Source organism: Cupressus sempervirens, chromosome 6 (assembly GCF_028749045.1).
Source record: "Cupressus sempervirens isolate cs-2001-9-10 chromosome 6, ASM2874904v1, whole genome shotgun sequence".
Taxonomy (NCBI): domain Eukaryota; kingdom Viridiplantae; phylum Streptophyta; class Pinopsida; order Cupressales; family Cupressaceae; genus Cupressus; species Cupressus sempervirens.
The window spans coordinates 459,892,960-460,037,138 of record NC_143123.1 but is presented as its reverse complement, the minus strand read 5'-3'; positions in this window follow the sequence as shown (position 1 = coordinate 460,037,138).

Here is a 144,179-nt window from a genome sequence, read left to right as displayed (position 1 = left end):
GGCCCTTTCACCATGCTCTCTTTGTGGAGGCATCTTCTTAACTCAAACCCTCAACCACACAGTCCTAGTGCAAACTACCTCGCAGTTGGCACTCTGTCTACACACTCAAGAAAACTCGCTCTGATACTACTTGATGGGGACACAACCCAAGCACAGAATGGACACAATAGGAAAGAAAAAATTGTATTAACTGTGTAAATATGCTATTACATTTAGTACAGAGAAAATAGACTTCAAAACATGCCCTAAGGGCTTACAACAGTTTAAGTCTGGAGATAATTTCTCCTTTTAGTACCTCCTCTCAAACTCCACTTTGAACTGCCTTTTACAATGTCAGAAATGTTCTTAAATAGACCCCGGAGGGTTAAGGATTAGGAATACATTCTAGAAAGTTCTAGTTGGCATCCACTGACCAAATAGAAGGCTTTAGAAGTCACATTAGAAGTCAGCACAAAATTAGAAGAATCTAGAAATGGTAACCGAACTTCCAGGAGGCATAACTTTTGAACCGTAGCTCCGATTGACAAACCGTTTACATTTTCAGAAAGCTCTTGAAGCGCTCTATAGCCCTATTTACCAAATTTTTTCATCCCCCATTTTTTGTCCTTGTTTGAGGTCATTTAATGCCCCTAACCTGACTTCTAAGCATTCTTAGGAGGTCTCCAAAAACTAAAAAATTGCAATAACTTTCAAATCGTGGGGCCTTTTGACGTGATTCTTTTTTTGGAATGCTCTAAATTACAATTACAATCTTTTGACCAATTTATACCTTCTGTTTCATCAAAATGATGGCTCAATTACATACTCCTATTTTTTCAGCATTTACATGTATCCCAAGGTGTTCAAATACTCTATCCTAGAACACTGACAATGGAACTGTGAGAGTTGGAACCTTTATTTGACCCAAATGGGTATCCAAAAATGAAAACACATGAAACAGAAACTAAGTATAAGTACTTTGTTTTTGGTTGACACAAGATTGCCCTTATACCTCTGGATGCTCCTGCATCACAAATCCAACAAGATCAATCTCACATTGATCCCACATCAGTAGCTCCCACAATGAGTAAAATAGAAATACCTCCTTAAGAGGGCTTTTGGGATTTTTGCTCTCAAAGTCAAATTTAAAAGTGAGAAGTGAGAAAGAAATCACTTTTTTGGATATATATTCACTTGAAAAGTGAAATATTAAAATAAGAAAATAACTGGCTCACTTAGTTAAATCCCTTTCTAACCTAGACAAAATTGGGAAATTCCAATTAAATAAAATTCAACTAGGAAAAAGTTGTCAGTAATTAAATAAAGATTAAATCAAATAATTAAATTCCTCTAGGCCATTAAAATAGTATTTAATTAAATCTCTTCCATGATAGATGTTGAATACTAAATGCACAGACACTCTCACAGGTCTTATCATAAAATGCATTATGAATCCAGATTTAACAATTACCAAGAGATTAAAATAACAATAAAAAGATATATCGCCCATACATGGACGACTCAACATGAAAGGTTTGATCACTAACTCCATGTGCCACTACCAAGGATATAAGTCTTACACATTAAACATACCCAATCAAGTGTAGATGCACAATAATAATAGTCAAAGTGATGTTTATGCAAAATTGCACAATTAAAGAATTTAATTAATTTTATTTAAATAATCATTAAAATAGTCCATTTTGCATAAATTATTGAAATGAACAAGGTGAATATCCATAGCACATAATTCCATGAATCTATTATGGATAACTCATTCTTTAATTCATTAAGCATTCAATAATGGAATTATTAATAATTACTCAACAATGGAAAAATGCACCATAAACATATAAGTTAACACGTGGTCCAATACATATGTAAACACTGCTGCAAGAACCTATCAACTATAGTAGGATAATAATACACCATGCAATTAATGCACACATCTCATGGTAATCGTGGAACAACATCATGATACCACAACAATCCAGGTAACCACTGGAATAAACCTCAGTGAAACCATCAAATCTATCATAATCGTATATATCAGCCAAAAGCATAATCGACCAACTAATGCAACAATATAAATCAAATCACCCCAAGGGTATAGACCACTCATGGTCCCAATCATAATCACTCACAAAATAAAAATCATTAAGGTTGCATCCATCAGGATGACGTATAGAAATCAAATGGGAGAGGCACTACATCATTGACCTAGTAAAACTATCACTCAGTCAAGCATAGTTTTTTACTCAACTTCTTGTCTTCTCTTCTATACACTAACTCAATTGTCTTCTTCACTTCAAATAAATGTTTAAACAACACATTATCTTGTTAAATACTAATTGATAAAGTGACCATTCTAATTCCATCATACTTTCTCCTCTTTAATCAACAACTTCACTAGTTCATCTAGTTATCTCTCTTTTCAAATCCTCTTCGTCAATCAAATAATATGACACTCTACACTATTAGAAAATGTCTCACCAATAAGGTTTGACATCAATGGAAACATAAAAATTATTTCAATTGTAGTTTCCAACACACCATACTCCTAATATAATAAATAATGAACCCTTCGATGGGCTTTCATACAATATGCAAAGTTATCATTTCAATTTTCAAGTTCTACTTGGTAGGAGGAGGATTGCTATAATTAAAGAGTTGGTGACAATGGACTTTCTGAAATAAATGGATAATGTATGTTTCCCTTCATATATCTCCAACTATTACATATCTTCTTGCATATAGACCACAATGTTGCAGCACCTAGATGGTTTTTTAGAGGGATCAACATTTTTACATGTATCATTCACTTATGGTGGAGCTTGTCTTTTGAGCTTTCCAATCTAGTGATGATGGTAATAGAGAATACATGAGAAGTTATTGTAATAAAAAAAAAGATCTTCTACTTCTAATTTTTATTATAGGATCCCTATATGAATAATCTAATTATTCCTTTATGACTTTCATACATTTGTAGTAGGCTCTGATACCATTTTTTTTTTTTAAGGATTGCTACAAATGTATTTGCACTACCACAATGTTTGGTATGTATTTTCTAGTTTACAACACTTTCTTATTTATATTGATAATAAATCAAGAGGAGACATGTCCATATATATATATATATATATATGTATGTATGTATGTATGTATGTATGTATGTATGTATGTATGTATGTATGTATGTATAGATAGATATGTATACATACATACATACATACATACATACATACATATATATATATGTATATATGTATATGTATATACATATATATATATGTACATATACATATATATCTAATATATACATATATACGTAGATATATATATATATATATGTATATATGTACATATACATATACATATATATATACACATATATATATGTATATATATATATGTATATGTATACATATATATATATATGTATATATATACATACATACATATATATACATACATATATATATATATATGTATGTATGTATGTATGTATGTATGTATGTATATATATATATGTATATATATGTATGTATATATATATATGTATATATATATGTATATATATATATATATATATATCAATTGGGTATGTCATTGATAAACATGAAGTGCATGAGAATTTGATCAAGATTGTTGTCATTCAAAACTAAAGTATATACCAAAGATCTATATTAATTCCAAAATTTTCTAAGGTTGGAAAAATTATTATTGTTTTTTTTTTTAAATTAGTGCTTTCTTGACTTTTATTTATTTGTGTACTTAATAAAAAACATCAAGGAATTGTAATGTAACTCTACTATGTGTTTGTTAACATATCAATCAATTTTTTTATTAGTGGCACACACTTATTCATATTGTATATAGCTACCAAGCTCATTGTACAATTCACAATGTTTTCCATGTAATTTAGTTGTTCATCGAATTCTATAGTTGCTACCGAGTCCTTTGGACACATCTCACTAGTTATGGAACATATTTAGTTAATGTAAAGACCAATAGTGCAAACCATGCATTTCAGTTGATGTCGATTTTATCAGTGGTTACTAAGTAGTGTAGTGTTCACCGAGTTCATAGTGTATGTGATAAGAGTCCAATGTTAATTGAGCTTTCTAGTGTTAACCAAGAAACTCAGTTTATACTGAGCTCAAGGTGAGAATGCTTACTGAGTCATACAATGTAAACCAAGAGACTCAGTTTATATGATGAGTTTCACAATGTCTACCGAGTCACCATTTTAGACTGAGTTAAGGACTACTTAGAAGTGATTAGTATGGACTCAGCTTCCACATCCACCGAGTACATGACAATGCCAAGTATTGATAGTAGATGTCGAGTATTAGAACCTCACCAAGTCAGTCTTTAGAGCCTAAATGTCTTCATATGGGCAGACTTTGTAACATTTGTGGTAATTGTATGATGGCTGACTTTGTAATTTGTATAATTGGATTGTGTAAGAATTTGCCTTAGGGAAAAAATCACACAAGACCAAGGAACTCAAACACAAGCACAATAGTAGACCAAAGAGAGTATGATTAGAATGATTATATATTCATTCAATATTCCATATCAAAAGTACACTAGGAGTGCCTATATATAAAGGCCTCTGGAAAGCTTCTATAATGCATAGAAGTCAACATCATGATAAGTCATACAACAAGGCACATGTCCACTAGATATGGGTTATCCTCCATTAAGCATGGGAGTAAGTGTGATGATTAGAAGATAAGCCTACAAAGGTATAGCATGCAAATTAATGTTATAGACAACATGTGCTAAAATGGGAGTGTGAATTACTATGTTGTCTACATGACAACTCAGTGAATGATGCAAACTCCAGTATTGTAGACATCGTGTGTTGAATTAGAATTGTGTACTTTTATGTTTTCAACATGACAACTCATGAGAGTACACAAACTCCTAAGTGTCTCACCTAAATAAATAATAAAATAATGCATTAACCTAAGTAAAATTAAGTGAAGTGTAAATAGTAAATACTTATTTACACCAGCACCCCCCCTTAAGTGCAACTTAAGGGAATGCACTAATCTATGATGCAATGCATGATGGGTCCTGAATACTAGGCCATGTTAGGTACCCATGTACATAATGAAATGCAATCTCTCATAAAGCAGAGAAAGAGGGAAAACCTCATGGGAAAAACCCTCCACCAAAAAGACAAATGAAAAAACTAGATGCATGGATGGATGGAGTAATCAAGACCCCCCCATTATGACATACATCAAGTATATACAATAGAGAAAAATGAGAAGAGGAAGAGAGATAGGATAGGCTCCCCCCCCCCCAAAGAAGAATGTCGACCAATGACTAATCCAATGTAGAAGTTGATCAAAGACTGTAGAATAGTGTTCCTCCCCTTTGGAAGAAACAATACCTTAGGTACCAATGAGATGCTTCCGTTGTGTGTGGAAATAATTTTGATGATCACTAATGCCTCTGAACCTATTCAACTATCCCTATAAAGCATAAATGTAGAACCTGTCCCAAAGAACGTACTGTCTCTACAATTGTTGTTCATAAGTATCCACAATCACATCAAACTATAAAGATCAATCATGTAGAGAATGGATATGAGGGTCAAAATGAGCCCTCATAACAACTGTAGAAGGAGTTGCTTCATCAAGAAGAAGAGGTAAATTATCAATAGTACCCTTTTGTGCTAGATCTATCACTATGGAAATATAGGCATGTGGAAGATGTTGATGTTATGACCTCTTGCTACAAGTATCGATAAAACCCCACGTGTCTAAATTTTTTGAAGCACTATTGCTAGTGTCACTATCAATTTCCACACTATATGATGTGCGGAGAGAATTAGAGGACAAGCTAGGTGAACTTTCCTCAAAGTGAACATCCTTCTCCACAAAAATCTAATGTGCCTCAGTATCCATAAGTTTGTATGCCTTCACAACATCTTCATATCTAATGAAGGTGAAAGGTCAAGGTGGTAATGCCTTGCATCCCCTGGAAGATCTGTTTTCCCATGTCAAACAATTGAAGACTTTGAAGTGTGTCACAACTAGTTTTCTACCACACCATACCTCAAAAGGTGTCTTGCCATCTAAGATAGGATGAGGAAACTTGTTAAGTATGTGATTGGCACTACTAATTGGTTTGACTTCAAGTGATGGATCCTGAGACTTGGCTTGGATCATGCAACTTTCCATTGACTTAAGTGTCTAGATCCTCAATGCTGCAACATATGTCTTGTGTGGACTGAATGTTGGTGGGTTCTGAAGATCAATACCCTCAAGTTTACAAAAGTATTTAAGTCTTTTGTTCACATATCTGCTTTCATTGTCCATCCTTAGAAATTTGATTACTTTCCTTGATTTCTATTCAAAAAGAGTCTTGAAGGCTAGAAACTTGTCCAACACTTCATTCTTCTTATGAAGAAAATAGACCCAAGTATACTATAAAAATTCGTCAATGAATGTAAGTATGTAGCAACCCTGGTTGACTAATGTCACTACAAAATAACCTGCTAGTATCATGTGAACCATTTGAAGAACAACCGGTGCTCTTGAAGACTTCCCTTTATGTAACTTCTCCTCTAGATGCATATCCATTGACCTTTGACCATTTTGTTTGAGCAAAGTTGTTGAAGATAGAAGAAGGCAAGATGACCAAACTACTCATGCCATAATTGGATGTTTGAATTGGATTGAGTCAATAAGGCTTGTGAAGGAGACTTGGGCACAAAGTGGGAGAAAGAATACAACCTTTTATCATGATTAAATTTCCCCACTATAACCAGTGAGTCATCTTTTAGACTGTGCACCTTTACTAAGTCAGGAAGGAACTCAACTTTATGACCATCTCCAAGGTGAGTGATTTGGTAAATTGAGAAGAGATTTGAACTTAGGTTTGGAACATAAAGAATATTTTTGAACTCTCCATTTTCCATCTCCACATTTCTTTTCCCTTCAACTTTCATTTTTGTATCATCTCCCATAAAGATGTGTGGTACCTTAGACTACTTCAATGAAGAAAAATCTACTTTTGAAGAACCCATATGATATGAGGCATCGGAGTCAAGAATCCATTCCTTTGAAGAATTTGAATTTTCCATAAGTGCTTGCTCTTTTCCCTTTGAATCTGAAGAAGACCCTTTTTCCTTGTAAACATTAGGCAGTAGAACATTATGTTTCTTCATGATAGAGGTCAACTCATCAATCTTCTTATGATAACACTCATGTTCTTCATGACCCAACTTCTTGCAATAAGAAAATTTTTTCTTGTCCTTATTATTGTCTCCCTTCTTATTTGAATTTGAGGACTTGCCTTGTTGATTTCATCATGGTGTTGTCTTTTTTGCATCCTCTGATTTGTTCTTCCATTCTTATTCTTGTCCTTTCCTTTATTTGAAGATTGACTAGCTGAATGTTGAGAAGCCTCATCATTGGCCACCAATGCTTTAGACTTTGGTAAATTGAGAATCCCCATTGATTTCAACTTCTTTTCTTCTTTATCCAATAGATCGACATAATCATCAAAAGAGACTTTGTGATAGGTAGACCCTAAAGTAGTCTTTGATGTGTTATAAGTAGAAACAAATGTGGAGTACTCAAATGTTAGCTTATTATGAATGAGATAGATCAATATGTCATCTTTGATAGGACTCCCACAATCAATAAGCTTCATCCTTAGTTCATTCACCTTAATGATAAAATCTTGTATAGAATCAAATGACTTAGGAATTGAGGAGAAAAGCTCATCTTCAATTTTGAAAACATCCTCTTTAGACACTTTACCATATAGGTTTTGAAGGGTATCCCAAGCTTCCTTGGATGTACGAGACTTCTGTATCTAATACATGATCTTGTCATCAACCCCCAAATAAATATCAACTAGGGCTTTTGTACCCATTGTTTGCCAATCAGTGATTTCACTAGTAGATACTTGATCACCTGTTAGTTTAGGAAGGGTACTATCTACATATTGAAAAACTTCTTTATGCATTAAATGACACCACATTTTAATGGACCATGTAGCATAGTTATGTGGAGTTAATTTTGGAAACTTAAAATATCCCATGATGTAGAAAATTGAAGAAAACTATAGAAAAAGAGGAACACAACACCAAGAACACACCCTCCCCCTTTTCACTAAATCAAGAAACCCCCCAAAAAAAGATGCTTTTGGCACTTTATATGTAGTGCGATTACAATGGCCACTTGCCAATTTTGGCCTTCATGGAATTCTAGTTTTTCTTTTTACAACTTTCTTATGGAGCTCAAAATGGGAACAATACAATGTATCTTAGATATACAACAATTTTGAAGATTTATCAAAGTATTACAATGCAAAAAAGTATCTAATTCTTATAGTGACACTCTTGTCCACAAAATCCTATAATCTAATCGTAGATCTAGAAAGTAGACAAAAAATAATGCACTTTCAAAAAAATAGAACCTATTTTTGTGTCTAGATGAGCTCATACAGAGCATTTGAAATTGTAAAATGCAAGATTAGACAGGTACAAACACCAAAAAATGAAAATTCTAACAAACTCGTGCAACAAAACTAGAAAATAGCTACATTACTGAAAAGTTAAGAAAATTCTACCCAATTTTTTAAAAAAATTGCACCTACTTTGGAGTTTGGATGACTAAGATATGGCCTCCCAAAGTCGGACTGCAAAATAAAAAATCAATCTAGAGAGGGGTTGCATCAGCAAAAGATGGGGCTAAATTTGATGTTCATATGACTATCATAGTAGTTCTAATTTTCTCTGGGATGAAGATCAAACAATCATCAAATTTAGGGTCATAAAACTGATGATGTCAGCATGATGTCACGATGATGTCAACACTATACAAAATCGTACAGATGGTACAGACATTGCTAATTATGCAAGTACAAACACCATGTGTACAATTGATTGGGCAGGTATGATAGCTAATTGTATTGGACACATGTGTGTCAATTTGGCACTGATTCGGATGTCCACATGGATAATGGGGACATGTCACTGCATAGGTGGCAGTTTGCCATGTGTGAGACTGAGATAGGTCCACAGTGTTGCAAACAAGGTGGCAGAGTGTATAGTTGACATGTTAATGACCTATCCAGAGGTGGTTGTATGCTTAATGTCACGTGGTGAATGACTCATCTAAGGACGTGGACATTCTTTATTGGTGGTTCTATTACTTGCCACGTGTTGTGGGTCTGGGTCCTATTTTGCACCACGTGGCACTTCACTAAACAAGGTTCATCATAGCTAGAATATGTTTGTGTGTGCCAAGATTTTGAATGCTGCGAGCAGTCTTCTGTAGGAACTGAAGCAGATTGTCTTGTGCTCAATTTATTTTAATGTCGCCAAGTTTCTAATGTCAAATCCCACATTCATGGGGAGACTATAGTGTGAGCATTTTAAAAAAAACAATACTCTTGGGTTGAATAAAATGTGAGTTCACCAAGTGTACTGAGTCTCAGCCAAATTTGATATAGTGTGACTAGATTATGATTTTGACTGGTGGTAAGAAATGTGGCCGCCCAATTATGCAGACCCCAAGATTTGTATCAAAGCCTGCCAATTAATAAATATGCTTGCAATTAAATAGAATATTCTTCCAAATTGCAAGGCCGAGGTGTCACTACTCGGTTCTGCAAAAAAATTTCTCTACTAGCTCGATCGGGTGAAAAAAATTTGAAAATAGAAATTCAAAAAACAAAATATTCTTCCAAATTGTAAGGTTGAGGTGTCCATACCCAGTTTGCAAATCGGTGCCTTTGGGTGCTAGTTTGCAAAAAAAAAAATTCCTCACAATCAACTTTAGCCCAGCATAGGTGAATTTATAGTCAATTTTCACTGATCAACATTTCAAACAAAATAGTGAGGTCTAATTTGGCCCTAGATGCTCCTAATTTTTGTAAATTCTTTGGATTTGGGTCGAGGTACTAAAGCATGAACGGTCTCAAATGGCTATGTGATGAGAATCTCCTCAAGCTCTAATACCATGTAAGAATTTTCCTTAGGGTAGAATTCACCCAAGACCAAGGAACTCAAACACAAGCACAACAACAGACCAAAGAGAGTATGATCAAAATGATGATATATTCATTCAATATTCCACATCAAAAGTACACTAGGAGTGCCTGTATATAAAGGCCTCTAGAAAGCTTCTAGAATGCATAGAAGTTAGCATCATGACAAGTCATACAACTAGGCACATGTCCACCAAATATAGGTTATCCTCTATTAAGCATGGGAGTAAGTGCAATGATGAGAGGATAAGCCTACAAAGGCATAGCATGCAAATTAATGTTGTAGACAACATGTGCTAAAATGGGAGTGTGAATAACTATGTTATCTAGATGAGAACTCAGTGAATGATGCAAACTCAAGTGTTGTAGACACCATGTGTTGAATTAGAGTTGTGTACTTCTATGTTGTCAACATGACAACTCATAAGAGTACACAAACTCCTAAGTGTCTCACCTAAATAAATAATAAAATAATGCATTAACCTAAGTAAACTTAAGTAAAGTGTAAATAGTAAATACTTATTTACACCAACAAATTGATATATATGTAATGCATTGTTTCATATCCAAGAATGTAATGTGTGTGAAAATATTAAGATGTGATTGTGAATTACATCAAAGAAAAGCAGGAGTGAATTGTAAAGGCCATAACAACATAATGAGCAGTAGAGACATATCTATCACAAAAAGGTGATCAATACACAAAGGAATCTAATTCAGCAAGCCAAGTTGCAAATCAGAGATCATCTACTACTTCATCCTAATAGGTGGATTAGTCAAATCTTTTCACAAGGTAGACCTAACAATCTTTCGTAATTCTCTTTACCAAGTGCATACTTAATTATATGTTTGTAAATCCTTTCACAAGGTGGACCTAACAATCCGTATTGCTCCTAATAGGGCAGATCATCAGAAGTGGTCAATGTAAGCTTTAATAAGCTAACTTTATACTATAGTACTAAAATTGTGGGTATTATCCCCACCCTAGTTTTACTTTCTATTTGGAAGGTTTTTGGGTCACCAAATCTTTGTGTCTCAGTGTTATGAATGCTTTCAATTTCTTATGCATGTAATTAGATTAGAATTTATATGATGGATTAAATGCTAATTGAATGGTTGGATTAAAGGTTGAAATTGTTAAATTTTTAGAAGTTACTGATTCACCCCTCCCCTCTCAGTAACTTAGCTTAGTCTTGAATATTTCCAACAATTGGTATCAGATCTTTTTGCTTCTCAAGGAGAAAGCTTAATAGCTTGAGAAAAGATCAAGGCCATGGAGATATTCAGACTTCAAGTGGATTTAGAAATGGCCATTGCCCAACTCAAGAAAGCAAAGGAGCAACTCTCTCAATCCTTGGAAAGAAGAAAATAACTTGAAATTCAAATGAATGATCAACTCTACATTGAAGAAAGAATTGAAAACCTTCATTCAAGAAATTCAGATGAAGCCAATGAAGTAATCAAAGAACTCCTAGAAAAGAATGGTTCCCTGCAAGAAGAAGTAAGAAAGCTAAGAAGAGAACAAGAAATTTAGTCAATAAGGTTATGTGAAGTCTTGAAGCAGAGAAACAAGATAAAAGAAGAGATAGTTGGAAGGAACAATGAAATCCAAAACCAATCCCTTATGCAAGAAGACCTTATTGATTAGCTCTCCAATGTAAATGAAGAAATCATGAGCCTAAGATTTGAAAATGAAAGAATGAGGAATGTTCTAAATTCTGAAAGGCAAATCAATGAAAGAATGAGAAATGATCTAAAATCTGAAATACAAATCAATGAAAGATTGAGGAATGATCTAAACTATGAGAAGAAAATCAATGAAAGAATGATGAAATCTCAAGCAGACATGAATCAATTGAATGAGAAAAACCTCTATAGGCAAAAAGGAAAAGTAGGAATTGGATATAAAAAAGAAGGAAAATCATCCAAGCAAGGAGCTCAAAAGAACCAAAGCCCTACTTGCAATCACTATGGTAAGACAGGTCATACATCAAACAAGTGTTGGAGTAATGGAAAAGAAAAATTCAATGGAAAATGCTACAATTGCAATCAACATGGTCATAAAGCTAATAAATGCAAAGAGAAACCAAAATTTGAAGGCAATTGTCACAAATGCAAGAAACATGGACACAACTCATCAGAATGCAAAACCAAGGTATTGAATCCTGCAAAGCAATATTCTGATGGGACTACAACACCTGGTGCAGATGTCATTACTGTGGAGAATTTGGACACATTGGTATGAATTGTGTTAAACATCATATGAGAAAAGGAGATACTACTAAAAGATGTTTCATTTGTATAGAACTTGGTCATCTTGCCAAGAACTGCATGAATACTGGTAGAATTTAAGATGAGAAGAAGGCAAAAGTTGATAACATTCAAAAATAGATGAGATAGTAATGGGTTCCTAAGTCTATCGAGGATACAAGTCTGAGAAATGATGGTCAAGTCACTCAAGAATTGGTTGACTCTACCATTTCGAATTAAGTTCTCATAGGAGAACTGGAACAAGGCTATCAAGGATAACATCCAAATCAGTTCCAATTGAAAGGTGGAAAAGATCCAAATCTATATTCAGGATACAAAGGGATCATTGAGTGAGATCAAACCAAGTGAGGTTAGGTCATAGACTCTACTGAGCGAGTTTAGGAGTAATAAAGATTCATATGGTTACCAAGTCATGAAGACTTTATCAAGTGTCCAATAGTGGATGATAGTCTATCACATATCTACCTTCATACTGAGCGTTAATTGCTAAATTTTAACAAAAGACATGGACTCAAAATCATTTCCTACCATGAAATTTTGAGTGCCATTGTGAAGAGTGATTTTTAGTGCAATGAAAGTGATTTGAGTGAATTTCTAGCGAAAGTTTTTTGAATTCTCTCAAACCCTACCGAGTGAAAATGGTATATAGTAGTAGCAAGATTAAGTGAACATCTAACATGTTGGTTCATGGAGTTGAGTGGAAGGTGCCAGATTTCAAGCTCACTCATGTGGTTGCTGAAACCCTAGATCCAAGTGGTGTGCAATCCCAGATTCCTCCCAAGGTACTTCTTATCAATGATATTTGCACTCATTTCAAATGTATTATTCAAGAGATTGGTACTCTAGAAATGGATGATGCCCTAGGTCAATTATGTGTGAATGGAGTCCTAAAACCTAAGTATCAACATTTGTAAACCAAAGGGTATTTAAGGAGAAAATGAACAACAGGTTCAAAATCCCCAAGAAGCTAGTTGAGGACTACAAAGACGATATATGTTTCATGGTAGATAGTGACGAGGTGTATATTTAGGCAGTTAAGCCTAGAATTGTGTGGGTAAAACCTCTTGGTTATGAGGTCAACATTGATGAAGAAAAGGATATCATTGAAGCTCCTATCAATGAACCAGTTGATCCTAAGGTTGCATGCTTTGGAACATATGATGAAGCAAAGGCTAGGATTGAACTTGAAATAAAGCTCCCTTAGATGATCAATAAAGGGAAAAGAAGGATTGTAAAACTGAAATCAAGTTCACCCCTTTTGTTAACTGAGGGAAAAGGTAAGGATGAGCAAGGTGAAGATGCAGAGGATGAGGAAGAGTCTGAGGAAGAAGAACCTTTAAAGAAGAAAGACAAGGTGATCATCACCAAGCTAGCAAAACCATCCACTACAGTATTCACCAGAAGGTCAAGAAAGAAAGCTGACAAAGAAGGAGAAATCATATTTAGAAAACCTAAACCCACCTTCTAGGACAAATTAAAAAAATTGAAGAAGGGGTAGGAATAAGAAATTTTAACTCATTAAAATATGAGATTAGGACAGTAGAGGAGCAGAAGCAAGTTGAAGACCTGGTGTTGAATAAAATGGGTAAGTGGAAATACTCACTAGATCAACCTACTTCTCAAGTTCCTAGTGAATTATTGGAAAAGATAAAGCCAAGATGGGATTTTCTATGCAAATTTTCAAGGATATATATGGGAAAACCTTGAGGCAGTTATTACTAAGCATATTAGATGCTGAGGTGAAAGAGTCATTGAAGAAAAATGAAGAAAAATTGACTCTAAAGTTTAATACTTGTCTAGTTTTGATCAAGGAAATTGAGCATGTTGTTAGGAATGCAACAAACACTTGGAAGAATGTATATTTGTTACATAAACCAAGTGATTTTCCAGTCAATGTCAAAGATGATGATGATGAAGAAGATAACGAGAAAGATGAAGAAGAGAATGTTGAAGAAGTAACTCACTTTGACAATGAAGAAGATGAAAAGGATCAAGGATAAGAGGTTGCTGAGGAAGAAAAGCAAGATGATGAGGAGACTAACCCAATCAAGATAGATGCAGTAGTCATTGCCTCACTTCCTCACTCTCCGAGCAAGCCAGTGTCAACATTAAGTGTGGAGATAGCATCATCAATTTTGATTATGACCACTAGTGATATATCAAATGTCCAATCACTCTTTGTTCCTACTCATCTCAACACATCACTGACAGAAGTGATTTCCACTTCATCTACCAAGCTACAGATTCTTCCTTCATCTACAAAGTTGAGTACTTTAGTTTTGACTTCTCTAATTTTGACTTCTTCAATTGTAAGCACACCAGTTTTGGGTTCTAAAATTTTGAGCACACCAATTTTTGGGTTCCTCAAGTATTTCTATAAGTATTCCTTTAGTCAGTATAGTATCAATTTTTACTGCAAGCCCAAGTATCTCTACTATTGTTTATGTTTTGGATACAAAAGTAATAAGTGTAAGGATAGTTGAGCCCAAGGTTCAATAGAGCAAAAAATCTTTGGGGAAAGGAAAGGAGATAGAGGAATGCATTGATTTAGATGAGGAAATATTAATCCCCAATTAAGATATTTACAAGCTTACTCCAGGCTAAATGCAGACATTTGGTGAACTCCTCCAAAAGAAGGCTAAATAGAAAAGGCTAAGAGAGGAGAGAGATAAAGAGTATAAGATAATTGAAGATGCTATGAACATTTTGGCAAAGGCTATAGGAATTAAGATTGATTCTTCTCAACCTATTTTCTATTAACTAGTAGAAGCAATCTAAAAATTCAATGAAGACACTGATGGACAAGATAAGTTAGTGGAGAAGGCTAAAAAAAAGTTTAACAATAAAGTGCTAGAGCACATTGCTCAGTAGATTGTCATTCATCAAGTAGAGCTCTCTAGAATTTTGGGCAATTTAGAAACATCATGTTCAAATGTATCATCACTTTTTGGTAAGCTATGTGATGTTTCTAGTTTTACAAGGGAAATAAAGGACAAATTGTCCAAAATAAATGAAGATCCAAAGGCTAGTGCTTAGTAGATGCAACTTGACCCTAGTTCAAGCTTTACACACTTCAAGAAAATAAGTTTCTTATCAGAAATGCAAGAAGAATTGTTGAGGGAAGTGTACATGGTGTGAACGTGTATTCATGAAACTTTAGTGTAGAATGCAAATGGACTAACAACAATCTATACTAGACCCAAGATATCATCATCAGTATATAATCTCTACAAGCATCTCATGTTTCCCTAACTACAACTACTAAAATAGCTCTTAGACTAGCATCTTAGTGACAGTTCTAGAATGGAAGTATGCTGAAAAAGTAGATCTACAATGAAAACATGCAAGATCTATGAATAAAATGCAGAATATATGTGAAATACAACTCCTAGAAATGGTCTTGAAATGATCATGCTATGAACTAATATGCAATAAATGATGCTAAATGACACTAAATGATGCTAAAATTCTATGAACTTGCTACAATGAAAATGCTAAAATGATGAGTTTAAATGTGCCTATAGTGCATATGCATAAAAACTTGGGTCCCTTGCCTCTTAGATTTTCCTCCTATTTATAGGATTTCAGAAGGGGTTGGGGTAAGAATCAAGATTTTCACCTTTGACTAGGGGTGAAAGTGAAACTAAAAATATCTCATAAGAGACTAGGAGGAAGAGTCCAACAAACTTGATTTTGAGGATAACTGAGGATATTTCTAATTCTTTTTAAATGGAAATGGGGGATTTTCAATGGATAAATGATTTTATTGATTTAATAAATGTCTTATTTATTTTCAACACTTTTTCCTTTTTCCTCCTCCTTTTTTGAATTTCATTTTATGAATTTGAATTATTTTTCTCCTCTTTTAAAGTTAATTTAGGTCTTGTTGATTTGATAGGTAATTAATCACCTGATGTGATTTTTGATTTGAAAGTTTGTTGTGTTTCTTCTGATTTTCTCTTTAATTTGGACTTATTGATCAGAATTGTGTGATTTAGATCTTTGCCAATTTTTGGGTGTCTACAAATGCCCCTCTTTGAGCTAATATGCAAAGCATATTAGTTCAAAGACTATCTTGATTTTTTGATTTTAGGTCAAATTCTAATGATTGGATTTTTTTTGATGATATTCTGACATTTTTTCATTGTCACAGTCTTTATTTGTTGATGATTTGATGTTTTGATTGTCATTGATTTGATGATTTGATTGCAAAGTTGATTTGGTGTTGCAATATTTTTTCTTGGATATCCCAGCTTTGGTGGACTTGATGTTTGAAATTTTTTGGCTATGGTAGGACATTTTTTATTTTGCTAAAAATTTGGATGCCCCAATTTGATTTGATGTTTAAAATTTGGTTGTGGTAGGACATTTTTGATATTTCAAAAAATTTTGATGCCCCAATTTGAATGTCCCGATTTGATTTGATGTTTAAAATTTGGTTGTGGTAGGACATTTTGATATTTTGGAAAATTTTGATGCCCCGGTATACTACCCCCTTGGAAATGAAATTGGAAAAAAGGATGTGCAAAATAGGGATGTTCTAATTTCATTTATGAAAATGTTTACCAAGAACAGTTTATAGGGAATGTGTAGTCACAAAATGATGTGTAGAATTAATTATGTAATGTTGATAGATAGAAAAAGTGCCCCCCTTAGGATACAGAGTAGGGAAAACTAACATGTTCATCTCACAATACAAAGTAGGACACATAACTGGTTCAAGATAGAACTATTAGTTGAATAGCTAGATGTTGAGATTTTATTGATGTAGGATAGTCATTTGTGATTAAAAATTGATGTCATTATTTGGTGTTTGATTGTCCAAAATGGGATGAGTGCCCCCAGTGAGCAAGGACCTATGGATCAAACATAGACAGATGATGTATGTAGTGTGGCACATGGTTGATTTGTAGAGCTTTTGTGTTTATTTTAGTAGCTTAGCATGTATGTCATTTATGATGAGGACCCTTTTATGGTGATGATGATGACCTTTGATGTTGATGTTGATGACCTTTTGATGTTGATGATTTGATCTTGTTGATTAATGAGATATTCAAGCTTGTTAATGTTTAGACATGTGCACTTGTTATATCATGGACTAATGTATGCATGTGATGGTTTGAATTAATGACTATGATAGCAATAGATTGGATGTGTATATATATGTGAATGATTAATGTAGATGGATCATGATTTAGAATAGATGGTATGTTACTAATGATGTAATGAAAACATGATACTAAGATGTGATAACATGATATGTAATGTAATGCAATGAATTGGATAATGAAATGAGATCTAATAACATGAAATGTAATGTGATGAAATGAACTAAGATGTGATGACATGATATATAATGTAATGAAACAAAATGAGTAATAAAATGAAATGAGATATGATGTCATGATAGGCAAGGGGATGAAATGAAATGGGTATTGAAATGAAATGAAATGCAATGAAATGAGATGAGAGGTGATAATGTAATGAAACAAAATGGGTTAATGAAATTATATGAAATGTAATGAAATGAGATGAGAGGTGATAATGTAATGAAATGAAATGAGTAAGGAAATGAAATGAAATGATAAGTAAGAGGTAATGGATTGAAATAGGGATGAAATGACATGGGATGAAATGAAATGATGTGAAATGATATGATAGATAATGCAATGGGATGACATGAAATGATATGTGATAAAATGAGAGATAATGAAATGGAATGGAATGTCTAAATGGAAAAAATGAGATGTGATGAAATGAAATGAAGTAATGAGATGGAATGAAATGTTGAATGAACAAAATGATATATGATGAAAGGAAATGAAGTAATGAAATGTCGAAGGAACAAAATGATATATGATAGGATGATATGGAATAATGAAATGGAATAATGAAATGGAATAAGCAATGAAGTGGAATGAAATGTTTAATGATATATGATAGGATGATAGGTAATGAAACAAAATAAGTAATGAAGTAGAATGAAATGTTCAAAGAACAAAGTATTACATGGTAGGATGATATGAAATAATGAAGTGAAATGAAATGTCTAAGTGTAGGGATGGGATGAAAGGAGATGAAAAGACAAATGGAAATGTGATAAAATGGGATGTAACAAGTGAGGGGTGAGTGAAGGTGAAAAATGGTAGTAAATGAAATTGTTTCAGATTCAAAGGCTATGAGGTGGAGTGTCAACTTTTGAAATTCAAAAGCCACGAAATGAATGGATAAAATGGTGAAATGAAGGAGATGGAGGATGAGAAAAAGATGATGTAACGAATCAGATGAAATGGAAGGTGGTTAAATGAGATTATTTGAGATTCAAAGGTGATGCCAGGCAACCGATGAGGTGGTGAAATTTGGTAGTGACTAGAATTGTTTGAGATTTGAAGGCCACATTCCAAAATGAGTGGAGTGGAAAGGTGAATTCATGAAGTGGAATGTTGGTGTGGATGGGATGAAGAGTCAAAGTCCATAATAGTTGAGTTCTTAGAAGTGCATCTTGAAGGTGATGTTGATGTTGTTGTCTATTTTTTGATAACTAGTCATGAAGTTGTTGAGTAATGTTGGTGAAATGCATTAGAATTTATGTGTCAACTATTTTTTTCAAGGAACCCAAGATGAGAATGCAAACTATATGAATGCAACTAACTGTCACTTTTTTAAAGAGATGCAAACTAATTTTCATCATAGAGCATGTGATAAAAAGTGACTAAGTACAACCATCACTAGCTCAGATATGAATACTATGTCACATCGAGAAGTAACCACAAAAAGGAACAATGTACAAGAAAAGATGACAACCACTAAGAAACAAAAGCTATAGCCGTAGGATAATAAAAATAGGCATGCAAATAGTTAAATGTCAAATAAAAGTTCTCACCTAAGGTAGCGCACAAAATTGGTTGAGGTACACATGGCATTCCATATGAGAGGAGGCACTCATAAGTGGACACCAATAATGTGTGAAACCAAAGGATCGCTAGACTTAAATAGTGAAAAACCAATAAAAATACCATGACTTCATCTTGGTACCTCTAGTCAAACACATCATCAAGGTGCTAAAAGAACATGATAGCATAGAAAACCATTATTTGTAAACCAAGCGTGTTTCTAGTTGCCAAGGAGCACCTGTTGTACTAGGTAGATGAGAAGGCATGGGATGTGTTAGTGATGATTTAGCAATAGGTGTTGTCTATGCATCAGAAAAAATTTGGGTGGCTAAATGTCGGAGCCAAGGGTCAAGTGTACTGAGTACTAGCATTGGTATGCGAAAAGTGGATACGTGGAAAGGCTTAGTCTGAACAAGTTTTAGGTGAGTGACGACTATAAGTGGGTGGATAATATGGGAATGAATCAAGGCGAAGTGAAGAGTAGAATGTGATTATTGGATGTATTAAGAAGTTGTAGGAATTGTGCAAGTGAAAGTATGTCGAGCTCACCAGATCAAGTGCACCAGGAGGGTGATACTAGCTAGGGAAGGTGGATGACGCAAGGGTGAAGAGCAAAGCACATTAGGTGAACTTCTGAGGAGTGCGTGGATAAATTAGAACTCCAAGTGTTAGCTTTGGGTTTAGGTGAGGCAAGTCAGCTGGGACAAGGGCCAACACAACTCAAAGATGTAGGGATGGAGGTAGGAGAAACACCCTTGTCGGCTTTAATGATTTTATTAGGGACTGCAGTGCAATAGGTGTTGCAAGTGGTATTAGATGATGGGCCAATGACGTAGGTGGAGTATAGTCCACCTGAGAAGATGAAGAGTGTGTTGAGAGTGGAGGAGGAGGTGGGGGAGATAAAATCTCCTAAAAAGTTTGTGGGAGAAACTTTGAAGGATGTGGGAGGTGTTAGTGGAGGTGAAGTAATGCATCAATGGATTAACCCTAGGATTCCAGGATGGGGGTCAACAGAAGGAGGAACAAGCATTATAAATGTGGAGGAGCCATAGCTAGAGGTGGGAGACGAAGATCAATCATCACGGGACATGGGAGAATCATAAAAATTGTTACCTCTAGAGAGTGTTCAAGCAGAGAACGTAGAAAAGGAGGTCAAATTTTTGTTGGGATTGATGGAGAAGGCATAGGAGGATGGAATGCAAATGGAGGCAAGATGACTACAAGTAGTGGTGGATGTAGAGCAGGCGTGGGCGCAATCACTAGAGATAGAGCTGCGTGTGGAACATGTACAAGCGAAGGGAAGTGATGCGAGAATGCAAGTTGAATGGTCATGGGCTCAGCAATTGCAAGAATCATTGAAGATGGCACAGGTGGGTTTAGAGAGCACTCAGAATGAGCTGGTGTTATTGTAGTCATAGTCTGAGTCATTTAGGGAAGCAATTGCGAAAGAAAACTCCTTGGTGTTGAAGTTGCAGGAACGATTAGTGTTAAGTAAGGGAAAGGTGCGGCAATTGTAGCAGCATTTGGGTGAGGAAAAAGTAGACATGGAGCATTAGTGAATGATGGTTGATTAGATGCAATAGGAGCGGGATGTGGCTCAATGAGCAATCACTGCACCAAGGGTAAGCAAGTTGGTGGAGAATGTGTTTTTGGAAATGCATCGAATGGTAAAGATACATCAGGAAGCTACTAATTGGATGGGACATTATTATCAAGCATTCCTGAATGAAGACTGGTGAGAGACGTAATTTATAGATAGGGAATTTACACATTTGTTCAACATGCAATTATGTAGTGGGAGATTTCCAATTTCCATGGATGTAGTGTGGGTACAGAGGGGGTTGACATCAGGAGTTTCTTCATCTGGAGCTAGGCCAAAAGAGACACCATTGATTGGGCACCTTGTTGTGCCACCTCCCCCAAGAGGCTAGAATAAATAATCCAGTAGACATTGTTTGAATGTTGTCATTGTCGTCGTAGGAGATTAAAAAGGTTGTGCTTGTTGTTGTGGCAATCAAAGGAACAACTGATGTTGATTGTAATGCATTGTCATGTGTATTTTTGGTATTTTCAAAATATATTTGGATTTTTTTGTTTTTTTTGAATATTTAAATGTTTTTGGGATGTTTGATCAATATTTGAATTTTTTTATGCTTTTGTGATAAATATTAAATAATTTGACTCTTGTAAAAGTGGGAATAATACAATCCATAGAGTGAGGATAACCTTGACTTGTAAGTGAGAATATTGGTGTGTATATTAAGAACCATTACAGATAATAATAATGCTAATGTGGGGATGTTTCACTAGGTGTGTGATGAGACAGACATTCTCGAGGCCTATGAAAAGGCATTTGGGGCCCAAAAGAGGACACTTGGGTCTCAAGAAGGTGAAATAGGGACTTGAAAAGGCACTTTAACCTTAAAAAGGTGTGTTGGGGGCCCAAAAGACATGGGGCTTGAAAAAGGTGAAATAAGGCCTTGAGAAAAGGTGTTGGGGCCGAAAAAGATGTTTGAGGTCGACAAAGATATTTTGGGCCTAAAAAGGCATTGGAGGGGTCTGAAAAGGATGCTTGGGTCTTGAAAAAGATGCTTGAAGGGCCTAAAAAGGTGCTTTGGCCTATAAAGGTGCTAGAGAGGCCTGAAAAAGGTGCTTGGGCCTAAAAAGACACTTTAGGGGTCCAAAAAGGACACTTGGGCCTTGAAAAAGGTGCTAGAGGGGCCTAAAAAGGCACTTTGGGCCTAAGAAGGCACTAGGCACATAAAAGGTATTGGAGGGGCTTAGAAAAGCATTGGAGGGTTTGAAAAGGACACTTGAGCCTTGAAAAAGGTGCTTGGCAGGGGCCATGCTCTCACGTTTACGCTTACTTATTTTGTGCCCCTAGTTGAGTGAGGATGATAGAATCTGATGGATATTTGGGCTTTTAGGATAGCATTGATATATTTGTTGAGGGGAGCTAGACTAATTGTGGCCATTGCAACTTAAATAAGACTAATTATCCATGGGGAATTGTTGCTATTAACAAGAGGAAAGAAAAGGGGGCACCTCTTGCGTTATTCGCATTGTGCCAGATTTTCCAAAGTCCCACAAAATGTTTCAGGAAATTACTACACTACTTCTTAATATCAGCAAGGCATGTTGGTTTCAAATATTTTATGTCTTGTTGTATAGCCTAATTGAGCTAGAATGAGGCAGGAATTGACAAGAATTTTGGGGTGTTGATAATTGTTCCGAGCTTTCATGGCTATGTTTGGTGATTACGACCCCCTTTTGAATGCTTTGGGTAATTTGGGAATTTTTTGATATTTTTAGATGATATTTGAATTTTTTTGATATTCTGAGACAATTTTTGAAAAAAAAAATTTGATAATTTTTGGCAATATTTGAATTTTTTTGATAATTTTAGGCAATTTTTTTTTTTTTTTTTGGGATGATTTCAAGCAATTTTTAAATTTTTTTGGTAATTTTAGGCAATTTTTGAAATTTTTGGATAATTTTAGGCATTTTAAAATTTTTTTTGGTAATTTTGGATGATTCTTGAGTCTATGGGGGTGAAACAAAGGATGTGAGTGAGATGTGAGTGAGATTTATTGGAATACGGGAGCAACCAGGATCATGTGAGGTACCTAAAGAGGCAATGAAAGGAGTTTATGACATCAAATGGGTCGGTTGAGGGCTAAAATAAACATTGGAGATCATTGGCCAAGTGGAGAGCAGAGATGTGCATTGATTTTCCTACAATTCATGTATATGGTATCTCAATAATAATCAGACTCCCTATTTTGCTGAATTTGTTGTGCCCCCCTTTGTTGTCGTCATACTATCTATTTGTGCTGCTATGAACAACATTTGAATGTCAAAGAACCATAGAATTGTGACCCACAAATGTTTCTCAATTCCTACTACTCCCACTTCTAGTTCTAGTTCAGTCTTTGCTTCATGGTATGGACAAGGGTTGTTGCATGAACATAAAGAGTTGTGGGTGTACATTCAATCAAGGAAAAGGGCTTTGATTTTGTCTTGTTATTGTTATTTTTATTGCTATTATGGGCTTTGTTTTCCTTGCTCTACTATTGTTGTCATATTGGTTATTTCTACTAATGTGAACCACATTTGATGCTAGAAGATCCTAAAATTGTAACCCCAAGTGTTTCTCAATTGGATATGTGTGAAATTAACTCAACAGTTCTTGAAATAAGCAAAATTTGTCTAGAGTTAGTTTCTTGAGGGTTGTCTTGACTATTTTTCAGCACTGAAGGACTTGTGTTGTTTAGGGAAGTCCAAAAGTGTTGTCTCTTGCCCCTTTTCAAACCAAAGGTGGTGTTCTCACTTCTTTTGTACCATTTTTTTCTTTGTTTTTTTAATTTTTTTTGGGTATTTTGGATGTGTTTCTCAAAGCACTAGACATAAAACCATTTGAGATGGATGTTGTTGATGGGTTCTACTAGTTCTGTACCATCACAATCTAAAAGTCTATAAGTACCAGTCCCAAAGGATTCTCTGATAAGGTAAGGACCAATCCAATTGGCCTCCCATTTTCCTTTCTTTTCTCTAGCTGCTTGGTTCTTAGGGTTTTCTTGGAGCACTAGGTCACCAATCTGAAAAACATGAGGTTTGACCTTTTTGTTGTAATGTCTTGATAATCTATTCTAATAAACTTTGAGATGTTCATGTGTTGTACATTGATGTTCATCTAACAACTCTAGCTATTCTAAACGAGCTACTATGTAATCCTCATGTGATAGGACGTCTCGAAGAGTAACTCTCAAGGATGGGATCTTAACCTCTAAAGGGAGAATAGCTTCATAGCTATAAACCAAGTAGAAGGGTGTTGCACATGTAGGTATCCTAACACTCATCCTGTAGGCCTAGAGGGAAGGGTTCAACTGTAAATGCCAATCACTACCAATATCATTGACGATTCTTTTGAGGATGTTGATAATGGTTTTGTTGGTGGTCTCTACTTGGCCATTGCCTTAGGGACAATAAATTGATGAGGAGTGGTGTATAATGTGAAAATTTTCACAGAATTCATCAATTATTTGATTTTTTAAAGTACAGGGCATTATCTGTGAGAATGGCATCAGGTATGCCAAATCGACAAACGATATGGTTGAGAATAAAAGAAGAGATCGATTTTCCCATAGAGTTGGCAAGTGGCACCACTTTGACCCACTTGGTGAAGTATTTTATGGCAGTGATAATCCATTTATGCCCACTGGAGGAGGGTGGATGGATGGCTCCAATCAAATCAAAGCCCCAATAATAAAAAGGCCATGGTGTGGCCAAAGGGCATGAAAAAGGTTACCATGGATTTGACATTTTTTGTAGGTTTTGACATAGTTGATAGAATCATTTTCCATGGTTGACCAGAAATACCCCATCCTAAGAATCTTCTTTGCTAGTGTGAACCCACTGGAGTGTGACCTACAAATCCCTGCATGGATTTCCTGTAGAGCGACTCTAGACTTGTCCTTTTTGAGACATTTGAATAAAGTACCGTCAAGACCTTTCCTATACAATGTATCGGCCACCAAGGTGTAATGAGAAGTTTGTCGAATGAAATTTCATTTTTGGTTACGCAAGAGGTCAGACAGAATGGTGTTATCATAGAGGTAAGTAATGATAAGACTGTAAAAAAGGGAATCGGGTGCGTCTAAGTGTAAAATGATAAGAGAATTGGGTTGAATAAATGCAGGTTGAACCACCTCTTCTACTAGGAACTCATACCACTTGTGTTGCTCTGGGAGTTGAAGTAAGGAGGCCAAGGTGGCCATAGCATCTGTTGCTCTATTCTTTTCTCTAGGAATTTGTTCAAAAGTAATGTGAAAAAATCATGCCTTGAGTGTATTGACCATATGTTTATAAGGCAATAATTTTTCATCTTTGGTCTGTTAAGTGTTAGTAACTTGATTGATGATCAACTGAGTCTCCATAAACCTCTAGTGTTGTTAGTTTCCATTCCAAAGTGAGCTTGAGACCTAAGACCAAAGCTTCATATTCAGCCATGTTGTTGGTGTAGGGGAAAAGTAGTTTGTAAGACTTAGGGATGGTAATACCTAGTGGTGTAATGAACAAGATACCGATGCCTGATCCATGGTGTGTGTAGGAACCATGAAAATAGAATTTCCATGTTACTGGCTCTGTTTGAAGAATGTGCATGTCTAGGAAATCTAGTAGGATAGGATTTGAGCTCTCTATAGGTGCATCTACCAATTGATCAACAATGGCCTACCCTTTGATTGCCTTCCTATCAATATACTCAATGTCAAACTCACTTAATATCATTACCCATTTGGCCAATCTGCCTGTTAATGTTGTTTTTCTGAGAAGATATTTGATGGGGTCAATTTTGGATATGAGCTTGACTTCATGTGTTAGAAGGTAGTGACATAGCTTTTGCGAAGCAAAAACTATAGCTAGGCAAGCCTTTTCGATAAAAGAGTAATTGAGCTCATAATTGACCAAAGTATGACTGATGTAATAGATGGCCTATTCCTTTGATTGGTCATTTTCTTGTGCCAAGAGTGCTTTGATTGATTTATCCATTACAGAAATGTACAATAACAAAGGATTGTGTGGTATGGGCGGTACTAGTATAGGTGGATTCATCAAGTAGGTCTTGAGCAAGTCAAAATCCTTCTGACACTGGTCATCCCACTTAAAATTTATATCTTTATGTAGTAAGTGTGTGAAAGGTATACACTTTTCTACCAACTGAGAAATGAACTGACGAACTAATTGAAGCCTACCTTGAAGGGAGAGTAATTGACTCAAGTTCTTTGGAGGTTTCATATTGATTATGGCTTGTACCTTTTTGGAGTAACCTCTATCCCTTTGGCTGAGACAATGTATCCCATGAGATTGCCTAATTTGATGTCAAAAGCACATTTCTTGGGATTGAGCCTGACCTTAAACGCTTCTAGGTGGGTGAATATTTTGGCCAGTATGGGAAGATGTTCTTCTCGACTATGGAATTTGGCAAGAATGTCATCCACATAATCTTCCATGAAGATATGCATCATATTGTGAAAGATAGTGGCCATGGCCCATTGATAGGTAGCCCCACCATTCTTTAACCCAAAGGGCATTACATTCCAACAAAACATGCCCAATGCACAAGTAAAAGTTATTTTCTCTTTTTCTTTCGGTGCTATTTTGATCTGATTATACCTTAAAAACCCATGCATGAGTGAAAAAATGGAATGACCCACTGTTAGATCAAAAATGGTGTCGATATTGGGGAGGGGGAAATCATCTTTTCGACATGGTTTGTTTAGATATTAGAAATTGATGCAGATGCATATGCTGCCATTCTTCTTTGATACGGGGACAATGTTGGATATCCATGATGTATATGCCAAGGGTTAGATGAAATTGGTCTTGATTAACTTTTCAAACTTTGCCTTGACCAACAAAGCTATATGGGGATGAATCTTTCTAAGCTTTTCTTTTACTGGTTTTTCCTCTAGAGAAATATTGAAATGATGGAGGATAAAATTCAGGTCTAAGCTGGGCATGTCTACATAAGACCATGCAAAGTTTATTTGTCTTTCTTCAAAGAAGTGAATGAATGTCTATCTTTCCTCTGTGCTTAAGGATTGTGCTAAATAAATGACCCTTGGTTCTTGCTATGTGCTGATATTGATGGGTTCTCTTGGTTCAATCAGAATAGAAGATCTTTCCTCAAAGTGTTCAGGTAAAGTATTAATCATCTCATCTGTGGGTGTCATGGTTGGGTTTTCACCTCTGGATGCATCAATTTTTTTTTTTTCAATTTTTTTCTCGAGGTTAGCCACAACTTGGTAGTGATCATTAAGGTTGTGGAATGCTTGACCTATTCTAATGTGACTAAGGTAATTGATACCAGACTTGACTACATGCCTTTCTTCTATTCTTTGTTTATGAGATGGTTCAACCGCGTTAAGGTAGAGGAAGATTTCATGTTTAGGGTCAAAATGAGCGATGTGATGAGGCTTGGTTTTATCCTAGTTAATGAGTTTGGGATGGACTAGGGGTAATTATTTAGAATATGGAATAGGTTCGGTAGGGTTTAAAGACACGATTTCATTAGATGGCTCATATGTTGTATCTATTAGATCTATGACATGAGCTTCTTCTAGAGTGTCGAGAAAAGTAGAGCTTGCAAGAGGCTCATAGTAGTCATCCTCAACCTCTACTAGAAAGAAGTTAGGGAATAGGGTTTGAAATTGAAATCTTGTGACATGTTCATCATCTTCTATGATGCTCTATTGTATCCTATTTCTCGGTGAAGTGGATCTTGGATTGTGAGTTGTTCCTTGTGAAGCCAAATTGTCAGATGTGGGTATGTGAACTACTTCACATTCTTTATCATGAAGAGACTCCTTGGATAATGACTCAATTTTCCATTTAGTGGAATCATTGTCATCTTCGTTATTAGAGGTGTTTATAGATGGTTCTTTTGTTGGATATGAATCTGAGAGGGATAGGTTCACATTTATGATGTCAATTGTTTTCTAGCTATAACCATCCTTTTGTTTGGGTACCCACACCAAGGTGGAAGAGGAGGACTCTCTATGCTTGGGATGACTATTAGAAGAGGCTTATGTCTTATCTTGTCCATCATATCCTACCCCCGTTTTAGACTTGTTGGATCCGAATTGTGCCATTAGAGGTTCAATAATGCTCATCCCTTTTCCTAAAGGACCATCTCCTATGTATCCCATCTTTTTCATTAGTTTAAAACCTTTTCTGTGTAGGTGGGGAGAGATATCAATGTTTTTTTGACTAATTTTTTCCACTAAGTTTGGAGGTGTGCTTCTTGCTTTAGTAAAATATGCATGATAAGGCTTGGTGGATGACAGTTTTCCATGAGATCTTGGAGAAAGTGGGGGATCAAATAAGGAAATAGAGTACTCGCCCACACCTTTGTGGTGCAATTTACACTTTCAATCAAGTTCTTTCATCAATCTATCCATTTCTTCATAGTGTGACCATTTAGGGTCTTTGGATGATGATGGTGGAGGAATGGAAGGACCCGAACAACCCACTTTTTGTTTACCCTTAGTTGACATTGATGAGTGGTTGTCATTTTGGTCAATAGAGCATGAAGTGTCTCTAGTTGTGGACTAGTTGATGTCATCTATTGGTGTATTATTTTCTTCCCTATTGTGAGGAACTAGGGAATTACAATACTATGTAAAATGTTTGTCTCTAGGTATGGTCACTTCTTGACCCATGTAAGGAAATTTAAGATACTAGTGATAAGTGGAGGGAATGGCCTACATGTCATGAATCCATGATCTTCCTAATAGGGTGTTATAGGTTAATTGTAGATGATGGACATGAGTTTTGAGGCTAGATGATGGACATGTTGTCTTGGGCTGAGAAAGATACGTAGTGAAGGGCGATGAGGTTGCTGACCATGTTCTGGAGTCTACTCACATCTAGATCATTCAAACTAAGGCTTTAGTGAGTATTGTTTGAATGTCTTAATGGAAAGAGTGCTTCTGAGAGAGGGGTGGGGGTGAATCAGAACTACTGGCCTTTTTTTACTTGTTTTAAATTCTTAATAACATATAGCTAAAATTAAAATGCATGCATAAAAATATTAAACAATCATGAGAAACAAACATGCATCACCACATAACACTTGGGATTTTCATGATCCAGAAACCCTCTAGGAATAAGAAGGTAAAACTGGGGTGGGGATGATACCCACGAAATTATTGCAGCAATTAATTTCAACCACTTCTGATGGTTTGCCCTATTAAAGGCCTACCCTATTAAAGGCTACAACACACTATTAAATGTGACCCTATTAAAGGATTTATACACCTTGTTAGGAGTGTGCCTTGTTAGAGGACTTAAGAACATTCAACTTAGAATGCCACCCTATTAAAGGATTTACATAAGGTTGTTAAACCTACCTAACTCAATAGGATTTCCAAATTCCTAATACAATTGTGAGAGAGTATTAGAATAATACACCTAATCTAATGCAATCTCTGATGTTGATCTCAGGCTCTTGATCTACTCTTCAATCTCTGATCTCTACTAGATCTAATCTACTGATTGTGTTCCTTGTTTTGTTCTAATCAACTAGATGTGTAAATGCCATTCTTTCCACTAAATCTTTGACACCAATGTTCTATAATAACCTTAATAATAGGCTCTACCTTTCCTTCTTCTTTCAAATCCATTCCTCTTTTCTCACATTGTTCAATAGCGTCAAGAGTCCCTTATAAAGATTAGTGGTTTTTTATGCATTCTTGATTCAAGTGTTCCTGCTCAAATCCTAAAAATTCACCCATTGGCTACATGCAATCTCCAATTTTCTGATTGGCTACGTGTAGAGTGCATAGGTGGTTGTGAGTATTTGATCTTATCCTTTTATCCTGCTATGATTCATGCATAACTATTTTACATCTTTGTTTGTGATTGTACAAAATTTCATGTTGATCTTGCATTGCTTGGCACATTAAGTAATACTGATGCTCGGCATCCACCATGTTTCCTGTGTTACTCAGCTCCTATAGAATTCCTATGTTACTTAGCTCCTATAGAATTACTGTCACTCGGCACCTATAGAATTTTTGTGTTACTCAGCACCTGTTAGTTTTCTACATTGCTCAACTTCTAGTGATTCTTGAATCACTCAACTCCTATTAACTTCAAAATGCTCAGCTCCTGTTGGATCCTAAGTTACTCGACACATATTGGTCTCATTTGCTCAGCACCTATTGTGACTTGCTCAGCACATAGTATCTTTTGGTCTACTTGGCACTATCTGTAACTCACCATGTGTTAGAGTTCTAGCTCGGCTTCCATTGTATACTCAGCTTGTTTAGTGAAAATGATTAAGTGTGTTGACACTCATTCGCCAATCTTACTTATTTGATCAAAAATCTCCCCCTTTGACATGGGTGTCAAAAACACTTAACTGATCATTCATGATCTAAACCTTATGTGTCCATTCTTCACTTACAAAATTTCAAAAAGATATTGTGAACAACAATATACCTTATGACTCCCCCTGAGTTGAGTATGCCTTATCATGTCATGAATGTGTGCCATTATGCCTGATGTTCTCTGTTTATGTCTTGTTCTTGCCTTCTAATCCCGTTATCTCCTTATTTTACTATATGCATTTCTCCTCCTTTAATATATCTCCCCCTTAAAATATTATCTCCTACATTATCTCTCCGTTTGAATATTTTCTCCCCCTTTTTGACACTTATGTCAAAGGATTATTAATGGTAATGTCATGCTTGGCAAAAAATGTCTTATTTACCTCAAGGAGTATTTTGAGAGCTGCATTCTAGTTATTCAATGCAATATCCAATTACTTGTGTTGGATTGCAAGCTCTACTACTAGATCAACAAGTCCTTCATGTGTAGAAATATTTGGATCCTTCTTTAGGATTGTTTCTGCATACATTTTCTCCTTGTGTAAGACTTCCAAATGGGGAGTGATAGAGGCTTGTATTTGCATTAGCTTTTCTTTAATAGTGGCCTCTTCTGCTGATAATGTAGCTAATTCCCTCTGAGTGTGAAGCATTTGAGCAAAATGCTTCTCACTTTGTGCAGGATTTGAGGGTAGTTGCATGCTGGAGAGCTTTAGTTTGCTCTTAAGGTTCAAAATTTTCAGATTTATTTCTTGTGTGAACCTAGAAAAATCACACAATTTTCTATAAAGGGAAAAGATGTTCCCTAACACAATCTTTACATTATCCAATTTCTTAGCTAGGTCAACCTGTCCCAAAATAATTCCATTAGCTATCTTTTGGTTGAATTTTCCTAGAAACTTCTTTTCTGACCATTCCATTAGTTTTACATTTGTATCATGGTCTTCATTATTTACTTGGTCAACTATATCAGATAGTTGCTCAAAGATTGGTCTGCTTGAATCTGGAGGTTGTAGGCTGAAAGCATCCATGAATATATCTTTGATCTCATTCATTGTCTGCTTGTATTTGAAGTCTTTCCTCATTGCCTCTTGCCTCCTTTTATCCAATGCACTCTTTATTTCATTCATCTTTTCCTAAGTTAGAGTGCTTGAATCATAATAGGGTACTTGGATTTCTTCATCAAACTCAGGAATACCATAATGAATGGTCCTGGCTACCCTAGTAGAATTTAAGCTTGGTGTACTAACTTGTAAGGTCAACTTGTCAGTACTTGGCTGCTAAATAAGTTTGGTAGGAGTTCCTATTTTTGGCGATTCAACCAAAGTTTGTATTGTTGACTCCTCCTTATCCTATGTTTCTTCTTTATCCTCTTCTTGTGCCACTACTGCTAAAGGTGTACTTGTTATCTGTAATGATGTACCCGTAACTTCCTCTATTGTTGCACTCAAGTCCTTATGAGCTTGCATGGCTATTCTTGGTGGTGATGGAAGTCCAGTATTTTAAGTGATTTGAGGTGGTTCTTGTGGTGACACCTTGGCTTCTTTGAGTTTATCTACTAACTTTTAGAGCTCATCTACACTGACCAATATGGGACTTGTACACAACTGTTCTTGAAGAGTTGTTTGGTCAAGGATCTTAGTGAGATCCTCTTCAGTTAATGGATTGATGTTTTGACTTGAGGTGTCAACAACATCCTTAATCTTTATGATTTCTACAGGTGTGGTGGTAGATTGAGGAGGACTAGGAAGTGGAAGTTGTGTGCCTTGCACACTTTGCTGCTCATCAGTACCCCTGTCTTCATCTTTTCCTTCCTCCTCTTCAACCTTTTTCTCTACTTCTATATTCTCTTCTCTCCTCTTGCTTCTCTCTTCTGGTTTGGCTGTGGCTTCTTCTTTGTATTCCTCTTCAAGGATATCTTCAATTTTCTTATACAAATTCTTCCATGATCTTCTTGTCCCCTGTACAACTTCTTCAATTTTATTTTGCAAAATGGAGAATGCCCTATACTTTGGTGTAAACCTTTTATTATACCTTTTGACTACTTTAATTATTTGTTCCTTTGTCAAATCAGGCAGTATACTTTCTAGGTTTGATTCCCTCATTTCTTTCTCCATTTTCAAATAGAAATGCCATCTGTCTTCTACAATTTTATATAATTCTTTTGGAAATTGTCCATCTAGTTCAAGAGGTGTATACTTGAACTATGCCATCATTACATAGACTTATTCTTCTATTGTATTTTTTTCCTCTTTAGTGAACTTATTGAAATCAATCTTTTTCATTTCACTTAAGTCTCCATTCCTAATCTTTTCACATAATGTATCAACTGAAGACTTAGGAGGATGACTTACCTTTTCAGACTAATCTTCTTCATTAGTATCAGGTTGAGCCACATATCTTTTCCTTTTCCTTGGCTCTTCATGTGCCTTCTTGGTTGTTTGCTTCTTCCTTTTAGCTTCCTCTTTGGCTTTTTATGTGGTGGCCCTTATTGTAGCTCTGGTTGTTGGCTTCTTTGGTGTAGGCTGAGAAGCAGGAGGTGTCATTGCCTTCCTTGTGATGGCCTTGCCTTTGATGGGTGCTTCCTTGGCTTCTTCTTCCTCAGCACTCTCATCTTTGTCTTCACCTTGGCCTTGTGACAATTCAAGTGGCCCTTGTTCTCGCTCATCCTCATCTTTCTCATCATCGCCTTCCTCTTCATCTTCACTAATTTCTTATGCTTCTCTTGCTACACTTGTTGCTTCAACACCAAATTTCTTCTTTATTTTCTTCACCAGCTTTTCTTTCTTCTTCACTATTGTGGCAGTCTTGAGTTCTGTAACAACTCTTGATTTGACAGTGTCATAAGTTCCAAATGCCTTGGTAGATTTGTCCATTTCCTCTACAAGTAATAATGTAATAGTTGTAAAAGCTTGATCAACATCAAGCTCATATCCCAATGGTCTAAGCCATCTTGCACTTGGAAGAACTTCTTGGATGTAAGTATAATCAATGTCAACAAGAAAGCATATATCATTCCCATATTTTTCTACCAGTAAAACTGGTATCCTCATTCTCCTTTTCATTACATTCTTGAAATCATCAAAATATATAGTCATTTGATCATCAAAGCTATCTCCCATTTGTGCAATAAAATCATTAATTTGATCAACAATTGTTTTATTCTGATTCCAGTTGACTTTTCCAAATGAAGGGAATTCCTTCATCACATAGAAGAACATACAAACTAACACAGACCCAAATTTGCATTGTGGTCCCTTGGACTTTCTAATTGCTCCAAGATTTTCATTAATCTGCTTCGAGATGAGCTCTACAAGGTCGTACATATGATCCCTCTTTATCAGTTTGTATGCAACATCAGCAACTATTCAAGGCATGCTATTCAATCTGTTGGACTAATAAAATTTGTGCGATATGATCCTCATAGAAAAATCTAAGAGGGGGTCTTTTACTATGTCAATTGTCATTCCCTTGTTATTCCATTTTGCACCTGTGTTTTTCTCTATTGCTTCCTTCGTTTCACTTCTCAGTGTCTTGGGCCGATCTAGGGTTGGAAATCCTATAACCCTATGAACAATTTTCTTAGTAATTTTAACTGGTCCTTTCTCTAACCAGAATGATCCATCATGGATTCTACTAAGTACTATGCATATCCACTAAGTTTTGAATATGATTGGAAAAACTAGGGCTTTGGTTAAACCTTTATTTTCTACAATTGAAAATTCATCCGTCAATATACCATTGTCACCAAGTTTGTCAAAGGCATTAAATTTTTCCAAGTCTCCTATGACTCCTATTTTGCAGTTATAACACCTTCGCACATCCTGAACCATAACAACTTTATCAGGGATGGTGGATAGGGCACCAGAGGGATCGGTTTTATATGCAAATTTTGGGATTGGCCTAAATTCGGGTTGCTTAACCTCATTGCTGACAAGCTAAATCTCATGGCTTTCCTTCCTTTGGGTCAACTTTGAACCAAATGCTATTTTAAAACCAGACCAGGGTTTGATGATTAAAGTACACTTCACAAACTGTATAAATCAGCACCTAAAGGAAATACCTGGTTAAATGCTTAAATCACTTGGGTAGATGCTAAATTGCTACAAATTGCTGGTTGAATGTCTAAAAATTGCTCAATCATGCTCCTGGTAATTTCTCTTCATTTGAATGGCTCAAAATGAATCAATTTTCACCTTTAAGCGATTCAAAAACCTTGCATTTAATGCATTCTTGTACCTTCACCTGTCACTCAGCTTACAAAGGTTTTCAACTTAGCATCCACTCGACATCTATTCTCACTTGGCATCTACTGATTTTGTCAGTAACTTGGCAACCACTGCAGTTTTACTCGGCTCCCACTGGACTTTTTAACTTAGCTTCCAAAGTAGTTTCACTCGGCAACCAAAGACAGCTCATCATCATCATTCAAATTTTCTCTTGACATCTTAACTCATGCAAATTTATACTTTTTAGTGCTTCTCCTATGTTTAGGGCTAATGTATGATACTTCCTTATATCTATTAGTCCTATAGGCTCATTTGTGATTAGTTGGATGAGATATGATCACTTGACCTCTTAGGTGAAGTGACCCTTCCATTAGTTGCATTTTGTACATCCTTTTTCTGCCATGACTTCTTTACGTCTGTTCTGATGTGTTCCTCATCAACCTTTTCTTTTCCCTTATTTCCTTTAGTCTTGGGTGCCTTGGTCTTTGTTAGAAAATTCCTACTGACATGTCTAGTTTTCAAGCAACTAAAGCAAGTAGTTTGGTTCAACCATCTTTTATAGTTTCCCTTGAAGTGTGTTCTTATGCAGCTCTAGGGTATATGACCATACTCTTGACAATAATGACAACTTTGTCTTGTATTGTAGTTCTAATTGTAATGGTGTACATAGTTGTCCCTTCTTACATGCTAATTTGGTGTCCACATAGGCTTTGATCTACAGTCAAAGGCTCTATGTCCATACTTCTTGCAATTATAGCAGTGTCCATCAAATCTTTGTGTCCTTGTGACTTTAAACCTGCTGTCTTCTGTCATGTGTCCTTGCATCTTGCACTTGTGACAATAATCCTTGTTTTTAGGTATGCTTTGTTGATTGATCCTTCTATTCCTACAAACATTAGCAGTATGCCCCTTTTTATTACAGTAATGACAAGTGGGTTTAGAATCCTTACCTTTGTCACTTCTTTGCTCAACACTCTTTGATGATTCACCAACTTTAGTGTTGGTGTATCCAAGTCCTGATGTATCATGGGCTGATCTTGGGGATTTTAGCAACTGTTCAAATTACTTGATAGCTTCACTTGACTTGTTGAGATTCTTTGCTGTTTCTTTTTCTCTTTAATTCATCCTACAGTTGTTCATTCTGCATCCTCACAGTAGAGATCTCAATATCCTTCATATTGAGTTCATGATGAAGATTCATCAGTTGGGCAAGTGTATCCATCTGCATGTTTGAGATCCTTGTTAATCAGTACATTTTTCTTCAAATTTTTTTGTAAGATTCCTTTTGTCATCTTCCATCATGACTCTATCCTCAACTGCTCTTTTCTTTTGCTCAATGATTTCACATAGCATCATGGCCTGTGATTCATGCTCCATCTTAAGAGTTCTTATCTCTTCTGCTTGGACTCTATTTTTCTCCATCACTTTTTCTATTGCTGCATCAAATTCTTTGGAATCTCCTTTGGAAAATACTTGTGTGGTGTCAATCTCCTTGTAGTGAATATCATTTTCAGCTATAGCTATTTCCTTCCTTCTTTTAAAGGATTTTCTTAGTTCCTCTCTAGCTTCCTCTACCTTGTGTAGAGCGACATGCACATCTATCACTTGGTTCTCAATGATCTTCCCAAGTTTGAAGACTTCCATCTTTAGATCTTTTCCTCCAAGCTGTTAGGCTTCTTCTTGAGAGGACTTGGCTCTGATACCAATTGTTGGAATGTCTTAATGGGAAGAGTGCTTCTGAGGGGGGGGGGGGGGGGGGTGCTGGGTAAATCAAAAGTACTAGCCTTTTTTTTACTTATTTTAAATCCTTAATAACATATAACTAAAATTAACATGCATGCATAAAAATATTAAACAATCATGAGAAACAAACATACATCACCACATAACACTTGAGATTTTGATGACCCAAAAACCCTCTAGGAATAAGAAGGTAAAACTGGGGTGGGGGTGATACCCACGAAATTACTACAACAATTGATTTCAACCACTTCTTATGGTTTGCCCTATTAAAGGCTACAACACACTATTAAATGTGACCCTGTTAAAGGATTTATACACCCTATTAGGAGTGTGCCTTGTTAGAGGACTTAAGAACATTCAACTTAGAATGCCACCCTATTAAAGAATTTACATAAGGCTATTAAACCTACCTAGCTCAATAGGATTTATAAATTCCTAATACAATTGTGAGAGAGTATTAGAATAATACACTTGATCTAATGCAATCTCTGATGCTGATCTCAGGCTCTTGATCTGCTTTTCAATCTCTGATCTCTACTAGATCTGATCTGCTGATTGTGTTCCTTGTTTTGTTCTGATCAACTAGATGTGTAAATGTCATTCTTTCCACTAAATCTTTGACACCAATGTTCAGTAATAACTTTAATAATAGGTTCTGCCTTTCCTTCTTCTTTCAACTCTGCTCCTCTTTTCTCACATTGTTCAATGGCGTCAAGAGTCCCTTATAAAGATTAGTGGTTCTTTATGCATTCTTGATTCAAGTGTTCCCACTCAAATCCTAAAAATTTACCCATTGGCTACATGCAATCTCCAATTTTTTGATTGGCTACATGTAGAGTGCATAGGTGGTTGTGAGGATTCGATCTTATCCTTTTATCCTACTATGAGTCATGCATAACCATTTTACATCTTTGTTTGTGATTGCACAAACTTTCATGTTGATCCTACGTTGCTCGACACATGAAGTAATAGTGATGCTCGGCACCATCTATTCTAGATTGCTCGGCATCCACTATGTTTCCTATTTTGCTCGGCTCCTATAAAATTCTTTCATTACTCGGCTCCTATAGAATTATTGTGTCACTCAACACCTATAGAATTCCTATGTTACTCGACACCTGTTAGTTTTCTGCATTGATTCCTAAATCACTCGATTCCTATTAACTTCGCAATGCTCGGCTCCTGTTGGATCTTGAGTTACTTGGCACATATTGGTCTCATCTACTCGGCACCTACTATGACTTGCTCAACACATACTGTCTTCTGGTCTACTTGGCACTATCTATAACTCGGCATGTGCTAGAGTTCTAGCTCAACTTCCACTATATACTTGGCATGTATAGTGAAAATGGTTAAATGTGTTGACACTCATTTGTTAGTCTTACTTATTTGATCAACAAGTATTTCTTTATGCTCTACGAAAATCTATAATAGTTCAAAAATGGAGATATGGGCCAAAGTTTTAAGTAATTGGTTGACTAGGTTGTACTTGGGTAAGGAGGAGCTTACAGTTGCAAGGTCAAAATTTGTCACAGGTCCTAGTAGGATAACTTTAGAGGTTTGGCCTCAAGTAATGGCATTGGAGGATTGTTTTTTGTTTTAATCCTAAACTATGATGATATTTATGGTATCATCAAAGTCGTAAATCATGTTAATGGTGTTGTAATGATGCACATAATTAACCTTAGTTTGAGGGGGTGCATTCTAATTGGCTTTGGAGGATTCACCCTTTTCATGACTCATGAGGGGGTTCTTGAAGGCCATATGATCTTCATTATTGCTAAGATTGTTTACTTCGATGACCTCATCATTGATCAATTTTTAGATTGGCCCCTTGAGGGGAAAACATTTGTTTGTTAAATGCCCCCTATTTTGATGGTAGACACAAATGTTTTTGTCATTCCACCATTTTGGTTTGACTTGGGGTTCATAGGGTTTTCCCTCAGGAAGTACAATGAGCTCATTCTTCAAGAGGGTTTGCAAGGTACTCTCATAAGACACTTCGATAGGAGTATATGCCTTGGGTATATCGAAAGATTGGTATTTGCAGGGGGGAGGAGCTTGATTGTAAGCAACTTGTTGATTGGTCATCGAGGGAGTTTCTACATTGCGTCAATAGAATGGGCGGGCATTGTCTTGTTGGGGTGCATTCAGGTTAGTGTTGTTGACAAAAGGATATGATTTGTTTAGATGAGATTGGTTTTGACATTTCACATGGTTGGCTTCAACCATCCCATCATTGGCAGTGTTCTTGTTGTTGTTTTGCCACCATGACTTTTCTTTATTGGTGGCCCAATCAGAGGAATTATGAGTTTGCATAGAGTTATTTGAAAAGCCCTTACCATCTTTTGATAGTTTAATGATGTCATTATTTAGTAAGGTCTCTTCTACTTTAGCAACATTTTCTAAGGTGGTTTTGAAATCTTTGGTCCGTTGGAGTTGGAGATAATAATTCATTGGTTTGGAGAGACTATTAATGAAGATGTAAGTCTTCTCTATATTGGGTATATCTCTATGGTACTTAGAAAAAGTGTGTCTCCATCATTGTAAGAAAGTTTTGAATGACTTGCCAGGGAGTTCTTTTGTGTTGCATGGGTCGATTATTGTAACTTCCCTTTCAATATTGTAAGAATATTGGGAGATGAACACAGAAGCTAGTTGGTCAATGGTTTTGATATTGGAGGGTAGCTTAGAGAACCACTCCATGGCTTTCCCTCCAAGGCTTCTAGGAAATAGTTACATTAGGTACGTCGTGTCATGAAAAAATTCAATACTTGATGTATAGAATTGTCTGAGGTGCTCTCTCGGATCTGATGTGCCAAAATATTTATCATATTTTGGTATTTACATATTTTGTGGGAAAGGCGTGAAGATAATATTCTTATTAAAGGGGAGAGGGCACACCTTCTCAAGGTTGAATTATGTGGGTTGTATTTTTCCTCTCTTCATTCTTTCAATTTCCATTTGTAGATCTTGTAACTTTTGCGCGACAACATCTAGGGTTGACTCTTCTTTGTCTTATTTCAAGTTGGTCATATCAAAAAATTAGATGGTAATTTCACACCTTGTTGTGCAAATGCTAGTATATAATGTTCCTTATGTTTTTTGAGTATCTTTTCCATGATTTCAACAAGCTCAAGATTTTGTTGGAAATCTTCGATCTTAGTTTTAATACTTTTGTCATCCAAGATGTTAGATGAACCCATTGTAGCCATGGATTCTAAGTTTCAATTGAACAAGGGTGACTTGTGTGAATAGTTGCATTCTATTGGCAATCTATTCTTGTAGTAGGCTTGAGGAGATTTAGAGGTCTTGTTCATTTGATGGTTCTATTGGCTATTCTAGTACTCACTTGTATAGGCGATCACTTTGGTCTTGTAGCTATATGAAAAATGAGTTGGATTCCTTTAGTTCTTTGGAATTTTTTGAAGAGGTGTTAGTGAACAGATTGTCCTTCGAGAAAACATGTGCAAATCTGACCTCAAATGCCCAAATGAAAGGAAAAATCAACACCAATAGTTGGATAGGTTATCATGGATTGATAACCTTCCTCTTAATTTTTATCGGGTACAGCTCCCTGTACAAGATGTTCAATGAGTTAAATGTGGGTGCTTTTACCAAAAAGCACGAAAGGATATCAAACATCTACTCGTAAATAGAGCGTAGATGCATAAACTTAAAAGACTACAAGAAAGTATTAACAAATGACACAAAGTTCATTTGCATGCAGCGTTACAAGGAGAATGAAGCTTGAGAAAGCAAGAATCAAAGCTTTAAAGACACTTTGAAATCAAATATATTCAAAAAGCCATGACATAAATGCATTTAGAGAAAACTGAAAGTCATACAAAGATAACACTCAATGGAAAGAAAATTGCCCGAACTCAAAGTTCTGGTATGCAATTATCTTCCGAGTCTCCCTCCTCTAAAAATGCTAAAATAAAAAAGTTCTCATTACATCATACATCTAAATCACTAACTGAAAGGAAACCTAAATTCCCTCTCCCTGCATACATTCAAAATCAAAATATCCCCTATTTTCTAGCTCACAATTTGGAAAATTAAACAAAACTCTGCTCTTTCTCTCTTAGCAAATGAAACTTTCGATCCAACTCCTCTGTTCTACAGCCCAAAGTCTACAAACCCAGCAGAAAGTGGAACCCTTTGTGGTTTGAAAATACCTTCATAAATAGCCGGTTGATGTGCATTTTCAGTTTGCATAACTAATTCTTGGAATTTGACTATCCACCTTCCTCTTCTTATGTTCTCTCATTAATATTTTAATAACCTTATAAAACATTGATGCAAAAGTTTTATATGAATAATTTGACATATTAAATGAGACTTAGACAAGTGGCACATGATTACATTATCCCAATATAAAAATATTCCTGATGCTAGTTGGATTCAAAATAACTCTGTTAGCAAAAAATGGGTCTCGGTGCGGGAGACATAACTATTTATCCCACAGTTGGATCTTGCTGAATTTTGGATATGTTATCTGAATCCTAGTTCTCCACATTCTCACCAAGGTGATTTTGAAAATAATTCCTAAGTCAAAAGTTACAGATCTCTGTTTGAGGGTCTATATGACTATTAGAAAATCCAACTTGCTGAATTGAAATCCCCAACCACTAATCATTAGCGCTTAAGAACCTTGTTGAACATTTGATTTGCAATCAATGAGAGGTGAGGAATGAGACAAGTGAAATGGAATATCTATGCTCATCACATCACTCTTCTACCTATGTATGTGGGTCCTTTATCAAACATACCCCATGTCTGATATGCATAGGTTATGACAAATGAAAACATTTGGTGTGTGTCTGATTTTGCATCCTTCAAATACCAAGTGCCTTGTCATTGTTTTTCCTGAATTTGGATTATTCATACCATGAGAATAATATAAAGGAAGACATCATTATGAAGCTGCATAGGAAAAGGAAGGAAGCACGAGTTCTTTATATGATGACAGTCATGTCCCATGGGAATAACATCTAGTTAAGCATTTTTAAATATACTTGCAGGCATTCTAGAGAATACCATGACTCAGCTATGTTTATCATCACCATTATCCTCGTTTATTATCAAACCAGTAACTACAAGCCTGTGCACTTTCTAATCATACCATAACTGCTTGGAAGAAAATGATTGCTAAAAAAATTTGAAGGAAAAGGAATACTCTCAAGATCCCTTTATTTGTGGAGTTTCATTCATTTGGTTAGTTAGCATAGATATCATAACCAAATTTCAATTTTTGGCATGCACTTGGACCTTTTGAATAACCTGTCACGCAACTAGCATTCACAAACTAAATGCATTTGGATTAGCACTTTTGAATTGAACTTTGAAAATTGGCTCTGAAATTGGAACTTGGAGTTGGACTTTGCAAACCTGGACCTTTGAAGCCTCTTGTGAAGTCAACTGAACCTGAATTAAATGATTCATATGCCTCTGCTCTAAACCATTAGAGTTGACAATTTTGGACCTGATCCTTAATTTTGAATCTGCATGTTAATCAATTCGAACTGTTTGAACCATTTGAACTCATTTGAACCTGCAGGATGAACTCTTCTGAACTTGTGATTCCACCGTTAGATCTTGTTCACCTTCGAATATGCTGGTGCTAGACTAGTTCTCACCAGAGCGATTTATGAAATTATGCCTGGGTGAAAGGTTATAACTCGTTGTTTATCGGTATAGAAAACTATGATTTTGAACTGTCATGCCATCGAACCTATTGAACCATCGAAATTGACATTTGAACCTGATCTTTGAATCACTTTGGACCACTTTGAACTTTTGAACCAAGCCACTAAATCATACATGTGAACCTCTCAGAATAGATCATCGAACCTGCATGAGCACATTGAACTATTTTAAACCACTTTGAACTACTTCGAACTTTAGTTTGAAGTGGTTCAAAAACTCTGTACTTGAAGTTTGAACTGTTGAACCTTTAAAACATCAAACTCATTGAACCTTTGACTCACTTGGAGGATCACTATGATGTTATTTCATTCTTTGGCTAAGGAACATCTTCACACTATAACATCTAAATTTATGCTTTGACCATGAATCATGGGCTGGAGCTAAGCTTTGAACCTTCCTAGATTAACACTTCTGCATTTTGAACCCAGAATCTGAACTTCGCTTACATTGAACTTGCAACATGAGTCAACTGAACAATTGAACCACTTTGAACCACTTTGAAATGAGGTTCAAAGTGGTTCAAAGCTATGAATTACACGTTTTAAAACCATGCTCATATTGGTTACTAACAAGAGGCAAGGTTTTTCGTTGACCATGATCTATTTGTAGCAACAAGCTAGGTTGAATAAGGTGTTTACAAATGTTGATAGGATGAGTTTCACTTTAGTGAAGTCAATTAAGGGATAGATATTTGTCTCCAAATGTTTCTAACTTGATGTGTGAAATGAAGCAATGATAATTGTTGGGTTGATGATGATGTTTGTAGCTCTGCTTGTTTTGGAAGGATGTTTTTGATCAAATACAGAATTTCTCAAACTTTGTAAGATACCAGCAAGGAAAAGGGTATCCAAATTGACCATTTGTTCACAATTATTATGCACACAGATAGCTTATGTTTCATGTTTTTGCTCAGATGCATCACAGTAATGGTCAGATGTGTTGTTTTAGTAATCAAATGCATTGTTCCATTGTTCATATGCACTATTTAAATACATAGATGCGTTATTTGAACTAACATATGTGTTATTTCATGAATCAAGTGCATTGTTTCAAGGCTCAAATGCACTATTTTATAGGTATATGCATCATAACAGAGATTAGAAGTGTTATAGGAATATTCAAAAGTGTTGTTTTATGCAATATATGCACTACTTTAAGGGTTGTTTAGCAATGTCTTTGTCTTAGACTTGGTTTCTCGATACCAGTTTGAGGTTTGTCTTTCTAGAAGGTTTGTGATCCACACTAGTGTTCATTATTAAGTTTTAAAGCACTTCCAAGCATAATGGTAGTAAGACCAAAACAAATTGAGAAATTGCACACACCTAGAAAATAGAAGAAAAATGGCTTCCTCTCAAGGTTATCTAAAGTTAGTGACTAGTGGGTCTTAGTGTTCTAATTGTGTTTTGATTTACCTCTCCTATGACAGAGAGCTTCCCACCGATGCTAGGGAGGTTTGGCGTAATCCCTTGCGAGACTACTAGAGGAAGGCTATATTCCAAACATAGGTGGCTTGCATTTATTTAGGAATACAAGATTAGGGGGCAATCGCTCTCACTGGCCTTGCTAAGGCAACTCATGAGGTAGCCTTTCAATGGCTAGATAACCCTACCTTGTGAAAAGTGAGAGATGGAAGTCACAAACAGGTTTGGGAATCTGATCACTCAAAAAGAGTGACAGCATATCCCTACTATTTTGGCTCCCCAAACATGAAAAACACAAAGGTTTAATTACCAACCCTTATACTATTGAAGATAGAAAGGCTCCTAATTAGACTATGTGTGGGTTCTTTCCTCGTTCAATTGTGACCGATCTCTACAAAAGGTCAGGCATTCTGATCAAGTCAAAAGAGTTGAGAGCATAGGCCTACTTCTTTATCAAATTAGTGAGATTAAATGATTCTATTAAGCTATGCTTGAAAACTTTAAAATGCCACACTTTTAATCAATGAGAGTTGAGGTCCACCTACTTGATTTAGAGCTAGCAAAGGCTAGGCGCATTTAAGAGGGTCTTCATTCCTATTGTATGGTGTCTACAATCTGAAGGCTTTTTCATTAATGCAGAAGGGACTTGTAAGCAAAAGATATTCAAATCTAGAAATTAGATTCAGAAAATTACAATTTTTACCAGATTCGCTAAAAAAATGCTCATATGCATTATAGGAAACCTTAGATGCATTATTTTATCATGTGAAAGCACTATAAGAAAATCAAATGTGATGTAAGATGCTTCATATGCACTATAAGAAAATGCAGATGTGTTACAGAACTATGTAAATGCGTTAGAACTATGTAAATGCATTACAGAACAATGTAAATGCATTACAGAACTATGTATATGTGTTACAAAACTATTTATATGCACCACAGAAAGATTAAATGCATTAAAAAAGATTTCATAAGCATTAGAATATCTCTTAGCAGCACTGAAATAGAGCACAGAAGCATCAGAAGATTCAGATCTAGTCCTTGTATGCTTGGGGAGGACTTTGGAATATTGTTCTTGCTGATATGAGGTCTCCTGAACACTATAGAACCTGTATTTGATTAGATCTACACAAGAGAATAGCAAGAAAGATAGATCTATACTAGAAATGAAGGATTAGATTGAAAAACTTGAAAATAGAGAGGCTTTTAGTTCAGCCCCACGGTGGGTGCCATTTTGTACACAATGTGAATGCATATTCATGAAACTTTAGTGTAGAATGCAAATGAACTGACAATGAACTATACTAGACCCAAGATATCATCATTAGAATATAATCTCTACAAGAATCTCATGTTTCCCTAACTACAATTGCTAAAATAGCTCTCAGACCAGTATCTTAGTGATAGTTCTAGAATGGGAGTATGCTAAAAATGCAGATCTATAATGAAAACATGCAAGATCTATGACTAAAATGCAGATTATATGTGAAATAAAACTCCTAGAAATGCTCTTGAAATAATCATGCTATGAACTAATATGCGATAAATGATGCTAAATGACACAAAATGATGCTAAAATGCTATGAACTTGCTACAATGAAAATGCTAAAATGATGAGTTTAAATGTGCCTATAGTACAAATGCATAAAAAAATTTGTCCCTTGCCTCTTAGATTTCCCTCCTATTTATAGGATTTTGGAAGGGGTTGGGGTAAGAATCAGGATTTCCACCTTTGACTGGGGGTGAAACTGAAACTGAAAATATCTCATAAGAGATGAGGAGGAGGAGTCCAACATACTTGATTTTGAGGATAACTGAGGATATTTCTAATTCTTTTAAAATAAAAAAGGGGGATTTTCAATCTTGTGAGGATAAATGATTTTATTGATTTAATAGATGTCTTATTTATTTTCAACACTTTTGTCTTTTTCCTCCTTTTTTGAATTTCATTTTATGAATTTGAATTGTTTTTTCCTCTTTTAAAGTTGATTTAGGTCTTGTCAATTTGATAGGTGATTAGTGACCTGATGTGATTTTTGATTTCAAAGCCTATTGTGTTTCTTCTGATTTTCTCTTTAATTTGGATTGATTGATCAGAATTGTGTGATTTAGGTCTTTGCCAATTTTTGGATGTCTACAACAAGAAGCAAGGATCATATCCACATTGATTAGCATACAAAACATGATCCTTCCCAACATGGATGCACTACAAAACATATTGCATATTCAAAAATTCTAATCCATGAAGATAACTTCTCTATTGCGGACCATATGATAGAATTGTTTACATAAGTACAAATTGCACTTCATATATGTAAGGTCCTAAAGGAAAATTGGGATAGAACCTTGGCAATCATTCTTAAGGTACATTCTAAATTTTTGCCTCATTTTGGTGTTTCTATGTAAATAAAATAAAATAATTCTTTGGCATTAATGTCAAAAGGGGGGAGAAAAGATATATTGGAGAAAGCCATATGCTATGGGGGAGAACTTGCAATAAGTAAGACATGTACAGAAAGACATGTTGTATATAGTAGGAAGATGTATAGTATATTGTATATACCTTATAAAATCAATTTTGAAAAATCCCAAAAAATTGTTGGCATTATGATACATTTTTGTCATTAGTTACAACACTTATTGGATTCTAAATACTTACCGAGCTTTCACCGGACATTCCTTTGTAAGCCAAGCTTTACCTAGTTCTCAGTGTTTACCGAGTGATCAAGGTGAACAAAGAAGTCAGTGTTTACCGAGTGATCGAGGTGAACAAAGAAGTCAGTGTTTACCGAGTGATCGAGGTGAACAAAGCAGCCAGTGTTTACCGAGTGTTCGAGGTAAAGAAAGGAATCAGTTTTGACCGAGTGAAGATGTACTTAGTATTGATCGAGAACTTTGTGATAACTGAGCTCCTGAGGTTATCAAGGAAATTAATTTTATCGAGCTCAGATGGTTATCAAGGAAACTAACTATCACCGAGTCACAAGGTTCTATCGAGTGTTTCCTTTGATCACCGAGCTACAGTTCAGATAGAAGTGTTCACCGAGTGACATCTCTTCTACCGAGTCTCTAGTGGTTACCGAGTTCAGAACTACTCGAAGTTTTTAGTATGGACCGTGCCTTCACTTCTACCAAGTGCATGACGATGCCGAGTAACGTAGTGGACGTCGAGTATCAGAAGGACACCGAGTCAGTTCAGTGAACCCGAGTTTTTACCTTGGGCCGACTTTGTTTAAGATTTGCACTTGTTATTTTGGCCGACCTTGCATAAGATTTGCACTTGTTGTTTTGGCCGACCTTGCATGTATTGTTTATTTGGATGGTATATATATGCAATGTATTGTATCATTCAAATAAGAATGTGAATGAATGATAAGTGTGAAAGAAATACATGCGTGCGAAAGTATGTGTGCTGAGTTGTGAAGGTATTCAGCAAGGTCAAGTTTTGGAGCAGAAAAGTTTTATCTATCACATCAAGGTGAATCAGAGCATAGCGGATCTTATCAGCAATCAGTTGTAATCAAATCCACTGTTTCATTCTAACAGGTGAATCAGTTTTTGCAAATCCTTTAACAAGGTAGACTTAACAGTCTTTTGTAAATCTCCTAACAGAGTGCATACTTTATTGTATGTTTGTAAATCCTCTAACAAGGTGGATCTAGCAATCCTTTGTGCTCTTAACAGGGCAGATCACCAGAAGTGGTCATTGAAAGCCTTAACTGGCCAACTTCATACTGCAGTAATGAAGCTTTGTGGGTTTCATCCCCACCCCAGTTTTACTTTCTATTTGGAAGGTTTCTGGGTCACCAAATCTATGTGTTCAAGTGTTGCAAATGATTTTGTTTCATTCTTACAGTAGGTTACTTGTATGAAAGGTGAATATATCAGTATGCAGTTTTATTGTTTAAAATTTTAGAAGTTACTGATTCACCCCTCCCCTCTCAGTAACTTGTCATATCTTGAATATTTCCAACAATTGGTATCAGAGCAATAAGGTTCTCAAGATAAAAGTTTCACAACTTGAGCAAAGATCAAGGACAATGGAGATATTCAGACTTGACAAAACTATTGAGAATGAAAAGCTAGATCTGAAAATGGCCATGGCTCAACTCAATGAAGCAAAAGAGCATCTTTCACAATCCTTGAAAAGAAGAAAAGAACTTGCAAGGCAAATGAATGACCATCAGTATGTTGAAGAAAAGATTGAAGATCTCTCACCATCAAGTAGTTCAGATGAAGCTGACAAAGCAATCAAAGAACTTTTAGAAAAGAATGGATCTCTGCAGGAAGAAGTAAGAAAGCTCAAAAGGGAACAAGAAATCCAGTCCATCAGGCTATGCGAAATCTTGGAGCAAAGGAACAAGGCGGCTGAAGACTTAGAGGTAAGGAATAATTAATCCTCTCAGCTTGAAAATCTTGTAACTCAATTATCTAATGCAAATGAAGAAATTATAAATCTAAGATCTGAGAATGAGAATTTGAGAAATGACTTAATTATTGAAAGGCAAATCAATGCAAGCTTACAAAGTGATCTAATCTCTGAAAAACAAGTCAATGAGAGAATGGTAAAATCTCAAAAGGACATGGATCAATTGAATCTGCAAAATGAAGAAAACTTTCACAAACAAAATGTTAAAGCAGGCCTTGGATACAAGGAAGAAGGTGAATCCTCCAAACAGGGTACTCAAAAGAATCAAAGACCTACTTGCAGCCACTGTGGTAAGTTAGGTCATATATCTAACAGATGTTGGAGCAATGGAAAAGGCAAATTTAATGGAAAGTGCTACAATTGCAATCAGCATGGACACAAAGCCAATGAATGCAAAGAGAAACCAAAATTTGAAGGTAAATGTCACAAATGCCAAAAGCAAGGTCATAAGGCATCACAATGAAAATCCAAATCATTTAATCCAGCTGAACAACTTGTCAAAGCAATATTTGGTTGGGACTACAACACTTGGTGCAGATGTCATTATTGTGGAGAATATGGTCATACTGGCATAAACTGTGCAAGGCATCACTTAAGAAAAAGGGATACCACTGTAAGATGTTATACATGTACAGAACTTGGTCATATATCTAAAAACTGCATGAACATAAAAAAAGTCGAGGATGAGAAGAAAATCAAAGTAGACAATATTTGGAAGCAAATGAAGCGACAATGGATTCCTAAGTCTACCAAGCTAGATAATTCAAGTGATGGAATGGTCACTCAAGAAGTGAGTGACTCTACCATTTCCAATTAAGACTCATCAGGATAAGACCAGGACTATATCTACAAAGCAATATCCTAAGCAGTCCTAGAATGAAAATATGATCAAATCAGTATTTCAGATACATCAGGATCATGGTCGATACAATGACCTTACCGAGCTCAGTCGGGTGCAATAAGGCTTCTTTCACCAAGTTGCACTTACCGAGCATGGTTGGTTCTTCTCTTACCAAGTTAAGGTCGGTTTAACCTATTTTCTTTTGGTCACCGAGTTGCGAAGTTTAAGCCGAGCTAGTGGATGACAGTCTGTCGATCGCAGCTACCTCCATACTGAACATTAATGGAAAAATTTTCATCAAAAGGGCAGATTTCGACCTCATTTTTCACCGCAAATTCGAGATTTACACAAAAAAAAGGGCTTTCAAGCGATTTGAAGAGATTATCCAGCGAAGTATTCTTACGAAACCTTTTCACTCACCGAGCAGCAATGGCATCCGCAAGCACCAGCAGCAGCAAGGCGAAGAAGGGTTCCGAAATGCTTGTGAAGGGAACGGAATGGAAGGCACCTACGTTCAAGCTCGTTCCTGCCATCGCTGAATCGCTCGATCCCAATGGAGCTCAATCACAGATTCCACCCAAGGTACTCCTCGTGAATGACATTCGCACTCATTTTAGGTGTGCTATTCAAGAAATAGGGACATTGGACATGGATAATTCCCTAGCAGAGTTATGTGTAAATGGTTCTCTCAAAACTGAGCACAAGCATTTGGAAACTAAAGGTTTGACTCACATCGTGCATATGCCTAAAAACTTCCAAACCAAATGGATTAGGTATATCTTGAGTCGAGTGCATAATGGTCAGTTGTGGTTGGAACAACCCGTTTTGATAACCAAGAAGATGATTCACAAAATCACGGGTCTCCCGATGCTCAGCAAAGCCAAAACCACCAAAACCCTAGGACGGAATGAGTTACAGAGGCGAACCCTAGCCGAGTGGGACGGTATAGGTTTGAAGGTTAACACTGTAACAGATCCGGAACTAAGATTTGGCATACATATTATTGCATATAAGTTATATAGTTCCAGCAGGTTAAATAGTGTACCGTGTGAAGCTGTGGATTTGGCTCTGAAAATTGTAAAGAAGAATCTTGAGTTTGATCTGTCAGAAGTAATGTTGAAGCAGTTAAACAAGAACATGGACAGTATAAGGACATCAAAGAATAACCCCTATAAATTTGGATCTCTGTTAATATGTTTACTATTTTATGTACAAAAATTCTTTCCATCAAAGGGAACCGTAGAATGGAGAAAAGATATCCCAATTTTGTATCAGATTAAAGAGTTTATAACAGAGATGGGAGAAAATTTTGATAGTATCATGGATAACTATTTTGAAGACTTTAAGGAGAGGATGAATAACCAATTTAGAATTCCTCCTAGGCTTGTTGAAGAATATAAAGATGACGTATGTTTTATGGTTGACTGTGACAAGGTGTGCATACTGGTAGTTAGACCCCGAGTTGCATGGGTGAAACTTCTTCCATATGAGGTAAATATTGATGAAACAAGGGATATGATTGAAGCACTGATAAATGAGCCAGTAGACCCAAGGCAATAGATTTTTGGTACTTATGATGAAGCAAAGGCTAGAATTGAACTGGAAATCAAAATTCCATAGGCCATCAGCAAAGGTAAGAGGAAAGTGGCCAAACTGAAAACTACAATGGGTCCTCTTATGCTCACCAAGGGAAAAGATGAATATAAAGAAAGTGAAGAAAAAGAAGAAGGAGAAGAAGAATCAGAAGAAGAGCAACCGGCAAAGAAGAAAGGCAAGGTAATCATTACTAAGCCCAAAAAGCAGCCTACAGCAGTATTTACTCGGAGGACAAGAAAAGGTATTCAGGAACCTGTATTGGTCAGGCCTACACCTACATTTGAGAAAAGGATCAAATCATTGGAAGAAGGAGCTGGCATAGCAAATTTCAAGGCATTGAAATTTGAGACAAGGACCGATGCAGAGAAAATGCAGATTGAGGAACTGGTACTTAACAAAATGGGAAAATGGAAATACTCCCCGGACCAGATTGCTCCTCATATCTCTAAAGAACTACTGGAGAGAGTACAGCCAAGATGGGAGTTAGCCACCAAGACGGTAAAAGATATATATGAGCAATCCCTGAAGAATCTTCGGCCTAGTCTTACTGGAGCAGAGGTAAAATCTGAAATGAAAACCTATGAAGGTAATATGATGATCAGATTCCACACTTGTTTGATTTTGATCAAAGATATAGAGCATGTTGTAAATGATGCTACAAACATGTGGAAAAACATCTATCATCTACATAAGCCCAGTGTAGACCCAGTAGAAATAAAGGATGATGACAGCAGCAGCAGCAGTGAAAAATAAGATAGCGCTCCATCTATCACAGTTACACCAGGTGAGTTGCATGCAATGATGGAAGAGAAAGAGGAAGAAGACAAAGAGGAAGAAGCTGAAAAGGAAGATAAGGAGGATGATCCGGTAAAAATTGCAGCAGCAGTTATTGCATCCCTTCGTCACTCCCCAGCTAAACCTGTGACATCATCAAGGTTGGAGTCAGCTTCAGCAGGTTCATCTACACCAGATTTACCATCTACACCTACCATATCTCAGCTCCAGGTATCATCAGTGGAAGTGACTACCACTTCGTCTACCGAGCTGCACCCCTCTTCATCTACCGAGTTGGCCTCCTCAACTCCATCATCATCAGTTGGTATTGCTGTGAGTTCTCCAATTTTGACTACTCAAATTTGTTCTACAATTTTGTCACCATCTACTTCAGGCATAGTGAGCTTAGATACTATATTACCGAGTGTATCACCATTTTTGGCCAGTACTCAAATTTTTGACAATAACTTCTCTATTGCGGACCATATGATAGAATTGTTTACATAAGTACAAATTGCACTTCATACATGTCAGGTCCTAAAGGAAAATTGGGATAGAACCTTGGCAATCATTCTTAAGGTACATTCTAAATTTTTGCCTCATTTTGGTGTTTCTATGTAAATAAAATAAAATAATTCTTTGGCATTAATGTCAAAAGGGGGGAGAAAAGATATATTGGAGAAAGCCATATGCTATGGGGGAGAACTTGCAATAAGTAAGACATGTACAGAAAGACATGTTGTATATAGTAGGAAGATGTATAGTATATTGTATATACCTTATAAAATCAATTTTGAAAAATCCCAAAAAATTGTTGGCATTATGATACATTTTTGTCATTAGCTACAACACTTATTGGATTCTGAATACTTACCGAGCTTTCACCGGACATTCCTTTGTAAGCCAAGCTTTACCTAGTTCTCAGTGTTTACCGAGTGATCAAGGTGAACAAAGAAGTCAGTGTTTACCGAGTGATCGAGGTGAACAAAGAAGTCAGTGTTTACCGAGTGATCGAGGTGAACAAAGCAGCCAGTGTTTACCGAGTGTTTGAGGTAAAGAAAGGAATCAGTTTTGACCGAGTGAAGATGTACTTAGTATTGACCGAGAACTTCGTGATAACCGAGCTCCTGAGGTTATCAAGGAAATTAATTTTACCGAGCTCAGACAGTTATCAAGGAAACTAACTATCACCGAGTCACAAGGTTCTATCGAGTGTTTCCTTTGATCACCGAGCTATAGTTCAGATAGAAGTGTTCACCGAGTGACATCTCTTCTACCGAGTCTCCAGTGGTTACCGAGTTCAAAACTACTCGAAGTGTTTAGTATGGACCGTGCCTTCACTTCTACCGAGTGCATGACGATGCCGAGTAACGCAGTGGACGCCGAGTATCAGAAGGACACCGAGTCAGTTCAGTGAACCCGAGTTTTTACCTTGGGCCGACTTTGTTTAAGATTTGCACTTGTTGTTTTGGCTGACCTTGCATAAGATTTGCACTTGTTGTTTTGGCCGACCTTGCATGTATTGTTTATTTGGATGGTATATATATGCAATGTATTGTATCATTCAAATAAGAATGTGAATGAATGATAAGTGTGAAAGAAATACATGCGTGCGAAAGTATGTGTGCTGAGTTGTGAAGGTATTCAGCAAGGTCAAGTTTTGGAGCAGAAAAGTTTTATCTATCACATCAAGGTGAATTAGAGCATAGCGGATCTTATCAGCAATCAGTTGTAATCAGATCCACTGTTTCATTCTAACAGGTGAATCAGTTTTTGCAAATCCTTTAACAAGGTAGACTTAACAGTCTTTTGTAAATCTCCTAACATAGTGCATACTTTATTGTATGTTTGTAAATCCTCTAACAAGGTGGATCTAGCAATCCTTTGTGCTCCTAACAGGGCAGATCACCAGAAGTGGTCATTGAAAGCCTTAACCGGCCAACTTCATACTGCAGTAACGAAGCTTTGTGGGTTTCATCCCCACTCCAGTTTTACTTTCTATTTGGAAGGTTTCTGGGTCACCAAATCTATGTGTTCAAGTGTTGCAAATGATTTTGTTTCATGCTTACAGTAGGTTACTTGGATGAAAGGTGAATATATCAGTATGCAGTTTTATTGTTTGAAATTTTAGAAGTTACTGATTCACCCCTCCCCTCTCAGTAACTTGTCATATCTTGAATATTTCCAACAGTATAGTATATTGTATATACCTTATAAAATCAATTTTGAAAAATCCCAAAAATAGTATACTCTAACAAGCCAATATCACATGGTGATGGATATAAGGTATTCAATTTTGGTTGATAAGTGTTTTTGTCACTAATGCCAAAGGGGGATATTTTTGACATATCAATCAAGTTTGTTATTAGTGACACACACTTATTCAGATTGTATATAGCTACCAAGCTCATTGTATAGTTCTCAATGTTTGCCATGTAATTTAGTTTTTTACTGAGTTCTATAGTTGCTACTAAGTCCTTTGGACACATCCCAGTGGTTATCGAGCAGATTCAGTTAATGTAAAGATCAGTAGTGTAAACCGTGCATTTTAGTTCATGTTGAGTTTATTAGTGGTTACCGAGTAGTGCAGTGTTTACTGAGTTCGCAGTGTATGTGATGAGCATCTAGTGTTAACTGTGCTTTCCAGTGTTAACCAAGAGACTTAGTTTATACTGAGCTCAAGGTGAGAATTTTTACCAAGTCATACAATGTAAATCAAAAGACTCAGTTTATATGATGAGTTTCATAATGTCTATTGAGTCACCAATGCAGACTGAGTTCAAGACTACTTAGAAGTGATTAGAATGGACTAAGCTTCTACCTCTACCGAGTGCATGATGATGTTGAGTATTGATAGTGGATGTCGAGTATTAGAACCTCATCGAGTCAGTCTTCAAAACTCGAATGTCTTCATGTGGGCCAACTTTGTAACATTTGTGGTAACTTGTATGATGGTTGACTTTGTAATTTGTATAATTGGATTGATATATATGTAATGCATTATTTCATATCCAAGAATGTAATGTGTGTAAAAACATGAAGATGTGATTGTGAATTACATCAAGAAAAGAAGAAGGAGCAAATTGTAAAGGTCATAACAGCATAAGGAGCAGTAGAGACATATCTATCAAAGAAAGGTGATCAGTACACAAAGGAATCTCATTCAACAAGCCAAGTTGCAAATTAGAGATCATCTACTACTTCATACTAACAGGTGGATCAGTCAAATATTTTCGCAAGGTCGACCTAATAGTCTTTTGTAAATCTCTTTACTGAGTGCATATTTAATTGTATGTTTGTAAATCCTTTCACAAGGTGGACCTAGTAGTCCTTATTACTCCTAACAAGGTAGATCATTAGAAGTGGTCAATATAAGCTTTAACAAGCTAACTTTATGCTACAGTACTAAAGTTGTGGGTATTATCCCCACTCCAGTTTTACTTTCTATTTGGAAGATTTTTGGGTCTCCAAATCTTTGTGTCTCAGTTTTATGAATGCTTTTAGTTTCTTATGCATGCAATTAGATCATAATTTATATGATGGATTAAATGCTAATTGAATGGTTGGGTTAAAGGTTGAAATTGTTAAAGTTTTAGAAGTTACTGATTCAACCCCTCCCCCCCCCCCCCCCCCCCCCCCTTCTCAGTAACTTAGCTTAGTCTTGAATATTTCTAATAGTGTCAATGTTTACAATTCCTCATATTCAATAGTAAATTGAGATTGATGTATCATATCATGATCTTGAAGTAGTCTTCACTCGTCACAATAGAATGCTTTCTACTTTAGTAAGAGATCATCTCATATGCAACTAAGAGATCATCTCATATGCAACTAAGAGATCATGTTGTCGTCCAAGGACACTAATATTGTTTAAGAACCACATCTTTGTAAAATGAAACCATAATCTATATAGATTACAAATAACTATTTTCATTGTTGAAAAGAAAAATCTAGAGCATAACAAAATCAGTAGAAGTTGGTCTCAGTATATCTACTAATCAAATGAAATAAAATGCTAATCAATTAGAAAATAATTTAAGTAGCCCCTAATTTAAACTTGTCTCTCCATGCTCAACATGCATGGATATGAGAGGGACTCATGTGAAATTAATTTGACAAGTCCGCCTTAAAATTTGCATATTATCTTTCAATAATTGCATATAGTGATACATGTTGTTTCATACCACTACATGCAATATGAATTCTCATATAATGTTTTGACACAACAAACTTAATTACTAGAAGATATTTTGGGAGGTTAACCTTATGGAGGTTGAAGGTCAATTTGGAGTCAAAATATTATTGATCTAATATTTCATTTAGCCACATCTCAAAAATTATGTGAAATACATCAAATTTTCATATTTCATATACCATAGCTCGGTCACCTAACAAGAAATGCATATTTATTTTATCAACATCTCAGATATGATGGTTCCAATAGATAAGTCTTTTTTGTTTTTGTAACATAGTTAGTTGCTTAGCAAGAAAGCACTTATTTATATGACATAGAAAATATGATGTGAAATATATGAGATCTTCACTCACTTGTACCATAGCCATCCTTCTAGGCAAGAATCAAGCATGTATTATCATTATGTATCAATATGATGTGAAATACATCAAAACTTCATGTCAAGTGTCGTAATCAAGGTGCTTGGGAAGTAATAAGTATTTACTTTCACCACATGCAAAATATGATATGAAATTACCATTTTCAAGAATTTATCAAGAAAAAAGTATTTATAACATCACATATAGTATACAATGTAAAATTTTGTGAAACTTTTATATCATTTCTATTACAATCAAGCTTCGTAGAAAACAAAAAATCATCACATCTCAAATATAATATATATGAAATTTCCATATGCGTTCACTTTAGGCAAAACAAGAAACAAGCATTTACGCTTGTCACATCCTAAGTGTGACTAAGAATATCAAATCTCATTATGTCTTCTAGTAATGTGAGGCTTTCTTACAAGAAATATGTTTTTTTATTAGTCACATCTTGATTATGATGTTTTGAAATATATGAAATCTTTGTATCACTTTTACAATAATCAAGTTTGTTAATAAGAAACATATTTATTATTGCCACAATTCATATACATGGTGTCAAATATGATAGTTAACAAGTCTAACCAAAATTAAAAATATTGTAGAAAACTTCCTTATAGAAGCCAAGTATTTATTTTTGCCACAACTCATATATGGTGTTAAATACCATAGCTTACTTCCTCAAAAAAAATTAATTTATTTTTTCCAAAACTCAAATATGATGTGAAATATCATAACTCACTTCTTTTGCCACAACTCAAATTTGAAGTAGAAAATCATAGAATTTTTTTAAAGAAAAACTATCTATTCTTTCCACAACTCAAATATGATGTGAAAATATCAAAGCAAGGTTCCTAAAATAAACTAGAATTTTATTTTAATGACATCTCAAATAAGAAAAATGTTATTACTTATGCTTTCCATAGCTTGAAGGCGTGGCATAAATGGTTAATGGAAATGATTATCTAACCCCTAGGATGAAAAAATGGATAAGCTATGTTGTATGGTATCACTCTATCTAGCCTCGATATGCACCAATGCATAATTTACCTTTATACATATTATTTTTTCTCTAGCACATCCTAGAAGTTGGAAATTCATTTCCTTGGTTAAGAACCTTGGGTTTCTCCCTTTTAGGTATTAAGGTCAATTCTCTTAACCTTAATTTACTTAGTGATGGACTCGTTCAAGCCAAGTTTGCAATGAGAGGATATGAGGGCCTACCCTATCTAGAGCTAAGCTATAGATCACGTTGCCTCAATTTACTTGGTGACAAGTTTGATTGGTCTCATTTAGGTCTTATAATCAATTCTATTTTCCTCAATTTACCTACTCAGGAAACCATTCAAGAAGTTTTCCATTATGAGGGCTTATAAGAGGGTCACCCTATCTAGAGATGAGCTACAAATTATTTTACCTCAATTTACTTAGTGGTAGATTTGATTGGTCATGTTTAGGTTTTGAGACTAATTATTTTTGCCTCAATTTACCCAGTGACAATTTTCCAAGGGGTTATGTGGGACCTGTCCTATCTAGAGTTAAGCAACATATAGTTTTGCCTTAATTTACTTGGTGGCAAGTTTGATTGGTCCCATTTAGGTCTCAAGCTGAATAATTCCCTATGTTTGAATTTACACAATGTTAGACTTTTTCTAGCTTAAATTGTTATTCCAAGCAATTATGGGGTGCATCCTATCTAGACCTAAGTTATAGATCACTCGACCTCATATTACTTGATGTTGTGTTCAATTGAGCTTTAATAACCACCTCAAAAGGTTACAAATCGATTCACTTGACTCGCCCTACCTAGAACAAATTTCAAAATCACTAGACTGACCCACCAATTCCTTTATTATTTTGTGAAAAGAAATATCAATACTCAATTTTAGAGTTCATTCTTATCAAAATCTATTTATGAGCTCCTTAATTCCCCTAGATTATATCAAGCTATTACATTATCCATTTGATTATAAGAAAAACATAATATAGGATATAGTTCAAAATGAATTACAATTGAAATTCAATATACTTTTTTATCAAACCTAAAAAAATTAAATAATAACACAAATAGAGACAAGATCCAAACTGGGCAATTCATAATTCTCCTTCAAATGTGTTACATGACTTGAAATGATATAGTGAAATGTCTTATCCCAAAAAAATAGAACTCTTAGATAAGGTCAACCCAATGTGCTCTTGTATTTATTTCTATGAACAAGAAACAAAGAATAACTCTATACAGTATCCTTGCACTAACTCAAAAGATTAACATACACTTTCATTTTACTAAAAGTCAGACCCCTCTCTATCCTTGGGAACTCACTATATAGATAATTTGCGACAAGCTTCAAGTGGAATGATTTGGTCATATGTCATCACTTCATGTAACTTTTCAATTTTTTACACAATATCAACAAAGGTAATCTTTTAACAATTGATGTGACAACTTTTAGTCACATCACCACTTATCTTCTCTCATCAAAAATTTTTCTTATTCAAAACATTCCTTTGTTTATTTCTTTTATGGCAGAGAATCTTCATCATTTGAACAATAAGATGGAATGTGCTTTCTAACCCACTCCTCAAACTCATCATCTACTAGTCACGTGTGCTCCAAGATCTGATCTACCACCTGCCTATATGGAATATACTTAATTGTTTCCTAGATGACTTCTTTCCCATAATTTTTATAAAATACCTCTGAGTTAACCAATTCAAACATAAATTCTTGAAAAAGTGTCATGTCCATATTCTTTGCCATCTTTCTCACCATGTCATTCATTATGGTAATAGCCTATGTTCTCCATGTGGAAATGTCCTTGATATTTTAATCTTATCCAAAAGCTATGGTCATGGCATTTGAGGGATGGTTAATTAGGGTCTACTCTTACACATAACTCATGTTGCCTAATTTTTTCAATCTCCCCACCTATTTTTGTTGTGTTGGCTTGACCAATCTTGTGTCATCCTCCATTTTTCTAATGGCCAAATAAATAATCTTATACACTTAACAAATCCTAAACAATTTGGAAATAATCTTCTCAAACAAAAATATTAATGCAACTTAACTTCTTTATTGTAATCAAAATCATTCTATTTTCTTGCTAACTGCATTTGTAGATCTAAAACCTCTTTTATTAGAGCATCATCACTTTGGTTTTCTTTGAGGAGGTTCCCTTGGGGTGTGTTGATGAAACTATGAGGGTGAAAGGCACTATGCTCAACTGCTATAATGAGATAGCTTTTTCTCTACTAGGTGGTTGATCCATATTGGATTTTTTCATTGCTTCAAGTTCAACTATCCTTTTTTTTCTAGTAGGATTACCTGGCTATATAAGTTGGCATTTTCTTAAATTGTTCTATAGTCATATGTTGTATATACATGATTATATCTTTCTTGTAATTGCTCAAGTTTCTTCTTTTCTCCTTCTACAACATTATTAACATAGGCTATATGCTCCTATAAATTATTTGTAAAGTGGAAAAGCTTAGCATCTTTTAATCTTTGCAAAACTACATTTCCCCTAGCTCCACTATCTTCACCAATTCCTTGACCAAAAGAAGAGGGTAAAAGAGACTTAGTGGCTAAAATAGCTAGTGGTGGATCCCCTAGCTTCCCTCTTAGGTCTCTTTAACCTTGTATCTTTCATTACTAAGTCAAATGCAATTGCATTAGCAGTATTGAGATTTGGCAACAACTGGACTCCTGATTCTCTTACTATTTTTCTTCCCTCCTCTAGGTTAATAGCATCAATTCCAATCATCATCTTGTTAGGAATAGGGAATACTGAGAGGGGGTTGAATCGGTATTCTACAAACTTTAGCTTAGATTTTAATATTATTAATTTCCTTATAACTTGCATATGAAATCAAACTAATTATATTGAATAGTAAATATAACCATGCAATAAAAGAGCACATAACACCATATTTTGTTAAGTAGAGAAACCACGGCGAAGGGAAAACCTTGATGGGAATGGTACCCACAAAATTATACACTAATCAAAAGTATCTGGTTAAAGATATTGACCCTATTAGGAGTTGATTACATGCATATAGTGTCTCAATCCTTGTTACAAGGCTTAGGCCTTGTTAGAAGTCTCAATGTTGTTAAGAATTGTTATACAAATATAGAATGTATACAAGAAGAGCCCACTCCCCTAACATGCAATAAATAATGTAATTTCCTGATATAAAAGATAGATACAAAAACCTTTTTGTTACTCCTAATATCTTCATAATATGATATAAAACCTATTGCTCTTCACAAAATTCACTATCTTTTGATCATACATCATAATTCATATCAGATGAAGTTCATGTAGTCTTCCTTAGGAAGCACACTAAACTTCTCATTTACAAACTTTCCTTTATACCTTTGTAGTTCTCAAAATGTTATCCAATTGGCCTTCAAACTTTCACACACTTGACAAAACATATTATTACAACTTGCTATCTTAGAGTTAACATATAGGATGTCACCCCTAAATAGTTAAATAATTATTTTGTAAAAAAAAAAATTCCTTAATCCATAACTATCCATTTCCTATCATGTTCTATTCTTTCTATATACTATTGCATTTGGTAAAAAAATTATATCTCCTTCTGTACTAATCATACTAACTCATGCACTTAAACACATCATCCTGACATCCTATCCTATCCATACCTAACTGCATGCCAATAATACCCCTATCAATTGTACACATCAAAACTGTATCTTCTCTACTAGATAAACTAACTGATATTAAGACAATTTTCTGTGTATAATTTCTATAACCTTATCTTTATGGTTTTCTTTCTTCATATTGAAAATATATTTCCATAAATGACAACATTCAATATCTATCTTAACCAAATTTCCAACAATCTCCCCCTTTGACTTTGATGACAACATATGGGAAAATTGATTAAGTTCCAAAAACTTTTAAATATCATGAATAGCTTACAAAATTTGGCCTTAACTTAATTTTCAAATTCCAAAACTTTTGGATCATTATATTTAACCATCTTTCCTTATATCTCCTAATTATAATTCATAACTCCCCCTTTGACTATAGTTCTATTTGATATATTACTCCCCTTGTCTTATATCACACATATACCTATATAATATTTTCCATATATCTCCCTATTTGACATCAATGAAAAAGGTGTCAAAAATATATATACAGTTCAAAAATTGGATCTATACCTCTACATTAGGTAGATAGTTGTGCCATACAATCATCAAAACTTGTCCTTAGACAGATTGAAGTTCTTCTCCCATGAATCTCTAACTCCCTCTAATATAGTAGAAGAGTAAAAAGTCCATATGATGTAATTTCTATTGCATTCAAGTCTAAATAGACAAACTTCTCAAAATATATCTTGGCCTTAAGACATTCCTCAACTTGCCTTTCCAGAGTTACTATTTTGTGATGCAGGAGTATCCTAGGGTTATGGGAAATCCTTCTCATATTTGGTCATTTTGTATGATACTGTTGAGCTATAGTTGTGCCAAGCTTTAGTAATGACCAATTTTTAGTTGCTGTCGAGAGGTCTAGTATCGATTGAGTTCTTGTGGTGGTTGAGTTTCTCAGTATTGACTAAGTTTCTTAGTATCGAATGAGTTCTTGTGGTGATTGAGTTATGTCTTTTTTGTGTCCCTTCATGCACTAAGTGAATCAAATGTTTTCTGATACTTAGTTCTTTCTTTGACCAAGTTGTTTGTAATTGGTTTATAGTTTAAGCAAACCTTTGCATTTGATTTGGTTACATGTATTTAATGTAAGGGTTTATTTAGTTTGGTTGCATGTATTTAATATAAGGGTTTATTTAAGTTGTAACTTTCTATGCCAACATGTGGCTTAGTTGGGTATAATTAGGGAGTCTTGTAGAGTCTTTAGTCATAATTATCTAACTTGGAGAAGAGGATAAAGAGGAGGAAAAAACTTTGATAAGAGCTTGGGAAATAAGGAGATTGCTTGGTGGGCTTGCAAGCACAAGTTTAGATCTTCATTGGCGGTTTCTACCAAAGGGCTATTATATAAAAGATATGTACTAGATAAGGTTAGGGTTGGATCTTGAAGGATCTTTTAAAACTATTACTTTCTTTGTATTTGGTTGTAACCAAGAAGGCCTTATAGCCTAACACATTGCATGTAATCAATTATTCTATGAATAAAGAGTTGTGTTTGGTATCATATCTTATATGTTGTAGTGTGTTTCCATTGTGTGGTTATTTTTTGGGGGCTAGGAAATATCCTATGGGGATTTTCCACATTTTTACTATGTCAGGTGGTAGCAAAGAAGGTTGATCTTGTGGAGCTAGTTGATTCTGTGGATTTGTTCTTTGGGCCTTCAAAATTTTTGGAAGATTCCTCCAAGAAGATTGGACCCTAGGGAAAGTGATGATCTCTATGATGTTGTGGAAGAAAGTATCTCAAAGAAGGTTAAAGAAAATTTCAGATCTGAGATGAGACTAATAAAGATTGGTATGGTCACTAAGATCATAAATGATATAGGTGGTGTACCTCGACATATGGGTATCGAAAATGGTTATGAAGAAGCTTTTGAAGACTTTGAGGTTGTTGGATCGAGTGCTAAAGATAAAACTGATTGATTAGAGAGACCTATGGGAAATAGGGATGGTTAGTTTGATAAATCTAGATCTAATTTGAACCTGAAGCATAAGATGGAGGTTTCTAATTTCTTTGGTACTTTGAATCCTAAAGCCCTAATTGATTGGATTGGTGAATTAGAAGACTAACTTGAGCTAGAAGAAATTTAAGATCCACTCAAAGTGAGGTTAACACAAACTAAGTTGAATGGACATGTTATTCTTTGGTGGAAAAAACATCAGTGAGACCAAGAAGAGGAAGGTGAATTGAAGATTGCTAGATGGCAATTGTTGGTGACTAAATTGAAGGCTAAGTTCATTCCTACTGATTATAAACTTGTTTTGTTAAAGAATTTGTAGAATTAGAAGTAGAAGGATATGTTTGAAAGATTATGTTGAGGAGTTATACAAGTTGACTATTTGGTCGAGGTATAGAGAATTGTATAAGGAAAAGATAACTTCGTACATTAATGGTTTGAGATTCAATATCCATGATGAGATTGGTATGTTGAAGATGGATTCAATTGAGGATGCTTATCAATATTCCCTGAAGGAAGAATATAAGTTGAAGAGGAGAAATCAAGGTAGTTCCCATGAGAAAGAGAAGCACAATCACTTGGTGAAGGACAAACCAAGTACAAAAGATGTACCAAAACTTGTTGGTCATAAGAGAAGGGTAGGTAAAGGTGAGTTTAAGGATACTTTCTATAGATGTGGTGAAGAAAGACACAAAGATTATTAGTGTTCATAAAAGGCTAGTAATAGGAGAGCTTCTCTGGTGAATGAGATTGAAGGCTAGATCATTGAACCTGAGCAAGAAGAGAGTTTTCTAACTCGTTGAGTATTTTTTGGTAGGAGGATGATGGAACCTTGTCAAAGGAGTAATTTGTTTAGGACTCATTTTAAGTATGGTGGTAGAATCTACAATGTAATTTTGGATAATGGTGGTATTGAAAACCTTAACACTAAGGAGATGGCCAAGAAACTTGGTTTGAAGAGAGTAAGACATCCTTGTCTTTATAGGATTGGTTGGTTACAAGATGAACATGCTTTAGAGGTGAGGGAGCAATATCTTGTTGATTTCCAAATTGGGTAGTATAAGGATCATGTATTGTGTAATATTATGGACATGAATAGTTGTCACATATTACTTGGTAGACGTTGGTAGTATGATTTTAGGGTTGTCTATGAATGTGTCAAGAATGTGATTACTTTTGAGAAAGTTGGCAAGAACCATTCCCCACTTCCTTTGCAGAATGAAGAACTTGGGAGAAGGAACCTGAGTAATGGTAGTTGTGTTAAGTTGAAGGATTCTAAGAGGTTTAGAGATTAGCATAGAAAGAAAACCTAAGGCACAATGAGGATGGATGTAAAGAAGCAGAATTGGAACAAGGGAAAGAGTGCTCAAGTTGAAGACTTGGAGGATATGTATGTGAAGAACCAGTTTGGGATTTATGTGTTGATCCTTGAAGATGTTCTTCCAGCTACTAAGAATGTCTTTTCCCACTTGAGGTGTATGATGTAGGAGCATCCAAGGGTTGTGGGAAATACTATTCATCTTTGTTCATTTTGGATGAGATTGGTGAGTTACAATTGTTGCTAGGCTCTGCTAATGAATGAGTTGCAGTTACTAATGAGCAATGTAGTATCGACCAAGGTCTCTATGGTAACCAAGTTTCTTAGTATTGATTGAGTTCCTCAGTATTGATCAAGTTCCTACGGTGACCAAGTTTTTTCATCATCAAGTCTCTTTATGTGTCGAGTGCACCAAATGTTTGTTGATACTCAATTCCTTCTTTGACTGAGTTGTCTGTGATCATTTTTTTAGTTTGAGCCAAACTTTACATTTAATTTGGTTACATGTATCTAATGTAAGGGTTTATTTAATTTATAGCTTTCTAGGATGACTTATGGCTTAGTTGGATCTAAGCAGGGGGCCTTGTGGAGTCTTAAGTAATAATTATCCAACTTGGAGAAGAGGATGAAGAGGAGGAACAAACTTTGAGAAGAGCTTGGGAAATAAAGTGATTGATTAGTGGGCTTGCAAGAAAGATTTTAGATCATCCTTGGTGATTTATACTAGAGGGTTTTTGTGTTACCAATCTGGACTAGCTAGGGATTGTGTTGGATCTTGAAGGATCTTGCAAAATTGTTACTTGCTTTGTATTTGGGTGTAACAGAGAAGGCCTTACCGATTGGCACATTTCATGTAATCCATTATTTTATGAATAAAGGGTTATATTTTTTTATTAGATATTATATCTTTTATTGTGTTTTTGCTGTGTGGTTATTTGGTTGGGGCTAGGACATCTCCTTTGGGAATTCTCCTACCTTGTACCACACCATTTTCAATGATAGATTTTCTCTGAGAAGTAAAAATCTTCTAGAAATTCTCTATTTATTAATTTCAATAAGACTTGTCTCATCATAAGCCTTTCAAATTCTTATCTCAATATCTTCATTTTTCTAATTGGGTTGTTGAAGCTGTTTTACTAATATTTCAAGTTCTTCATGCTTTTTCTTGAGCTCTTCATCTTTGTCTTTAGTGAACTTAAATATTAATGCACATTTTGCATATAATACTTTTCCTTCTTACTCACATCTCCTCAACTCCTTGATGGGTTCCAAAGTCAATTCTAATATTTTGAAAAATAGTGTCAAACATATGTGCACCATCTTTTTCATGTACTTGTATAGTTGTAATATTAGATATGTTGGTGAATTTTGCATCAAATGCTTGGACTACAATCTTGGGGGTCTAATTAACCATCTTTTCAGTCATGGTTTTTAGAAGTCTATGTGTAGGCTCCTTTAGAGAGCTTTGTAGACTTTTTATCTTCTTTTTTTTAATCGATGATCTTATTGAGTGATGAGGAATGATGAGATCAATTCAGTCCAATCATCATCATCTGATCCTATTAATGTCGATAAGGTAACGAGTGTCTTAGAAGAACTAGGTACACTAGCATTTTTCTCATAATCCTCATTTTCCTTCTTCTCCCCTTCTTTAATTTTTTTCTCTTCATATTTCCTTTTCTTCTTCTCTTCTTCTTTCCTTTTCTTCTCTTCTTTTAGCTTTCTTTCTTCCTCTTTCTTTCCATCTTCTTATTTTTTAATCTTTTCTTTTCTTCCTCTTCTTTCCTTCTTCTTCTAGCTTCTTCTTTTCATCATCCTCTTGTTCTGAGATGGTATAGCTGCTCAAATTTCTAACATTAGTTCCATAATCCTTGAATGGATCTTTTGTTGTGTCAATTGTGACCTTTGTACTATGAATCTTCATTGTGTCAGTGCCAATGGTAATACGAGGTGTTGTTGTTGCTACCTTATTTAGATCTACCATCATCTGTATTATGGATATGTTAGTTTCTTCATTGACTTCTTGATAATTGTGTCCCATAATCAGTATACTTCTAGTCTTCTTTCTAAGATAGGGTTCAAGACTCTTTATAAGAATTTCTATGTGCTCCTCACTATCAATATTACATAATTTTCTAAGTTTGTTTTCTCTTATTCCTTTGTCTTCATCTGCTACCCTCTTATTTATTAACCTCTTGTAGAAATATTTAGGAATATCATTTGTAATGTCTTCAAATCTTTTATTAGACAATATCAAGTGTCTAATAATTTCATTCTCAAGCTGCAATCTATGAATTCCAGTGTATAGTTAATAAAACTTGTTTAGTTAGACAAAGTTACCTTCATCAATGATTACATTGTTTAGCTTCTCAATTTTAGGCTTTCATGTCTTTCTTCCTATGCTTGCAACCCCAACTACTTCCACTTCCTCTTCTTATGATGGCTTAAATAGTGGAACAGTAAGTGTAATAGGTGGCTTATCCTATGACACTTTTGTATAACATGCTATGGGTGTAGTCACTGATGGTCCTACTTAATGCTAGCGATAGAACATACATCATCCCTTGCTGACTAATCTGCTTCATCTTATTTCTTCTTCAGTCTTGCCTACTTCCAACATTGACTTCTTTATCACCAAATCAAATTTCTTTTGAGTTGACTTCTCTAATAATGTTTGACTCGTTGATTGCATTAATTCATCATATATTTTGAGCCTATCAAACCCTTCATCCTTATTATATTTAAGGATTATCTCTACATATCCCTCAATTTTTTCTTCTATAACCTCATAGGGAAGTGGCTCAACATAAAAGCATTCTAGACTCAACTACCTCAATATCTGTGAAATCAGTATCAATTATGAAATAAATATCATTTTTGAACTTCTCTACCATAGTGGGTGGTAATCTATATCTTTCCATCATTTCATTCTGAAAGGTCTTTTTCATAAGGTTTGTGTTGTCATTGATCTTATCAATATGATTCTTATTATGCATCTTTGATATATTCTCCATGGCACACTTATCACTACTAAGTAATTTAGCTACTGATATAAAAGAACATCTTTTGATCAAATGGAACTATATATGTGTTAATGAAGATAGGAATCTGAATCAACTTCTCTTAACCCTCTTGATCCTTTCAAGGTTCTCAACCAACTGTGCTCTTAGAATTTCGCTCAAGTTAACTTTTTCTTTCTCAATGCAAACTTTGTAGGATGCATGTATGAATCCATCTACCATGTCATCACTTCTTAAACTACAACTTATATTTTTTGCAATGGTTATGTTCAAAAATCTTGTATCATCTTGTTTGATTTTCCTTATCATTATTCCTCTTCCTCTATAGATAGATTTTTTGTTTTCAAGTACTATTATCTTAACATTATTCTCATTTACAGGCATGTTGTCATTGCATAAACTAGTGACTTCATGAATTAGGTTAGTTGAAATTTTTGTTACATAACCCCATAACCAAAAGTTCCCATCATAAATTTTGCTAAGTATGATCTTAGTCCATTCGTGATTATCAAACTCATAGTAAAACAAAAATTTCACTAAGTCATTGTCTTTAAATGTTTAAACTCTTGATTAAAGCTCCTATCCTAGTTATATATTAGGTTGCATTCCTTGGAAACATGTTCTTTCCCTATAGTTTCAGATTTTCTTCTAGTGTAGCTACTTAAATTTTCTAGGTGAATAACTTGCTCCAAAATTTTTGAAAATGTGACACTAGGGTCATCTACTAAGGGTTTCACTAGAGTAAATTTCAACTTAGGTCTTGCTTCTTCCTCAAAATTATGAATTAAATACTTTTCCATGGTTGCCACAAATTTTGATTTGAATTTCATAAATAAACTCTCAAAAATTGATAAATACCTTGATTACACAAAATGTAGGGTTTTCTAAACTTCACACTTCAATTCACCTTCAATTCACTTTCCATTTGCTCTAAATTTTCTCTTTATTGCTTCTTAAGTCTTCATGCATTCAAATTGTACACAACATCTTGTTCTTATCCTTTAAATCTTACCAAATTGATCTTTGCATTGATTGTGCAAGTACACAATTCATAAAAGGTTGTTTTTGATTAACAATAGGCTTCTCTTTCATGAATACACAAATGATCTCCAAATCATCTTTTCTCTTAACCATAGCTTTAGTTTATCATGAAATACTTTATACCAACTATTCATGTCTTGATTCACCATCTGCTACCTTTTCTCTCTTTTTGATGATAATTCAGTTATAAAAGATGCTCAATTCAAATAGGATGAATCACATATAATTGCTAACTTTTTTCTTCCTTTAGGTGCATAAAATGACTTCTCTTTCAAAACTACAAGTGAGCTTGATGGATCTTTTTCTTTGACATATACTTCTTTGAATTCTTCTATATGCTCTCTCAACTCATCTTTCTTAATATTATTGTTGCTATCATTCCTTCTAACATTTATGTTGTTGTTCCTTCTGAAACTTGGGTTTCAATTAATGTTCCTCATATTCATTCTATAAAATCTTGCTATATTACCAAAGTTATTGCATAGTTGACATAGTAGTGTATTATTTCTATAATTAGGCCCAGGTTGGTTAACAAGTGCTCTACAATTTTTGGCAAACTTTCCAATGTTTTTGATAGAAATGAAGAGAGTAACTGATAGGGGAGGGGTGAATTAGTCACCACAAAAACAATTCCTTTGTCCCTAGATGTTAGATTAAACTTTTCACTGATAATGTAATATTTTCCAACTCAATTAAAGATAAGTTCTTACTATAACTTGTTGGAAATATGAGATAGGAAAGGTTACTGAGAGGGGAGGTGTCAATCAGGAACCAATAATACTTTATGCTTATTCCACCAATTAATGCTTCATTAATATTTTGACCTAATTGCATGCAAGAAAGAACGAAAGAAAATAAACATTCATAGAAATTTGACACAACATATGGTGACCCAAAAAAATTCCAAATAGAAAGTAAAATTGGGGTGGGGATGATACCCACAAGCTTTGGTACTACAGTATAAAGTTGGTCTGTTAAGGCTTATAATTGATTGCTTCTAATGATCTTCCCTATTAGGACCAATAAGGACTACTAGATCCACCTTGTGAAAGGATTTATAAAACATACAACAAAGTATGCATTTGGTAAAGAGATTTTTCAAAGACTGTTAAGTCTACTTTGTTAAAGGATTTAATTGTTACACCAGTTAGGATGAACCAATGGCTAATCTCATATCTGCAACTCTAATTTGCTGGTTGAGATTCCTTTGAAGTGTAAAGATCACCTTGTTGTGATAGATAAATCTATTTTTCCCCTTATAATATTTGTAGCCTTCTTAATTCACAGTTCTATTATTTATATTTGCTTCATACTTACTTGTTTGGATATTGATACAATTCATTACATATATACCAATTCAAATCACAATTCAACAAAGTCAACTATAACATAGGTTTCTATCAAGATCACAAAATCAACCAAATTGCTGACACTTGGGTTTAGAAGAAAAACTCGATGATGTTTTGATACTCGACAACCATAGTCAACACTGGGCATCATCATGTAGTTGGTAGATGTAGAATTTGGGTTCATACTAATCACTTCCAAGTAGCCTAAACTTAGTTAGTACTTGTGATTTGGTGAACACTGCAAAACTTGACATATAAACTAAATCACTTGGTTGCCACTTTATGGCTTGACCAACACTAACACTAAAAGATTAGTATAAAATGAATCACTTGGTTGACACTCCTTGGCTTAGTCAACACTAGATCCACATCACTAATACTGCAAGCTCAATAGATACTAAAGACCACGATTGACACTATGCAACTTGATTAATATTGTGAAGCTCGATTAGCACTGTCACTAAACAACTTGGTAGATACTGCTTGTCATGAACTGTATAGAGATTCTAGAGCTCAATAGTAACTGTAAAACTTGACAACAACTATATTACTCAGTATTGACTTGAACACTTAGTTAATACTATAAACTTAGTAGCTGCTTAACCAATTGACTAAGTGTGAGTCACTACTAAAGAAAATTTGACCTCAATGTCAACAATATCCCCCTTTGGCATTAGTGACAAAAATACTTATCAATCCAAAAATGAATACTAAGAATTTCAAGTCCTAAAACATTCTTTTGTCTCCTTTTTGTATCTGCAACTTGATAATCATACTCTATTTTTTGAGATTTTTCAAAATTACTTTTGTAAAAGATGTTTTCTAATTATCTATACATGTATTTGTATAATAGTATGCTATTCCCCCATACATATATCTCATATTATACTTCTCCCTAGTACTCTTCATCTATATAGTTTTCTTATATTATACTTCTCCCCCTTTTTGACATAAATTCCAAAGGTGTATACTACAAGTTAATGCCAAAATGTGATAAGAAAGCAAAATTTACCTTTAAAATCAATGTCATTGTCTTGTCCCAATTTTCTTTGTAGCACCTTGCTTGCATGTAATGGAATCTACACGTCTACTAATAACTCCATCATGTGATCAGCTATGGAGAAGTTATTTTCATGGATGAGTGTCTTGGCATGTGCAATGTGTTTCTACAATGCATCCACATTTGAAAGAATCATTCCTTGGATGTCTACAAGTGTGGCCCTAATCTTGGCTTCTTCCCTTAATAAATTTTCTTGCAAATTTTTTAGAAATCTGATCTTTGAATAGTGAGTAGAGCTATAGCTTGGGTTAACTGACAACTGGTGTGCACTTGCCTTCAAGTCTTCATCTATCTTAGATAATTTTTATTTGATTCCATGGGTGAAGATTGATGTATCACACAACTTACTAAATAATGAAGTTACATTATTTATAGAAGTTTCTAATGAACTGGGAATAGTAGACAATTCTACTTCAGTTATTCCAATTTGTTGTGCCTCTTGTTCCAATACCTTGTTCTCAAATTTTCTCTCTACTCTTTGTAGAAACTTTTCTTGTCCATTTAGATCTTCATTGAAATTTCGAACAAATTTTGCTAATTGATTCAAAATAGGTTGTGTAATATCAACCTCAATACGTAGTACACTTACAAATATGTCCTTTACATCTTCTAGCACTTGGGTTTCCTTCATTTTCTGATCTCTAAGCATCTATTGCTTAGTTGTCTTCTGTGATGGTTTCCTTAGGATGTTCATCTTATCAGTAGTGAGGGTAGTGATATCCCAATTTGGAATAACAATATCCTCATCTAAATCTATTTCCTCTTCTACATCCTTTGCTTTCAAAACATGAGAAATAATTTTCTTACCCTTGTATGATACTTTAGTACCCAGTTAAGACTAGTTCTCATTTGTCATTGTACTTTCTATTAACACATTTAGAATTGTAACAATTGTAGAAATTGAGAGGCTAGCAAAAAAAGTAGATGTGTTACTAACATTAGAAATACCTTCTTCTTGCATAGCCAAATCTAATGATGGAGGCACCTACTGCTCGGTAGATGAAGTGTCGATCACTTTAGTCAATGTAGTACTTAGCTAAATAGGTACAAAGATTGGTTGGATTCTTGGTGTTACAATAGTTTCCACAACCAACTTAGTAGAAGATTTCTTAGAGCTTGATGGCATTAAAGCTTTATTTGGAGAGTGAGGAAATGAGGCCATCACTACTGCTGCAATCTTTTCAAGGTTAGTTTCCTCAATACTCTAAATCTTGGGGAGATTCTCCTCTGTAGCTTCCTGTTCATTCTCCTTATCATCCAAATTTACATCTTTTGTTTCCACATATTCTTCATCATCATTGTCATCATCATTCTTGTCACTTCATCATCTTTGTTACTAACATGAATAACAACATCACTCAGTTGATGCAGGTTGTGAATGTTTTTCCATGTAGTTTTGGCTGACTTTACTACATGTTCAATATCATTTATCAATATCATGCATGTGTTGAATTTAAGAGTGAGATTTTCTTCATTTTTATTCATGAATTCTTTCACATCTTTTTCACTAAGAATCTGCATGAGTTGCCTCAGAATCTATTCAAACATGTCTTTTGCAATTTTATTAGCATGCTCCAATTTAAGCTTGATTGCTTGCATAAGCTCATTGGGAATTTGTTGTATAAGTTGATCAGAAGAGTACTTCCATTTACCCAATTTTGTCATCACCATGTCCTCAATCTTCTTTTTCTCAACTACATTCCTAGTTTCATATATGAGAGATTTGAAATTTTCCATTCTAGCTCCTCTTTCTATTTCATTTAACTTTTCCTAAAATGTAGGTGGAGGCTTTTTGAAAATAATTTTCTCAGCATCCTCTTCACCTAACTTCAATTCCTTCCTAGATTTTGATGCTCTTCTTATAAATACAACAATGGAAAACTTGGTTTAGTTACGATAACCTTACCTTTCTTCCTTATGGGCTCTTCTTCCTGAGACTTGGTTTCTTCTACTTTGTCCTCTACTTCATCTTCTTCCACACCATCACCTTTTCCCTTTGTCCTCAGGAGAGTAGAACTTGCTTGCTTCAGTTTTTCTATCCTTTTTCTTCCTTGTTAACTACTTGAGAAAGCTTAATTTTAAGTTCTATCCTAGCTTTGGCTTTTTCATAAGTTTCAAAATATGGTGCCCTAGGATCCACAAGCTCATTTATCAGAGCCTCAATGATATCTTTTGTATTATCAATGTTAAGCTCATATTCAATAGGCTTAACACTTGCCACCCTTGGTCTGGCTTCCTAAATGTACACTCTATCATAGTCTACCATGAAACATATAGCATCTTTGTAGTCTTGTACAAGTTTCTTTGGTATCCTATATCTATTATTCATCTTTTCCTTGAATATATCAAACTAGTTATCCATTATACTATCAAAATCGCCACCCATCTTTGCTATGTTTTCATTAATCTGATATAAAATAAATACATCTTTCTCCATACAACTATGCCTTTAGAAGGGAAAAAAAAATTATAAAGAAAAATAAACAAGTTATGAGTGAACCAAACTTACACAGATTGTTCTTGGAACCTCTGATGCTTTCCATGTTCTTATTGAACTGATTCAATAACAACTCAGTAAGGTCATATGTCATGTTTTTCTTCACTTCCTTGAGAGCCAAATCTAGTACCTCACATGACACATTGTTGAGGTGGCTAGAGCTATAGATTTTGTAGACAATCATATGAATTCTGCATTTAAATTCCATGTCTGTGATTCCACTTATCTTCATTCCTCTGCCATCCCACTCGATAAGAGTTTTCTTTGATAATTCAACCTGACCTAGGGTTTTGATCACCTTGGCTTTGTTTAACATTAGAAGACTAGTGATTCTATGAATTATCTTCTTTGTGATCAAAATGGGCTGGTCCAACCATAACTTTCCATTGTGAACTTGACTTAGTATGAATCTTATCCAATTTGCATGAAAAATCTCTTGGCATATGCGAAATATGCCTCAAGCCCTTTTCTTCCAAATGTTGATGCTCAAGTTTTAGAGTGTCATTCACACTTGACTCATTCAATGCCTCATGCATTTCATGCATACCAAGCTCTTAAATAGAATTGTAAAAATGTAAGTGTATATCATGCATAAGTAATACCTAAGAAGTAATTTTAGATTGTCCACCTGCAGGTTCCAGTGATTCGACAATTGGTGGACTGATTTTGAGCTCACATTTTGTTCCTCAAATCAACATTTTTTATCCTTTCTTTGCATTGCTACTAGAAGAAGCCATGCTAAGTAGGGTCTTGAAGGGTTTTGAAATAATTCAACAATTCTTCCAACAACAAGCACACAAATTTCTTGGAAGTACAAAAGTTTCTTTTCACTAATAGCTCTCAAAAATTCATGGTGAAAAATGAATTTAATTTTCTTCCTTTTAACAAATTTTCTCTTTTCAATCACCATAAATACTTTAGTACAACCACTTGCTTTGTGATAGAATATCTTCCACTCGATTCTATCTTTCAATATTCGATAGATATTCATAGCTCGACAGTCTCAACATTACTCGGTAGAGTCTTCAATAACTCGATGTCCACACACAATACTTAGTGTAACCCGACCTTGCTCAATAAGATCTTGTGACCCAACCTAGCTCAGTAAAGGTCTATAATTTTACAACCACCAGGTGATCTTTGTGCATCTTGAATGTTGATATGGATCTTTCCTTCTTGCTAGTTGGAATTAATGAGAGATGTCTACTTCAGAGTCTTTGTTCTAGTTATCCTATGGGAATTCAAGTTGAGATGTCTGAGTCACCCAATTCTTAAGTGACATCAGCTTCATGTTTGCATTCTTAGATAATTTCTGTATCCATTTTTGCTTCATCTACTTTCTAATATTGCTAGCTTTAACTTTATTTTCATCTTCAATTCTTCCAGTTTTCGTACAATTTTTGGAAAGGTGTCCAAGTTCTATACAGATGAAACATCTTCTAGTGGTGTCTATTTTCCTAATGTGATTTTTTAGACAATTTTCTCTAGTGTGCCCAAATTATCCATAGTAGTTGGATCTACACCATGTGTTTTAGTCCCATCCAAATATTTCTTTAAAAATCTATTCTACTAGATTCAATATCTTGGTTTTGCATTCAAAAGATTTTTGCCCTTGTTTCTTGCAATTGTGACATTTACCTTCAAACTTAGGTTTCTCCTTGCATTCATTTTCCCTATGACCATGTTTATTGCAATTGTAACACTTTCTATTGAATTTTTCTTAACCATTACTCCAACATTTGTTTTATGTATGACCTAACTTACCACAATTATTGCAAGTAGGTTTTTGATTCTTTTGAGCTCCTTGCTTAGATGATTCACCTTCTTCTCTATATCCTATTCCAGCTTTGCTTTTGTGTCTATACTAACTTTGCTCATTCAATTGATTCATGTCTTCTTGAGATTTCAACATTCTTTCATTGGTTTTCTTTTCATTATTTAGATTATTTTGTAGCCTTTCATTCTCTGATCTTAGATTCATGAGTTCTTCATTTACATTAGTGAGTTGATCAATCAAGTCTAGTTGTTTAAGGGGTAGATGTTGAATTTCATTATTCTTTTCTTCTATCTCTTCTTTGGTTTTGGATTTTTCTTCCATGAATTCACATAATCTTCCTAACTAGACTTCTTTTCCCTTTTCAGCTTCCTAACTTATTCTTGAAGATTGGAATTCTTTTCTAAGAGGTCATTGATTGCTTCTTTAGCTTCAATAGAGTTTCTTTCTAGACATATATCTTCAATTCTTTCTTCAATATAGAGATTGTCATTCATTTGTACTGTAAGATATTTTCTTCTTTTCAATGATTGAGAGACTTGCTCCTTTGCTTTCTTTAGATTCCCAATAGCCAATTCAAGATCTATATTTTCATTGTCAATAGCCTTATCTAGCTTGTATACCTCCATTGCTTCTAATCTTTTCTCAAGCTGCTAAACTTCTTCTATGAGAATGACAAAGCTATAATACCAATTATTGGAAATATGTGGTAGGCAAGGCTACTAAGAGGGGAGGAGTAAATCAAGAACTAGTAATACTTTATGCTTATTCCACCAATCAATCCTTCATTAATATTCTGATCTAATTGTATGCAAGAAAAAATGAAAGAAAATAAACATTCATAGAAATTTAACACTAGATATGGTGACCCAGAAACCTTCCAAATAGAAAGTAAAATTGGGGGGAAGGATAATACCCACAAGATTTAGTATTGTAGTATAAAGTTGGCATGTTAAGGCTTATAATTGATCACTTTTGATGATCTACTCTATTATGAGCAATAAGGATTGCTAGGTCCACCTTGTGAAAGGATTTACAAAACATACAATGAAGTATGCACTTGATAAAGAGATTTGTCAAAGATTGTTAAGTCTACCTCGTTAAAATATTTAACTAATACACCTATTAGGATGAACCAATGGTTGATCTCAGATCTACAACTTTGATTTGTTGATTGAGATTCCTTTGAAATGTAAAGATCACCTTGTTGTGATAGATAAATCTTCATTGCCCCTTATACTACTTGTAGCCTTCTTAATTCACACTTATGCTCTTTATATTCACTTCAAACTTACTTATTTGGATATAATACAATTCTTTACATATATACCAATCCAAAACAAAATTCAACAAAATTGGTTACAACATAGTTTCTATCAAGATCACACAGTCAACCCAACTATTGACACTTAGGTTTAGAAGACAAACTCGATGATATTCTTATACTCAAAAACCATAGTTAATACTTGGCATCATCATGCACTCAGTAGACATATAATCTTGGTTTGTACTAATCACTTTCAAGTAGCCTAAACATAGTTAGGACTTGTGACTCAGTAAACACTAAAAAACTTAGCATATAAACTAAATCACTTGGTTGACACTACATGGCTCAATCAACACTAACATTGCAAGCTTGGTATAAAATGAATCACTTGGTTGGCACTCCTTGACTCAGTCAACACTAGATTTACATCACTAATACTACAAGCTCAGTAGATACTAAGGACCACAATTGACATTGAACAATCTTGCATCATCCAAAAATATTTCATTTTCAGTCTTTTCTATTTTAACAAGGACTAGTAGATAGGGTGGTTACTATTTATGGGAACTTGCTATTTTTAGTAAGTTTTTCATATGAGCTCAAAATATTCTCATTTTTCATAGGAAGTTTCATTTTGAAATTATAAGCCTACCATAAAAATCTCATTTCTCTAGCTTAAGTATCAGAGAAGTTATTGTCGATTTTCGGAGGAAACATTTGCAAAGAAATCTTCAGGCTCACTATTGGAGGCCTTAGAGTGCTTGGATGAGGTCCAAAAACTTGATGGAAGGGTGCTTATGCCATTTTGTGCCTATAGATCAAAAGTCGGCATTTTTGAAAAGTGGTTATAATAGCCAATCAGAGCAACAATTCAAGACTTATGGCCTTCCAAACTTGGGCTACCAAAGTCTCTAAAATAATTTGTCAAAAAAGTATTTAACTGACTCTATGTATATTGTTAGGATCTATTAGCCCTAGGTATTAAGCTTGAGCATCTAGAACCTTCCCAGGCAGCATAAAATTGCCTATTTAAGAAAGGCCTAAAAATTGTCTAGGACATCTATGGTTGATAGTTTGCAGCTTGTTTTGCAATTTATTGTAATGAAGATGCCCATGTGGGTTAGCATATTGTACTTGAGAATTCTGTAGTTCCAAATTTGCTATGCAAATAAGAAGTCCATTTTTTTTCTCACATTTGTTGTTGCTTCTTTGTTTTCTATTATGATTTTATGATATTAAGGGGAGCACCCTTCATCAAGTGGTATCAAAGCTAGAGTTCTTTAGTGTGTGGACATATCATTGATTTTGAGGTAGTTTGCACCAGGACCATGGTTTGGGCTAAGTATGTAGACAAATCAATGATTGTGAGGCAGTTTTTAGTAGGGTTTTAGAGGAAGCACAAAAATGCATCCATAAAGAGAGCATGGTGGAAGAGTTGTAGGTGTTACACCTAAGGGTTTTAGAGCCCTCCAAAGATAGATACAAGAATTGGAAGAAAAAATGTGTAGAGGAATGAATCTTCCTGTAAGAGATGAAAGTGAGGGTGAGGACAAAGTACAAGAAAATGCCGAAGCAGAGGTAGTTCTAAACCTAGACAAAGAGAGGCTTTTTAGGGTCATCTCCAAGATTGGAAAAAGACTTAAGTTTGAGGTTCCCACATTTTTGAGAAATCTTAACCCAGAGGAGCTGATCAATTAGATAAATGAACTAGAGGAGTACTTTGAGTATGAAGGTATTAATGATCCTGATAGGGTCAAGCTTGCGAAGGCAAAGTTGAAGGGACATGTGAAGATCTGGTGGTAGGAGGTTTAGTTGGAGCAAAATAGAAAGGGAAATGAAAAAATCACTAGATGGGATCAGATGAAAGCTAAACTGAAGTGACAATTCACTCCCATGGATTATGAGCTTGATCTATTGAAGAAGATGCAAAGGTTGAAGCAAGCAAGAAAATATGTTCAAGAGTATACCAAAGAGTTCTATCGAGTTCTCATTAGAACAAGCCATGCAAAAGCTAATAAGGAGAAAGTGGCATGTTATCTTAATGGGTTAAGGATAAGCATTCAAAATGAGCTAAGTCTAGTTCAAATGAACAATATTGAGGAGGCATGCCAATTTTCCCTAAAAGTTGAGGAGAAACTAAGAAAGAAGTTTGACGACAAGAATAACTTAAGAGGTTGTGGTGGAAGACCTAGCGGACAATCTTATGGAGGCCATAATGATGATCAAGAGAACAAGGATGAGGTTGGGAGTAGCAATCAAAACCAAAGGGGAAACAATTTCAATCATTTTAATGATTAGAACAATAGAGACCATAGGGGAAGAGGAAGAGGACAAGGATCTGGAAGAGGAGGCTTCCGTGGAAAATGTTTTCACTGTGTAAAAGAAGGGCAGAGTATTTGAATTTACCCAGTGCCAAGGAAGGATAGATCAAAGAACAGAAGGCTAGGCTAGAGTTGCACATGTGGATAAAGAAGTTGAATTCCCACATTTCGAAGATGTTGAAAGAGAAGTCCTAGTTAATGCAAGAGTCCTATTGAGTGGTGAGAATGAACTTGATCAAAAAAGGAGTTTGTTTTGCACAAGGTGTAGATGTTAAGATAAATATTGTGATGTGATCATTGATGGTGGAAGTATTAACAATCTGGTGTCAAAAATAATGGTCACCAAGTTGAAGCTAAAGAGACAGAAACACCCCCATCCATACTATATTGCTTATGTGCAAGATGACCATAAGTTTACGGTCAATGAGCAGTGCTCAATGAAGTTCAAGATTGGAAGCTACCAGGATGAGTTACTTTGTGATATCATACCAATGGACATAAGTCATATGTTGCTCGGTAGGTCATGGCAATTTGACAGGCATGCTATACACAATGGGAAAGCAAATACCTATACTCTGACAAAGGATGGAGCGAAACATAAGTTGAAATCATTGAAGGATAAAGAAGAAAAGGTATGTAGTGCTGCCAAAATATGTTTTGTTGATGGAAAAGAGTTTCTCAAAGGTATGAAGCATGAGCATATGTGTTTTTGTATAACTCCAAAAGATAGTAAATAAGAAGTAGAGGAGGTGCCTGCAGAAGTTGCAAATATGTTGGGAGATTTTTCTAATATTGTATCAGATAATGTACTTGATGGATTGCCCCCAATGAGGAAGATTAGTCACCAAATGGATTTGGTTCCAAGAGCCAATTTCCCAAACAAGGTAGCACACAGAATGACACTAACAGAAAGTGAAGAGTTGAACAGAAAAGTTCATGAGTTGTTGTAGAAGGGGTTGATTCAAGAGAGTCCGAGTCCATGTGTTGTACCAATAGTATTAGCACCAAAGAAGAATGGAGAATGGAGGGTGTGCATAGATTCTCATGCTATCAACAAGATCACAATCAAGTACAGATTTCCTTTGTTGAGGATGGATGATATTATGGACTATTTGTGTGGAGCTAAGTGTTTCACAAAGATAGATCTGAAGAGTGGGTACCATCAAATTCATATCAGAGAAGCTGATAAGTGGAGGACTACTTTCAAGACCAAAGAAGGATTGTATGAGTGCTTAGTCATGCCTTTTAGGCTAACCAATGCACCCAGCACTTTTGTGAGGCTCATGAATGAGGTATTGAAGGAGTTTCTAGGTAAGTTTGTCATTGTTTACCTAGATGATATTTTGATCTTTAGTAAGACATTGGAGGAGCATTTGATCTATATTCACAAAGTGTTTGATAAGTTGAGGGAAGAAAAGTTGCTAATAAACTTGAAGAAGTGCAGTTTTGTAAAGAAGGAATTGGTGTACCTAGAATTTGTAGTCTGAGCAGAAGGTCTGAAAATGGACCTAGATAAAGTGAAGGCTATCCTTGAATGGCCTACTCGAAGGAGTGCGACAAAGGTAAGATCTTTTCATGGACTAGCTAGCTTTTATAAAAAGTGGTTTTAGCAGTATTTGTGGACCCTTGACCAAAACAATGAGAGGGGATAGGAAATAATTTAAGTGGACTATAGGAGCTAGATAAGAGTTTTAATCTACTGAAACAAAAAGTTACTTAGCAACCTATTTTAGCACTTCCTGATTTTAACAAGGTGTTTCAAGTAGATTGTGATGCTAGTGGTACTATAATAGGAGCTGTTATGAGCCAAGAGGGTAGACGTATTGCTTATTTCAATGAGAAGTTCAATGATGCAAAAAGAAAATATTTTGTTTATGATGAAGAATTTTATGTTATAGTTCAAGAATTGAAGAAGTGGAGACACTATCTTCTTCTTAAGGAGTTTGTTTTGTATACTGATCATCAATCTTTGCAATATTTGAGTAGTCAAAGAAAATTGAACTATAGGCATTTGAAGTGGGTTGAGTTTTTGCAAAGTTATACATTTATTTTAAAACACAGGAGTGGGAAGTCTAATAGATTTGCAAATTCTCTTAGTAGAAGAAAAATTTTACTAACAAAGATGTAGATAGAGGTGGTTGGGTTCAAGGAACTAAGTACTTTGAATCTAGATGATCTCGATTTTGATGAAGCGTAGAAGGCTTGTATAGAACTGTTACACTTGACCAAAAAAAGTGGTTGGATTTCATGATCCAAGATAGTATGTTGTTCAAAAGAAGCTAGTTGTGCATTCCAAGAAGTTCAATGAGGGAGAATCTCATCAAGGAGAAGCATAGTGGAGGATTGGGTAGACATTTTGGCAGAGATAAAACCATAGCTTTAGTTGTTGAGAATTATTACTAGCCATAGTTATAGCAAGATGTGAAGAAGTTTTTACAGAGTTGCAGAGTATGTCAAATAGCAAAAGGAGTGAAGAAAAATATGAGTTTGTATTAGCCATTACATATACCAAAGAAGCCATGGGAGGATGTTAGCATGGATTTTGTTCTTGGATTACCAAAAACACGACGTGGATATGATTTTATTTTTGTGGTGGTTGATAGGTTTTCAAAGATGGAACATTTTATTCCTTACAAGAAGACTGGTAACACTATTCATGTGGCAGAATTATTTTTCTAAGTGGTGAGACTACATGGTCTGCCAAAGAGTATAGTTTCAGATCGAGATACCAAAATTTTTGGGTATTTTTGGCATACATTGTGGAAGAAGTTGAAGACATATTTAAAGTTCAATTCATCACATCATTCACAGACTAATGCACATACAAATGATGTGACTCATAGTTTGGGAAACTTGTTGAGATGCTTGGTTGGAGATAAACCAAAAGGATGGGATATTATTTTATCACAGGCAGAATTTGCATATGATAATTTTATCAAACGGAGTACTTGTAAATCATCATTCTAGATTGTATATGGAAGTAGTCCCAGAAATGTTTTTGAATTACAACAGTTGGATAAAGGTGAGATAATTAGTGCTGAAGTAGAAGATTTTGTTGAACTTTTGAAGAACATCCGTAAGGAGGTGAGGAAGCACATCATAAAGATGAATACACAGTATAAGGCTAAGGCAGATGTGAAAAGAAGGTATAAAGAATTTTAGGTTGGAGATGAAGTAATGGTTCATTTGAGAAAGGAGCATTTACTAGTGGGTACATATAATAAGCTACAAATGAAGAAGTTTGGACCATGTAAGATAGTTAAAAGGCATGATTCTGGAAATGTGTCTGAGGTGGAGTTGCCTATTGAATTAAATATTTTACCATTATTTAACATTTTAGATTTGACAAAGTATTATAAAGGATGTGATGAAGATGAAGTTGCAGAAGTGTAGTGGAGTATTCTAGTAGCTAGTTTGGCTACAAAGGAGATTGAGGAAATATTGGACAGTCATGTTGGAAACAATACCAGGAATAGAACTTATGAGGAATATTTGGTCAAATAGAAAGGGAGGTTAATAGAGGATTCATCATGGCTAGCAAAGGAGGTGGTTAACCATCTTGGTTTTCCTCTGAACACCTGAGACATGACAAAGTCACTTCTCAAATTACCCTGAGTGTCTGATGCAGGAAAATCCCAGGTGTAGGAGCAATCTTGCATCACCCAAAAATATTTCATTTTTAGTCTTTTCTACTTTAACAAGGACTCGTAGACAGGGTGGTTACTATTTATGGGAACTTGCTATTTTTAGTAAGTTTTCATATGAGCTTAGAATGTTCTCATTTTCTATAGGAAGGTTCATTTTGGAAGTATAAGTCTACCATAAAAATCAAATGCTCAAGCTCAAGTATTAGAGAAGTTATTACAGATTTTCGATGGAAAAAATTGCAGAGAAATCTTCAGGGTCATTTTTGGAGTCCTTAGAGTGCCTAGATGAGGTCACAAAACTCAACAGAAGGGTGCTTGCATTATCTTGATAATGTAGATCAGGAGCTAGCACTTTTGAAAAGTGGTTATAATAGCCAATCGGAGCAACGGTTCGAGAGTTATGGCCTTCCGAAGTTGGGCTACCAAAATATCTAAAATAATTTGTCAAAAATGTATTTAACTAACTCTATATGTATTCTTAGGGTCTGTAGGCCCTAGTTATTAAGTTTGAGCATCTAGAACCTTCCCAGGTATTAAATTTCCTATTTAAGAAAGGCCCAAACATTATCTAGGACAACTTTGGGTGATAGTTTAGAGCTTTTCTTACAATTTATTATAATGAAGACACCCATGTGGGTTAGCATATTGTACTTGAGAATTCTGTAATTTTACATTTGTGGCGTAAATAACAAGTCAATATTTTGTTTTTGCATTTGCTATTGTTTCTTTGTTTTCTATTATGAGTTTATGATCTTAAGGGGAGAACCCTTCATCAACACTGTGCAACTCGGTTAATATAGTGAAGCTCAGTTAACATTATCTCTAAACAACTCAGTAGATATTGCTCGTCATGAATTGTATAGAGATTCTGGTGTAGACACCTAAATTTGATTACACCACTTTAGTAATGCTATTTAGTTATCTCTAAAGGCATCATTAATTAAATTCTTATTTAATTAATCTTTTGCCATCCCTAACTAATTAATTTAATTAATCATCTATAGTCCTAATTGATAAATCAAATAAACCTATTATTTATCAATTAAATTCTATTCTTCTATCTAATTCCAAAAATCTTCATTTATTAAATAAATCTATTTGATAAATAAATTCCTCAAATTCAAAAACCCCTAACCTATCTCTAATCCTTCATTTAGCCTAATCCACCCCATCCACCCATACTAACCTAGCTTAGCCACTAACTCACCCAACCTCATTAATGTCATCCACTTGCACATCTCTAACATCCCTAATCTAATCCTAAACCCAAGCCTAATCCACTCCCTAATGTTGTCACATTTCCTAAACAAGTTTAAGACTTTCCTAAACCAAATCAAAGTCTCCCCTCAAAAATCCCAACCACCAAGTCATGAGTGCTCTTACAAACCATAAAAGAATCTTACAAGCCCACTCATGACTCTTACATCCATCTTCCACACTCTTCCCTCTTCCACACTCATTCCTCTTACATCTCTCTTACATACTCAACCCCACTCATCATGCCTTTAACCAACCCTTTACCCTACCCTCTCACACTCATCCTCCTTGTGACAAGTGTCACCTTCCCATTGGTGCTAAAAAAGCACAATCCATGTGCTCCCCTTTGAGTGCATCTTAGCCCTCCTTAACCATCTCCCCATCCTTGCATCTAAGCCCTCCATCCCTCTACCCCTTGGCCTATAAATTGAATCCCATCCCAAGCCATTTCATCACAATCTTGGAGCTAAAGTTATAATGCCCTTTTGAGAGCCAAAAGCCATCAACCATACCCTTATGATGCCAAATTGAGAGCTCACAAAGCTACCAATTTGCCATTTTTCATCTCCATTGAAGCTAGTTTTTGGGAACCTTGAGCATACATCCCAATATTTTGACCCATCTACCAAGCAAGGAGCTAAATCCCATTGGGAGAGCCCATTCATTTGGCTCACATTTCCAATTGGTGTTTCCTCTTTAGTCTCTCATTTATGTTATGGTTTATATGCTAGTTAATGCTTTTGTTTTTTAATAGATTAGTATTACTTTCTAACATATTTCTCATATACATTTGGAACTTGGTAGAAACTGTAGAACTCAATAACAACTATATTAATCAGTAGTAACTAGAACACTTGGTTAATATTGTAAACTCAGTAACAACTTAACCAATTGACTAAGTGTGAGTTACTAATAAGCAAACTTTGACCTAAATGTCAACAACTAGGTTAACAAAGAAATCTTATGAATATTAATATGTTTTAACCTTTAGTAACTTAGTTGCAGAAACATTAAACATAAATCAAATAACATGAACACAAATGAAACCAAGACTTAATATGGAAACCTAATTTGGGAAAACCACCATGAAACTAGTTATAATATTTTTCACTCTTTTGAAGTGAGCCCTATTAGGAGCCAACTCTATTAAAGGTTACTAAGCATACTATTAAGTATGACCTTGTTAGAAGATTTAGATCACCTTGTTAGGAGTGGCCTGGTTAGAGGTCTTAAACACTTCAATCTTGAAATGTCACCTTGTTAAAGGATTTATAGTATGACTATTAACTCAATTCTATTAAGAGATTTCTTCATTGCTACAATGGTTAGAAGGTAATAATAATTTGACCTGATTTATGAAGAACCTTCCTTTATAGGATTAGACCTCTATTTTGGCTTGAACTCAGGATCCTTACTAATCAAAATATTATTTGTAGCTTATCTTCCATACTTTCCTTCTATGCCTTGTCTTTTAATCACAACTCCATCTTATTTCACATATTTCACTTACACATTCTATCCTCACTACTTAATATTTCTTATATATCATATGCTTTATTATGTTGGCTTAAATACCCTTTCAAATAATCATTAACCATCTAAATAATTGACCTCAATTAGTTAATTATTACACAAGTGTATTATGTTGTCACTCGGTCAATACTAAGATTGAAAACTTGGTTAACACTAGGAGTCCTTTCATGCCTAACCACTCAACTAATAATGCAAGCTTGATATCCTTCTTTGTTCTCAACTACTCAGTTAAGACTGATCTTCGTTCATTACCATACTTCTAGGTCAATACTAAATATGTTTGGTTAATACTGCAAGTTCTTCATTTCTCGATTAATACTGACATTTGTGTAACATCAGTTACAATATACAATTTGGAGAATTGTTTCCAATAATTTCCCACTTTGGAATTGATGGCAACACAACATGTTAATATAAAATGATAAAAGTGTGACAAACTAGATAATATCCTTAGTTTCATTATAAATCTCATCCATACCAACTCCCTCTAAGATTTTGCCTAATTTTTTTCTCAGCTACTTCCAAATGAATTCTCCCTCTTACATTTGGCATCACTTTGTTGTGTACTTCTGTTATTTTCTCCCTCTTTGTTGTAAATTTCATCATTGAAATATTTTCCTTTAGAGATACAAAAATATCTCTTCCTCTTTGACATCAAATGCCAAAGGATACATACTATGAAGTTATTATATACCTTTTTTACTTATTCATATATGCAATATGCTCTTCATTTTACACCTTGATGTGACAATCTGCATCAACTTGATAGATCTTCAATGGAACTTGGTTGATGCATCACTATTTTTTGCTTTAGTGAGCATCAAATAGGGGAATAACCCTCGGTTTACCTATTAGATACATAAATGCATCCTTACATAAAGCCTTAGCAAATATGTTTTTTATCTGCTTCTTAGTGTCCACATATTCCAATCTCACCTCATTGTCTTGAACCAATTCCCTTAGGAAATGATACTTGATTGCAATGTGTTTTTTCTTTGTGTGCATCACATGTTTTTTTGATATATTGATTTCACTAGTGTTATCACAATGGATAACCACTAATTCCTTGATTTCCTCCTTCATCCCTATTGCTTGATCCATATTATGTTAGAACAATTGACTATTGCCTACTTATGTTGTTGACTGAGAGATACAATTTTTCTTTTTGCTTGTCCAAGATACTAATCTCTTTCCAAGAAAGAATGCTCCTCCATTAATTTTTTTTCTTTCATCAATGCCTCCGTCCCAATTTGAATCAATAAAGGTTCTTAACTCAAGATTTTTTGATTTCTTATACCATAAACCATATTCCATAGTTCCTGTTAGGTACCTTAGAATTATTTTTACTATTGTTATGTGAATTTTTTTAGGATTTTCATAGAACCTTGCAACTATGCCAACTACTAATGCAATATCAGGTTTGGTGTGTACCTCATACTAAAGTTTCCTAATCATTGATCTATAGGTAGTCTAATTTACCTCTTTTGAATCATCATTATTTGAAAGTTTATGTCCAGAGACATAGGTGTTCCAACTAGTTTGGAATCTTCCATTCCAAATGCTTTCAATGTTTCCCTGATGTACTTTGACTGAGTGATGAATATTCCATCCTTCATTTGATGAACTTGTAGACCAACAAAGAATTTTATCTCTCGAAACATAGACATTTCAAATTCTTTCCTCATTTCTTCAAAAAATGATTTGGATAACATCTCATGTCCTCCAAATATGATATCATCTACAAATATTTCTACAAGCAATATCTTGTCATGTGGTCCTTCCTTTACATACAAATTACTATTATCATTTGTCTTTTCAAAACCAATTCTTACCAAGTATCCATGCAACCTTTATATCATGCTCTAGGATATTGTTTTAGTCCATATAGAGCTTTGTGAAGTTTACATACCATGTCTCTTTTTCTTAGATCAATGAAACCTTCAAGTTGTTCAATGTGGACTTTTTCTTCTATGATTCCATTTAAGAAAGTTGTTTTTACATCCATATGATATACTTTCAATCCTTTTTGTGTAGCATATGCTAGAGATATTCTGACTCCTTCAAGTCTTGCAATAGGGGAAAATGTTTCTCCATTGTCAATACCTTCTTCTTGTCCATAACCTTTGAATACTAGCCTTTCCTTGTTCCATGTTACTTCTCCTTTTTCATTCAACTTATTTATGAATATCCATTTTCTACCAATCATACTTTTATCTTTAGGTCTAGGTACAAGAGACCATGTTTTATTCTTTTCTATTTGCTCAATTTCTTCATTCATTTCCTCTATCCAACTTTCATTTTCTAAAGCATCTTTTAAAGATCTAGGTTCAAATTCACTATGCAAATATGTAGCTTTTAATTTGTTCCTTGTCAGTATACCTTTTGTCTCTTCTCCAATTATTTGTTCATGTGCATGATGCTTTTTGACATATTTTGCAAGTCTTGGATCTTTCTTTCTTGATTATGAACTTGTTTCACTTAGTTCTCCATGATTTTCTACCTTTTTCTTAGGTTCCTCCAGTTGATCTGGTTGTAACTTGGATCCCTCTATCTATGACTTGGGTGCTTTGTCTATGACTCGAGAATCTTCACATGTGCACTTTCTATGACTTCATGAGTAGCAAAATTCAAACATTTGTATGTCTTACTTTTATTGGCATAACCTAAGAATATAACCTCATCACTTTTTGTCTGAAGTTTTCCCTTCCTTACATCTTTCAAGATATAGTATTTTCTTCCAAATACTCTGAGATAACAAACATTAGGCTTGTATCCATGCCATAATTCATAAGGTGTTTTTTTTGTACCTTTCTTCAGTTGAACTTGGTTAAGTGTATGAGTTTTTGTGTTGATTGCTTCTCTCCATTATTTTGGTGCAACATTTTTCTTAGTTATTAGTTTTCTTGCATATTCCATGATGGATCTATTCCTTCTTTCTCTTATCTCATTTTTTTCTAGTGTTCTAGGTGTTGATACATGTCTTTTGATTCCTCTTTCATTACAGAACTCATTGAATTCATTTGAGATGAATTCACCTCCTCTATCTAATATTAGTCATTTTAGATTCTTGCCTATTTCTTTCTCAACTCTAGCCAAATACCATTTGAAATTTTTCAAAGCATCATGTTTATCTTATAAGAATATTACATTCATCATCCTAGAATAGTCATCAACAAATAGAATAAAATATGTGTCTCTACAATATCTTTCTATACCTATTGGTCCACAATGATTTATATGAATTATTTCCAAAACATCTTCAAAATTGAAAGACTTACTTCTAAAACTTCTTTTACTCATCTTTCCAATTTTCACTACTTACACATGCCCAGCTTAGGTTTCTTTAGATTTGGTATGCCTCTTACTCTTCTATTCTTGCTTATGGTAACGAGGTGATCAAAGTTAACACGACACATCCTTTTATGCCATTGCCAACTTTGCTCAATTTTAGCCAATAAACAAGTATTTTTATTGAGATCTAGATAGAACAAATTACCTTTTGTTTGATTGTGAGTCCCAACCAGGTTTCCTTTTCCATTCAATAGTTTAGCTTTTCCATTAATGAATTCTACCTTGTATCCTATATTATTTTGTTGTGCCACAATTAGTAGATTATGTCTTAATCCTTCAACCCAATAGGAATTTTGACATTTGATTCCTTTAGTTAATGTTATAACTCCTTTGCCTTTTACATAACATGGTTCATTATTTCCAAATCTAACACTTCCACCATCATAGTGTTCTAAATAATCAAACTTAGTTTCATCACCAATCATCTAATGAGAACAACCACTATGTATGATCCATGTATCATTTTTACTAACATGATAGATAAGTGTCATCTTTTCATTTTCCTCACTATAAGGTTAATCCTTATTAGTAATATAAACTACTTCTTCATTATCATCACTATTAAAATCTTTAGCAATGTAACAAGATTTCTTACCTTTGTCTTTGTAGTCCTTGAAGTTCTTGAAGTCTTTCTTACCTTTGAACCTTTTTTTTTTCTTGTCTTTATCTTCTTCATTTGGACATCTTGCAGTGTGTGACCAAGCTCTTCACATGAGAAACAAATCAATGGAATTTTGCATCTAAATTTTCCTTTCTCTTTCAATACTCTTATTTCTAATAGGGTTTCAATGACTTCAATGTCTTCATCTGATTCTTCTTCTTCTTCACTATCAACCTTTTTTTCCTTTTGAATTTCCTCCTTTTCTACCAAGAGTTAGTTTGGATTTGAATGTAGATTCAAAGTTGCTAGAAGCAGGGACATAGTTATCAATTGTTTTCCAATTCAAAGTCAGTCAATCTTCCCGCAAGTGCATCCAAGGTTATATTATTTTTAGGATTGCATCTCATTTCTTCAATTTCTTAAAATGTAATTGCATTAATAGGGAGAAGAGTTCTTAGTACCTTGCTGACTATTCTCTCATTGGTTATTGTTCCTCCTATAGCTCTAGTTTTTCTTACACTTTCTTTGATTCTTTCATTGTATTGGACAATGTTCTCACCTTCTTTTATTTTCATTTGATCAAACTTGCCTCTTAAAGTTTCTGCCTTGGCTCTTTGCAAATTTTTATCACCTCCATAAGCTTTCTACATTTTTCCCACATTTCAAATGTGGTAGGATAGTCTTTAACCTCATCAAACTAAGAATAGTTCAGAGAGGAAGCTATACCAATCAGCATTATATTTTGATCCTTTGCTTCTTTCATCTATTCCATTGTCATAGGTTTAGGTGGTGGTACATATTTTTTTTTCCAAGTAGAACATATCAGTATCTCCAATGCCTGAAAGCTATAACTTCATCAATTCTTGCCATGCTAAAAAAAATTCTCTGTTAAGTTTGGGAACCTCCCTTCTATATGACATCTTGATCTTTAGCCTAGGAACTTGAAACCTTTCTTATATGCACCAAATGCTCTGACACCAATTATTGGAAATGAATAGAGTACCTGAGAGGGAGGGGTGAAGCAATTACCACATAAAAATTTCCTTTATTCCTAGATGTTAGATCAAGCTTTTCATTGATAATGTAATTGTCCATCTCGGTTAAAGCTAAGTTCTTATTGTAACTCAATTAACAAAGAAATCTTATGAATATTAATCTATTTTAACCTTTAGAAACTTAGTTCCAGAAACATAAAGCATAAAGAAAATAACATGGAAATAGAGGACACCAAGATTTAAAGTGGAAACTTTATTTGGGAAACCCACCATGCAACCAGTTACAATATTTTTTTAATCTTCTAAAGTGAGCCCTATTAGGAGCTGACCCTGTTAAAGGTTACAAAACATACTATTAAGTATGACTTTGTTAAAGGATTTAGATTATCCTGTTAGGAGTGGCCTAGTTAGAGGTCTTCAAACACTTCAGTCTTAAAATTTCACCTTGTTAAAGGATTTACAATATAAATTATAAGTCAACTTTATTAACATATTTATGTTACAAGCTAGAGTTGATGTTGCACCAAAATATCGAACTATATTTGCCCGATACAACCACTAGACTTATAGAACACATGAGGTAGTTAAAAAATGTCACAAATATTGAAAGGGAACATGGGTGGTTAGTCCAATAATCCCCCCCTTAGCATCACTTGAGGTGATTCAAACCTATAACCAAGCTCTGATACTAGTTGTTACAAGCTAGAGTTGTCATTGCACCAAAAGATCAAGCTTTCAATGCTCAATAAAATCCTAGAATTATAAAATACAAGAGGAAATTAATCCATGTCTCAAATCTCAAAGGAAAAAATTGGTAGTTGGTCCAACAATTTCTTCACTGCTACAATGGTTAGAAGGTAATAGTAATTTGACCTGATTTATAAAGCAACTTGATGCAGAGCTCTACCTTAAACAAGTAACAATTCTGTGGTGTGGCCTTACACTACTTCAAACACCCCAAAATGGAGTCAAATGAGTTCTCTACACCTTTGAAACAATGTTGCACAAAAACATAGCCTAAGCACCCAAAAGAGCACAAATAGGTCTAAAGCACAAAAATCCCCAAAAACTAGGTTTATGCTTGAAATGGGAACCTATGAGTTTATAGTGGAGTGGAAAGGTTCCTTAACAATCAAAAATCTCAAACTAGTGGTTTTGGCTAGCCTATCTTGTTCCCAAAGATCAAAGATAGCAAAATTGCCTTTTAAGGCCTAGAACCCCCAATTAGCCATATCAACGAGGTAATTAGGTTTTATTTTGAAATTACTCCAAAGGATCCAAAATAACAATAATAAATCATATATAGATACCCTTTTGTAAGAAGTGAAAGATTACAAAATTTCAAATTCCAGACTAGTCAAATGACTCCCTTACCAAAAATACAACAATTTCCTCTATTAGACCAAGTTACTTGGGTTTGTGAAGGAAGTATTGATTATATGTTTGACCAGGTTAAGACACCAACTAAGAAACATGTAGGGATCTACAAGATATCATTATCCACCCTTATATTGGTTTTATCCATCCCCTAAGCGCCTGCAACACTTTAATACTTGTTGTCCTGCACTAAACACATAAAGATATTTGGCCTAGGGCTTGCTAGCAAAATTAGAAGCCTTGGTTTCCATCTCCCATCCTTTGGGGATCTTATTTTACATCTTCATAACTTTCATTTTTTCAATTGACATGAATATTCCATAGTGGGAATGCAAGTTAGGGCATTATTCTTAAAATTAGTCACCGAATGGAGGGTTTTGGTATACTCGAGAGAGAAGTTTAGATACTTTGAGTTATAGAGAACTTCAAGCCCTCAAATCAATTGCATCCTTCAACCATGATATTCAAGATTCCATAATAATCATTTATTCACATTTTCCAATCCATACTAGTCTATACCCTGTGAAAATGCATCATTTTATAAGGAAAAATGGGATCTTTTATTGATTCAATAGGAAAATTTGCATTCTCTATCTTCCACCAACCTAAAAGGGATATTTGAAGAATTACCCCAACCATCCCAACTGATATTAAAATTTTGTGACCATTGGGGAGCAATTTAGCAAAATTTGACAACTTTTCTTGTTTTTTTTGCAACTTTTGGCAATTTTTGCAAATTGTGCAATCTAACCCATTTAGGACCTTTTCATTGTTCCCTAGGGGCCTAAAAAATATTTAGAAAACCTATAGACACTCCTAACCTATGCCCTTTGACCATATTCAAAATCCATGGTTTATAAAGCACCAAATGGGGACTAGGTCTTACAAATAGGCTTTTCTTTATTAGGAAACTATTTCTACCTATTACATTTGTATCTTAGGCACAAATATCCTTGAGTAGAACTCGTGTAGAGTTAAAATGATAGATGCTCTAGAGAATGGAGGGTAAGGTGCTTCTGCACCACAACTTCCTTTGCATATTCAAATCTTTGTTTTGGCTTGACCTTTGGATCTTTACTAATCAAAATATCTGCTATAGCTTATCTTCCACACTTTCCTACTATGCCTTGTCTTTCAATCACATCTCCATCTTATTCCATGTATTCCACTTACACACTCTATCCTCACTACTTGACCTTTCTTATATTTCATAATGTTTTACAAATCGTCTTGAATACCCTTTCAAATAATCATTCAACATCTAAATAGTCAGCCTCAATAAATTAATTATCAGACAAGTGTATTGTGTTGTCACTTGATCAATACTAGGAATCCTTTGATGCTTGGCCACTCAGTTAACATCCTTCTTTTCCCAACTACTCAGTTAACACTACGAGTTGGATATCCTTCTTTTCTCAACTACTCAATTAACATTGAATTCCCTTCATTACCCAATTACTCGATCAATACTGAATATGCTTGGTTAATACTACAAGTTCATCATTGCTTGGTTAATACTGACATTTGTGTAACATCAATGATAACATACAAGTTGAAGAAATGTTTCCAACAATTTTTACATTTGTAACATACAATGTTTCTCCTTGCTCTATTTGCTACTTCATTGGATCTCTTTCTTTGTCCTGAAGGGTTAGTACCTTTAAACATCCTACTATTGCTACTATTAATATCAAATTTAGGTTTCTTACAATAAATTTCTTTATGACCAAGACCATGAAAATTATAAAAATAGAAATAAGAAATAGGTTTGACTGATTTACCTCTACAATCCTATTAGTTTTTTTATACTACCAAGTAATAAGATACCTGATACCAAGATGGTGAAGATCAAAATAACCTAAGGATTAGCTACTTCCCATAATCAACTAGATGGTCTTCAGATTGGGACCCAACTTCAACAAAATAATAAAGATTTTCTACTCTTTTGGCTCTACAAAACCAAGGTGGGTGCACTTGAGGGATAAAAAGATTGAAAACTTGATATTACGTTCAAATTTCATTCATTTAATGACATTCTATTACAATATTTCATCCCCTATAGCATATTGGCCATAATTCTTCTCAGATTTACAAGTAATTCTGGGAAAAGAGAGCTGAATAAAACTCGAAGATTAAATATAAATAAGTATTGACCAGCTATGATACTCTTAATACATTTATAGTAGAATTGATATTGATTTTAAGATTGTGTTTTATGTCTATCTATGATTTCTTCATATGAAAACTGAAATAATTGATTGGTGCCTCATTCGATGGGATTTAGAGTCTACCCAATTTCTTGACCTAATTGCCTACATTACAATCAATATCATCAACAATTCTCCCTAAAACTCATTTTTACATAAATCCTTCTTACTTCCTAGAGATCCCATCATATTCACTGAAGTATTTAATTAATCCATTGAATTAAAAGCAATAGTGAACTGATATACAACCTATCCTAGTTGCATTCAATTAAGAAAGGTTTTTCCCATACAACATCAAAATAACCAATCAATAAAAATGGAGGCAAGATTCAAAGAAAAAAGATATAGTGGTGATTGATCTTTGTATTAATTCTCTTTAAAAATTATGTAACATTGAAATAGTACTTAGAACAACTCAAGACCAAACAATCTAATCCTTCAAAGCTAATGTATCTTCAAATTTGCAAAGAAAATAGACCATAAAATTTGCACCAAGGACTGGACCAAATAAAACTAGCAAAAACAAAAATTTATACAATAGTTTGAATGCTTTCTCTAGCCTTGGAATCTCACTTATATGTTGTGAGATGCAACAAGCTTTAGGCTTAGAGATTATTGACAACTATCCTTAAGACAAAAAGCTATTTACAAAAGTTACTATCACAAAAGACAAAAATTGGTGCAATAGAATGCTTTTCATCATGAATATTCTTCTGTAAGACCACTCCTATTACATTTTTCGTTGAGGAGTTTGTGATTGGCTTTACCATGATAATCATTCCTCAGAGCACGTGGCCATTAGACTTGCATGTGATGGGCCCTATTCTAATACTTGAAAGCTGAGTTGAACCTGGGGTTCTCCATCCATGTCATCTTGTACTAACAAATTGACAGTCAAATTTGATTGTCCTATTGCCAAGTCATCTGATTGGACCTCTATGCTTGTAACTGCAATTGGTTACTTACCTCTATCCTCTTCTTCTTTTACTGATGCATTAATTATTTGCAAATCATCCTATTCCATTTCATCATCATTGGTTTCACCAAGTTCCAATTGTTTTTCATGTACAAAATCTACCATCCATTTGTCAAAAAGTGTGTCGTCTAGCCAGTTAAAACTTAGGATCTCATGTTGCTTCTTCACCACATATTCTCCTAATTTTTCTATTTCAATAATATCTTTTTCTTAAAGAATCACAAAATAATTGCACTTTTACAGCCTTTTTAGTTTTATTTTCCCACCATGCATTTCCCTTCTCATTTATGACACTATTCAGCCCAAGACATAATAGGTCATCCAATTATTGGGCCCATTCCTCTTTATTCTTCAACTTATCTTTTTTATCTAGGGCATGTGGGAAGAGTTCAAAGTTTCTACTCTTATATTTATCAATATAATGTATCATTCTCCTTTGCAATGTAATTCACTTACTATCAAAATCAGAGATATCATGGGTCAAGTCATAAGTCTTTTCTATATACTCATAGGATAAACTTATGACTAAAAAGCATAGTAGAGTAACATCTTTGTCCCTTTTGTTCCATTTATTAAAAATTGGCTTTAGGGCATCATCACTTCCTTTCAGCTCATCCCGTATCTTTAATTTTATCAACCAAATATATAATTGTTTTCCTTAATTTATCCTCATACTGGATATCTAATTCTACATGTAATGCCCATAGTTTGCTCTTTTCTTGTTCAAAATCCTCTACACTATAATACTAAGGCCTATGTGGTGTGTTCGGAATTTCTATAAGACGAGTCAATTTAAAAGGCTCCACTAGTGGATGAGGATAAGTGATTCTTGTCCTGCTAGACTATCATTGGTGCCCCATCAACTTAATATAAAATTTTATCATCTTTTGTACTTCTTTATTATAAGCAGACGGGATATTTTCATATTCTTCTTGTAGTTCTAATCTTTCCCTTTTTTTGCTCAAGGTTGTGGCTAGGGTGAGGTTGGTTGTTCCAACATTTAGCTCTGCAACCTCTTCACTTGGAGTATCCTCCACCCTTTTTACAATTAAATTTCCAATCAAATTGGTATCATCAAGTTGAGAGGACCTAGTTCTAGATCCTTTCCTCATTGACCAAATTACTAATGCAAGATCATCTTCACTAGTCTTGGCACATTTTTTCTCTTTTTTCACCTTTTCATCTGCATTTAATTTCTTGGTGATAGAACTAAAAACCATTACATCAGCAATGTCCCAATTTTGCAGAAGTAAGACATTGAATGATTTTATCATTTTCTTCCCCTCTTTAAGGGTCAAGCTCTTAAATTCTTACATCATTTCCTCTTTTATTTGGTTCTGTAGAGCTACCTCTTCCATCTCAGGATGCTCTGCTTTCATCTTATTACAACTTTCTACAAACAATTGAATATTTTTCCTCCATGCAAACTGGTAGAAAGCTCTAGATTTAATAAAGTTGTCATTGGAAATAAATTCATGACTTGCTTAATCTACAACAATGTCCAATTCCCTTCCTCTATAATCAACAAAAATTAACTCAAGGCTTGGCATGGGAGGTTCTTGAGGCTTCTTTTCTTCTAATTCTATAGCAATAATAAAAACTCCCCCTTGGGATCCTAGCTGCTCCATTTTCTCCTTAGTGAGCAGTTCATCTCCTATATGTAGTAGGGATTAAGTGGGTGAGTATTTTTCTATTAGAGGCACCTATTTCTCTTCTATCTTCTATCTCTTGGGCATTGGCTCATCAGGCCTTTCTTCCAAAACAACACTAGTAGATACAATTATTTGTTTACCCTTTTCAAATGCAGACTTTTTATTCTAAATGATATTATAACCAGGTCTCCTCTGAATAACCAGCTACCTTGATCATACTGTAGGGGTAAAAGATAATTTTTTCATGACCTCACGAGCCTTGTTAGGATAAGAATTAACAAAGAATAATTTCTTTTCATTCATAGCCTCCATAATTTCAAGAAAAGTGATCATAAATTTATTTATTTTATCTACCTCTATTTTGGCATCTTTCAGAGGCTTGTAATCTTTATTAGAACAATTAATAAATTCTAATACTCTTGAGTGAGCTCTCCATTTTTTCATCTTAATCTCTTATTCTTGGAGAGAAAATTCATTTCTAATTATGTCTTTAGGAAAGTAGGGTTGATGCTTCTTGGCACCAATTTTGGCCCTTTGTCTGAAAATGACAAAGAATCCCTCACTATCATTGAAACAATCATGTGAGATAGCCATCTTATACAGATCTAAATATTTATATAGAAACAACTAACCACCCTTGGTGATAATGAACTGATGGGCAACAATACAAGATGGGAAAATTGAGCCTCTAGAATGACCAATCAATTGTGCTTCCTCTACTCCACTTATCTGCCATAGCATTTCTTTTATTCCCACCTTCAGAGGTACCTAGTAGGGAAGTACATAGGGAGCCTCTTGGAATCCATACACTCTAAAAAACTATAGATATAGGGTAGGGTATGGTGTCTGCCCAATTGTGAGACACCTTCAAACTAGCAAGATTGTCCATCAGCCTAATAAAATGTAGTAGTGCCTTAGGAATTTTGGGATTGTCCCTTAATATGAGGCTCCTTAACCTAGATGTGAAGTATCTATAAAATCTCAGAAAGCTAGCCTCCTCTGCATCCCAAGTCATATTTGTACTCCATAATTGGACTAGTAGAGCTTCTCCCTCATATTCTTTGTTTAATGCCATTTCTTTTTCGAAGTAAGTAACCCCTTTAAATAAGAACATATGCATCAATGATAAATAATAGCCAAATGTTTTCTCAACTTTTTTTTTGGTGATTCCAATCAAGCCTTTTTGAATTTCCTCTACTAAATAGGATGAAAAATTAAAAATTATATCCACACCAAAAGAAGAAATATGTGTCATCATATACATGAAATTTTTTGGCATAAAGTCTTGTTCATCTTTGTCAAAAACCCTACATAAAGTCATGTAAATGTCAATGACCCTAGTATTGAAAAACTACTTCTTAAAAGGCTCCTTAGTTGATGTTGTAACAAAAGTCAAATTGCCAATTGTAGCCTAATTCCCTTTCAATGCACCTTGTCTGACTTGACACTTTCAAGACAAGTATTCCTTTTCCAATCCTTGAAAATTAATGATCTCATGGTAATCTGTGATTGGATCCAACCCAAAAACCTCTTGAATCTCTTTTGGAGTGATTTTTATTAGACATTCCCCATCTACTCTCCCCACCATCCTGGCTACTAGGTCATAATTCAGGGCTATACCTATGAGAAGGTTTGAATGCATGAAAACCCCAGGGACTACTAGCTTTCCTAAATCAAGGTTCCAAATATTTTCATGGGGGTAAAACAATTTCATTTCTGAGAATCATTTCTTAAACAACTAAAGCCCTATTTTAGATGTTATGGCATCCCTAGTCCAATTTCCTCTCTAATAAAAACCATCTACAATCTGGAGCCTAGGGTTTATAGGGACTATTATCTTAATTTGGGCTGACTCGTTTATTGATTTACTCAATTGTTTGATGAAATTATCATGTATATTCCTACTCATATATTCTACTTTCCCTAAGAAACCATTTTTTGTAGGCATGTTTGATAATAATGCAGAAAAACCAGAATTCTTTGAACTATATTTGGATTGAGGTACATACTTGGCTCTCATGTATCTTCTTTGAATTGTACAGTGAATCACTAATAAAAAAAGTTCTTCACAGTTCAACCAAGTGGGAAATAGCTCTTCAATAGGTTCTAGCTCTTAGAGAATAAGAAATACATTTGCAAGAAGAAAATCTCTGAGTTCTACACTATATCCCTGGTTTTACTTCGTGCGAGTAGCTTTAATTCTCATAAATGGATTATAGAGAAACAAAGTGGCACTACCTTTCAATTTTGAAAACAAGCTGTCAATTTTTTGAAAAATCCAACAATTAAGGAATAAAACCTTTAATGACTCGGCTTCATCCCTCCAAGTTGGCAGTCAATCCAATTGGAACCTTCCACATAAGCCTCTTCTTTCATTTCTAGTGACTTACTTTGGACCCACTCATGCCTCTAGACATGTGTCATGCTCTCACTATGTCACCAAGGGTAAAAGTTGAGCATCTCCCGTTGGCAACATAGTGACCACCATTGATGATCCTAGCATCTGACGGTAGAACTTTTATGATTATTTTATTGTATACAATGTGGGTCCGCAGTATTTCATCTTGGTAGCTATGCCGCCAAGGATAAAGCTCATGCAACTTCCCATGGCAACAAAGTGACCACCGTCAATCTTGAGGAGATCTGACAGTGCGGATCAATGGTACATTTCCTTCACTACAAATCCTTTATGCCATCTGACAATCTAACAGCCTAACATCTAGTTAATGATATGAAAATTTACAGTGCCACCTTTAGGGGTTGGTCCCACCAAAACTCCACATGGTGAGCGATTGCTATGTTGCCAAGGGTAAAAACCTTATGGTTTCCCATGGTGACGAAGTGTCCACTGTCGATCATGGGAAGATCTGACAATGTGGGCCATTCACTTTTAAAATGTGTTTCTTCACTGACTTGGTCTTGTAGGCTTGGTCACTATGTCGCTAGCAATAAGTAACATGTAATTTCTCATGGCGACAAAGTGACATCCCTTGATCTTGAGAAGATCAAGGGTTATTGTTAGTCAATCACTTTTTCAAATAAAAACATGAACTCATAGAAAAATAAAGATAAAAGCTTGGGTTAAAACTATTTTGAGAACTTTAGGAAATATTTAAACAATGCAAACAACTTTTTTGAAAGGTTCCCAGAAATAGAAAAGAAATATTTAAAATGATTTCTCCCGTGCATTTTAATTTGAAAAGGCACACAATGTAAACATAACCCAAAAGCTTTCTAGGATGACATTTTAGTGAGATAAGAATCAGGGTTATTCTAGGGATAAAAAAGTTTTAAACACCAAACCCTAATTCTTACAAAAGGAACCTGGAACATTCAATTAGAAATATATTCAGACTAACCTGAAGTGAAACAAGACCAACAAGTCCCTTTTCATATGACTAATTTTATTGGAAGGAAAGAATCTACCTTTAATTCATACCTTACTTCCATCGGTGATTCAATTTTCTCAAGTTCCTTAGGTTCATCAAATTGTTTAGGTTGGTCAACTTGTTCAATCTCCTTAGATGAGTTATTGGATTGATTTGCCTCACCTTTGAGTTGTTCTTCTTTCTATTGTGAAGGCTAATGAATCTCTGAACTTACTTACCTTCTAGCTTCATATTTCTCTATTGAATTTTCTACAATAAAATATCCAAGACTAGTCTTATAATAGGAAGGTCTTTGAAAATATAATTGTTCATCAATTTTCTTAGTACTAGAATATAACTTCTCTAATTGTTGCTTAGTTTGCGTTAACTCTCCTTTGACAATAGTGTTTTATTTCTCAAGCTCTTCATATTTTAACTTGGTGGATTCAAGTTCAGTTGTAATTTTTGTAAGAAGGGTTTTGAGATCTACATTTTCAATTTTCAAATCTGACTAAATTTACTATCATCTTTCTAAATTTAACTTCAGTTCAGTGATCTTTAATTCATGTTTAAGAATCTCATTTTCTTTTATCAATTTTGAAACTTCTTCATTATTCTTAATTTGATATATAGGTTCATTTCTAGATTTGAGATGATCAATCTTATCTTTTAACCTTCCAATGTATTCTTTTCCATCTTCATATCTTTCTTTCAAGTTATCTCTTTCTTTAGTGAGAATGTCAATCTTCTCAAGAGCTTCTTCTAGGTTATTTTTTAATTGTTCCATATCTAGAGGGATCTTACTTAGGTTGTTAAGCCTCTTCTAAGTAACTGCACTCTGATATCGAAATAGGGATTATTAAGGATGGGGGGCAGGTGTGAATCAATATTCTACAAACTTCCCAAAACTATATATTAGTAATTTCCTTATAACTTGCATATGAAAAAAAACTTATTATATTGAACATTAAACATAACCATGCAATAAGAGGACTCATACTACCATATTGTGTTAATGAGGGAAACCCTAGCCAAGAGAAATCCCTAGTGGGGATGGTACCTATAAAATGATCCACTAATCAAAAGTATATGGTTAAAGATACTAACCCTGTTAGGAGTCTATTACATGTATATAGTGTCTCAGTCCTTGTTAGAGGACTTAGGCCTTGTTAGAAGCCTCAACCCTATTAAGAGTTTTTATACAAATAAAAAATGTATGCAAGAAGAGCCCACTTCCCTAACATGCAATATACTATGTAATTCCTTTATATAAAAGAAAGATACAAAAACATTTTTCTTGTTTCTGATATCTTCAATATCTGATATAACACTTGTTTCTCTTCACAAAACTCACAATCCTTTGATCATACATTAGAATTTGTGTCACATTAATTTCACATAGTCTTCCTTAGGAAGCACACTTAACTTCACATTTATAAACTTTCTCTTATACCTTTGTAATTCTCAAAATGCTATCTAGTCAACCTTCAAGCTTTCACACACTTGAAAAAATATATTATAACTTTCTATCTTTGGATTAACATCTAAGATGTCATCCCTAACTAATTAAGTAATTATTTTGTAATCAAAATAATTCTTTAATCCATACTTATCCATTTGCTATCATGCTTTGTTTTTTTGTATATACTACTAAGACTAGTAAAACTATTATATCTCCTTTTGTTGTACTAACCATACTGACTCGCATACTTGAGCACATCATCTAACATCCTATTCTATTCATACATAACTGTGCATGTGACAATAATGCCTTTTTCAACTATGCACATCAAAATTGTATTTCCTCTACCAGATAAACTAACTGATACTTAGACAATTTTCTAAGTATAACTTCTATAACTTTATCTTCAAGGTTTGGTCTCTTCATATTGAAGATATGTTACCATAAATGACAACATTCAATATCTATCTTAGTCAAATCATCAACACATCTCATGTTCTACCTCTTTAGCAAGATCATTAGGATCATTATTTGGTTTTTGTATATTTTTCTCCTTTTCTTCATGTATGTCATCACTATGCCTTTCATGTGGTGGGCTATAGGGGATGTTCTTGGAGATTCTAGAGATGGGGATCTTCTTGTTGGATCTTAAGATACTATTGCTTCCATACTTGGTATTTCAACTACTCTTGGATCCATGGGCCTCTCTCCCATTTTCCTTCTTTGAGATAATCTTAAACCCTCTAGGGTCTCAAGATCTTTCTCTAATTCACCATCATGGGTTTTTTATTCCTTTCTTATTCTCTTTTGTCCTCTACTTTCTTTGGGGACTATGTTAGTAGATTGCAGCAATACATTTAATCTCTCTAAATCATCAACAAAAGTTACTTTTGTCTTTTTTGTTCTTCCCAACTTCTCAATCATAGTATCATATATACTTTGGAACATACTTCAAGAAAACCAATCCTTAATGGAACATACTTCTGTAACACAAAAGGTCTTCTTGGAAACCCATACATTTTGATGACTATAATATAGGTGTAGAAATAAATATCTCCCCACTAGTGGCACATCTAATATTTTGACTTAAAATCAACAGGCCTTCAGAAAATCTTCAATGCACAGGGAAAATCATCAACCACTAGAAAAATTCTCTTTCTTGAATTGATTCCAAATTGATTTTCAAATAGCACAAAGCTAGAACCTTTTCAATCCATAGACAAAATAGTTGACCACAACTGGACAGATAATGTTTCATCATCCCTTTCAAGCGAAAGATCAATGTGTTATGTGTTGGCATTTTAAAATGCTACAGGTTTCAAATTACCCCGATGAGAATATGACACATCTAGGGGCAGCTAACTCCCATCTTTAACATATCATTTTAGACATCGAGCCAACTATTAGGCTTGACCCTTCTTCTACTTCAGGCTCTGTAAAACCTAGGCAGGTGGACCTCATATTCAGTTAGATGGTACCAATGCAAAACATATTCCTGAATCTAACAAAGCAGATAAAAACCCTTATATCTCCTAATACTTATGCAATAACATAGATCTACAATAGCTAAATTTAAATCTATGAAATTCACAAGCTGAGTGATGGCATCTTTTTCAACTCTTCAACATGAAAGGGAAAATCATTTGATTAATGATGTTGATTTTCATCAAAAAAACCCCAAATATGCAGCAGTATGAACAAATTGATCCTATAGTTGATCTGTGCCTTATCTATTGGGAAAATTCATGAATCAAATGCATACATATGGATACCTAAGACATACTCATATACTCATATATCTTATCTATCCATTCACCTTGCAAATAGACATCTATGTTCATAAGAGTTCTCACTACTTATTGAATATCCTTCTGATGAAACCTACAACCCTATCAAGGTAAATAAGCATTTACTTGGCTCTTTGTTCCAATAGAAAACTTATCTAGATATACAACCTTAAGGAATTTCAAATGGGTTTGAGCTCTTTATTCTCAAACACAAAACATTGCAGAAATAGAGGAAGGAAATGAGAATCAAAATGAAACTAAAGAGATTTATGCTCAATTGTATTCATTTCCTTGAAATTATATATTCATATGCATGAAAGAAAAACATGAAGACCACTTAATAGATATGAAATTTATATATTATCTCTATTAATATTGTTCATACAAGAGAGTTATGTTGAAAGAACAGTGTCTTAGTACTGAGTCAATTTTCTTCTCAAAACTAGAACCAACTACTACAAACAGAAAGAAAGAGAATGATATAGAGGAAGGAATTCCCGGATCTGATCTGAGAAGGACATATGTCCACTTGAAATTCCATCTCCTAGCAGTGAAAAGAATCTCTCTAATATTTCTTTGCAACTGCATATCAAATCTGCAATCATTTTGGCCTCCAAAAGCAAGAAATATCTGAGATATTTGATTGAAATCATAACTGATTTTGATGCCAAAAGTGAACTCAATGCAAAAGTGTTAAATATGACCTCTAGAGGCCAAGAAAAATTTTTAGAATAAATTTTCTCTACATTTAGGTTCAACACACTCTCATATCTACCTCCTATCCAATTTTGATGCTTCATGATGAAAACTGCCCATTCTACTGAGAATGCCCCAAAAATTACAAATTTGCTTATAGATTGAATCGGTGAATAACTGCACAAAATCTGACTACAAAAATGGAAAATTCATTTCTTTCTAGTTCCAACAGTACATCATACTACACATTTCTTATAAAAATTATGCTCATAAGGTCCATTTGAAATTTCAGGCCCTATGTCAAGAACAGAGCATAAAATGAAAAATAAAACTATATAATATTATTCAATTTATAATCCTTTTAACATCTACACGTTGAATATCTCTTAACTTTTAATTTTTATTCATTTTCCTTTCCCTGAATGCCACTTGACTGGTGCCACTTGTATTTGAAGTATTGGAATTTCTTGATCATTCCCTTCTTTGATATTACGACATGCTTCATATCATAACATCACACATCTCTTTATTTACGTCTCTGATCTCTTGACATCCTAGGCTTCATCATCTTGATCTCACAATGGGATCATAACATTGGGCCTCTTTATATCTCCATCTCCTGACCCCACGATAGCATGCCTTCATCATAGTATCGCACACCAAGGCCCTCCGATCTTATGATATGTCATATCATCATGAGCCTCCAAACCACACCTTTCGATCACACGACACCATCATAACATCACACACCCTCAAATTTTGCTTTATGATCTTACAGTATGGGCCCTATCGTATCATCGTATATGCTATTTTTGACTCACACGACCTTACGAACTTCATAAGATCGTAGGCCTTTCTCTCCCATCCTTAATCTTATGCAAACATCGTGAGATCACAGACCTCATAGCATTGTGAGTCTTTGATTCTAGCACCTCGATCTTGTGACTGGCCTCACAATCTACCACGTGGCAACATTTGATTTTCTCTCTAGTCCACGTCTTTTGCCACCTCATTTCTTGATCATTGTCATGTCACTCGCCACCTAGGTTGGTTGCAATGTTGCCATGTTAATGGTCATGCATCTTTTCCTTGGTGACATGGTGACCACCGTCGAATGCGCTACCTATCATCATCTCGTGCTCATGAGATCATGATCTGCCACATCACATCCTTCCTTGAAATTTGTGCCACATGACACCTTATGGTTGATCCAAAACTCCACATCATCACTGAGTCATTCTGTGCACATTGTTTGGCTGCCACTTGTCAAAATTTGGTTATTCGTCTGCATCCAGGTGGGACCCACATCTTCCTTCACCAAGTTTCAGGTTTCCCAGCGGGTCGCTTGCTGAAATCTCCACTTTTTGGAAGGTCACCATGTCGCTACCAATGTGACCCTCCCATTTTTTGGTGGTGACATAGCGACCACCAGAAACTTCAACTTTTTTGGTACATTTTCCTTCAACGCATTTGGTCAAAATTATTGATTTTGAACCACTTGGCCACAAAAGGCCCCTCCACAGCCTGCAGATTTCCAAAATGGGTCTATCTTTAAGATAGTAAAATATGTAAGTGGAATGGTATTTAAACATTCAAAATACTACCCGCATAGATAATGTGGGATAAAATCTCCCAATGCCTTGCTCTCATTCTAGTATCATCTTCTAACTGTCATGTCCTCTTCTTACTTTTGCATGATCTTCTAGTGGTATACCTCTTGATTTGGTGTGAGCTCCTCTTTGTGGTGAATGTGCCTTCCTCCTTGCCTGGGATATAGCTCAAAATGGAACTTCACTCAATGACTTGGAATGTCAATTTATCTTTACAAAACACATGCATATACCAAATAAAGGGTGTTAAACAACCGAAACACAACCTAGACTTTAAAAAGATAGTCAGTTACATGTGCACAAAAACCCTTCATAGGGTCTCAAAACAACTTCAAAATTTGGAATGGACACTCAAAACGGGAATGCAATTTTGAGTGCCAACACTATGCCAAATAGCCCTTATTGTAGAAAAGAATCATATGAATAAGTAATGGGTTCCATTTGAAATCTATGGATTCCCCTTTCTTCAAAGTTGTCAATACTTGATTAATATTTATTTCCAAATATTTGGGGAAATCATAAATTATTGCATTCTCATACTTCAAAATTCCAAGAGAAATCCACATTGTAGTCATACTAAATTTCTTTATGTTTTTAAACACTAATACCTATTAGACGAAAGTATGGGTTTTTAGTAGAGTTTTATTGTATTGCTCACAATTGCCTATAGTGTGTGATATAGCCAAAGGTGTTAATTTGATACCATCTACTTCTTTCAAGAATGAAGTTATCAATTTTTGCTGCATATCGATCCCTGCTTGATCAAAAGCTTCCTCAAGCATTTTGAAATCTATTTCATTAGCTATATTTGTAGCAAGATGTAAACCAACGGTTGTTCTAATAAAATCAACATTAAATTTTAATAGTACATCCCCATTTATGTCTTTGATTATGTGTGAGATTGGGTCATATTTGTCTACCAACTCTAACAGTAGGTCAACATCTAGAAAGACAATAAGCATAGTTAGTTTACATAAGTCATAATGTCATACATTACTGAGAGAGCTCCCTGCATTGGCTTGACCATACCACTACCTAAAAAATTCTAAACCCTTGGTTGGCATATTTGTATTAAAAAAATCATATTTATATTTCAAGCTAGGGTGTACTTCATTCAAGTTAACATTTTATGTGCTTCATTTGCCTCTCTACCCTCCTTTGACATAGGTAATTATTCGACGAAATCATCATGATGCCTTCTATCCTCATAATTAATCTTCCTAGAGTACTTCTTTGAAGGAATTTTTGTTATAATAGAGGATCCAAACAACTAGGATTTATCTAAGGCTTAAGAATGCAAATTAGGGCTTAATTGGGACAATGTAAATCTCAAAACATGCAATTTTCCAACTCAGAGAACAAGAAGAAAGAAACAACAACTTAGTTGTTTACTTGTTGAATTCTCAAAGCACCACAACTCTGATTTTGAAAAATCCTCAATCTCAAAATTTTGCATCTTGCAAATTTAGTATGTAGATGTCATTTGCCTCTCTACCCTCCTTTGACATAGGTAATTATTCGACGAAATCATCATGACACCTTCTATCCTCATAATTAATCTTCCCAGAGTACTTCTTTGAAGGCATTTTTGTTATAATAGAGGATCCAAACAACTAGGATTTATCTAAGGCTTAAGAATGCAAATTAGGGCTTGATTGGGACAATGTAAATCTCAAAACATGCAATTTTCCAACTCAGAGAACAAGAAGAAAGAAACAACAACTTAGTTGTTTACTTGTTGAATTCTCAGAGCACCACAACTCTGATTTTGAAAAATCCTCAAGCTCAAAATTTTGCATCTTGCAAATTTAGTATGTAGATGTCAACAATTCAAATGAAGTGACATCCTTTAAGTTCGTTGTATCAACATTAAAACCACAAATTCATGCAAAATAACCATCATTTTTATATGTTGAATAAGTATTCCTTTATCAGTTCTATACTTAGCTTGAAAATATGTTATCGATCATCTTCTATCTTACATCGAGCTATTGAGATCTCCTTTTAACTCCCACTGACCATCTGACTCACCCTTTAGGACCCATCACCAACTAATGAGGGATCAAAAAAGTGATTACGCAAGCTCCTTGGAAAACACATTTGAGTGAAAAGGACACATGGACACATCATGTTACATCACCATATAGCTTCTAACCTTCATGATAACACACAGACTGTTGATGTATCTTTTTCATCTAAACACATGAATGACTAATATTTATTTGGCAATTAAGTCCCCAGCATTGATTTAGTCCTCATGCATAATTATTCCTTTTAGTGGAAATGTATCACCTTGGCATAGGTAGGACACCTAGAGACATTTGTGCTTTATTGCCAAGGGAAGACAAATCCCTTGCGAAGGAACAAAGGTCATTTGATTGTCCTTTATTCTCAAGATTGCAAGTGCCTACATGGTTTTACTTGTTGAAACCATCCATGTGGCTCAATTGTTTGTCAGATCCTTGCTACCTCCTTGGGTCCTACTAGAAAACCTCTCTAGAAATCAAGATACGTGTCATGATCTCACTTCCTCATCATAATCCTTATCAAATTTTGAGAAGAAACAATAGTCGTTGGCTCATAGAGAGGAACCACTTTGATATAATAGAGAAAACCCATCATTGAGTCAACATGGAAACATCTTGCTTCATTTCTATAACAAAAACCAAGGATTGTGGGCTAATGTGGATCATTGATTTGTATCTTTGTATTCACAAGCATATGGGACCATCATTGGATGTGTGTCACCACCATGTTATAGTACCATCCAGGGAAGTCGACTTAGTGGATATGTGATGTCCAATTATTTCTTTCTATTGCTAGCTCAAAAGAAAGGTATCTGGCCCTACCATCAACCACATGGAGTCATCGTGTTTTTTCCCTAGAAGATTTGCCAAAGCTTGAGAAAAGACATGCGTCATTAATATGAGGTCGCATCAATTCACATGATCAAAAATAAATAAAGTTAAAATAATTGAAGACCTTGGTTTAATGATCAACTAAGAATGTGACCACATGTGACAAAAAGGCCCCTTTCATGAATTAATAACCCTTGCTTAAGTTCTCGAGTGATTGACATATTAAAAAAAGGGTCATGGGGTTACAACTTAAAGACAATAATATCTAGGCTTAGAAAATAGTATAATGATGGACACCCCTACTTAAGTGAAGAAAAAAAGTAATGAAAAAATATAAAAAGATTAGGGAATTTTAAAGCTCAACTTAGGGTTTTTCAACCTAAAAACCCTTGCAACTAGGGTTTTTTCAAAAGAAGGAAAACAACTGGCATTAAAACATGAATAGAGGAACCTTAAGGTGAAAATGGAAAAACTTACTCAGGAGAAATACACCTACAACTTCTATAATGCAGTTTATCTACCTTCATGTGTGGCTTTTAAACTCTATTGATTTCTAACCCTGCTAACCCATCTGAGGTTTATATTTTTCCTTGATGATATAATTGTGGAGATAACTTTTTGTGTTGGTTGGTCATGTAGGTGTATGCAGGAACATGTAATAAAAGCCTCTATATCATCTATTGATTTAAAGATGAAACCATGGTCTAAATAGGCACCTTGTACCTAGAAGTCTTGTTAGGGGAGTCCACTATCCAAATTGGTAACTTGGGGAATTTTACTCTCATTTTTTTAATGATATTCTACTTACATCCTTATTGTTATTTTAATTTTATGATTGGAAGTCTCAATATGGTTGCACACATATATACTGAAATAAATATATATATATATATATATATATATATATATATATATATATATATATATATATATATATATATATATATATATATATATATATATATATGTAGCTGTATGTTAGTGGTTAGATGTAGATTTATAGCTAAAAATGAAAGAGGAAATAAATAAAATGATGAAAGGAGATTAAAATGTTTAAGAGATTGGAACCTAGAACCTTCTAGCTGCCAATCTCACCCTTCACCAATTCTCCCTCATAGCTCTTCATGAATCCCAAAATGAATAATGGATTTAACCCATGTTTTATTAAAGCCATATTAAAAGGTCTCGAGAATTGAAACCTTGACCTATTGAGTATGATTGTAGAGACTTAACTAGTATGTCATATGAATACTTTAATTAAGAACCTTATTGTTACATAGATAATCTAGAAGTTAAACTAGAGGTTTAGAAAAATAAAAATAATTATTAATTACAAGATGATTTATTAATCAAACCTTAGGGAGGGTATTGGTTGAAATTGACTCAACTATTTGGAAAAGACATCTTCTCCCTATAATTAGGCCTTCTAGGAAAAAAGAAAATAAGAAAAGATTTTGGGAAAAAAACTATCATAAAATTATCTAGAGATTTAAACTTGTAGAAATTCTAAAGGAAATCTACACCAAGAGTACACTCAGGGATGGGGAAAGCAAGGAGATAGCCACCAGAATTTGGATTGTAGGCTGGAAGCTTACACCCCTCACACACTCAAGGTCTCATTTCATCCTATCACAAGAAACCAAGTAGGTCAAGTTACCTCATTTTATTTTGGAAACTTTATAATTTGTGAACAACAAGGATCAAATTAATAAACTAATATTGAATATGCAATTATATCTCTACATGTTGTATTTGATTTTTTATATGATTGCATTCCATGATTTTTTGTTGAGGAGTGATTGTGTGAGAGTCATGTTTAATGGGAACGCTAGGAATTTAATTTCTTGAATAGGAATGGTTGTGGGGTTTTCAGCCTGGGACCTTAGCCTAGAAGGTATTGGTAAACCCTCCTCTATCCAAACAGGTCTTGAAATTCAATTCATAGCCTTCTTTATATTTTTCTTAGTCCACTAGAATAAATGTGCAGATATACAACACATATGTTATCTATATGTGTAACTCTACAATCCTACTTCCTATCAAACTCTCTGTCAGTTTGTCTAAACAAATATATCAAATGGTTTAATGCATGCACAACTTTGTTAAACAAAAGTGTAGAAACAACATAAGCACAATTTTTCTTGACAAATGCATAGCTATGAATAACTGAAGTGTTGATCTAATGAATGTCACCAAGACACATATATAAGGAATTTATGTGTTGAATAGTTAAATAGAAGTGCATGTTTATAAATGTGTTGTTATTTTGAATAGATGATCCCTTCTTCTTGATTTATGTGTAGGATCAATGAAAATGAAAAAGTAAGGTATTGAAGCACATGTATAAAAAACAAATGTGTTGGTTCCTTATTTTCTTGGTCTTGTTGCTCACTATTTGATATTTTTTGGTCAATTTCCTTTGGTTAATCTTGTTGTCTTCTATTTTGCTACTTGGATTTCTATAATATCTTATCATGAGTTAAGTTTTGCATGGCATGTATGTTGGATTTGGTGTATGATAGGAAACCCTAGGTGAGTGTCTCACCATAAGTGTTGGGGTCTAGAAGTGATCATCAGAGGATCCTATGCATAGAGACTAGTACCTTGTGCAGGTTGGCTCTATAAATAACTTGGATAAAAAGTGATAACATAATAAATGAATGGGCTACACATATGTTTTGCACACTAATAAAGATTAAGAATGAGTATTGTTGGAGTGCTCGGAGAGGGGACAATCTATTTAGATCATGGTCCCTAATTCAAGGGAAGAATCCCAACATTACTAGACCATGCATGTTCTATTGGAGTACTTGGTGCAAAGACATTATGTGTCGCAGGATGGTCTTTGGTTCAATGGTACGATCCCAATACTATGGAGATGTGTGATGACACTCACCTAGAGATGGTCGAATCCATCACTCTCACTTTTGGTTGTTTTGGTTTTTGGAATTAAGCCTTAGATCTATCCTTTAGTCTTTTGGATCATGGTTTTGTCTCCTAGCTTGGGGGAGTGGTTCCTTATGGTTCCACATGGTTGGGTGGCAAAACAAGAGGCTTGTTTGTGGCTTGCATTGGAGATCTTTCTTGGAAAGATGCTTGGATGATGCTTCAATGTATTTAAGGATGTTCATGTTACTTACATTGATGTAATTGATGATATTTGATGTAATAATGAAAGAGGGGATTTAGATTGATGTATTTAAGAGAAAGAGCCATGTATAAGGGTTGGGAAAATAAGAAAGGAATTTGGTATTTTGAGATCTTATAAAGTAAAAGTATGGTAATTGTGGTCTCTCTTTTGTAAAATACAATTAGGTATATATATGATGGTGATTACTTATGTTACCATTTTCTTTATGTAAATCATTCTTATTTGTACTAAATATCTTAACATATATCTTGTTTTAGTTAATGTTCATGACTATCCTCATTGTAAGATTACATCAATTAATTATGATAATGATATGGCATTTGCATGTTTTATTTAAGAACCATATAATCTCATGGCAATAACAGTAATGTGTACTTAAGAGGTAAAGAATGAATAAATGAACTTGAATAGGAATTTACATCTATGATTAAGTAAACTCGACAAGTAAAAGATGTTTAAAGAAAATATTAGTCACCAAACTTATCAACTACTAGCATATTCTTTTGGGTTTCCTTGAATGTTACAAAAGGTTCCCCATACACATGTGAAGGCTATTTTCTCATGGTCTTCAAGAGATGCCTTGATTTGGTTATATCCCAAGAATATATCCAATAAATAATACATCTCATAGCCTACAATCATGACCGCTATCATGTCAATTTTAAGGAGAAGAAAATAATCCTTATGGAAAGCTTTGCTTAATCTAGAAAATTAATGCAAACTCAAATGGATTTTTCATGTTTAGAAATATATATAATGTTGGAAATCCATTCAGAATAATCAATAGCTCATTTAAATCCAACATTGAGGAGCTTTCCTAGTTTTTCTTTGACAAATAGAGCTATGTGTGGATGCATCTTTCTCAATTTATGTTTACACTTTTGATACTAGGAGCTATGGAAAGATGATGCATAATAAGATAAGTTTCAAGCCCTAACATGTCTGAATAAGTCTAAGTAGAATTTATCTTTTTCTTCATGAAGAATTTAGTGAATTGTTTCTTCTCTTATTCTAATAGACATTGAGCCAAGTGTACAATGTGAAGTGTCTCTTATGTCCCAATGTTGATTGGTTGAGTCGGCACTATCAAAATTGATGTTTTTCATCCTTGGATATATTTTTTGTTTTTACTATTCTCAACTCTAACGCCACCACAAAATAGTTTTTGCCATTATAGAACCTACTATTTTCCATTTTTATTTTTATTGTGTGACTAAGATACTTGATATATGACTCTATCATGATTGTAATTGGTTCACTAGTGGAAAATACTATGGGTTCAATAGCATTTGGGTAGCAAGTGATCTTGTATAGTCATTTGGAAGGTTAATAGCTTAGATTGTTGATTTTTTTGTGACTAATTAATAAGGTCAAGGTGCATGAGTGAAATGGATGTGGAAGGTTCTGAAGTATTGATATAGTAAGAAATGCATCCAGTGAAAAGTAATCTAGAGCCTATAAGGTCCCCTTCAAATATGCTCAAATTGATCATACTGCTAGCATGGTCAACTTGGTCAACAAAAGTAATATATGAGTTTAACTCATCAAGCCTAGTGGGTGACTCAATATACATCAGTTTGGTTATAATAGTTGTGAATAACATCAACTCCCAACTCTCTAGAATCCACTAAAATAGAATCTCACTCAGTGTCATGTGAATCAATACTTTCTTCACTTTCTACCAATTGTGTAATGTTTTTATAGATTTGTGTCCTATTAGGATCTTGAACATCGGAATCATCACACTAGCAAGAGTTAGATGCCTCTAATTGATTGAAAATAAGTGTATGTGATCTTATCCCTAAAGAAGAGATGTAGATGAGACAAAATCAATGCCTTCTTGAAAAATCATGTTGATGGGTTCAGTTTCCTCTTCAAAGTCCTTAGTGTGATTAGGTGGTTCTATCAAGAATAGGACCATTATCAGTGGTAGAAAATCTCAATCTGTTTTTGGTTGTAGATGTTCTTCTTTTAGTATGACTTAGTGGTTTAGAAAAAAACATATTTTTTATCACTTAAAAGACCATGACCAGGATAACCCATTTTAGCAAGGAACTTGTATCCTTTACCATACTTTAAAGGAAGGATTTCAGTAGTAAGTGTAGTTTACCTAGTGTCTTCCTCTAGGTATATCCAATCCTAAATGACTTTGTATTCATTCTCATCTTCTATAGGTATTGAGGACTAAATAAATGTGTCATAGACTGTCATAGCTAACAAAGAGGGTTTCATATGCTTGCAAGGTTTCCCATAAGAGCATGGAGAGACAAGAAGTGTTGAAATAGAATCTAATCAATACTCTCATATCCCAGTATTCAATAGTTTCATTTTCTTTTCACATTCAACAAGTGTGTTTCTTGTCTCTTCACCAAATCTATTATGCAGCAAAAAAATTTTAGTAGCATGAAAATTAAATGACATAGTGTTAAAAAAAGTGACATTATAAGGAAACTTCATGTATTGCTAATATGTAAAGGGCACTGCTTGCATGTCATGAATCCAAGGTCTTCTTAGTAAGATGTTGTATGCAAGAGGTAGGTTTAAAACTTGGAAAATAAAACCCCTCTCATTTGGATCCAATTGAATAGGAATGATGCCAATATCTTTAGAAGATATTTATTCCTCATCACATATCTTGATAGTGATATATTGTCTATGATCAATTGTGAATTCTAAAAAACCTAACTATTTGACCAAGTTGTATGTACATATGTTCGATTATGTGCCTTCATTTATCAACACATACTTGGAATTGGTTTTGTGGATTTTAAATTCAACATGTATAGAAAGACTTTGTGGATGGTTATGGAACTTGCCATCTTCCTCAGAAATAGTAAGGTAACAAGGGGCAGCGAGATGGTTAATCACGATTTGGAATCAATCAATGTCAATGTTTTTACGGACACATAGCATTAGTAGTGCTTTCTCTAAGGTCTCCTTATGAGTAGGATTATGTTCCAACAACTCAAATATGGATATCTATGCAGGGGTGCATTATAGCTAGTCCTATAAATTGTAGCTTGACTTGGTAGAGGTGGACATTTGTTAAGAAGAGGTCCCTAATTGTTTAGATTTTGATTGTTTGGAAGAGTTATGATCATTGAGTATTATCTTTGGTTAACTTCTAGTCACAAAATCCAAGTTCTTAGTATGTGATAGGGAATTAACTCCTCTTAGGATGATCATAGTTTGGTCACTTTTCATGTCTTTAATGTCATAGTCATAAGGTCATAATTGTAGGTAAGGGGAATCAATGACTCTAAGTATGACGATAGGTGGTTCATCAATATCTAAATCATAGTATTCCTTCATGCATTTAGTTCTAATCATGTTTATGCTCTCATCAATAGATTGAAGAATGTGTATAACATTATCAATATTAGTGTAGGCATAGTTGATCTTAGCATCCCCATTCTTTTACTTAGAGGTTTCTCCTTGATCTACTTAGGTAGGGGTTCATTAAAAACCTTATGATCAATGTTAGTCATATTTCCATCAACCCCAACTTTATTTTCATCAATGAGATCTTGAATGGGGTGTTTAAGTTTCATGTAATTTTTGGTCTTGAGTCGTGTTCCTATGATAGTTACAATAGTGATCATCAACCCGCCATTCAAGCTTAACTTTAGATTCATAAGATCTTCATTTATTTAGAAATGTGATATTATTTTATACTGAAGTCTTCAATACCATTTAAAGAAAGTCCCCTAGAGGTGTAAAAATGTGCTTAGGTTTAGATATACATGATGGTTTTCCTCTATTATAGTTAGTAGACTTGTTTGAATAATTGTTCTTATAAGAAGTCTCTTGTCATTTTGTAGCTTGAATGTAGCCAATCAAATTAAAGAAAGGTTCTTTAGGTTTGGTTATGTCTACTACACCATCATTTACTACATGCTTGTTCTTAGTCCATGTTTATGATTTACCTTTGTCTTTTCTAGTGTTGTTGTTGTTCAACTTTTCCTTTTTTAATGTAAGTTATCTCTTAACAATAACATCCTCAATTCATAAAGAACTTGTTATCATCATGTCAAATGTGGGAAAGTGTTGTTTCCAAAGCTCATGAAGTAATTCAAGCACAAGGTTTTGACAAATATATCAACCTTTTTAGCTTCACAAATTCACCTAGGATATCATGAATAGAGATTCCCTCATCACTAAAGAAAGGAAAAAAAGGATTCTCCTTGGTGTTTGTTTGATGTTGCACAAGTCTATTAGAGTGACTACATATTGAAAATTATAAGAGAAATGTTGAACGAATATTTATTCTAGTTGAACAAATGACTTAAATGGAGGAGAGAGTTTAGTGAACCATTCCATAGCTTTCCCACTACAACTCCTAGGAAAGAGTCTCATAAGAATGTGGGTTCATGTAAATATTCCATACTTAGTGTGCAAAAATCTGTAATATGATCATGAGGATCCCCACTACCATCATATTTTTCATGCTTAGTAAATTAAACATTATGAGGAAAAGGAGGCATGTATAAGTCCTTATCAAAAGGAAATGAGCATATAGACTCTAGTGCAAAGAATGTCTTAGATTTCTCACGTTCTTTTTTCATGTCTAAATTTTCTTCCTTACTTCTAATTGTTTTTTCATATGAACTTCTAAAGGTGATGGTTCCTTGTTTTGAATTAAAATATCAATGTTAATGTTTTGTGTAAATTTTACTCCTTGAGAAGCCAAGTGCGTGAAGTATTTGTCTTTCTCTTGATCCAAGGTTTCCTTCATGAGCTTTTTTGAATGTTTGTCTCGTTGAAATTGTAAAATTTCTTCCAAATCATCATGTTGGGAGCCATGTGAACCGTATCTAGTATTTTGTGACCTTGGAGGTGAAATTAAACCATGTCTACAAGTTTTCTTAGTAAATCCTTGAGCCAAACTTCACACATCTTCTTCCAAATAGTTTTTTTTTTTCTCATGCTATGTGTTGTAAGTATTCATCTTTCATCTTAGTAAATAATGAATCTATCCTCTTATTATATTATTCCCTAGATATAGTTGGAGAGGTACTATTTTTAGACCTAGGTGAAGAAGGAGGTGACTCATAAAAGGTGGTAGAAATGGGATTGAAATCCCAAAATTATAATTCTTTACTAGATGATGTGTCAAAGATGGTCTTAGGTTACTTTCTTGATGAATATGATATCTAGTTGTAACTAGCATGAAAGAGGATGAAAGAAGCCAATAAGATGTCTAGAATAAACTTGATGTTCAAACCAAGTAAGAAAAGTGTTCACTTGTCCAAAGTGATGACGTAAAATAAAAAGATAACTTGTCACAAGATTCCCAAATCATGAGCTTGATATGTATTATGTATGTCACTTGTGAGACAAGAAAAGAGATAAAATAAAATGAACAATCAAAGAAATGATAAAAAAGGTGGAAAAGTGAATAATCCACTAACTAAGTATGTAGTCAAGAAATTCAAGTGACCTTCTTAGCTAAAGACAACCTCTAACCTGCTGGTATAGACCAAAGATCAAGAAGACCAAGTGTAGGTTGACCTAAGCAACTAAGAACAATTTTCAAGTGCAAGAGACTTGGAATAGTAGTCATCCAATGAAACTCTATAAACCAAGTGATAGAAGGACGAAAAAATGATAAGTTGCCAGAAGAAAAATAATAAAACTTCAAGAAATGAAAGGACTGGTGAGCTAGTGTGAGAAATCGTCTGAAGCTAGGTGATAAACCTTATAACTAGAAAGTGATAGAATATGATGTCGTCCGATAAATCCCAGTACTACAAGAAATAAAAGAAATTAAAAGTGAAAGACACCCTAAATTTTGACCTAAAAGACTGAGTTTGACTCATTATTTTGATGATTTTAGCAATGTTTTATGTTTTAAGAATATTTGGACTTAGTTTTAGTAGCAAAATATTGTCCAAAAGACAATTTGTTCGAGAAAAATATGACACATGAAGTATTCTTCAAACAATCTCACAAGGGACGAAGAAACCTTACAAGATATATGCATATGTGAAATCTCAAAAGTGTAAGCCCTCTACTACCATCATGTGTATGTTCAATATATTTCTACAAATCTAGCACAAAATGAGGACACACCAAGCAATATCTAGCTAAAGGTCATAGCTTGTATCAATACCTTTTCCCTCAACTTGATGCTTCCTCACCTCACACAAAGTGATATTGGCTTTATTATGGAGTGCTTTTAACACACCCAAACGAATTCATATGGTAAGTCGAATCCTGGGGTGATTCGAGTAATCCATTTGGATTAATCCTTGCACAAAGATAGTGATGTAGCTAAAATAGTGTGGCATCTAACTTAAGGTTCTTAGTAAGGGTTATGTTTGTAGTATCCTCATTGGTCTTGATACAGGATTAAGGCCTCGTGACCCCAAGAGTACTTAGATGCTACGATCTCACAAGCGAGATTAAGGCCCCAAGGACCCCAAGAACAAATAAGCATACCCAACTAGAAATATCACAAGTGGTCACAATCCCATAAGGTTCTTACTAAGTGGATGGAACTAATATGTCCTCCAAGACTTTAGCCTTAAATAGGAGGCCTCCTTATTATATTGGGTCAGAATAGTTGGTTTTTCTTGTTCCCACTCGAGTTATTCCCACAAGATTTTTTCCTCAACAAAAGGCTCTCTAAAGGATCTAAACACAAATAGATAACATGTGATGGTCTAGACTTTTGATTTCCCTCAAAGAGGCAAAGAGAATACTCTCCTACTTCACAAGCTTCTCCCAAACACACCAAACACTTGGTTCATTAAGGTCACTAAAGAGAAACTTTCTCCAGATCAAATTCAATGATCCAAGCCAAAGATTATAGGTTTCTAATTGTCTTAAAAGGACAATAGCATACTTATACTTCCCTACCAATGGAAAGAACTCCTACTCGTGAACTTTAAATGTGCTTAATAAAAATGAAATGATAACAACAAAAATATGTTTTTTTTCCTTTTCTTTTTCTTTGCATCTACAAGTTAGCACATATAATATCGAGATGAAAGTAGTGTAACCCTATGAAACCACTTGATCAATTGTTGTGATAAACAAAAAAATATAAAAACAAGTGAAATGTAAGCAAACTAAGCTACTAAACTTGGAAAATGTAAAGTAATAGATTTGTACAATGAAATAGGCTTCACTAGATTATCTTAGGATAAAGTTCCAAGAGCCAGGCTATAAACCTCGCATGGGAAAAATAACTCCTTGACCAAAATGATCTAGAATAGTGATTACCCATGATAGCTTTGCCTAATTTTACTAAAGCTCTTCAAGTTGATTTTGATGCTAGTGAAAGTGTGATTGGAACTATTTTAAGTCAAGAAGGTAAGCCTATATCTTTCTCCAGTGAGAAATTCAATGATACTAAAAGAAAATATTTAGTCCATGACTAGGATTTTTGTGATATTATTCAAGCTTTAATGAAATGGAGATACTTGATGGCTAGAGAATTTATGTTTTACCTTGATCATAAAGCTTTACAATATTTGGGAAGTTAGAATAAGTTGAATCAGATATATATGAAATGAGTTGAGTACATGCAAAACTTTTCTTTGAGTAGGAGAAGAAGCTTGTTAACAGAGATGAGAGTTGAAGTTCTTGGTTTTGATGATCTAAAGAACTTGTATGAAACTAATCCTAATTTTGTAGAACCTTGAAAGGATTGTAAGAATCACATAATTGATGAGAAAGATAAGTGGGTTGATTATTTTATTTAGGAAGACATATTGTTTAAAGGAATTCAGTTGTTTATACCTAGAGGATCTATGAGAGAGAATATCATTAAAGAGAAACATAATAGTAGACTTGTAGGACATTTTGGGATTTATAAGATAGAGAGATTCTTTTTGCGGTAGATACATAAGGATGTTCAGAAGATGGTGAAGAGTTGCAAAATTTGTCAAGTTGCTAAAGGAACTAGTCAGAATGTAGGATTATATGCATCTTTTCTTGTTCCTTAAACTCCTTGGGAAGATATCAATATGGAATTTTTAATGGGATTACCAAGAAGTCATAGAGGTAATGATTCTATCTTTTTAGTGGTAGACGGATTTTCTAAAATGAAATATTTTATATCTTGTAAGAAGACATATGATGTAGTACACATAGCAGACTTATTTTTCAAAGAGATTGTGAGACTACATGGATTTCCTAAGACTATTGATTCAGAAAGAGATACTAAATTTACTTGTTTATTTTGGATAACACTATGGAAGAAGTTGAATACTGAGCTTAACTTCAGTTCTAAATTTCATGCACAAACAAATGGACAAATGAAAGTTGTAAATAGAAGTTTGGGCAACTTGTTAAGATGTTTGATTGGAGACAAGCCTACTAATTGGGACTTGGTATTTACACAAGTAGAATTTCCATAAAGCAGTTTAGTGAATAGAAGTATTAAAAATACACCTTTTAATATTGCAAATGGAATACATCCTAGAGGAACTACAGAGTTGAGGAACTTGAATAGTGAGTTGAAACGTAATGTTAAGGTGGGGAATTTGTGGACTTAATGAAGAATTTTCATGATGAAGTGAGTAATAATATGAATAACAGTTTTCAAGAGTATAAGGAAAGAGAAGATAAGAAGATGATATGTAAGACTTTTGAGGTTGGAGATGAAGTAATGGTACATTTCAAGAAGAGTAGATTTCCTATTGGAATTTATAGAAAGATGAAGATGACAAAGTCTGGTCCTTATATGATCTTGAAGAAATGAGACTATAGAAACAGCTTTGAATTTGAATTGCCTAATGACATAAATATTTCACCTATTTTCAATATTTTAGACATTTATGAGTACTATGAATCTGATGAAGAAACACTTGATAAGTCTGATTATCCTAAAAAGAAGACAAGGGGAATTAATGGAATTTTGGATAACAAAGTTAGTAAAAGTAGTAGAGGAAATATTTACAAAGAACACGTAGTGAAATGGAAGAATAAACTAGTGGAAGATAGTTCTTGGATTACTCAAGTTGAGTTGGATCTTTATGATACTTCTTAGAATATCAGGGCTTCTTGATGTGAATATCATACTCTATTTACCCTAGGTGTCTGATATAGGAGCATCTTGGGTACTTTGGCAATCTTGCATCAACCTAAAATATTTTCTTTTAGTTGTTACTATCTATTGTTCAAACAATGGCCTTTGTTGTTCCTATTTTCTCTTTCCATGTATTTGGCTCCTTAATGTGGACCTGTAGTGGATCACTTTTCTATGCTCACAAAAATTAATTTGATCTTATGTGGAAGTTATCCTTTATCTTTGCTAGTGGTGTGTTATTTCCTAGCAACTCAATTAAACATGTGATTTTAGCTTTGGTGAGGTTACGTGTGGTATCAAGGCTTTCCACAATCATGGGACTCTCTTCTTGGATCATGTATGGACTTGTCTTTGTCCCTACATATGTTCTTTTTCTAAATTTTAAGCTCATTAATTTCTCCTCTGGGGAGGGACTTAATATTTTGTAATAATCTACTTGACAATTTGTAAACTACATATTCTAAGATATAGGACTAGAAAAGTAATCAATGAAGTTAGATAGAAGGAAAACAATAAGATTTGGCACCTCTATAAGCTCGAGCTTCTAAGCTCATGGATTGTATATTGGATGTTTATGGATGCAACTAGGTAGGACTTATGCCTAGTGGATCCATGCAAATCGAGGAATGAACACTCGAGTGCATAACCAACAAGAAAAAAGAACATCTATCCATCTAAACTATAACAATAAAGAAATTACTAAAAGCAACATCACAGTGAATAGAAGTAACATCACCATGTACAGAAATAACATCACAATAACTAAACAACCAAACTAAGTACGTTGTTCCTTCCAACCGTGAATAGCATCATAAGACCATCATGGATCCTAGCCATCCCCCACGCATAGCATCCCAAGCCACTAATCAGATCATCAGTACTATTGTAATAGGAACACCACTACTAAAACATGCTACAATATATGCATAAGGAAATCTAACATGCTAGTAGTAAAGCATAAGATAATCCTACAAGTAGATAACATCACCTATCACATGGTAATCATCATAATAAGGGAATGTGTAAAAAAAATGAACATCATCTAAATATGATATCTAAGCATTCTAATGAAAGCATAAATCACAAGGAAGCATACTCTGGAACCTGAAGTAGCAAGTGAAAACATTCAACAACAGTCGCACTAGGAAAAAAGACCATCTCTATACATCAGTCCCTAGCAGTGTTGAAGGTAGCTACACCTCCTAACCATGTGGCCACTGTAGGTCCACACCTATCATGCTAATGGAGATAAAGATCCAACTAAAAACACAAAAAAAGAAAACATCCATGGCTAACACTCACGCTAGGCAGTATGATGGTTGTAACCAAGAACCTAAGACAGTGCAAGGAGTACAGGTCCCGATCAGACACTTATAAGGCTACTAAGTAGGGGCTGACATCATGGAGAGTAGCTTGGCATTGACAAGCCCAAGCTCAGATTGTGCGTTTCAACTCCTCAATAGAGGGCCCCACTCATACATTTTATTATCTTAAGTTTTATTATCAGTCACACATTTTCTTTAATTATCACTTGATTAAAACTTCCTCTACCAACCCTATGGGACTGAGGTCACTAGGATGCAAGATAGAAGCTCCCTCCATATGCTACCCTACCCTACCCATGCTAATCCAATGAAGAGTGCCCATAGGCATGGAAATTCCCAACCCAACCCCAATGATCATAACTTTCGAAAGTACAATGGAAGGTTGAGACCCGCAAGTCCTTTCACTAATGTACGCACACGTACTCGTGTGTGGTGCACCACCATCACAAAGGTCATAAAACAAGGACTGGATGAGAACACAAAGAAAAATATCACTCAACCAAAAAACAACTAGGGAGGATGGATTCTACATGAATCCCGAAGCCAATAAAATCATACATCATGAGATCACTCAACCAGCCTCAATCCAAGAGAATGGATTCTACAAAAATCCCAATGATGCAACAAGACCAAACATCATGAACTCACTCAATCGGCCTCAATCCAAGAGCATGAATTCTAGTGTCCACGAAACAATAACAAAGGTTTAAAAGAAATAATAACACCAAGTATAAAATCACTCAACCGAACACAAAGTCAGGAGTATGAATTCACATGCATCCCAATGCAAACACAAAAATGCAACAAAGGTCTGACTGATATCCAAATGGATAATCTAGGTCCATGAACCAACTCATGCCAAGAAAGCCTGAGAAAATAGGGTAGCATGCAAAATGAGGTAAAATCTCCCAAGTTTTGGAAAACTTCAAAATAAAAACCCATTTGTCCTTTGCGTACAAAAACCCCAAAAATTCAAAAATAATTAAGTTTAAACACAGTATGCAAAAATAGCTAGCATAATAGTGCAAAACCCTAAACCCTCATCCTAAAAAATAGGGAAATCCTCATACTCGACCAACCAGGCAGAACCAGCAAACAGAAACGGAGGGGAACACTAGTTCTTAGCCTCCTGACAAATGGCTACCAAAAACAGAAACTGAAATAGAGCAGAAAGAATAAAATGAGAGAGCTCTACCTCACAGCCAAAAGGGCAAAATGAAAATCTGAGCCATAAAATAAAAAGCTTGCAGAAGTGGTCAAAAATTGCAACAATCCAAGATCTTCCCAAGCTGGATCCAATAAGCTCAACCTTGCGACGATCCCACACCCGTAGCTCCACAAAAAATAAAACAATAAATCCTCATGAAGAGGATTTTGGGTTTTACTCTCCAACCTTCTAATTCAAAAGTGAGAAGTGAGGAATTAAATTTTTTTTTGGATACTTATTCACTTTTTGAGTGAATAATCAATTAGGGAAAATAACTAGCCAACCTAGTTAACCTCAAATCGACCCAAATGAAAATAGGCTATTTTTATAAATAGGAATTCATCTATGGGAAAGCTGCCAAAAATTAAAATAAATCAATTAAAAAACCTGAAAAGCCAAAAACACAAAAATTTCCTTAACAACTTTTGTGACAATGCGAAACTCTAAATGCACAGACACACTCACTGGTCTAGTTACATAATGCAAATGAATTCGGATTTAATAATCACTGAAAGATTTAATTAAACAATTAAAATAAGAATTATACATCGACCATACAGGGATGACATTAGTAAAATATGAATAGCTAAATCACTAACTCCATGTGCCATTGTTAGGGATATAAATCATGCACACTAAACAACACGATCAAGTGCAATTGCATATAATAACATAGCTGAAGCAATAAATGCATTAAATCACCTAATTTAACCATTTATTTAATTATATAAAGATACTCTATTTACATCACTCACGTTCGCATAAAGCATAACAATGTAGGAATGAAGTAAATAACCATAGCATTAAATTCATCACCGAACATAATCAGAGATATGTCCAAATACCGGATAACCAAATATCATCATAAAACACACTGTCATCTCAAAATGGCATCATCATGCAATATGATCAACTAAACAACATAGTAGTCTAACATCTATGATACTGAAATCGAGGTAGAACATTTGACCCTCGAGTCATCATAAATGTAAAACATAAGTAGCTATCCGCAGCACATAACCAATGAATCCAACATGGACAATCCATTTCTAATTATTTAAGCATTTAATAATGGTTGTTTAAACAAAAACAAGGAGGAACTTAAAAGACATAAGAAAACACAGTCATAAACATGATTAATCACTGCTACAGGAACCTAGTCCAATGTAACATGTTAATAGTACATAGTGTAATCTCTGCACACATCTCAGGGTAATCATGGAACAACCTCATGATACCACATCGATCCTAGTAACCACTAGCACAAACCTCAATGAACCAAAAATCACATCATAATCTCATAAATCAATCATAAGCATAATCAAATCAACTTATATAGTAACATAAATCCAAACACCTCAACGGTGTAGACCACTCATGGTCACAATCATGATCTCATCTCAACGAAAGATCAACAAGGTTGCATCCATTAGGATGACTTACATAAGTCAAATGGGAGAGGCACTACATCATCCCCCCCAAAGACTAGGCTTACTCCTGGAAGCCTGTAATCCAAGAATAAAAACCCAACACACCAAGAGCAAAATCAAAAGCAATCAATAAGAATGACTCCACAAATCACCACAAGTCAAACCCAAATCACTCCAACATACACAAACCATTACATCAACCCCCAAATAGGTCAACCACAATAGAATAGGTGTCACACTGACACAAGGTCCTCCAACAAGGAACCTTCTATGAGCTAGGAAAAACCCATCTAGCCATTAAGTCAACAATAAAAGGTAAGGAAAAAGTCACTCTACCTCATCCATAGGTGCCCCAACTAAACATGCACCTACCACGTGACCAAAAACCAAGGTCAAAACATAACACACTTCCAACAAGAGTTGGAATCATGGGGATACCACACCCAACCTTTCGCTAAACTCAATGTCTAGCCTCAAGTCAATGGTCAATGAGAAAACTTGACTAAGATAATCCTCTTGAAGAAACAAGCTTAGGGAGAAAGAAATTACAGAGTAATAGGACTAAGGGGGAGTCTCTCTCAACCTATGTACTAAAATAGCCCGACACATTAGGGAACTCACAATTCCACCAACCATCAACATTCTCATCTGAAAACACTAACTAAGCTAGTGGCCTAACTATGCTAGCCCACTCCCTCAAGAGAGAAAAGGATACAGAGATGCACCAAAGTCAACATCCAAAAAAGAAAATCTAGACTCATCAAAGAACTGAGTCACTTCTAAATGACAAGGCAACATCAACCTTGAGCAAGGTACACTTACAGGTTACACTTCACCTCAAGAAGGTGGATCGATACAATAGGAAACACACAAACCCAAGCATGAACCCCAAAAAGTACCTAGTAGATTATGAAGACTAGCTAACTCTTCCATTAAGAATAACATGAAGAGTTAATTTTTTCCAATGGCCATTAATGTGATATGTCATGATTGAATTGGCCTCTACTCAATAAAGGGTACTTGGAACATCAATCAACAACTCCAAAAGTGCAAACGAGATGCTTGTTGTTCCTTAGGAAAAATTTTGCATTTGCACAGTCTTGTGCGATGTTTCTCAACAAACTAAGCGAGCAAGTGTAATGAACTAGTTTCTCACATGAAATTTTAAATCAGAAAAAAAAATTGCCTTCACTTCGGAGGCCATAACTTTCACGTCCAGACTCGGATTGACTCCATTTGAAAAGCATTAGAAAGATATCAATAAGGCATACAACAAGATGAAGCTTAGATAGTCCTAAGACCTAATATTTTGAGTCACCACTCAAGACAAAACCACATAAGAAAAAACAATAGTCTTGGTAACCAAGACAAGCAATGGACGAAATGTCCAAAACCATTCAAGAACCCACATGCCAAAAACAACATAAGACATGGAAAGAAAGGTAATTCACACACTAAAAACCATGATTACTTATCTTTCATACTTTCATTAATTAAACATAACATAAGCACTAATGCACAAATGAAACTGAAAGGTCTTCAAAGCAAGGGTTCAAGAGTCACCATAAAACAAGTACATATCTTTCAATTTCTTTCAAGAATAACATTACGTTTACTCATCTTTTAAAGCATCCAATTACATTAACAACTTTAAATCTATCAAAGACCCACTAGCATGTTCTCCATGATATTATCCCTTATACATACTACCAGAGGTTTGAGATGAACATGGTAGAGTCACAAAACACAACTGGGCAATAGTTAAAACACATTTAGAATAGTCATCGTGAACCAAAACAAAAATCCCAAATGGGGAATTGTCAATTCCAATAGTAAATATCAAAAAGTACACATTTCAACAATAAGTCAAACGTGACAACTGTCACAAAGAGAGTGATAGATAAAATTTGATGACTATTTCAAGAAGGAAAATACTGAAAACCAATGCTAGCCCAACAACATGAAGAAAGTACCTCCAACCAAATAAAATAAGTCATCAATCAAATCACATTACAGGTGATGACTAAGGATAGTCACACAAGAGGGATAAATCACCACACAATGCTAAGGAATACAGCATCCTAGCGATGTTAGAGAACACACTCACACACATCAAGAAGTATACTATCAATAACCTCATGCATATGCAGACAACAGTGATTTCCTTAATTATTTTTTTCCATGCAATGCAATATTTAAATATTCATCAATTTAATGCAAATTTCCATAAGCTTAAGAAGCAATCAGATTGGAGACTTAAGTCATTAACCTAAAAGATATAAAGAAAAACCTACTCCTTTGCAATGATTCACAATAAACACTCATTTCTCAACGAAAGGAACCATTTCATTACTATAATGATATAACATAGAATCACAAATAAGATTCATTTATTTACTTACCATAAGGAGAAAATAGGGAAACAATGCACCTAACTCCATAAGGAGAAACAAAAGAGGTACACAAAGCCAACACACAGACACCAATCAGTGGTTCCATCCAATAGGGTCCCACAAGCAACCAACCAAACAAGGCACATCGATTCCATCTACAAAACCAGGAAGACTCACTTCCCTCTCCTCACACGGATCTAGTCACATCTATTGGACAAGTAAGTCCATCACAAGTAGACACTAAAGCAACAAAAGATCACAAGCTCTTCACAAAGAAACTCGAACTCAACCAATGTAGCAACAACCACAAGGGCAACATAAACACAGAGATCCCAATGTTTGAACATGGGCTCTGATACTAGATGTAATGCCCCATCCGGAGCTCCTTGGAACAAGGATTCAATTCAAGCCAAGATTTTTTTTTACAAGTATGAATGCACATGAAAACATCATACAAGGATCACAAAGATCGCAACAGAAGACTTCACCACAATCTCAACAACCAACAAATCTCCGAACGCCACTACCAAACAGACACACACACACACACAGGCCAACAATGACCACGCACATGATGAGGGCTCAAAGAAATGACCACTCATCAACAAAACACTATGCTGGGGTATAAATGTAGAAACCTAAAATTTGGCTAAGTCTGAAATCTTGAAGCCCTGAAATTTCTTAGAATCTTTATCTTATCTCGGAGATGTTTGAAACCTATCTCAAAAGATTTGTCACATATATTAAAATATATACTTAAATGATATATTTTAAACCCCCTAGAAAGACTATTTTGAATTGGAAAGGTGTGCAATCTAATAAGGTGTCCAAAACCAACTTTTGAAACTTCCTCGGCCAAGCCTAACTGCTCCTTATTTCTCGTGCAAGGAAGTGCACTGGTCTCGAGTCTCGTGTGAGACTTTGCATCGATATGCATAAGAAAGTGCATTTCTTCGCACAAGGATATGCATCCCTTCGTGCGAGGATTCCCAGCAACCCGCATGAACTTCTACTATCCATGTGCAAGGAAGTACATTCTCACATGAGGAAGTACATTCTCGCATGAGGAACTACCTTTCCACACAAGAAAACACATCAACACGACAACAAAGCAAGAATGAAAAGCATAAAAACATGAAAACCTCCACACCGAGGAGTACCAAAACCACGCAAATCAAGGAATGAACACTCGAGTGCATAACCAACTAGAAAGAAGAACATCTATCCATCTAAACCATAGTAGTAAAGTACGTACTGAAAGAAACATCGCAGTGAACAAAAGTAACATCACAATGTATACAAATAACATCACAATAACTGAACAACCAAACTAAGTACGTGGATCCTCCCAACCGTCAATAACATCATAAAACCATAATGAATCCTAGCCATCCCTCGTGCGTAACATCCCAAGCCACTAATCAGATCGTCGGTACTATCGTAATACGGATGTCACTACTAAAACATGCTACAATATAAGCATAAGGAAATCTAACATACTAGTAGTAAAGCATAAGATAATCCTACAAGTAGATAACATCACCTATCACATAATAATCATCATAATAAGGGAATGTGTCAAAAAATCTAACATCATCTAAATATGATATCTAAGCATTCCAATGAAAGCATAAATCACAAGGAAACATATTCTGGAACCCCAAGTACCAGGTGAAAATATCCAGCAATGGTCGCACTAGGACAAAAGACCATCGCTATACACTGGTCCCTAGCAGTGGTGAAGGTAGTTATGCCTCCCAACCACGTGGCACCCGTAGGTCCACACCCGTCATGTTGATGGAGATAAAGATCCAACCACAAACACACATAAAGCAAACATCCATGGTTAACACTCATGCTAGGCAGTATGATGGTTGTAACCAAGAACCTAGGATAGTGCAAGGAGTACAGGTCCTAGTTAGACACTCATAAGGCTACTAAGTAGGGGCTAACATCATGGAGAGTTGCTTGGCATCAACAAGCCCAAGCTTGGATCGTGCATTTCAACTTCCTCTACCAAACCTATGGGACTAAAGTCACCAAGCTACAAGATAGAAGCCCCCTCCATATGCTACCCTACCCTATCCATGCTCATCTAATGATGAGTGTCTGTAGGCATACAAATTCCCAACCCAAACCCGATGATCATAACTTCTGAAAGTACCACGAAAGGTCAAGACTTGCAAGTCCTCTGACTAATGTATGTGCACATACTTGTGTGTGATGAACCATCATCACAAAGATCATAACACAAGGACTAGACGAGAACACAAAGTAATATATCACTCAATCGAAAAACAACTTGAGAGGACAGATTCTACATGAATCCCAAAGCCAATAAAACCATACATCATGAAATCACTAAACTAGCCTCAATCTGGGAGTACAAATTCTACACAAATCTCAATGATGCAACAAGACCAAACATCATGAACTCGCTCAATCAACCTCAATCTCGGAGCATGGATTATACACGAATCTTTGTGTCCACGAAACAATAACAAAGGTCTGAAAGAAACAATAACACTAGGTATACAATCACTCAACCGAACACAAAGTCGGGAGTACGGATGTGATAGGCATCCCAATGCAAACACAAAACTGCAACAAAGGTCTAATTGATATCCAAACAGATAATCCAAGTCCACAACCCAACTCATGCCAAGAAAACTCGAGAAAATAGAGCAGCACACAAAATGAGATAAAACCCCCAAATTTTGGAAAATTTCAAAATTAAAATACATTTGGCCTAGATACAAAAACCCCAAAAATCCAAAAATAATTAAGTTTGGACACCGCATGCAAAAATGGCCAGCATAACAGCACAAAACCCCAAACCCTCATCCCAAAAAATAAGGAAATGCTCATACCTGACCAACTAGGTAGAACTAGCAAACAGAAATGGAGGGGAACACTAGTTCTCAGCCTCCTAACAAATGCCTTCCAAAAACAGAAGTTGAAATGGAGCAAAACCAATAAAATGGGAGAGCCCTACCTCACAGCCAAAAGGGCGAAACAAAAATTTGAGCCATAAAATAAAAAGCCCATAGAAGTGGTCGAATATCATGGCAATCTAAGGTCTCCCTCAGCTAGATCCAATGTAGCTCCTACAATGAACAAATCAGTAAATCCTCATGAAGAGGATTTTGGGTTTTACTCTCCAACTTTCTAATTTGAAAGTGAGAAGTGAGGAATTAAATTCCTTTTTGGATACTTATTCACTTTTCTAGTGAATAATCGATTAGGGCAAATAACTAGCCAATCTAATTAATCTCGAATTGACTCAAATGAAAATAGGCTATTCCTATAAATAATAATTCATCTATGACAAAGTTGCCAAAAATTAAAATAAATCAATTTAAAAACTCAAAAACTCAAAAACACAGAAATTTCCTTAACAACTTTTGTGACAATGCAAAACTCTAGATGCTCAGACACACTCATTGGTCTAATCACATAATACAAATGAATTCGGATTTAATAATCATCAAAAAGTTTAATTCAACAATTAGAATAAGGATACGTCAACCATACATGGACGACATTGGTAAAATATGAATAGCTGAATCACTAACTCCATGTGCCACTACTAGGGATACAGATTCTACACACTAAACAACACGATCAAGTGCAATTGCATATAATAACATAGCTGAAGCAATAAATGCATTAAATCACCTAGTTTAACCATTTATTTAATTATATCAAAATACTCTATTTACATCACTCATATTTGCATAAAGCATAACAACGCAAGAATGAAGTAAATAACCATAGCATTAAATCCATCAGCTAACATAATCAGAGATATGTCCAAATATAGGATAACCTGATATCATCATAAAACACATTGTCATCTCAAAATGGCATCATCATACAATATGATCAACTAAACAACATAGTAGTCTAACATCTATGGTACTGAAATCAAGGTATAACATTTGACCCTCAAGTCATCACAAATGTAAAACATAACATAAGTATATATCCATAGCACATAACCAATGAATCCAACATGGAAAATCCATTTCTAATTATTTAAGCATTTAATAATGGTTGTTTAAACAACAACAAGGAGGAACTTAAAACACATAAGCAAACACAATCATAAACATGACTAACCACTACTATAGGAACCTAGTCTAGTGTAACATGGTAATAGTACACAGTGCAATCTCTGCACACATCTTAGGGCAATCACGGAACAACCTCATGATACCACATCAATCCTGGTAACCACTAGCACAAACCTCAGTGAACCAAAAATCACATCATAATCTCATAAACTAGTCATAAGCATAATCAAATCAACTTATACAATAACATAAATCCAAACACCTCAATTATGTAGACTACTCATGGTCACAGTCATCATCCCATCTCAACAAAAGATCAACAAGGTTGCTTCCATCAGGATGACTTACAGAAGTCAAATGGGAGAGGCACTACACCTAGTATATTAATGGAAGATTATCTCATCGCATCTTCATTGAATTCTATATAATTTTGTTTGGTTTCTCTTGTACATTGGCTTTTGTGTGGAACTCTTAGCGAGGGTATCTTAGGATCGCTTTATTTTGGCAACTAAGGTCTTTCATCATGTAAGCTCCTTTCTATGTTGCTCAATTAGTTGTGTGAGATTTTCCTTCTATTTCCATATTGCAATTTCCCCAGTGGCCTAATTAATATCTGCAATCTCAATCATTTGCTCAAGTTGGCTTGTGAGATCTATGTTTGCTTCAAACTGAGCATCAATAGCTAGTTCCCTAATTTTATCTCTTGATTTTATCACTCTCTAAGCTTTCTTTTTCCTCTTTCTGGGTTTCCTTAATGTTGTGAACTTATGAACCAACTTATAGTAGTGCTTGAGTTCCTTGTCACTCATCTCCTTTAGTTTCCCAACACTTATGTCTATGTCTTCTTGAACCAACACTTCATATGGTTCCAATAACTCAATTGGGACCCATAAGGTTCTAAGAACACACTAGAGCTCCAATCACTTATAACTTCACCAAAATCTATCCAAATTCCCTCAATTATGAGAACTAGAGATGCCCATTTGGGCACTCTACAAAATACAAACCTAAGTAACCCTCATAGTAAGTCAATTTAAGGATTTTTAAATTTAGATATCTAACTAAGGTTAATGAAAAGGGATTCGAAACCTACAAGTGCATTGACATGATTACTCGCATAGTTCTCTCAAATCGGTTATAACCATTCAGGAAGAAAGGGGGGCACAAAGTGCCAACTTTGACAAAGGAACTTTGTTCTTAGTATCCTTTCTTTGTGAAATTGCAAAGTGTTTTTGTTGGAAAAACTATCATCAAAATCTAAAATTACTCTCTTAGTGTCTGAGGAAACATAAAAATCATCCACATTGTTACCCAAATCCACAAGAATGACCTCACGCTTAAGGGGTAAAGAAATGTTCTTAGTTAAGAGGCACAGACTAAGATGACTTCCTAGTCATAGAAAGACTCACTAGTGCTATACTTAGGTCCCTAGCTTTTGAGAATAACAATAATTAGGAATCTAACACAAATATGTTGTGGCAAGTGTCTATAAATGATTCATTGGGATGTAGGGAATTCATCCATGTTTAAATTCATAAATTTGTTGCTAGTTGTTAGTTGTTATGAATCACAATTACAATTGTGAGATCAATTACACTTGTATGGATCTATTCTATGTAAAGTCATGAATGTTCACTTTTGTTATGTCTTGAATGCATGTTTCTATCTCTTCATCCAAAAAATGATTGTGTTTTAGGGAGCTTGAATGTGACAAGGATAGTTCCTCTCTTCTATTAGACTTCATTAATATATTGAGTTTGTAATAATGAAAGGCAATAATCACACATGTGGTAGGTGCTTTAAATGATCTTATGCAAGCAAATAATATGGTGATTAATGCCCTAACTATACGAATAATTTACCTTGAACGCTCTAGATAATTAGAAGTTGATATGTAAATTGAATTAGGGTTATGCATTCATACACAACTTCGAAGATATGAAATGACATGTTTTGCACTTCAAACTAACACACATAAAATTAAATTTTGAAAATAAAAACTCAAGAATAATTCTCATGATTACACATATGATCTTAGATAGAATACGAAACAATTGAAGAGCTAATACAAATTCTTAAAAATAAATGATTTATTTCCTCCAACCTTTTTTAAAAATATATATATACACTTTTCTAGTAAATGTTAAAAGAAAGAAATTATTCATAAAAAGATGCACCAAATTAATTATTAATACCAATGTAACCGTTTTCAAAGCATAAGTTACTCAAATCAAATAAGGAAGGAAGAAAAAAACAAATGCAATGGATGTCAAATCTCACCTATATGTCAATGAGCCCTTGGTCTACTGGTGAAGTTGAATGGCTCACAAAGAGCCCACCAGGGATCAAGTCTTGCTGAGTGCAAGGCCCATAGACATCATAAGGGATGAGGTCGGGATCGTGCCTCGAGCGAATTTGGCAGCGTGGATGCTCCTCAGTCCTTTGCTCTTAGCTGAAGAGGTTTTCAGGCACGCGTGGGCCCATATCGAGTACCTAAAACATGAATAGTGGCCTTCATTCGTTGGTAGCTCGCAGGCTTCGTGCCTCGCTGGGCTGCCTTGAAAGTCTGATCCCTCCATCAAAAAAAAAATCTCACCTAAATAATTATAGTTCTAAGTTGAGTTCACCTAGAAAAAGGAAAAGGGGAGGACTTCAAATGCCCATTTCTGAAATTATATACTTTATATCTCTCTCATTGCATAAATGAGTCAAATAAAAATTACCCAAATCCAAAACTAGAAAGGAAAAGTGCAATGTATGCCATTTTCACCATTGCCTAGGAAGTGACCTAAATTACTCAATGGTGAGTTTTAGTTCCCTATAAAGAGAAATAATAATAAAAAATGCAATTCCAACAACAAATGAGATTAGGTAGGTGGAAGAACCTTTTTCATGGAGCTTAGCGCGAGGAAAAAAGAGGCCGTACAATTTGAGCTCGGCTCCCGCGAGTACACATTCTGCACCCGCGATTATCGAAAAAAATTGCAGTCCGTCAGAGAAATGGAAAGATTTACAGTTAAAAAACTTTAATTTGTTCCTCGATTCTGCTTCATCCGTTATCTCCGCCGGTGCCATTCCTCTGCCCGAAGAGAAGGAACTGATCCACATTTCAATTTCAAATCTTCCACAGCGACCAAGCGATTTTTATGGATTTTTCCTTCAACCGGGATTGAACTTTTCCGCCATTAAAGTGGGATTCCGTGGAGCAGGTAGAAAAAAACACGATTCAGATTTTAAGAGTGGAAGGAGGCTTGAAATAGGTAAAGACGTGGTTTTTAGCTCTCTAGTTTTTTCGGAAAGAATTTATGTTTTTGTTAAGAAATATCATAAACTGATTTTAAAAGTTAGATAGTATGGAGTATGTCTCAAAGTTAATGTCTTCCCTCGAGAAGAGAATCAAGACAACTAGGGACAAAGTCAGACAAGTCAAAAGATTACAATTTGGGTTAATAAACTATTTATATTTAGAAATATAAATGTCTTTGGTGTTTTTATGTTGTTTTGGGGTCTTTGGTATTTGCATTTGAGATAAGTTACGATAGATAAGATAAGATAAATTTATTAATGTTCAATGGGAGATCAACAAGGGTCTATGTGACTGAAAACTTACAGAACAAGAAGCAAAGAACCAGCAAACCACTGTAGTCGGGAAAACAAACAAAAGAGAAAAGAAAACCAAAAGAGAAATAAAGTTTTATTGGAGGGTTATTGAAGTGCATTTGTCTTCATTTTCGGTGTTGTTTGGAGTTGAATCTTATTAGAGGAATCATCGAGGTGCTTATGTTGAATCTATAGCAATATCACAATTTGACTTTTTGTTGAAAATATATCCCACTTATCAATTGATGGGCTTAAGGGGCTTTCTAATGAAGTTTTAGGCAAAGTGGGCTTAACCTTGAAAGAAATTTTGTGGTAAAGTGCTTGAGTTGGAGTAGTATTTTGATTGGTGACCTCTTGGCAAGTCACAGTGCTTCACCTCTATGAGAATCACCTACATGCGATGAGTACTAAGTGATTCATTCATTCCCATGAGAGAGTGGTTTCTTGTGAACCACAACGCATGAAATATGGGTCAATGTGTTTGACTCAAAAACTACACCATTGATTGTCATAACAATATCACAACTTGACTCGTGAAAAATATCTCATATTTATCAATCGATTAGTCTTTTATAGTTGGATTTGACCTTGCACAATGTGAAACTCTACCATGTGATTCACCCATTAATCTTCATTAAATCTATTATTTCTAATATCATAGGATTGGCGATAATGAGAAATACTCATAAGGGTTGTCATTGTGTTGCAAGATGATGTGTTTTCTTAGGCCAAACCCTGGAAATATGTAGATAATTTGAAGATAATATATTAGGGCCTTCAAAATGATTTCTATAGATTTCTTACACATTTTAATGCAACTACTTAATTTATTGTTATATATTGATCCTTAAATGCTCTCAAGTAAGAGATGACACAAATTATAGATGTGAAAAATGAACATTAGTGATTTATTTTAAATGTTAGTTCATATAACATCAAATTTCACATGTATTCTTAGGTGACTCAAGATGACAAAAGATGGGGGCTACTTAGTGAAGTTTAAGATTTGAGAATTAGGTCAAGTTAGAGATGACGAGGTAGACCCCATAATTGCAAAAATAACCCCAGTCAAATCTAGGTGGATAAACATGTATAATGTTGTGTGTGTGTGTGTGTGTGTGTGTGTTGGGGGCGGGGGGTTGGTGGTTATATTTGGGTACAAATTCTTATACAATATGAGAGTTAAGTGTGTACGAGGATGGCTAAAAGATAGGAGAATTAGTTTAAAACTTGTATTGCATTATGTAGTTTGTTGATATGCACATTTATGAAGTCATTCCCAAAAAGGGCACAAACCTAAATGGGAAATAATATTGGTATAAAAATTTCATCACTACATTATGTTAGAGTGGGGTTGTCATTGCACTAAAAGATTGATATGTCAATGTTTGATACAACCCCTCAGTTTATAGTACAGTGCGGGTGGTTAATCCCTTGTCACAAATCTTAAAGGGAGCGTTAAACATTTTGCCAACAATCTCCCCCTCAACATTACCTGAGGGTCTAGGGATTCAAACCTGTGACCAGGTTCTAATACCACTTGTTAGAGTGGAGTTGTCGTTGCACCAAAAGATTGATTTGTCAGTACCTAATACAACCACTTGACTTAAAGTACACATGGTGTAGTTAAGCCCTTCTCATGAATCTTGAGGGGAGCACTAAGTTTTTTGCATAAACATTATGCCTCTACTTTGAGTTGCATGTCGATCCTCAAATGGTTTTGTATCTAAAATTTTGCAACCCTAATAAACATGTATGTAAGACAAGATCTAGTTCTCAAACTTTATTGGAGATAGTGTGGGCAACATAATCAACCATTAGCTAATCTTCTTAACTATAAATATTTGCACTAACTTCTAAGGAGGTTCTTGATCTATGGAAAAGGTTCTATAGTTCCAACATCATCAAGAAGGTTGTGTCTCTATCAAGTGAACCCTCTTTTTGATTTAGGTGACCAAGGGGACTTTTGTAATTGATTTATGAGATTTTCATTCCCTAATTATGTTCTCCTTCTCCCTTCTTTGCTATTTGAGAAAGATACTTCTAGATATTAATTGGTCTATAGAGGTTATTATTTTAAGGAATATTGTGTTATGTGGGATTATTATATTTTTCTTAGAAAGCTATGTGTTGAACACATTTTAATACTGAGAAAGGAAGAGAGATGAATTTGTATTCAATGAAAATACAAAACTTCAAACACCATTAAACATTTAATTAGACTGACAATAATAGAACTACAACATTCAACATATCACAAAAAAGAACACTAGTTTTATATGGAAAACCCAAGAAGGGAAAACCATAGTGAAATATATCACAATATTAAAGAAAAGTACAATATTATTTTATGGATGCATCCTAAGGAGGCAACAACTCCCTAAAATATCATTTTAATGGTTACAACCAAAGTAAGTTCACTACCTAAGAAAAATACTTGTAGAAGGAGGTTATAACCTCGTAAAATTATGAAATATAAGAATCAACCATTGTGAGACAAACACACCATCAACAAAATTTGAGTCACTACCTATGGAAGACGTGCAAAATTCTTTGAGTGTAGACACCTTCATGTCACAACACCTAGTGTACATTAAGAATTTATTCACACACTTTATAATGCTAGACAACTTCACTCATTGCAACTAATTTGACCCTTCATTTATATCCTTTGCAAGTACAAATAATCTTCTCCAAGTTGGCCAATATAAAGTGTATAGACATGAAATATGCATCAACCAAAGAGGTCATCCCCAAAAAATTCCATGGTGGAAGGGAAGTGAATGTGAACCAAGGCAACCAATAGATAAGACCAAAAACTCATTAACACACATTTTTTAAGTTGGTATAAACCAAAAATCATTGGCACAAACATTCAAAGTTACTTAGATGACTACTCAACCTTCCAAATATTTAGTCTAATAAAAGATGCCAAAAAATACTACAAAAATACATGTAGAGCATATAATAACACAATATGTTTATTAACATAATCCTTCTACCATTGTTTTACCTTGTTGTGCCTAATTTAGTTGGTATATAAAATTAGTAATACTTATCAACCTAACACCATATGTAAAATAGTCAAGCAACCTTGAGATATAACAAGTATATTCATACTTGAATTGTACACTTAAGCATAGAAAAACTTGAAGAAAAGAAATGTACAGATAATGTAAAAACAATTACCCAAACTATGTAAGAGAACACATTGAACACATTGAAGTGCAGAAGATTCTATCTTCCCCCATGAGACCCTTATACTATCTTAATTTAGTCTAATACACATGTTACTTCTATAGAGATTCATATTGTCTATCAATGTCAAAATGTGTATAGCAACCGAGCTACTATAATGCCCTAGCAATGAAGGAGAAGATGAGTGAATTTTACTAAGTATACCCAAGCTCAAGTATTCACCAAGCAATTCTACTTACACCGAGTTGAAGAGAAGTTAGAATATACTAAGCACAGAGTTTACTGAGCTAGACAGAGGATGCCAAGAATTTTGTTACCAAGTGTCAGTAAGTAAAAACATTGTATTTACTGAGTCATATAGAGGCGACATCAAAGTTTGAATTGGCACATAATTCAATGCTACACAAGCCTACTAAGAAAAGAAATTGGTTTACATGCATTGAGGTAAAGATTTGAAAATATTTTATTGAAGAATGTGAATTGATTGTTTATGATTACATTGTTGGAAAGACCAATGGAAATAAAGATGAAAAGGAAGGAAAGGTTAAATTATTCTAGAACCATTGATCACAATTAGATAACATTTCTAAAAAATTCTAAAACCCTAATTAGGTCAAGCTATGAAATGAAAAAAGAAAACTATGAAGGGTGCAGTACAAAAAAATTTTGAAGTTGTTTTTGGTTAGAGTTTTATAGAGAGTCGTAGTGTTGATAGTGTGATGAATAAGTGGTGTTGTTGAATGAAGTATTGAAGCAAGTAAGAGAGATCAGTGTTCATTACAAAGGTCAGAGATTCAAGACAAAGACATATTTGAAATGAATTGCAAGTCTATCATATAAGCTAATAACTATAGAGTAGAAGAGGGATCTATTCAAGCAAAGTAAGTTGCTATTGTAAAGATTATTGTTGCTATTGTTTAACCACTATGGTAGTTTTCTAAATCCTTAAAAAGGGTGGATTTAATAGTCTTTTATGTAATCCCCTAACTGAGGCCACACTTGAAGAGCATTCTAAAATCCTTTTAAAAGGTAGATCCTTACAGGTCTTATTGTATACTCTTAAATGAGTAAGTCATCATAAGTGACAAACATTGTAGCCCTAACAAGGCAACCTCTTACTATAGTAGTGATGGAATTGTGGGTACCATCCCCACCATAGTTCTCCCTCTAACCAAGGATTTATGTGATACCAAACTATCGTGTTATGTGTTATGCTTCATGAGCTTACTTGTTTTAATTTGTGAATCTTAAACTAGTTATGCTATTTTCATTTATAAAGTATTGTGATAAAGGATTACTGACTACCAAGTTACAAAAGGTGAAGGTGAAAGTGCTTAAAAAAATAAGGAAAATTTTTAGAGGATGTTGATTACCACCCACCCCCCCAACCAAAGCATCCTATCTATCCTTACTATTTCAAAAATTGGTATTCATTTCTCTAGATTGAAGGTTTTGCTACCTAAGAGAAAAAGATCGTAATAATGGAGAAGTATAGCTTAGCTAAGAATATTGAGAATTAGATACAAGAGTTGAGGATGCCCATGAATCAAATGAATGAACTAAAGAACAACCTAAAGTATTCATTGAATGGAAGAAAATGAATTGCCCAGTAAACTAATGAGACAACCTACTAGGAGCAAGTCATAGAAGAATTGGTAGATGGAAAAATGTCTGATGAGTTTGATGCTGCTATAGCTAATCTACTAGAGAAAAACCATTGTCTTGTTGAGTAGGTTAAGTCACTAAGAAGGGAAAATTCATTGCAAACTACTAGAACTTGTGAGGTAATGGAATGAAAGAGAAAGGCCAAGGACGACAAACAAATGATGAAAAAAGACAAGAGACAAATTGTTGCAAGAATGGATGCTAAAGATGAATAGGTTTCAAGATTGATATAAAACCACTATGACATGACAAACGAGCTACTTGGTTAAAATCATGAAATTGGCAAGAAGATAGAATGAATTGTTGAGTTAAGGACTAAAAATGAAAGATTGAAGAGTGAACTAAAATCTAAGAAAGAACTAATTGAGAGAATGAAGAAATCATGAGAAAGTATCAAAATACTGGATGGACAACTCAGAGGACAAAGGTGGCCGAGAGATACATATGGCTTAGGCTATACCAACCACTCCACTACCAAGCAAGGTGAATCATCAAATAAAGTTGAACAAAGAAATGTGTGCACTAGTCCAAAGCCAAAGAAACCATCATGCTATCATTGTGGAAAGACTAGACATACAACAAATGTATGCAGGAGTAAAAATTGTAAGAGCAATGTTACTCCCAAGTTTGATGGTTATTTTTATCATTGTAATAAGTATGGACATCAAGAATCTAAGTAGATCCAAGTTTATCCAATCACCTAAGAAGTATGGATTCAATGGTTATTGTTATACTTGCAATAAATTTGGACATAAGTCACAAGAACAAAGATCATTGATGAAGTTCAACTAGATATTGAGAAAGAAAGGAAATGCACTCAATTGGGATTATAACACATGGCATTCATGTGATGGTTGTGGAAAGTATGGTCATATTGCTGCAAATTGCATGAGATTAAACTTTGAAGAAATATTTGGTAATTGGAGAAACTTTGGAATGACATGTTATCATTGTCACAAGGTTGGTCATCTAAGAAAGAACTGTAGAAATTGGGTGTCAACACCAAATAAAGGAGACTCAAAAGGTAAAGGAAATATAAGTGTGGATGAAATTTGTGAGTAGATGAAAAAGACATAGAGAAGCAAGATAGAAGAAAATGAGACATCTAGTGCAACAAATGGGGAAACCTCAACCAATGGATTAGGTGTGACCACCAACAACTAAGTCATAGGAGAAGGAAAGGAACTACATGTGTTGGTATCTCTAACAATTGTTGTCTATTAGTGTTAAACACTTAGTCATTTACAAGGCAAAGTCAGATGGTCATAACTGTGACCGAGATACTCTATATAGGTCATGTATATAAGTATGTATGTATCGAGTTCTATAGGAGTCCAGTAAGTACATGGTCACCCAGTATTTTTTATACTAGCCAAACTCATCATCGAACGAGCATTAAAAAGAATCCAAGTGTTGAGTTACATAGCGAGCACAATATAGATCGAGTAATAGCAATGTTGATTATTAGAAAATGGTAAATGTCAAGTAATGAAAAGTTTACATAAAAGTCATGAATGGTATAGATTTTGAGGTAAATCATTTTTGAACTGACTTGGAAGGAACATTTAATATATGTAGAGGTTTTTACAGAGATTTTTTATGCGTTTATGACATGGATCACAAATTCCTATTTTTTGTGATCAATGATTTAGATGGAGATGCAAAATATGAAAGTATCTAGAAAACCCTTTACAGAACTCTTTAAATGGAGAAGATGTTAACCCAGATTAAAGAAGTGTGATGTAATGAGATGAGAAGAGAAGAGTGTGCATGCAAACAAGGAGAAATATGTGAATGATGAAGTGAAAAATTGAGATCATATTAGAAGTCAGTGAAGTGGTATGTTATCTCTTAATAGAGAAAGCAACCTATTCATAGAAGTGAAGGGAAAAGGAGAGTATCATCAAACCAAAGGAGAGGATCAATTAGCAAGGAGAAGGCTCGAAATTAGCTTATAGAGCATACCAAGAGTTAGGTATTGAATCAGTTTAATCAACTTGAATCAGGTAAATCTCTTAACAGAGTGGTCTTAACAGATCTTTGTAAATATCCTAACAGAGTCCTTACTTCATTGTAAATGTTAAATCCTCTAACAAGGTGAGACCTAGAAATCTCAAACAATTTTAATAGGGAGGACCCCTCACAAGGTAAATCATATATTATTATCAAATATTGTAACCCTAACATGTTAACTTTATTAGTGCAATAGTCAAGATTTGTGGATGTCATCCCCATACTAGTTTTACCTTCACCTTGGAGGGTTTTTGGGTAAGAAATATTGTGCTATGTGTTTATTTTCGAGCATGTGATAGATCAGATTTGTATGTTATTGTAGACACCTAAATCTGATTACATCAATAAGTAATCATATTTAGTCATCTCCTAGGACATTATTGATTAAATATTTACTATTTAATTAATTAATCGTCATCCCCTAGTTAATTAATTAATTTAATTAACTATAAGTCCAATTGATAAAATCAAATGATCACCCAAAATCAATTTATCAATTAAATCCCTCTTCCCCTATTAAATTGAATAAATCATTAAATCTATTCAATTTAATTCCATACTCCCCATTTTATTAAATAAATCATTTAGTAAAATCCAAAAGCCTTCCTAACCCCCTAATCCAACCCATTCACCCATACTAACCTCACTTAGCCACCTAACTAACCCATCCCATCAAAGCCAAATCACTCAACACCTGACCGCCCTTCTAAGCTAATCCTAAATCCTCTTCTAAACATGTGCACAACCATAAACATGGGTTAAGACTTGCTAACCCAAGCTAAAGTCAACAAATATCTTCCCCTCACCCTCCAACATAAATGACCCTCAAATATCTCTTACACTCCTCTTAATGGCTCTTACATCCTCACTCATGTCTCTTACATACTCAACCACCCTCATCAAGCCTTTGACCAACCCTGATCCTATCCTCTCACACTCATCCTCCTTGTGACAAGTGTCACCTCCCTATTGGTGCTAAACAAGCACAATCCATGTGCTCCCCTTTGAGTGCATCCTAGCCCTCCCTCACCATCTTGTCATCCTTGCATCTTGGCCCTCCATTCCTCCAACCCTTGGCCTATAAATTGAACGTCCCTCCTTCACTAAAATGATCCATCCTCCATGCAAAATTATAATGCTATTTTGAGAGCTCATAAACTATCAAAATACCATTATAATGTTGGAATCACTATATGATTCCATTGTTGAAACCTTGCCTCATTCACTCCATCCATCCATCTTAGCTTGAGCATAACTTGTGAGCATACATACCTTAAATCAGGGACAAATCCATTGCATCATGATGTTATACCATTAGGAGCCTACCATTCTTGGTTTTCTTCCTTTTGTGGTGATAACAATCAGTTCTATCTCAAGTGTTTGCTTATTTAGTATTGTTGATGCTTTCCTTAAGAGCTAGTATTCATGTTACACTACTAAACTAGGTGATACAGTTATAACAAGTTTTACATGCATAAGTCAACTAATGAATGTGAATAAATTGATGAAGGTAAAAGTGCTTAAGATTCTGATTCACCCCCTCTCTCAATATCTTATTTTCCTATATATTCTTCCATTAATCAATAATTGTATCAGAGCGTTGGTTTTCTGAGAGAAGCTTAATCACTTGGAGATTAGATCTTGGAGATGGAGGATTTTAAACTGGACAAGGTTATTGACAACCAAGTGATTGACATTCAACTCATAGTGTAGAAACTTGAGAAAGAAGATAAGATCTGAAGAAATCTTTGAAATGAAGAAAGGAATTAGCTATGCAGGATAAACAATTTTCCTATGAAGAAGTTAAGACTGAAGGACTATTTGAATCAATAAATCCAAATGACAAGGCATCTACGAATCCACTTGAAAAAAACAAAATCTTGAATGAAGAAATAAGAGGACTAAAAAGAAAACATGAAATCCAATCAATAAGATTATGTGAAGTGACTGAACAAAAGAAGATAGATGAAGAAGATAGAACTATGGATGAAGAAGAAAAAAGGGCAATGTCTACTAGACTTAAAGAAAGGATATCATATGTGCAGAAGATCCCAAACACTCAACTAGACATGATGGATCAATGGATGCTTGCAAATTAGGAATTGAATCATACGCATGTGGAAATTGCAAATATCAAATCAAAGAAGGACATACTAAAGAATAAATTGAAAACTAAGAAAGAATCTATGGAGAGATTCAAACCAAAAGAAGTAATGAAAAAATTTGAAGAACTCATGAAGTCATCTAGTAGCACTATTTGGTCAGGACATTCATACATTAAGCAAGGAAAATCATCCAAGAATGGAGAACTAAGGAATGCAAAGTCAAAAGACAAACCAACATGTTATCATTATGGAGAACTTGCTCACACTAAAAACATCCATTGAAGAAAACATGGTATGCAAAATCCCAAACCTAAGTTTACTGGTTACTAGTTTTACTGCAAGAAACAAGGACACCAAATACATGAGTGTAGATCAAGAATGAGGAATGCATCTACTACACCTATATTTGAAGGATAATACTATAATTGTCAAAAGTATGGGCATAGAGCATATGAATGAAAATCTCAAAAAAAACCTTATTGGACAAATGAAAGGCCAAGTTATGCACCTAACAATGCATGCCCTAAGTCACAAGTTTTGACATATAAGAAAGAATTGCAGAACTCAAGTGCATTCAGAAAATCAAGCAAAAGACAAAGGTAAAGGCATATTAGGCATTGATAAAATGAAGATGGAGATGAATGAAAAATGGAAGAAGAAAGAAGAAGATGGAAACAGTGGAGAAAATGGAGCTGAGGTCACCCAATCCAATGGAGAAGGTGATCATGTCATCTCAGACTAAGTAAGATAGGTATGTATGGAACTATATATTTAATTGATTTATCATACATCAGTTCCTTACATGAATTGTGCCAAAGTTCATATTTTCATATACAAAATTTATAAGAGCACATTTATGAAAGGTTGTTGAACGTTAATAAAAAATTATCTATGTTGACTGAGAACTGCAATATGGACCAAGTGAAATGATAGAGGTTGAGTGAAATGTTAGATATCAAGTGATATGGAAGAGACCAAGTTGTGAAAAAATGACCTAGTTCAAAGATACCAAAGTCGACCGAAATAGCTAGCTCCCACCTACTTGAGTACACAACATTAATAGAGACCCTAAATTGATTAAAAGAAGGTATATATCACATTTTAAAGATGTTATCTCATACCTTGCATACAGATTTCAAGACCATAGAGTGACTTGGAGATTTGAGCAACTAGCACAAGATTTCAAGAGAAAATTGAATGAAAAATCTTGAATGTGTAGAGATCTAAACCATGTCGAGTAATTCAAAAAAAAATTCAAACCCTAATAGAGAATATGGTAGCTTCATCTTCTACCAGAATGGGCCAAGAGGTTAGTTAAATCCAACTGGTGAAGAGTGGAGCTTTTCCTCCACCAAATTTTTCTGCTATTCCAAAAATTGCAATGAAAGGAGATTCAATGGGTGCACTATACTTGATACCACCCAAAGTTATTAATGTCCATGATGTTAGGAGTTGTTACATGTGTAAGAGTGGAGAAGTAGGAGACTATGAAATCAGAGAAGCATATGAGAAGTTATGTAATGAAAAAATCTTGAAGATTAATTTAAAATTGTAGAAAGGAAAGGGTACTCATGCCCTAGAGTTTCCAAGAAATTTCAAGATTGAATGGATTAAGATTTTTTTGAGAAGACTCCATAATATGAAGTATTCGTTATAGAATGGACCCATAGAGATTATAAAGAAAATGATTCACAAAGTTATAGGCTATCCAACCCTAGATAAGAAGAAAACCATGTGATGCCTGAGTTGAGAGGAAATTGAGGCAAACACAGGTGTCGAGTAGAATGGACAAGGTTTGTCCATTACAAACATTTCTAATCCACTAATCAAATTTTTTATGAGGGTTATAGCTCACAAATTTTATAGTCAAGCAGATTAACTAGTCTATCATGTATGGCAACAGATCAAGCATGGAAGATACTGATGAAAGATCATGAATATGATCTTGTCAAT